This window comes from Ovis aries, chromosome 14 (assembly GCF_016772045.2).
Source record: "Ovis aries strain OAR_USU_Benz2616 breed Rambouillet chromosome 14, ARS-UI_Ramb_v3.0, whole genome shotgun sequence".
Classification (NCBI taxonomy): Eukaryota; Metazoa; Chordata; class Mammalia; order Artiodactyla; family Bovidae; genus Ovis; species Ovis aries.
In genome coordinates, this window is record NC_056067.1 from 42,392,743 (window position 1) to 42,536,921 (window position 144,179).

Here is a 144,179-nt window from a genome sequence, read left to right on the forward strand (position 1 = left end):
ACACAATAGAGAGTATGTTTTGATTTATATCTTAGAGTCCAAATGACTAAGGTGCTTAAAGCATTTCCAGAGTCCTAAAGGTGCAGCAGAATCCAGTGTGTGTGTGGTGCTGGGGGACTGTAGACCTCGTTCTTCTGGTGATATATTAATATACTGTATCTAGTTTTCTCATTTGAACCATAAAGTGCTATGACATTGATTTTTACCTTTTTCCAGTATGAGGAATTCCTGTTTAAATTGTTTGCCTTAAAAAACATTGATTATAGTAGATCATCCTTTGAATTAAAGTTTAATTTTAGGCATCTAATGTAAATTCTTAGATCTTCAGATGTTGGTACTGTTTTGCTTCCTAACTCAGCCACATTTACACCAGTTGTGTCACTTAATCCAGATAGTAAAGGAACCATTAGGAACAGTTTGCAAACGTGAATGTAAGACATATACCCTCATGGCAATTCAGAGGCGCATGGGGCCGTTGTTTGAAAAGGGTAAGACAGGTGGGTGGGGTTTTATTTACTCTTTAACCATGCAGTCAGATGCAACTATTTTCATCTTTCTGATTTTTCAGCTTTGTTGTCGTTTAGTCGCTCAGTCGTGTCCAACTGTTGTGACCCCATGGACTGTAGCCCACCAAGCTCCTCTGTCCATGAGGTTTCCCAGGCAAGAATACTGGAGTGGGTTACCACTTCTTCCTCCACAGGATCTTCCTGACCCAAGGGTCAAAACTGGGTTTCCTGCATTGCAGGCAGGCTCTTTACTGACTGGACCACAAGGTAAGCCCCAATTTCTCAGCTTTATCATCTTAAAAATTAAAAGAATAATTATCCATGTCATTGCCACTGGTATCAGTAATAGTAACATGTTTTAAAGATTATTTTTTAAAGATGTATTTCTTTCTTTAGGTTGTGCTGGGTCTTCGTTGCTGCATGTGGGCTTTCTCCAGTTGCAGCGAGCAGGGACTGCTCTCTAGGTGCGGTACACAGGCTTCTCATTGTGGGGGCTTCCCTTGTTGTAGACCACAGGCCATAGAGCACTTGGGGTTCAGTAGGTGTGGAACACTGGCTTAGCTGCCTGGTAGCACATGGAATCTTCCCAGACCAGGTGTCATACCCATATACCTCACACTGGCAGGTGGATTCTTAATCACTCGACCACCAGGGAAGCCTTGTTGAATTACCAATAAAGTATATCATCTTAAATATGTACACTACAGAAAATTGTGAACTGAAGAGAGACCTCAACAAAATAAAACAAGTTACTCGTGTTTCAGATGTTTTATTAGTACCTAATGTTACGTAAAGGCTTATTGTCACTACAGTGCGTATCTCCAGATTTGGGGGGTGGGTTTTTTCTACTTGTCATTTTATTAGTTTTAGTATCCATACTTCACCAATATGGTGGCTGCATTTTACAGAAATAGAGACATCAATCTACATGTTTGTATCTGCAATCCTATTTAAATTCAGTATTTCCAACCACAAAAGGTGTTAGAAAATTCTATTTCGGGCTTCTAAGAAAAAGTACAGCGGGATACGGTTCAAATCTTAAGCTGTATTTATTTCTGGTCTCTAGAGCTAACATTCTACAAAAAAATAGTTTTGCAGAGATAATTAAATAATTGTGGGAAACCAGTGGTTTCAAGGTTCGTTCTTTTCTAAACCCTTCTCCATATGAAGCATGAGAAGGCACACGGTATGGTCGTGACGCTGAGACGAGTCCATGCAGGGTGTCACCTTGTAGGTTAACAAACCCTTCAGCATCTGCCCCGTTGGAGCCACCCCTGTGCTCTGTGTGCCAGTGCTGATAAAAAGCTTCCAGTTTACTGTGTGACACTTTATTTACTTTAATTGAAGGATAGTTAACTTTATAATATTGTGATGGCTTTTGCCATACATCGATATGAATCAGCCATAGGCGTACATGTGTCCCCTCCATCCTGAGTCCCTATGTGTGACACTTTTTAAAACCTGCTTTGTAATCACAGGAAAGAAAAAAAGTGTGAATCTTCCTAATGGGGAAGCAGACATCGTGTCTGTCCCTGGACAGCCCACTAGGCTGCACGCAGAGTGAGTATTGCTACCTTAGCTGGTGCGAAATATAGTTTGCTTTTACCTGTTTTAACCTCTTGTAAGTTCAGTTATTGCTTTTATTTTCTGAAATGTCAAACCTATCTGAGATGTTATAATACCTACCTCAGAGTTATGTGGACTAAAGGAGAAGATAACAAGTTCTAGTCAAGTTCTGCCAGTTCTGGATGGTCCTTGGGTCTAAGCTATGTAACCTTGAGTAAGGCTTTCAACCTTTTTTTGAGCCTTGGTTCCTTCATCAGTAAAACAGTGATACTTAAACCTTGTAGAGTTGTTTGAAGATCAGGAACCATGGGTATAAGGGGTCTGGCCATCTGTGAGCTCAAACAGTGGTTCCTGTCATTGTTTGAGTATTCAGTGTGTGTGTTGGGGACAGGGAGGCATTAAATGCCCTTATGAATCATGGTATCAAAGCCTCCTGTTACAGCCTTGGAAAGAACCATACTGTTTTGTGTTTTGAGGAAGGATACATCATGAGAAATGTCTGACTGGATGAGTTACAAGCTGGAATCAAGATAGGCAGGAGAAACATCAACAACCCCAGATATATGGATGATACCACTCTAGCGGCAGAAAGCAAAGAGGAACTAGAGCGCCTCTTGATGAGGGTGAAGGAGGAGAGTGAAAGAGTCAGCTTAAAACTAAGATCATGGCATCCAACCCCATGGCAAATAGAAGGGGAAAAGGTGTAAGTAGTGACAGATTTCCTCTACTTGGGCTCTAAAGTCACTGTGGAGGGTGACTACAGCCATGAAATCAGAAAACGATTGCTTCTCAGCAGAAAGCTATGACAAACATAGTGTGTTGAAAAGCAGAGACATAACTGCAGGCAAATGTCCGTATAGTTGAGGCTGTGGTCTTCCCAGTGGTCACACACAGTTGTGAAAGCTGGACCGTAAAGAAGGCAGAGCACGGAAGAATTGATGCCTTCAAACTGTGGTGCTGGAGAAGACTCCTGATAGTGCCCTGGACAGCAAGATCAAACCAGTCAATCTTAAGGGAAATCAACCCTGAATACTCATTGGAAGGACTGATGCTGAAGCTGAAGTTCCCGTATTTTGGTCACCTGATGACAACAGCTGACTTGTTGGAAAAGTCCCTGATGCTGGGAGAGATTGAGGGCAGAAGGATGAGGATGGCATCACTGATGCAGTGGACATGAACTTAGACAAATTTCAGAAGATGGTGAGGGATAGAGAGGCCTGGAGTCCTGCAGTCCATGGAGTGGCAAAGAGTCGGACACGACGGGGTGACTGAACAACAATAACTCAAAATAATCCTCTCTCTTAAAATAGACCCCAAAACGACAAACTTGGTACTTGGACTATATACAACTCATGTCACATCTCAAAAGACAATGGCCTGGGATAAAGTATCAGAACATTACCCTGCTACTGTTATATCAGTCCCTCTCTTACATCCATAAACCGCCATTAAGGACTATGTAATAATGCCTCTTTCGTTAAAAAAGCTAGTAACCTGGCAGAATGGCCCAAGGAAAAAGAATGGTACTTTAAATTGTATGCATTCAGTACAACCAACTGCTGACTATATAGGAGTGCAGAGGACTATTAGGGAAGGGTGGAAGTTCTTGAAAATAGTGAGAAATGTCCTTAGACCATGCAAGGCTCTGACATGAAAGTCAGTCTTCTAACCATCACACAGGACAGTTTGACCTGCAGGACTCTGGTTGCAGAGCAATCCTAATTCTGAAGTACACCTGCAGGCCAGCCCCAAAGCCAGCCTCATTCTGTGGGTACTGTCCTGTGGGCATGGGGCATAGCTCTTGTAGTTCCACCAAGAAGAATTAGGATCAAGTAGGAGAAAGGGCTGCCCTGGTGGCTCAGACAGTAAAGAATCCACCAGCAATGCAGGAGACCTGGGTTCAGTCCCTGGATTGGGACAATCCCCTGGAGAACGAAATGCCTACCCACTCCAGTATTCTTGGCTGGAGAATTCCCTGGACAGAGGAGCCTGGCAGGCTACACACTCTATGGGATCACAGAGTCAGACATGACTCAGTGACTAATACTTTCTGTTTTTTTGTCCAAAGGAAAAAGGCAGAAGGGGCAAAGATAAAACCCAAAGCAGCATTTGTATTTAACCATTATCTGTTGATGTAACCTAACATTATTTCCCATCTTCCTCCCTGCCCCCTGCCACACACTCATTCATAGTGAAAATTCACTAAAGAAAAAAGTTTACTGCTAGGATTTAGTCAGGGTTCCAACCCCCAAAACTTAATCTATATCAGCATTTCAACCTTTTTCTCATTATCACCTCCTTAAGGAAACTTTTCTAGACTTTTATTTCCTGATCCCCTCTCCTCCATGAAATTTGAATACCTTAGATACACTATATCTGCATTTTATACTGGGTTGGCAAAAAAGTTCATTTGGATTTTTCTGTAACATATTATGCAAAAATTCAAAGGACCTTTTTGACCAACCCAATACATAACACAAATTCTTTTTTCAACTCCTAAGAAACAATTTTCTCCCTATTGGGAGTGGAGGGAATAGTGTCACCATGGAGAAGTCAGGCTCATATAAATGAGCTGGTTGGTGACAGTGGTCAGAAGAAACAAGCCTTGTTTCCCGGTATCTTGGCTGAAAACATTTTAATCCATCAAGAGATGGTGATTAAAAACCTCTCAGTCAGCTGTGTTCTTTCCTCCATCACTGTGGGGAGCACAACAGACAAAGCCCGCCCACTCCAGTCTCCACACAGCTATTGAGGTCATTTGAGTCCTAGCAGCTTTCAAGCCTGATGAGATGCAGTCAGCCGTCTGAATTCTTAAGCAAGTTTATCAACCCACCGGTGGACTCAGGAAGGTTTGGGGACCAGGATTGGATAAGTGTCCGTGAAAATTCAACCCAGTGCTAGATTAGCCATAACTTAAGAAATGATAGAAGAAAATGCAACCCACTCCACTATTCTTGCTTGGGAAATCCCATGGACAGAGGAGCCTGGCAGACCACAGTCCATGGGGTCAAAAGAGAATCACACAGGACTTGGCAACTCAACAGCAACAGCAACCACACCACCACCTCTGTTTTCTCTGGAATCTGAACTCCATTATTACAGTCACTGTATTGTAACTAACCCTGCTGCCCTGCTTCCTACCCTACCACTGCTCTCGTCAGTGGCATTTCTGATGCTGATTCTCTTAAGTGGCATGATTAAACAAGTATGTGGTCAAAGTTCCCTGGTATAATGCCTTTGGGTAAATATTTGGCCAGATCTTTGTTCTGGGCTTCAGGTGACTAAGGCATATATCCCTAAAGCAAGATCCCTTCCAACAACCAATCATCAATTCCATTGTGTGAGTTGGTTAAAAAATATTTAAGGGGGACTTGGTGGTCCAGTGGCTGACACTCCATATTCCCAATGCAGGGGGCCTGATCCCTAGTCAGGGAATTAACTCCCATGTGCTGCAACTATGGGGCAAGTAAGCCACAGCACAGTCAAATAAATAAATAAATATACTTGGACATATTCTGAACCCATCAGAAACCTGGAACTAAGAAAATGTATACAAAAAAGAAATGATAAAACATCTGAATTTGAGGGTTTTAGAAACATCTATTTATGGCTAAAAGTCCTACTTCTTCCTATTAAAAAAAAAATACCGAAGCCAGAAATATGTGCTTCTAGGGTCTCCAGACACTGTCGTGTATATGCTATTTTGCAGGGAATACTAGTGCAATCTAGGAGAACAAATTGGAAAGCCTAGCCAAGGCCACTGATTTGTGGATTTGAAAAGCCAGCATCTAGGAATCATCACATTTGGCCTAGAGCTTGAGTGATAAACCACTAGCACTTTGTTTCCCCATTCAAAAATACACAAGTACAATAATTAATCTAACCATAGAATCAGAAAAGAAAGGTGTAGGTGGAAACTAACACAGAGTGGAGGTAAGAAGAGTAGCAGGTGTTGAAGAAAATAACACTGGCAATGTGTAAATAATAGAGTCCTTGGATAACTATGCACCTATGCTAATCTGCCTATAAATGTCACTGTTTAAACCATTACAAACCCAGTTGATGAAAGGAAGAGAGAAAAAGTTATGAATGATATTACACACTGCCTACTCTTAGCAAGGTACCAGATATTTTAAATGGGGATGGAGGGTGAGGAGAGGGAGTATGGAGGGAGGAGGACTCTGTGGTAACGTTGATTCCTGTGCAACTCCGGAATGATCTCTGAGCACTGAGATCCTCCTTAGGACTCAGCATGGCGTGCTTAAGACCATGTGTGCCAAATCAGGCTGGAAAGAATGCTGTAGACACACCTGATCTCTGAGGTCTATGACATGGGTCATATACAAGGTATATGGGATGCAGGAAGACATACTAGCATTTCCATATACATAAGTGTGTGTGTGTGTGTGTGTGTGTGTGTGTGCAAGGTATATGGGATGCAGGAAGACATACTATCATTTCCATATACATAAGTAGTGTCTGTGTGTGTGTGTGTGTGCACGCACATACATACACAGGCTTCCCTGGTGGCTCAGTGGTAAAGTATCCACCTGCCAATGAAGGAGACACAGGTTTGATCCCTGGGTTGGAATGATCCTCTGGAGAAGGAAGTGGCAACCCACTCCAGTATTCTTGCCTGGAAAATCCCATGGACAGAGGAGCCTAGTGGGCTACAGTCCATGGGGTCACAAGAGTCAGACATGACTTAGTGACTAAACAATATATATATACACACACATATTTGTCTGTATTATATCTATACATTATATATAAACAATATGTGTGTATACACACAGAGACAGGACAAAATTTGTTATTTAAGTTGTGAGATCAAAGTTTGGAGACCACTGCTCTTTTATTATTTTGTGTGTTGGGGGGGTGTTTTAATTTTTTATTGAAGGATAATTACTTTACAGAATTTTGTTTTCTGTCAGTCCTCAACATGAATCAACCATAGGTATACATATATCCCCTCCCTTTTGAACCTCCCTCCCATCTCCCACCCCATCCAACCCCTCTAGGTTGATACAGAGCCCCTGTTTGAGTTTCCTGAGCCATATAGATAATTCCCATTGGCAATGGGGAATGTAACATTCCATGTTACTCTCTCCATGCATCTCACCCTCTGCTCCCCTCTCCCCATGTCCATAAGTCTATTCTCTATGTCTGTTTCTCCACTGCTGCCCTGTAAAGAAATTCTTACCATTATTCTAGATTCTGTATATATGTGTTAGAATATGATATTTATCTTTCTCTCTGACTTACTTCACCCTGTGTAATAGGTTCTAGGTTCATCTACCTCATCAGAACTGACTCAAATGCATTCCTTTTTATGGCTGAGTAATATTCCACTGTATATATGTACCACAACTTCTAAATCCATTCATGTGTCAATGGACATCTAGGTTGCTTCCACAGTCTAGCTTTTGTAAATAGTGCTGCAATGAACAATGGGATACATGTGTTTTTTTCAATTTTGGTTTCCACAGAGTATATGCCTAGGAGAGAGGTTGCTGGGTCATATGGTGGTTTTATTCCTAGCTTTTTAAGGAATCTCCATACTGTCTTCCATAGTGGCTGTATCAATTTACATTCATACCAACACTGCAAGAGCGTTACCTTTTCTCCACACCCTCTCCAGCATTTATTGTCTGCAGACTTTTTGATGATGGCCATTCTGACTGGTGTGAGGTGATAGCTCATTGTAGTTTTAACTTGCATTTCTCTAATAATAAGTGATGTTGAGCACCTTTTCATGTGTCTGTTAGCCATCTGTATGTCTTCTTTGGAGAATGTCTGTTTAAGTCTTTTTCCCACTTTTTGATTGGGTTGTTTATTTTTCTGGCATTGAGTCATGAGTATTGTATATTTTGGAAATTAATCCTATGTCAGCATAGACAGCATATTAAAAAGCAGAGACATTACTTTACCAACAAAGGTCTGTCTAGTCAAACATATGGTTTTTCCAGTAGTCATGTATGGATGTGAGAGTTGGCCTATAAAGAAAGCTGAGCACCGAAGAATTGATGCTTTTGAACTGTGGTGTTGGAGAAGACTCTTGAGAGTCCCTTGGACAGCAAGGAGATCCAACCAGTCCGTCCTAAAGGAAATCAGTCCTGAATATTCATTGGAAAGACTGATGCTGAAGCTGAAACTCCAATACTTTGGCCACCTGATGTATAGAACTGACTCATTGGAAAAGACCCTGATGCTGGAAAAGATTGAAAGCAGGAAGAGCAGGGGATGACAGGAGGAAATGGTTGGACGGCATCACCGATGTGATGGATTGAGTTTTGAGTAGGCTCTGGGAGTTGGTGATGGACAGGGAAGCCCAGTGTGCTGCAGTCCATGGTGTTGCAGAGTCAGACACGACTGAGTGACTGAACTGTTTGACTGAACCTGCCACTAGAGCTACCATATGATGCAGCGATCCCACTTCTGGGCATACATCTGGAGGAAAACATGATTCAAAAGGATACACGCACCCCAGTGTTCACTGCAGTACTATCTACAATAGCCAAGACACGGAGGCAACCCAGATGTCCACTGACAGATGAATGGATAAAGATATGGTACATACGTGCAATGGAATATTACTCAGCCAGTAAAAAGAATGAAACTGCCATTTTTCACAACATGGGTGGGCCTAGAGATTATCATATTAAATCAGACAGAGAAGTAAATCAGACAAACAGACAAATATCATATGATATCACTTATATACAGTATCTTTTTTAATGTTACAAATGATCTTCTTTATAAAACAGAAACAGACTCATAGACTTAGAAAATGAATTTATGGTTACCAGGGGTGACATGTGGAGGGGAGGACAGATAAGGAGTTTGGGATTGACATGTACACACTACTATATTTAAAACAGATGATCAGCAAGTTCAGTTCAGTCACTCAGTCACGTTTGACTCTTTGCAACCCTATGGACTGCAGCACTCCAGGCTTCCCTGTCCATCCCCAACTCCCCAAGCTTGCTCAAACACAGGTCCATCGAGGCAGTGATGCCATCTAACCATCTCATCCTCTGTCATCCCCTTCTCCTTCTGCCTTCAGTCTTTCCCAGCATCAGAGTCTTTTCCAATGAGTCAGTTCTTTGCATCAGGTGACCAAAGGATTGGAGTTTCAGCTTCAGCATCAGTCCTTCCAATGAATATTCAGGACTGACTTCCTTTAGGATTGACTGGTTTGATCTCCTTGCAAGGACCTATTGTAAAATAATAATAATACACTATGCAGAACTGTTGCACACTAGTTCTTTTTTTACAATCATTTAAACAAGAGTTTACAAACAGGCCATATACATACAAGAATTAGTATGTGATACAGATAATTCAAATCAGTAAGAATGAAGGTGAAACAAGTGATTCTCTGATTTAAAAAACTATCAGATCTCTATCATTCCTCATATTAAAAGGATGCAATAATTTTAAAACTAGTAAAAAGTATGTTAAAAATTTTACAATCTTGGGATGGTAAAAGTTTTCCTAAGCATAGCAAAAAACCCTGAAGCTATAAAGGGAAGAGGATAGATTTGACAACATAAAATGGAAAATCAGTGCATAGTAAACACACAATATGAAGTACCCAACACTGAGAGGATATCTGCATGTTAATGACAAAAAATTAATATCCATTATCTACAATAATCCTGGGATATAAGAACAGGAAAAGATAAATCACAGAAAAAAGCAATACAAAGTCAATAATCTCCGGCTATAACTATCTCCACCTCAGCAATACATCTAAAGTGATATATCATTTGTCACCTAAGATTGGCAAAGATGAAAAACAGCCATTGTTGGCAAGGACAGGGAGAAATAAGCACCGTGTCCGTAACGCACACTGGTCCAAGTGTAAAGTCACAGAAGTTTTAACCTTTTTAGAATGTAGCTTGCCAATGTTTATCGTAATTTAAAATATGAGTTCTAGCAATTTTAATTCTAGAAATATATCCTAAAATATATATATATAAGGATATTCTCTATAGCATTACTCATAATAGGATAGAGCTAGAAACCATGTAAATGTCAAATTACAGGGAAATATTAAATGATGATAAATATATCATATCCATATGATATAATGGACAGTATATCCATATGGAGGATGACTACTGTATTGATTAGCCATCATGGTGTAACAAAACTATATCCCCCAATCCCTTCAGCTATATCAAAAATAAACATTTACTATTCTCACCATCAGATATTTGGGAGTGGCACGGAGGGCCTGGACCTGGCAGGTCTTGCTCTGAGGTGGCTTGCTCACACGGCAGGCAGGTTGTTGGTCACAGGCCAGGTGCTGCCCATGGAGCCTTCACTACAGGCTGTGTGAATGTCCTCTCAACACAGGGGCTGGTGGCCCTATAGTTGAACAGTTCCGGAGAGGCTAAGCTAAAACTGGGATGTCTTTTATGACCTGGACTCAGAAGTCCCACAGTATCACTTCCACCACATCCTATGCAGCACATAGAACAGCTGTATTCAGTGAGAGGGGAGTATATAAATACCAAGAGGCAAGGATCATTTAAGCTGAAATTTAAAGGCTGAATAGTAGATAAGTCAGGCAAGGAGACCACTTATAAAAACTTGGAAATTTATGAACAGGAAGTAGAAATGAGGCCAGAGAGGTAAATGGAGCCTGATTCATGGCAGTACTTAGAAACTTGTTAAGGAGCTTGATTTTTATAGAAAGCTAGTAAGCCACCAAAAGATTTATGTCTTAGTAAGATCAGTTTGGTTATTATATGGAGGGTGGATTGAGTGGACAAAGCCAGGGACCGGGAACCAGAGGCAAGGTGATCTGTCAGCAGGCTATTGAAATGATCCAGACAGAAAGATGGGACCTTGGATTATAGGACTGGCGATAGGGAGAAAAGTTGGGCAAGTTCTGAGATATTTAGGAATAAACCCAATGGGACTCAGTATTTGACTAGGTATTTGGGTTATACAACAGGGAGGAATAAAGTCTGGTTCCTAGGTTAATGGCAGTTAGGTACATGGGGGTACATGGGAGGAAAAGTAGTTTTGGGGATTAGAAAAAGTTTAATTCTTAACAAGGTGAGTTTGAGGTGCTTTGTATACGTGGAAATTTCCAACAGGCACTGAACATATGGGACCTGAAGGTGAGGAGCTATGCCTCGACATAAAAACTTATGAGTCACCACAGTATCACTGGAAACTGGAGACATGAGCCAGAGAGGAAAAGGAGCTTACAAAAGACTGAAAAGGAAAGCCAGAAATCAAGGACTGCCAGAATCACCCCTGAGTATTCACTGGAAGGACTGATGCTGAAGCTCCAATACTTTGGCCACCTGATAGGAAGATCCAACTCACTGGAAAAGTCCCTGATGGTGGAGAAGATTGAGGGCAGGAGAAGGGGGCGACAGAGGATGAGGCGGTTGGACGGTATTACCAACTCTATCGATATGAGCTTGAGCGATCTCCGGGAGACCCTGAAAGACAGGGAACCCTGGCTTGCTGCAGTCCACGGGGTTGCAAAGAGTCGGGCATGGCTTAACAGACTGAACAAGACAAAGAAGGAATACCAGGAGAGTCTATTGCCACAGAAAACAGGAGTGATCCAGAGTGTTCACACTACTAAGCCAAACAACTTAAAACTGCACAAACATCGTGCATGAGAAGAAAGCCAGGGGAGTAGAGCTCTCTCTCTCCGCTGGTCCAAGGCAAGATGCTTTTATGGGAAAGATGTGAACAGCATTAATGACTTCTGGGGCAGTGCTTCTCAGTGTGACGTACATACAAGTAACTTGAGGATTATACTAAAACACAGGTTTCTGATTCAGTAGGTCTTGGGGAGAGCTGGAGATCCAGCACTTCTAAGGTCCTAGGTAATGCCAACTCTGCTGGTCCACAGATCACATTTTGAATAGCAAGGTCCTGCTATGGGTGTCAAACTTTGCTGAACACAGACTGACATGGAGAACTTTCTACAGATTCTCAGTCCCTGACCCCTACAGGTTATGATTCAATAGGCGTGGAGAGACTCATAATTTCCAACAAGCTGTCCATGATGACCCAGGTTTCCAGACCATACTTTTTGAGTTAACCTGTTTCAGCACAACTTAACTGTTGCTGACCCCAACAAAAGAAAAGCCAGAGTCCACTGTGTTTCAAAACATAATACAAACAAGAAGTGCTCACCTCTGTGGTCACATTCCATGACCAAAGCTCAGTGGGGGCTAAGGTCTACCACTCATTACCCATCACCCCCACAGCCACAACTGCTGTATCAGAATGAAGAATTCATTCTTAATTAACATTACCAAGACTTACTCTCTGCAGTGGGTGTCTATTTCTCTCAAAGCTTTGTTTAGTAAAAACCATTTCATATTAAAACAACAAGCAGCTGCTAACAAACAGTATTTCCTTTACTCAAAAGATACATGTTTCACAACAGACTCATGAAAATTTATTAATTAAAAAATCCTATATAAGAAAGAAGGGGGGAATCCTAGTTAATGAGGAATCAACTCACATATGTATTTATTAAGCACAGAAATGTATTTCACTACTGCATCTTAGGGTGAAATAGGCAAATTATAAATACGCAGTCCCTGTTCACAGGTCCACAACCATGAAGTAAAGACACCAACAATCATGCTGAAACATGACAAACACCATCTGAAAAAACAGCTGACATTTCGTTTTATTAAAACCACCCAGCAGTTACCTCAATCCATGCTCACAGAATGTGTGTTTGTTATTAGTAGCAACAGACACACAAAGGAGGAGAAAAATATCAAACAGGGGTAACTAGGAAAGGCACCTGGCTGAAGTTAATTCCTGGAATTAAACAGATGGGCAGCCTTTTCACAGGTGGAGGACCTAGAGGGCCATTCCTTAACAAAAATGAATTAACATGTGCTCTGAGATCTGCTGACAAAAGGCTTTACCTACTGTTCATCGCAGTGTGATTAAGAAAGATATTTACGTAGACAGAACAGTAAAAGCCCTCCAAAAAGCTGACACCAGTTTTGGGACGAGTAACAGGAGAGTAAAAACAGGAACAGACTGTTTTCTAGAAGACAAAACTGGGAGAAGACACTACTGCCCTGCTGCTTCTAAGTCACTTCAGTCGCGTCCGACTCTCTGTGACCCCACAGACGGCAGCCCACCAGCCTCCCCCGTCCCTGTGATTCTCCAGGCAAGAACACTGGAGTGGGTTGCCATTTCCTTCTCCAATGCATGAAAGTGAGAAGTGAAAGTGAAGTCGCTCAGTTGTGTCTGACTCTTCACGACCCCATAGACTGCAGCCCACAGGCTCCTCTGTCCATGGGGTTTTCCAGGTAAGAGTACTGGAGTGGGCCGCCGCCCCCCAAAAAGGGCATCTATGGAGATACGAAATTATCTCTGTAGGTACTTTCACTGGCAGTCAGTGAAAGACTTCCAAGCACAGATGAGCGACAGCTGGGGCCTGGGGAGTTTGCCAAGAGCGGGGAAGGGGCGCGCAGGCCCTGCCACCCAGGAAGCTGAGAAGTCCGAGCGGTCGGAATGCTTCCGTCCGTCGGGCCCTTACCGGCCCCTCCGGATCGACCAGCACAGGGGACAGGAGGGCGCCGGCGGAAAGAACAGTTTTCTGCTGCCCGCCCATCTTCCCCCTGGGGGACGAAGAGGTGCCAAGGCTCCGCGGTCTGATCCGAGCCACCCTTCCTCGCAGCTCGGCCCTCTTCCCCCAAGCCCCAGCAATCGCTCTGGGCCCGGGGTGGTGGGCGTCTGCGTGAGGGAAGGTGGCCTCCGGCCCTGCGGTCTGCAGCACGAGTCCAGCGCCCTTCCGGGATCCCGCGTGCCGCGGAGGTAGCTGCACCCCGCAGGCTGGGACGTTTCGAAGACCGGAAGTGCGCTGCTTCCTTCCGGCCGGCGCTGCACGAGACGGGGTGGGGCGTCCCGGGAGGGGGCGGGGGCCCGCGCTGACGGACGGCTCCCGGGACCTATGGGCGCGGCGGCAGCGGCCCAGCCTCCCCGGCGCGCCCCCTCCCCGGGGCGGCAGACGCCCCCCAGCCCCCCATTTCCAGGGTGCTGCACAAGGCTCCGCGGCTGCGGGGTCCAGGCCGTACCCCCGGCGCGTTGCAGGCCGTGGTGAGGCCCCCGCACCCGCGACCCTCTGCGCCCCCGGCCGGCCCGCCGCCTTCCTTCCCGGTCCCGAGCCGCGCGCGAGGACGGCTGAGGCTGCAGGTTTGTGGTTGCGTGTCGGGCCGCGGGCGGCGCGAAGGGACTGTCCGGCGGGCGGGCGGGTGGGTGGCGCTGCGCGTTTGCCTGGTGGTGTTCGGCCGGATCAGCCGCAAAGACCGAAAACCCACTGGCCGCCCCGCTCCGTCGCGCAGTCTGGGGGCGCGGCCCCGCCTCTCGTGGCGTCTTGGGGCACCCGATTTGGGACGGGTCGCCCCTTGTCCACCCGACGTGCGGGGCCGGGGGCAGTAACTCTGGAGAGAGCAAGTTTGCCGAGGGCGGGGCGCCTTCTCAGGCGACTTTTTGCTTTGGCCACGCGAGCGGAGGGAGGGCCCGGGTGGTCTCCGGCCTTGGCGGCCACGCCACTTCCTGGGTGAGTCCGGGCGAGTTATTGAACTTCTCCGGCCCCTCGGCCGCCGGCGGGGACCGCTGGTACTATAGGGTTGGGGTGCGGAGGTGAGCTGAACAACGTGCCCTGCAGCGCCCCGGATGTCCAGTACGCACTGGTCCTCCTAAGCAATGGAGGAAAAAAGCACCGTTGTCGTTTCCCTTTTTAATCATTAAGATAGCTTGTAATTTGATGGGGAAACTTTTGTTCCATGGGTTCATGCAATTATCACACATAGTTGACACAAACATTTCTTGCCGTCTATCCTAATATGTTACAGTGTATCAGTTGTGGGGTTTTTCACAACTCCGCTCGGAGCCTCTTTCTGAGCGTGACTCTAGGATGAGGTAAGTTGGGGATAAGCTCATCTCTGAAGATACGACTTTTCCGACACTCCTTTTCTGTCTCGTTGCTCCAGATTCTCCATTTTCCGTGTTTGCACCGAAGTCTGTTTTGCCTCTCAGGTTTTTTTGCTGGTTTGAATGAATGAATTGCATAATGTGGGATGATGTGTTCTTTTCAATAGAGCAACTTGTTTACTTTTAGGAATTAATAAATTGTCCCAACAATCATGTCCGGCGGCAGGTCATAGTTGATAAATAATTAGTTAAGGCTGTTCGTCGGAGGAGTGACGCAAGATGTTCTGGGGGAAGGTAGCCAGCTTACTCACTGCCAGCACTCCCCCGCCTCCCACTTGCTGCTTCCAAACCAGGCTCCTGCTCCCTGCTGGCACTCCCACTGTTGCTCCCTGGCGGAGCAGCTGCCCTGATTGGCACACCCCCGCTGCCATCACCGCCCAGGCATATTCCTAAAGCTTCCAGAGTGGATTGTTTGAAGGAACACAGGTATCAGAATCCAGATACCTGAGACAAAACAGTATTTCAGTTCTTCAAAATCAGGCTATCAACAATCAACAGATTCTACTTAATACCATTTCCATGGAAGCTGCCTAATTATGTGACAGATTGCATGATGACTGCTATAACTCAGAAAAGGGAAGGATCAGTAGGGGTCGGTGCATCCCAGGAAAAGAAGACTTCCTAGAAGAAGGGCAGGGGTTTGTCTGTGATGCTCACCTGTATTCCTAACTCTTGGCAGTGCCTGCCATAGAACAGGCACTTTATAAATGTGGTTGTGTTAAAGAAATATTTGTGTTGTGTCTTGAGAGTAGCTTTGAATGCTAGTTAAGGTTTGGATGGGAAAATGGGAGGGCATGGTAAGCATGGGAAAATGGCTCAGGTAAAGTCTCTAAAACACAGATGAGCACTAGGGTGTATTTGCTAGAGAGGGTACTCGCATGTGGCTGGTGGTTTACTTCTGTGTTGTTTGTAGGAGTGGTTGGAAGAACAATGCGTGTGAGTCTTTGACGCCATGATATCCATCAGGCAAAGAAAAGGAATACAAACCACAGAAGTTTCTGAGGATTACACGGCACAAGAAGAAAATGCGAAGTTGGAAGATAAATTGCCATCTAGTATGTGATTTAAATTAAAGCAGCATTTTGGATTGTTTTTTGTCTGCATATTGAAATAATCACTCTCTAACAGGAACAAAATGTGGAGAGACCTAATAGTTGAAGAAACTTGTTCTATTACCTGAGGGTTCTACAGATGATTTGATTGCAATCTGATAATATTCATTTTACAGTTATGCGTAGAATCCTTTGCTTCTCAGGTGTCTGTTCAGTATGATTATGCCAACCTGATCTCTTGATGTTCAGGGTAGTACTTTTTCCCACTGTTCAGATTTTAGTCTAGTTCTTATTTTTCTGGTTTGTGTATGCTGTTAACAGTAGACAGCCTTAACTTGGGTGAGTTTCTCAGTTCATTAAAGTATTGAAAGATGAATAAAAACATTTTTTAATTTTCAGTCAAATTTCTGAATATTTTTTCTTTACCTTTTTGGGGGGTGGAGAGGGAAGTGGTCAGAATTTGGTAAATTGTTTATACAATGTTGAAGACTTTTGCTAAGCCATGCATCAAATGGCATTAATTGCCAACCTTTTGCTTCCTGAGTTGCTTTCTTAGACTAAGCATATCAGGATTTTTAAAAGTAGGCATGAAAAAGTCCATGTCCATCAGCCATTTTGGATATGACTGAGTTTATGTCAACTGTAGCTAGAGCTAGTAAAGTAATTTGGGGGTAGCAGTTTTATAAAATAAACAGTCTGTGTTGAGCAGTCATGCCACTCAGCTGTTAGTAAACTGAGACAATGCAGAGTACTCTCTGAAAATCTTACCCAAATACAAGTTCAAGTTTGTCCTTTTAAATTTTTGCCAAAAGTTTTACTTTCATTTTAGGTTGGAAGGATTCGTTAACAAAAGAAAACACTTGTCACACACAATAAACAATTTCAGCATTTAATAGAGGATTATTTGACTTAATTTCAATATACAATCATTAAAAAAAGATAAATGGAAACAATAGAGAAAAGTAACAGCACACATGTCACCAAATTGGGCTGACCCACATCCAGTCTTAAACAGTGCTGGGCAGGCCCTCCTTAATAGCAAATCTGGACTCTCAGTTGGGGAAGGATCCTGGGTGGTGTGTGTCCCCGCAACAGGCAAGATTTGAGACTGCAGGTAGAAAGACTCCCACTTATAATCCCGGGGCTTCCCTCACAGCTCAGTTGGCAGAGAATCCGCCTGCAATGCAGGAGACCCCGGTTCAATTCCTCAGTTGGGACGATCCCCTGGAGAAGGAATAGGCTACCCACTCCAGTATTCTTGGGCTTCCCTGGTGGTTCAGCTGGTGAAGAATCTGCCTACAATGCTAGAGACCTGGGTTTGATCCCTGGGTTGGGAAGATCCCCTGGAGAAAGGAAAGGCTACCCACTCCAGGATTCTGGCCTGGAGAATTCCACAGATTATACAGTCCATGGAGTCCCAAAAGATTGGACACAACTGAGCAACTTTCACTTTCACTTTTCACTTTCATCTATAATCCCAGGTCACAAACTGATATCATCATTAGTTTGCACACAAAAATGAAGCTCTGGTTTTTCTTTAACTTTCATAATGCTGTTTGTTTCACCTTGTGAGTCACAAGATTTCTTAGACCCTGGGGGACTGGCCAGACCTCCAGGGCCCCCAAAATTTCAGGACACACGCCCATTCTTATCTAAAGTGCTACCTGACTTGCTGTACTTGCAGGCAGGCACAGAATATAGGGCAGTGTCCAGGAAGGTCAGAAGCAGGTCAGAGACCTGCTCTCCTGCTTCTGAAGCCTGAGCAAGATTTCCTCCATTTTAGTTTCCCTAACATTAAATTAAAACACAGCTTTGAGAATTGTTCATTCTACCAAAGCAGTATTTATGTCAGAAAAAAACAAAAGCAAAAAGGAAGGAACAGATATTCCCAGAAACCCACTCATCCTGAGATTACCACTTATGGCCCTTTGATTACCTCACAATCTGCGTGTTGTTCTCTGTACATATATACCTACAAGCATTCAGATGTGGTTTTGCAAAACTCAGATCCTACATGCTATTGTGTAACTTGCTGTCTTTTTCCTATTATGATATATATGAACATACATCAGTCAGTGTATTTTTTAAATTTGTCAGTGTTTAGTCACTGCGTAACTATGGCATAATTTCTTTAATTTCTTATTTAATATTTAGATGATTTTTAACCTTTTACCTATACGAACTGAACTGTGATAAATATCCTTGTGGCCAAATGTTTTGTTTAAAACTTTTTATTTAGGGCATATGCCTAGATTTAGAATTATTGTTCAAACAGTGGCTTTTACTTCCTATTGCCATGTTGCAGTGCAGAAAGGTATCAATTTATTCTAACACCAGCATTGTTTTTAAAATGTCTTTTTTTGTGTTGTGTGTACATACCAAAACAGAATACTAAACATTTTTAAGCTATCGGATTACCCAGTATTGTAAAGTTATAGCTCTTTGTTTTGATTTCCATTTCTTTAATACTAGCCTTTTTTTTCTATTAATTTTATGGGCCATTTTTTCTTTTGTGCATTGCCTATTCATATCCTTAATCAATTTCCTACTGGAATATTCATTGTTCTATTATCTTGAAAGTATACTATATTAAGAATAGTTAACCTTTCTTATATGTACTATAAATATGTTTCCTAGTTTATACACCCTTTAACTTTAGTGTGATGGATTTTTTCCTATGGATTTTAAAATTTTAATCAAATTTTGGGGTAGCTTTTAATGAAAAAACCATACATTTTAAGTAGATCATCTTAAAAGACTGTTTATATTTTAACTATAACACATTTATTCTTCCATTTAAGAAACCGTAGCTAGACTAAGTCAAACATCGGTCCTAGGTTTTAAGGTGAATAAGATTGTGTGCTCGTCTTGACAAAGTTCACATTCTAGTTGGCAAAATGACCAAATGAACAGTTAGATACAGTGGTGGGAAAAGCTATAATAAAAGTATAGAAAGATCTGTGGAATCACAGAAAGGAGCCCTTAACAGGGAAAAATTCTCCAATGACAGGCAGCTGGAACTTAGCATGCTTGACAGTCTGAAATAGAACTTTACCTGCTAAACCCCTTACTGATTTGGTTTTTCATCTGTTTTATTTTTTCTAAAAGGTTGTACCAGTAGAAGATTATGGAAGATTCTGTCATTTACAGTTGGCGGAACTGTTGCCCTGTGCATTGGGCTGCTAACGTCTGTCTACCTGGCCACTTTACATGAGAATGATTTGTGGTTTTCTAATATTAAGGTATGAACATTGTATGATTTACCCATCAATGTCTCCAGTAGCTAGTTAGCCGTTTAGATGTATGACCAAGACAGTTCCATTTTGCCATAAAGAATTCAGGCTCTTACACTTGGATGCAGAGTAAAATGACTTCTGTTAATTTAAAATAACATCAGAAGTTTTGTAGTCGAATGAGTTTCCCCATTTTCATTAACTTATTCCGATCATGTATCAGTTACTCTAAACCAGTATTTTTCAAACTGTAGATTGTGAAATTGGTGTAGTAGGTCATGAGTAACATTTTTCTTAATGAAATCAGATACAGGAGAATATAGTCACATAGTAAGGTTGATAATTATTTGTGAAACTTTTAACTATATGTATGTATATACAGAACGGGTCACATTATAATTTTTTTCTGTTAGGTATAGAAAAAAAGGGGGATGGGGAGAAAGAAAGAAAGCCAAAGCAACTATTCTAAACCAAGGAGTTTTAATCTGGCTCCATAGATGACCTTGATGTGGTATACCTTTCTAAAAGTATATGCAAAAGATTGGGGGAAGCTATAAATGTCATCAGATTTTCAGGAGGGTCTGTGATTCTTTAAACACCAGTTTTCTTGGTGTCTTTCTCTCTCTCTCAACATTTCTATACATCCTTCGATTTGGCTTTAGTTCAGAGCAAGGATATCACTTAAAAGGAAACTTAACATGTTGCCAGTGTTTTTCGTCCAAATGTAGCTTGCTTTTCATCCAAAAATGTCATGATCTTTGACCTTATTTCCCACCATGACTTCTAATGACTAGTTTGGTTATGAAGGTAAAATTGACTTTCACAAGCAAAGTTTATTGTCTGTGAGAATATTCAAAAGCATCTTTGCAGAATATAAAGACAGTGTCTAGTGTTTTCCAGAATATTTGGAGCTTCAGTTCCATTATTGGAACGAGTCTCCAAAGGAGACTACTTTGAATGACAAGTTTTATTTTTATGAATAATGTCTATTATGTTTATTTTTTTAAACCTGTCATATTACTTTATAGGTACAGCAAGTATCTATGTATCTATCTTTTTACAAATGATCATGGTACCAAAGAATAATAATTCTTATCTTTCAATGATGCTTGGTAGTTTTTCTTGTCAAGAAAAATTTTACTCACCTATGTCTTTTTAAAATGGAGTGCCTGTAAATAGATTCCCTGGAGACAAGAAATTTAAAACTTATTTAACACGAGTATTTTGAATAAAGCAGGAAATTTCCCCTAGGTGGGCGTAAAGCCAAAATTAAATGCTAGGAGCTGTGTAGCAGGTAACAGGTGAAAGAGATCACATAATTTTTAAATGTAAGTTTAGTTCTTTAATTTAAAGCTGATAAGTGGCCTTACTAATATACCCCCTCATCAAGAAGCCTGAGGAAAAGGCCAGGTCATGTAGGGCTTTGTGGACTGGGCAGGAATTGGAGAGAAATGGACCGAGACAGAGTCAGAAGGATGTAATGATTGATCGTTTGTGTGGAGGACGATTGAGGAGGAGGAATCATCAGTGAAGACCTTTCTCCTGTTAGCAGAAGACAGATGGGTGGATCTTCATTCACTGTGATCATGAACCCTAGGAGAAGAGAAGGTCTGGAGGGGGCAGTAACATCTGACCAACGACCTGGAGTTAAGCCACTCTTGACAGGTTGATGGCACGGTCCTCCCCAAAACAGCCCCTCACTTCAGACACCAGTCACAACCTTGGGGGTCCCCCAGCTACTCTCACTTATGCCCAACTGGCCATACATACTCAGATGACAGAACTCAGGGAAGCTCTATACGTGTTTGCAGTTTTATTATAGAACTAGGATACAAACCAGAACCAGCCAAACGGAGAGGCGCATCCAGCTGGCCGGGAGGACCTGAGACTCAACGTCTGCATTGTCCCATCTCCCAGAGTCAGGACATGACTGTCACGTTCTTGTGTGGCAATGTATAGAGTATTGCCAGCCAGCAAAATTTCCCTGAGCTCTGGTGTTGAGAGTTTTTACTGAGGTTTCATTGCGTATGCATTATTAATTAAATCATTGACCACGGGTCGCACTCAATCTCCAGCCCCTCTTCACTCCCCAGATGTTGGTCTGATATCTGCTGGCTCAATGCCCCAAGCCTCTGATGATATGGCTGGACTTTCTGCCTTGACCAGCTCCCATCCTGAATCATCTCCTTAGCGAAAACGGTCTAGGGGTCCACCCTGAGTCACTTGTTAACACAAGCTAGCAGATGTGGGCCGAGGAGCCCACCGTGAATAACAAAGATACTCTTGTCACAGGGAAGTTCCAGGGTTCATTGGCTGCCCGCAGGAACGGGGGACAAAGGGCAACCAAGTCCTTTATTATATAGGAGTCAGTAAGGCAAGAAATGAGGAGTCTGGGTTTGGATACATTGTGAGTCACTTTCAAAACAATCCAAGTAAAGACCTAGAGTAAAGGAAGCTGGATTTACGGACCTGAAGGCAGGGATTCCATCTGTGTTGGAAACAGACTCTTTGATGTTACCAGCTTGTGGCTGTGTGGGCAAGATTGTTTGGGGAGTTAGTAGGGTGAGAAAAGAAAGAGACCCTACGCTAGATTCTGGCTGCGCCTCACGTGGCATCTGGGAGAAGCCGTGAAAGAGGCCCATCCTCTGACAGGTTTCTCCCTCTCACCGTCAGCCACCACCCCCAGCCCCTCAAGCTTAAAACTGAGCCAGAGTCTTCATGCATTTTTTTTCTTGGTCTCTATTCAACCTCTCTCTCTTTTTCTCCCCCATGTCGCAAGAGGAGTCCTGAGATTTTGTAATCATTTCTCAAACCAGATTACAGGCATTGGTTTATTTTTCATCTTCGAACCATCTAAACCCAGTGATCTGCAGAGCTCTGCACTGAAGGAAATGATCTAAACCCGCACTGTCCTGTACAGTAGCTGCCAGCCAGGTGTAGCGATTGAATGTTGGAAATGTGGCTAATGCAACACAGGAATTGCACTTCAAATTTTACTTAAATTGAACTTTAAAGTATGTATACATTTTCTGTGAATAAACCAATGACAGTTCTAGCCATTATTGATCAGTGATTTACTTAGCCAAAGGAGAAGCTCGTTTTCAGAGTTTATACCTAGATTTATTCCATTTCATCACTTTCATCTTGGGGGATTATGGAAATATTTGAGATGTGTAAATCTGTTTTCCTCTTTTTTATTTGTGAGTTATAACTTACCAAAATTACTAGGCTACTTTTTTATGAAAATTCTTTGCTCTTTTGAATTAGTTGTAATTATTCAGAGAGTATGCTGCTGTTGCTGCTACTAAGTCACTTCAGTCGTGACCGACTCTGTGCGACCCCATAGACGGCAGCCCACCAGGCTCCCCCGTCCCTTGGATTCTCCAGGCAAGAACACTGGAGTGGGTTGCCATTTGCTTCTCCAATGCAGGAAAGTGAAAAGTGAAAGTGAAGTCGCTCAGTCGTGTCCAACTCTTAGCTACCCCATGGACTGCAGCCTACCAGGCTCCTCTGTCCATAGGATTTTCCAGGCAAGAGTACTGGAGTGGGGTGCCATTGCCTTCTCCTTCAGAGAGTATAGATATTGCTAATAAAATAGACTAACCACACATTCAGTTTATGCATTCAAAGTAATTTTTTTAATGATCATAGCAATGTTAGAATTTAAAATGTGGGAAACTCTGGAACAGAGGAACTGGAGAGCTGAAAAGGAGAAAATGTTGGTTTAAATGGTCCTAGAAAATGTGTATGTAGTATCCTTTCCTAGCATATTTCTTTAATTAAAAAGTCATTTTCAGAGTATAAGAGCTTTTTTCAGATAACCTTAATTGAATGTCTGCTATGTGCTAGACCCTGTTTTAGGTGCATTTTACACATATTTTATTTAATCTGGCTGTTTCCAAAGCCCAAGCATTTTAACTCTAACTTGTCCTTTAAATGCAACGGGTTTGTTTGTTTTTTTTTTTCTGCTCTATATTATTAAAAAAAAAAACAAACTAAGAGAATTTAAAGCCCATACTCTTACTTGCTGTGCTCCGCTCACAGTGACCTGCACATCATCAGTGCTGAGTAGCCAGTGCTCTTTTGGAGCAGGGTCAGCCTCTAGGGGTGAGGGAGTGGTGTAGCCTAGGGACAACTGGCTGCTGCAGAGAATCTGGTTGGAACTAGAGCCGAAGGGTGCAGCCTTCGGAGCTTGCCTTCAAGGTTAGTGCATGGCTAGCAATGGCAAATGGGGAGCCATTAATTGCATTTTTAATAATTTGTGTTTAGTAGGTGCTAAAGTAAATATCTGTATGGTCTTGTTTGTTTTTGTTTTTTGAACATGTATTTTTTTTAATTGCACAAACTATACTGTGATAACAACAAAAACTTTTTCAATGAAAAACATTGCTCGGTATTTATTACCTTTAACAGAAGATAGTTTTCATTTTCCCTTCCATTCTTCTTCATCTTGTATCTGTATATGTATTTTACTTATTTATGACTTCAATATAGGTAGTTTTTATAATGATCATATGCTTTTCAATATACAATTGTATATTTTCACAAACAATTATTATGTAAATAATGATAGCTATATAATTTAATCATTTTGGCATTTTTATACCCTGGTCATTTCACTGTTTCCTTGTTCCCCAATTTGTGGTAGATTGTTCTGACTGTGTGGTTAGACCCCTAAAATTGCTTACTTCTCATTTTAAAGTGGCAGGATAAAGATGTTAGTGCTCTTACTTTTTTTTTTAGAATTACTTCAGAGCAATTGAGGAAATGAAAAATAGTCAAATTCCTTCTCTGATGAAACTAGAGAGTCCTGTAATCTGGAATCGCAATATATGAGGAAGGGCTGCCAAATCCAGTGAAACTCCTGGAAGTGTAGAAAGATGCTGAGAGAGGAATCTCAAAGCTGCAGATTTTAGAAAAACCTGTCAAAGTTTAGTCCTCCAAACTCACTGGCATATCCTGAGCTGGGGGCCGTACTGGCTAATGGGACTGGATGTAAGGAGAAATGACAGAAGCTTTCCTGGAGACACTCTGATGTGAAAGAGAAACAAGATAGACAGGCTGAAAGGCGTCACAGAAACACACCATTTTTACCAAAGTTAAGAAGTTTAAGAAGACCAGGATAAAGAGAGAAAACTTGCATTTTCAACAGCCCCGAAGCCGCCAATCTCTGTTCACTAAAATGAGGAAAAGACTAAAACCTCACTCTGTAATCCACTCTGAAGCACCAGAAAAATTCTTGCAGGCATAAGTTATGGCCCAGGCCTCTCCCCTGCGTGAACTTCCGACATGTAGCTGATTGGGTAAGAACTTGCCACATTCAGAAATGACTTAATACTCAAAAAGGAGCTAGTACAGGATCTGTACAAGGATACTGCAAGAAAAAAGGGAAGAGAAAAACATGAACAAACGATACAGAAAACTTCTACAGCAGAGACAAGAAGGTTCTAGCCAGTCATGTCACACTGAAAAGCAAGCAGAGTGCAGTGTTTGCCACTGCAGAAGGTGAATGCAGGTTAGAGATATAGCAAGGTATATGCCGTCTTTAAGGAGAAGCAGGAAGATGACAAAAGGAAACGAAACTTGAGCTGATAGAAGCTAGTCAATAAATAGAATATTTAAAGGCATAATCATAATAGATAGAACTCTTGACTACAGGAGGCCAGAACCTGCAGAAAGCACAGAGAGAGAAATGTTGGACAGGACTGATTCAACAAAATCAAATTAGTAAAGTTAAAATATCGAAAAGAAGTGACAGCTGAGAAAAACAGCAGCAAGACTGCACAATTTGCGTCCCAAAGGAACCAAAACCATGAAACAGGAAAAGAAAAAGCAGTTTAAATGTGTAATTCAAGAAAACTTTCCAAAAATAAAAGAAGACTTGAATACAAATTGAACAGGCACAGTGGGTCCCAGGAAGATTTGGCCTAGAAAAGTGATTAGCAAGTTGTAGTTATGAAACTGGTGTACTTGAGTAGTAAACAACTTTTTGTCATCCAGACAGAAACATCAAGTTACGTACAATAGGAGACAAAGATCAACCTGGCTTCAAAGTTTTCCATAGTAACATCTAGTGCTCCAAGACCACGAACGATGTCTAAGAGAGTGATTTACATATTTTAACCTAAATAGGAAAAGGAGTATGTCAAGGCTCTATATTGTCACCCTGCTTATTTAACTTCTATGCAGAGTACATCATGAGAAACACTGGGCTGGAAGAAGCACAAGCTGGAATCAAGAGTGCCGGGAGAAATATCAATAACCTCAGATATGTAGATGACACCACACTTATGGCAGAAAGTGAAGAGGAACTATAAAACCTCTTGATGATAGTGAAAGAGGAGAGTGAAAAAGTTGGCTTAAAGCTCAACCTTCAGAAAACTAAGATCATGGCATCTGGTCCCATCACTTCATGGGAATTAGATGGGGAAACAGTGGCTGACTTTATTTTTGGGGATTCCAAAATCACTGCAGATGGTGATTGCAGTCATGAAATTGAAAGACGCTTACTCCTTGGAAGGAAAGTTATGACCAGCCTAGATAGCATATTCAAAAGCAGAGACATTACTGTGCCAACAAAGGTCCGTCTAGTCAAGGCTATGATTCTTCCAGTGGTCATGTATGGATGTGAGAGTTGAACTGTGAAGAAGGCTGAGCACCGAAGAATTGATGCTTTTGAACTGTGGTGTTGGAGATGACTCTTGAGAGTCCCTTGGACTACAAGGAGATCCACCCAGTCCATTCTAAAGAAGATTGTCCCTGGGTGTTCTTTGGAAGGACTGATGCTAAAGCTGAAACTCCAGTGCTTTGGCCACCTCGTGTGAAGAGTTGACCCATTGGAAAAGTCTGATGCTGGGAGGGATTTGGGGCAGGAGGAGAAGGGGACAACAGAGGATGAGATGGCTGGATGGCATCACTGACTCGGTGGATGTGAGTCTGAGTGAACTCCGGGTGTTGATGATGGACAGGGAGGCCTGGCATGCTGCAGTTCATGGGGTCACAAAGAGTAGGATGCGACTGAGCGAACTCCATCATATATAAGACACGATACAGATTTTTTTGACTCTGAGAAACATGTATTTTTAATAACACTTGGAGAAGTTGGTAGAGAAAAACTTTATCCTGTCAAGAGATAAAAGGCAAAACAGGGATAGAAAAATTGTCAGTGAAGTTCAAACTTATTTAACTCTAGGACTAAGACTAAATAGTTACAGAACAAAACATACGTGAACAGTGGGAATGAATTGAGTCACTCAGTCATGTCTGACTCTTTATGACCCTATGAACTATACAATCCATGGAATTCTCCAGACCAGAATGCTGGAGTGGGTAGCTCTTTCCTTCTCCAGGGGGTCTTCCCAACCAAGGGATTGAACCCAGGTCTCCCGCATTGCAGGTGGATTCTTTACCAGCTGAGCCACCAGGGAAGCCCATGAACAATGTAATAACATGTAATAATGTTATTCTATAATAGTAACACACCACAGTGTAATAATAACATAATAGCACAAATTAGAAGAGGAATTGGAAAGAGAAGGTAAAAGAAGGTGGAGGTATCCTGATGTATCTTTTATAGCTAGAATTCAAAGTTTTAACTAAAAATCATGTCCAGAAACAGACACACAGTATATATAAAAGAACATTCCAAGAAAAATATCAAGTAAAATTGGCAGAGAAATAATGAACTTCATAATAAGATTGTCATTACTCCTTATAGGAAGTAAGTGGATACTATCCATAGAGGTAAAGAAGTTATCCTCTGAGGTTATAAAGAAAGGTAACCCCTAGAACAAAAACATAAACCATCCAAGTTAAAGACACATGTACACACATGCAGCCCCACACACACATAGAAACAAGCAGACCAATCATGTAGCGAAAGATTTGTTCTGTTGCTGCTGCTGCTAAGTCGCTTCAGTCGCGTCCAACTCTGTGCAGTCCCGTAGATGGAAGCCAGCCAGCGAGGCTCCCCCATCCCTGGGGTTCTAAGCAGCAAAAAGCATGATACAAAATGTATTAACATAACTATATCCAAATGTTTTTGTTTAAATAATTGTCAATGGGTTTTACTCATCTGATAAAAACTCTGGATCATAAAGCAAAATCCAAATCACATCATATATGCATATTATCCTCCCAAAACAAAGTTACTTAGAGGGATTAGACCAAAGGTGAAGGTGAAGGTAAAGTCGCTCAGTCGTGTCCGACTCTTTGCGACCCCATGGACTGTAGCCTACCAGGCTCCTCCGTCCATGGGATTCTCCAGGAGAGAATACTGGAGTGGGTTGCCATTTCCTTCTCCAGGGGATCTTCCCGACCCAGGGATCGAACCCAGGTCTCCCGCATTGGAGGCAGACGCTTTAACCTCTGAGCCACCAGGGAAGCCCATAGACCAAAAGTGTAGATAAAGACTTAATAAATGCAAAAGGGGGAAAGAAAGTCTCTGACAAAAAATTTTATTCACTGAAGCAAAGAAGGTGAATGTGGTATAACCTAAATCAAATCCCTTACGATTATACAGTGGAAGTGACAAATAGATTCAAGCGGTTAGATCTGATAGAGAGCTTGAAGAACAATGGATATTGTATAGGAGGCAGTGATCAAGATTGTCCCCAAGAAAAAGAAATGCAAAAAGGCAAAATGGTTGTCTGAGGAGGGCTTACAAATAGCTGAGAAAAGAGAAGCTAAAGGCAAAGGAGAAGGAAAGCTATGCCCATCTGAATGCAGATTTCCAAAGAATAGCAAGGTATGATAAGAAAGCCTTCTTCAGTGATCAATGCAAAGAAATAGAGGAAAACAATAGAATGGGGAAGACTAGAGACCTCTTCAAGAAAATTAGAGGTACCAAGGGAACACTTCATGCAAAGATGGGCTCGATAAAGGACAGACATGGTATGGACCTAATAGAAGCAGAAGATACTAAGAAAAGGTGGCAAGAATACACAAAAGAACTATACAAAAAAGATCTTAATGACACTGGAAACAGTGTCAGACTTTATTTTTGGGGGCTCCATTATCATTGCAGATGGTGACTGCAGCCATGAAATTAAAAGACACTTACTCCTTGGAAGAAAAGTTATGACCAACCTAGATAGCATATTCAAAAGCAGAGATATTACTTTGCCGACTAAGGTCCGTCTCTTCAAGGCTATGGTTTCTCCAGTAGTCATGTATGGATGTGAGAGTCAGACTGTGAAGAAGGCTGAGCGCCGAAGAATGGATGCGTTTGAACTGTGGTGTTGGAGAAGACTCTTGAGAGTCCCTTGGACTGCAAGGAGATCCAACCAGTCCATTCTGAAGGAGATCAACCCTGGGATTTCTTTGGAGGGAATGATGCAAAAGCTGAAACGCCAGTACTTACGCCACCTCATGCGAAGAGTTGACTCATTGGAAAAGACTCTGATGCTGGGAGGTATTTGGGGCAAGAGGAGAAGGGGACAACAGAGGATGAGATGGCTGGATGGCATCACTGACTCGGTGGATGTGAGTCTGAGTGAACTCCGGGAGTTGGTGATGGACAGGGAGGCCTGGCGTGCTGCGATTCATGGGGTCGCAAAGAGTCGGACATGACTGAGCGACTGACCCAGATAATCCCGATGGTGTGATCACTCACCTTGAGCCAGACATCCTGGATTGTGAAGTCAAGTGGACCTTAGGAAGCATCACTATGAACAAAGCTAGTGGAGGTGATGGAATTCCATCTGAGCTATTTCAAGTCTTAAAACATGATGCTGTGAAAATGCTGCACTTAATATGCCAGCAAATTTGGAAAACTCAGCAGTGGCCAGAGGACTGAAAAAGGTCAGTTTTCATTCCAATCCCAAAGAAAGGCAATGCCAAAGAATGTTCAGACTACCACATAATTGCACTCATCTCCCACGCTAGCAAAGTAATGCTCAGAATTCTCCAACCAAGGCCTCAACAGTACGTGAACCAAGAACTTCCAGATATACAAACTGGATTTAGAAAATGCAGAGGAACCAGAGATCAAATTGCCAACATCTGTTGGATCATTGAAAAAGCAAGAGAGTTCCAGAAAAACGTATGCTTTATTGACTACACCAAAGCCTTTGACTGTGTAGATCACAACAAACTGGAAAATTCTTCAATAGATGGGAATACCAGACCACCTTACCTGCCTCCTGAGAAATCTGTATGCAGGTCAAGAAGCAACAGTTAGAACCGGACATGGAAAAACAGGCTGGTTCCAAATTGGGAAAGGACTACGTCAAGGCTGTATATTGTCACCCTGCTTATTTAACTTATCATGAGAAATGCTAGGCTGGATGGAGCATAAGCTAGAATCAGGATTGCCGGGAGAAATATAAGTAACCTCATATGCAGATGATACCAACCTTATGAGAAAGTGAAGAGGAACTGAAGAGCCTCTTGATGAAATTGAAAGTGAAAAAGCTGGCTTAAAACTCAACATTCAAAAAACAAAGATTAGGGCATCTGGTCCCATTACGGCAAATAGTTGGGGAAACAGTGTCAGACTTTATTTTTCTGGGCTCCAAAATCACTGCAGATGATGACTGCAGCCATGAAATTAAAAGACACTTGCTCCTTGGAAGAAAAGCCATGACCAACCTAGACAGCATATTAAAAAGCAGAGATATTAGTTTGCTGACAAAGGTCTGTCTAGTCAAAGCTATGGTTTTTCCAGTAGTGATGTATGGATGAGAGTTGGACCATAAGGAAAGCTGAGCACCAAAGGATTGATGCTTTTGATCTGTGGTGTTGGAGAAGACTCCTGAGAGTCCTTTGAACTGCAAGGAGATCCAACCAGTCCATCCTAATGGAAATCAGTCCTAAATATCCATTGGAAGGACTGATGCTAAAGCTGAAGCTCCAATACTTGATGGGAAGTTCAGTTCAGTTCAGTCGCTCAGTCATGTCCAACTCTTTGCGACCCCATGAATTGCAGCACGCCAGGCCTCTCTGTCCATCACCAACTCCCAGAGTTCACTCAGACTCACGTCCATCGAGTCAGTGATGCCATCCAGCCATCTCATCCTCTCTCATCCCCTTCTCCTCCTGCCCCCAATCCCTCCCAGCATCAGAGTCTTTTCCAATGAGTCAACTCTTCGCATGAGGTGGCCAAAGTACTGGAGTTTCAGCTTTAGCATCATTACTTCCAAAGAAATCCCAGGGTTGATCTCCTTCAGAATGGACTGGTTGGATCTCCTTGCAGTCCAAGGGACTCTCAAGAGTCTTCTCCAACACCACAGTTCAAACGCATCCATTCTTCGGCGCTCAGCCTTCTTCGCAGTTCAACTCTCACATCCATGCATGACCACAGGAAAAACCATAGCCTTGACTAGACGGACCTTAGTCGGCAAAGTAATATCTCTGCTTTTGAATATGCTATCTAGGTTGGTCATAACTTTTCTTCCAAGGAGTAAGTGTCTTTTAATTTCATGGCTGCAGTCACCATCTGCAGTGATTTTGGAGCCCAAAAAAATAAAGTCTGACACTGTTTCCACTGTTTCCCCATCTATTTGCCATGAAGTGATGGAACCGGATGCCATGATCTTCGTTTTCTGAATGTTGAGCTTTAAGCCAACTTTTTCACTCTCTTTCACTTTCATCAAGAGGCTCTTTAGCACCTCTTCACTTTCTGCCATAAGGGTGGTGTCATCTGTATATCTGAGGTTATTGATATTTCTCCCGGCACTCTTGATTCCAGCTTGTGCTTCTTCCAGCCCAGCGTTTCTCATGATGTACTCTGCATAGAAGTTAAATAAGCAGGGTGACAATATACAGCCTTGACGTACTCCTTTTCCTATTTGGAACCAGTCTCTTGTTCCAGGTCCAGTTCTAAGTGTTACTTCCTGACCTGCATACAGATTTCTCAAGAGGCAGGTCAGGTGGTCTGGTATTCCCATCTCTTTCAGAATTTTCCTCAGTTTATTGTGATCCACACAGTCAAAGGCTTTGGCATAGTCAATAAAGCAGAAATAGATGTTTTTCTGGAACTCTCTTGCTTTTTCCGTGATCCAGTGGATGTTGGCAATTTGATCTTGGTTCCTCTGCCTTTTCTAAAACCAGCTTGAACATCAGGGAGTTCATGGTTCATGTATTGCTGAAGCCTGGCTTGGAGAATTTTAAGCATTACTTTACTAGCATGTGAGATGAGTGCAATTGTGCAGTAGTTAGAGCATTCTTTGGCATTGCCTGTCTTTGGAATTGGAGTGAAAACTGACCTTTTCCAGTCCTGTGGCCACTGCTGAGTTTTCCAAATTCGCTGGCGTATTGAGTGCAGCACTTTCACAGCATCATCTTTCAGGATTTGAAATAGCTCAACTGGAATTCCATCTCCTCCACTAGCATTGTTCATAGTGATGCTTTCTAAGGCCCACTTGACTTCACATTCCATGATGTCTGGCTCTAGATTAGTGATCACATCATCATGGTTAACTGGGTCATGAAGATCTTTTTTGTACAGTTCTTCTGTGTATTCTTGCCACCTCTTCTTGATATCTTCTGCTTCTGTTAGGTCCAGACCATTTCTGTCCTTTATCGAGCCCATCTTTGCATGAAATGTTCCCTTGGTATCTCTAATTTTCTTGAAGAGATCTCTAGTCTTTCCCATTCTGTTGTTTTCCTCTATTTCTTTGCATTGATCGCTGAAGAAGGCTTTCTTATCTCTTCTTGCTATTCTCTGGAACTCTGCATTCAGATGCTTATATTTGTCCCATTTGAAAAGATCCTGATGCTGGGTAAGATTGAAGGCAGGAGAAGGGGATGACAGAGGATGAGACGGTTGGATGGCATCATTGACTGGATGGGTATGAGTTTGAATAAGCTCCAGGAGTTGGTGATGGACAGGGAAGCCTGGTGTGCTGCAGTCCACGGAGTTACAAAGAGTCAGACACGACTGAGCAACTGAACTGAACTGAGGTAAAGAAGGACAGTGTTTCAGTGATAAACATACAAACTACAAATAGTACTATCTGTGTATCAAATAATCAAAATATTTACAAAGCAAAAACCACAGGAGATGCAAGAAGAATATAGAAATACATTAGTATTGAGTTTTAATTCTTTCCCATTCATAGAAAAGCATGAGAACAAAAATAAGTAAGGAGGAACCTCCCTGGTGGTCCAGTAGCTAGGAGTCCATGCTAGAGGGCCTGGGTTTGATCCCTGGTCAGGGAACTAGATTCCATATGCTGCAATTAAGACCTGGCACAGCAAAATAAATAAATATTTTTAAAAACAAGGGTATAAAGACCTACTAATATTGAGTATGATAGACCCAATCTATAAAGAGAGACTATACACTCATCTCCAGTTTCCACAGAACATTCACTAAAACATTGATACACTAAGCCATAATAAAAATCTCAGTCCAAAAATACAGAAATTATATGATAATATTCTCTAATGACAGTGTGATAGCACATAATCTTGGCTTGTTCCTGACTTTGGCAGAAAGGTCACAGTATCCCCTTTATTTAAATAAAGATTGGAGATAACTAATTAAAAAGAAAAATCAGTACCTTGAATTTTAAAAATAATCTTTGACCATGGGTAATTAAAACTGAACTTGTAGAAATTGCAAATGAAATCTAGAAAATATTGAAAACTATGTTTCAGAATTAATGCTGCTACTGCTGCTAAGTTGCTTCAGTTGTGTCCAACTCTGTGCGATCCCATAGACGGCAGCCTACCAGGCTCCCCCCTCCCTGGGATTCTCCAGGCAAGAATACTGGAGTGGGTTGCCATTTCCTTCTCCAATGCGTGAAAGTGAAGTCACTCAGTCGTGTCTGACTCTTAGTGACCCCATGGACTGCAGCCTACCAGGCTCCTCAGTCCATGGGGTTTTCCAGGCAAGAGTACTGGAGTGGGGTGCCATTGCCTTCTCCTTCAGAATTAATGAAATGAAGTATTATTCAGAAGAAAATTTACAGCTGAAAATACTTTCATTATGAAATAAGTGAATTATTCCACTTATGAGGTCTCACAACAGAAGGAAGGATAAAAGTATTAATAAGAGAAATTATCACCTCAAAAGTAAGAATAAGTCCATAAATGAATGGTTATTTGGGGAGTGAAAACGAAAGAAAGATAAAGATGTGGTAGGAAGTGAAAATACCCCAAAATTACAAAGATCATGAAATATGGTCACAGAGAAATAACCAAAAAGACCATGAAATAAGAAAGAGCCACATGATACTGTTTTGTTTGATTTTATGCAAGTTAGATGAGTGGGTAACATGGATGATTTTCTAGAAGAATATAAATGACCAAAATGGCCCCAGTAAACACAAATTATTTTCTGTACATGTGGTAGAGAAAACTTGAAACACACCTACATAATCCCCACCCCCAAAATACCAAATGCTGTTGATTTTATGAAGGAATTCTGTCAAACTCAAAAAATTCCACTGCCATTTGAGCTTTTCTAGAACACTAAAGAGGAAGAAAATTTCCAAGATATTGTCATAAATCAAGAATTACACACTGAACCTGAGGATCAGAATATAGCTATAGTCAGTTCTTATTTCCATCAGTTGCAATCTGTAGTCACTGAGAACCGTGAGTTAGAGAATACTGAACCATTGCTCTTGGGGAAATATGTGCATGTGAATAGCACACTCATATCACACACAGGTTGCAGTCTTAAATCCTAAAATCTCCTCCTGGTAGATTCTATTTTCTTTTTTTCACACACACACACACAAATGAGGTTCAGGAGTGTTACATGAGTTGCCTGAGGCCGTCCACTAATATTTGAAAGAGCCGGGATTCAAACTTTGTCCACTGGCCCCGGAGCTGGGGCATCTTGCACTGTGCTGCTCTGCACCGTACTGGAAGAGGAGATAGAGTTATTGGCAGATGGCGCAACTATGTACCTGTTCACCCCAAGAGAATCTAAAACATGGTTACAAGCAATAAGAAAATTCAGAATGTACCAGGGTTTAGATATGCTGAAGCCAAAATTAAATATACAGAAGCCACGATAATTTTATTTTTACATCTGTCAAAAACTGAAATTAATAGGGAAGGAAGACTTCACACATGCCCTTTTAAAAAGTGTTGTCTGGCAGTCCTAGAACACTTCATTCGGTCCCCAGCTCTCCTGTGACTGTTTCAGCCTTTTCTTCCCTGCTCCTCTTCACTAGACCTCCAGTCTTCACTGTCAGCTAGTGACACTGCTTCCTGTTTCACCGTGTAGGGAAGGAAGAAATTATTTTTCCTACTAACCGCCTAGGTTCATCTGGCTGGAGTCTCATAAATTGAACTGGCAAAAGACAGGTTAACAAGAGAAAAGCGTACGAACTTCTTTAATACAAGTTTTACGAGAGACAAACACCTTCATAACGAAATGACCCAAAGGAATCCTTAAACCTTTGCATGTTTGTACTGGATTTGATAAATCGAAAGTAACGGGAGAATGTGATGGTGTGTGAGCCCAGGGTAGTACACTGGGGACACTGAGCCGGGCCTGTTCGTTCAGAGTCCTCTCAGCACCCTCCATCTTCAGAGATAAGAGGTTCTTTTCCTCTCAGAAGCCACCTCTCACAAGAGTCTTAATGACGGCTTCCAGGGAGAAACGAAAGGTCAAGAGTCCATTCTGCACCTGCCGTCCATCCAGTTTCTTCAGCTTTAAGTGTTCAGTATGCCAAGGTGCCATATTTTGAGGTAACGTGTTGCGAACTTTGTCAGCTGAGAAAGTAGAAGCAGAGTAGACGAGATCGCCCGCCTGCCTCCACTCCATAGCTGCCCACGTACTCGCCCACTTCCTGCACCACGTGTGCCAGACCTGTGGCCCTGTCCTCCACTGATGCACATCGCTCCAGCGGTTACTTCCGTCTCACACTTTCTCCCGTCCTGGAGGGGATAGTCCACTCTGCCCTCCCCCCTTCTCTGGCACTTTCCCATTTTTCTGCTCATCTTAACACCAGAATTCCCCCCCACCCCAGAGTTTGGTGACTGGTCATCTGTGTTCCTCTCTTCTCCTTCTCTCTCTCAAACCCATTGCAGTCAGGCTTCACCCATGATGTTGTGCTTAAAAATGTCTGGCTAACGTCACGGATATCCCCCAAGTTACTTAACTGTGGGCTTCCCTTGCAGCTCAGCTGGTAAATAATCTGACTGCAACGTGAGAGACCTGGGTTCGACCCCTGGGTTGGGAAGATCCCTTGGAGAAGGGAAAGGCTACCCACTCCAGTATTCTGGCCAGGAGAATTCCATGGACTGTATAGTCCATGGGGTCGCAAAGAGTCGGACATGGCTGAGTGACTTTCACTTTCACTTACTTTACTAACTGTAGTGGTCATTTCCCGGTCCTCATTTTACTTGACCTGTTAGCATTTCTTTTCTTGGCTCCAGTACACACAGACTCCTGGGTTTCTTCCTGCCTCTCCAGCTGCTCCTTTGACTCCTTTACAGGCTACTCCTCAGCCTCCTGAGTGACCTCTTATTGGCAGAGAATCCTAAGAATCAGCTCCTGTATGTTTCTGTCCACCCTCAACTGCTAAGAACAGCCTGTCTATAGCTTTAAATGTCATCTCTGTGGGCTCCCCAGGTGGCTCAATGGTCAAGAATCTGCCAGTGCAGGAGACGCAGGTTGGATCCCTGTGTTGGAAAGATCCCCTGGAGTAGGAAATGGTAACCCACTCCAGTATTCTTGTCTGGAAAATTCCATGGATTGAGGAGCCTGGCGGGCCGTAGCCCACAGTGTTGCCAAGAGTTGGGCACGACTGAAGCGACTGGGCACGCGTGCACCATCTCTGCACTTGCAGCTCCCAGGTGTCCCTGCTCAGACATCCCCTTGAACTTCAGACTTGTGTATCCAGCCACCTGCTTGATCACCTGCATTTGTCCAGTAGGCATTTCGGACTTAACTGACTTAAACACCTGACCTTCCCTGGCTGCAGGTGTTTCTCCTTAAAAACCAAATCAAATCTGTAAATAGCAACTTTGTCCTTCAGTGGCTCAGGATTTTTGTCCTTAGAGAATTCTAGTCCTTTCAAACACCATTAAATCTTTTAGGAAATCCTATCAGTTTTCTTTCTGGCTGCACTGCGCAGCATGCAGGATCTTAGTTCCCCCACCATGGATTGAACCCACCCCCCCCACCATCCCCCCTCCCCATCCCCCTGCCGCATCGGAAGCATGGAGTCCTTTTTTTTTTTTTTGATTGGAAGATAATTTTTTTACAATATTGTGGTTTTTGCCATACATCAACTTGAATCAGGCACAGGTGTGCATGTGTACCCCCATCTTGAAACCCCACCATCAACCTCGCCCCCCACCCCATCCCTCTGGGTCGTCCCAGAGCACTGGCTTTGAGTGCCCTGCTCCTGCATCGAACTTGCACTGGTCATCTATTTTACATACAGGATACGTGTTTCAGTGCTGTTCTCTCAAATCATCCTACCCTCGCCTTCTCCCACATAGTCTAAAAGTCTGTTCTTTACATCTGTCTGTTTGCTGCCTTGCATATAGGGTTGTTGTTACTGTCTTTCTAAATTCCATGTATTATGTGTTAATATACTATATTGATGTTTCTCTTTCTGACTTACTTCAGTCTGTCTAATAGGCTCCAGTTTCATCCATCTTACTAGAACTGACTTAAATGCATTCTTTTTTATAGCTGAGTAATACTCCATTGTGTATATGTACCACAGCTTCCTTATCCATTCGTCTGCCGATGGACATCTAGGTTGGGAAGCATGGAGTCTTAACCACTGGACCGCCAGGGAAGTCTCTCAGTTCTCTTTTAATAGTATCTAGAATTGGATCGCCACTCACAACCGCCTCCGCCTTTGTGTCTGCGAGGATTACTTCAGCGGCTCCCCTCCTGCTTTCCGTGCTCTGCCCGTGCCCTGTGGAGTCTATCCTGAGCGTAACAGCCAGTGAGATTCTTTTCGATGTTCGGCAATGTATGTCTGCTCAAAACCCTTCACACTCAAGCGCAGCATGCCTAACACCCAACTCCTACCTCACACCTCCCTACACACCCACCTTCTAGCTCAGGGCACAAGCCCAGAGTCCGTGTGCCTCCCAGACTCAGGGGCCAGCCCCCAACCCCCCCATACATCTCAGCTTCTCTCTCTGCGCCTTCGGCCGCTCTGACAAGGCTACCCCTCCTTTGCTGTTTCTGCTCAAAGCACCCTGTCTTCTCCATGCTCTCCAGGGAGTGTGTGGGCTGCTCTGACCTCCGCGGGGCCCACTGCCCCCCCTCTTCCAGGCTCTGGCCAGTGTCAGTCCATCAGTGAGACCTTCAGTGCCCACCTCCAGGACCGCAGTACCACCCCCTTCCCTTCCACCCCTCTTCTCTGCTTTCCCTTTTCTGTTTTACTGGTTTATTCTCTTCTCCTCCTGCTCTGGGTTATAAATTCCACGAAGGTAGAGATTTGTGCCTCTTTTGTTCCCTGCTAAATCTCCCGGCAAAAGATTGCTTACAAATTGTTGGTGGTTAGTAGGTATTTGTTGAATGAATGGATGGATGGATGAATGAGTGAGTGAATGAGGAGATTAGAAAGATACCAATCAGAAGCACCGAACCCAGTTGGCAGGCTAGGTTTGGGTTTTTTATGTTTATTTTTATTTACCTCTTTGACTGCACAGGGCCTCAGTTACGGCACGCAGGACCTTGTGTTTTTGTTTCAGTTGCAGCATGCACACTCTTGGTTGTGTCATCTGTGATCTAGTTCCCGACCCGGGTCCAACCCAGGCCCCGAAACCTGGGAACTCGGAGTCTCAGCCCCTAGACCACCTGCGATGTCTGGGAGCCTAGCTGAATAGGCAAAGAATAGTCATTCCTTTGTATCGATACCAGTCTTTCCTGGAATAGTTATTTCCCCTTTTAAAAAATGCATTGTTCTTTCTCACTGAAACTCAAATGGCTTGGGGTCAAGGACTGAATTCTTAACACCTTTTATTTCCTCAGCAAATGAATGTTCAGTGATGAGAATAGGTAATTCTCATTTGGCTAAAAGTACTAAAGTCACTCACTTTTTTAAAAAGTCTTTTTACTTTATGCTAACACTTTTGCGAATGTATTTGATACTATAGAATTTGTACATCTCCCCATTAAATACTCCTGCAAAGCAAGGAGTCTTTAGACCAAGTAGGGTTAATTTGCACAGTGGTAACTATGGTAGAACAAGGGATAATAATTGCTTCAACTGAGCCCAGTGGAAGTACTGTCACTTCAACTAGTCTAACCTACTCACAAACACTGCTTGGCAACTGTCACATGTCACTGCTTTAATCAACTCTAGGGCGAGAATCATCCCATTCTAACAGATGGACATGAATTTAACCAGACAATAAACCATGTATGTGCCATAAATATGTTTGCTGAGGGCATGATTCCCTGTACAGAACTTTAAGAACAGCTGTCTTATCATGAGCTACAGTTTCTTGGTGAGATGATTTGTTAACTGAATTCTGAAAGGTTACATTTATCTTTAATGTAATCTTTAACGTTAACATGATCTTTAATGTTGGTTTTTCAGTGGCTTCCCCACTAACAGTTGCCTAGTTATTTGGGGGGCAATTTTTATAAACACAAGTTATTTACATGAGATTTTTAAAAGCTAATGATATGGTTCCTTTGCACATTTGGTGTGATTTTGTCTGAAAGGGCTTGTTACCTTTTGTATGTTGCCAAGATATGCATATCATTAACTGTGAGCTGTCATTTTTTTTCCTGATGCTTATTTCTTTTTAATACTTCTGTTCAATTACCATATAAACTACTGCTTACATGGTTTTAGCTGTATAATTTCTTAAAAATGCAGTCTTTTGTCTTTCTCCTTTTTTATGTCATTATCTTCAGAGACCATGTTTCTTTTTATTCTTTCAACAGTGCTTCTTCCCCTGTGGAACTTGTGCAGATTAAAATGTGAAGTATTATATTTGTTCATTTTATAATCTTTAGAGGGTAACTTCTATTGGTGTACATTTTCATTGGCACTATCCACCAGGCAAAGTATAAATTGCTGTATAAAAACTGGAAAAGTGTTTGAATGAGTAAAGCAGATGTTCTCCTAGCGTGAAGCAGATGTAAAACTTGCAAGTGTCTGTCTAATAAAGTACAGCATTTGGTTCTATACAGCTGGTGCTAAGATTACCAATTAATCATGTCGAAATGCATTTTTACTAATCAGGATCCCCTCTGTTCTTCACACATTCTGGCTATGTTAGAGAGAGAGATGGGGCACAGAAGTGGCTTTCTACTTTTAGTACTTTGAGCAATGTTGTTTTTTTTTTCCCCCTCATCTTTATGAAGTCAGTATCCTTTTATTTCTAAAAGCGTGTCAAATTGGAAGCCCCCTACGTGTGAATGGCTGGTTTGGTTCTCCAGTTTGGTTGGGCATGTGAGTTTGATGTTAGAATATTCCACCGAAAGCAGGCATACTTTCAACACCTTAAGGCAGCAGGAGAGAAGGAAAGGAATGTAATACATTTAATGGTTTGGTGTTTGTTTGTTTTGGGTTTTTTTTTTTTTTTTTGGTATGGACAAAAGCTAATATTTGCTTAATGTCAATTCCTAGCTTCTATGGTTACTTGATCAAGGAGGAGGTTGAACATTCTAGGAACAAGTGATACAATTTAGTTTTATGTTATCAAAAGCAATGGAGCAGGTTTTGCTGAAAGATTGAAGGTGAATGGATTAATGTGACTGCTAAGAAGATAAAACTTTGTAGCTATAAAAGATACATCACAGATCAGTAGCAAATGTAAAAGCTAAAAGAGCTATATCATTTTCTGTCCTTTTTATAAAGCAAGTGTGCTCATGAAATTATGTTTCAGAACCTCATGGGCCTGGAATGTTTGCTTTCATGTTTGATTTCCCAAGGATAAATTTGTTTTCTATGAAAGGCAACTCAGTATATAAGAAGTTTTGCTACCCCATATCTCCTGGCTTTTTAAAAAAGAAGAGTTAATAATGATAAAACGTAACAGTTTGTTTCAGTATCACTAAGCGGATGTTTACACACTCTTTGAAAGTTGAGTATTTCTTCAGTGCTCTATTCATGAATTGATTTATAATACTTTTTTAAAGGGTAGGAGAACTATTTCTTTAAGTATCGTAAGGGCAAAAGGAAATACATTGCATAATTTCCAGATCTGAAGATAAATAGCATGAATGGTTCTTTTAATGAAATGCTTATTATTATTTGAAAAATAATTGGGGATGGGGAAAGCAAAGATGTGCTAAAAGAAGTTATCAACTAGAAAGTAAGATTTTCTGTGCTTTTCTTCCCCAGTAAAGCTGCATTTGTGGAAGATGGATCTGCTGTATAGGAAAAACACATAGATGGTATTATGTTTTAGACTGTGTGTTACAGACCTGGTCTTTTTAAATACTGGTGTTAAAAATCTATACTAGGTTAGAAAAATTTTTGTTCATTTATATTGTTTTATATATGTATGAAATATAAAGTCTAAGAATATTAATAGGATGATTCTAGAAAGTTCCCCATGCTTATTACCAATTGCCTCCATATTTTGTATTACTGATTTAAATCTTAAACTTCATAAAAGCATCTTGCAACCAAATTGACTAATAGCTACGACTTTAGATTTTCAGTTCTTCTAAAATTGAATGTTTATATAAAGGCACTTTAATATTTCTTATATCCATTTTCCTACAAGAAAATATTTCCACCAAGGCTACACTTATCAGAGTAAAATTCACAGGTAAGAGATCTGCCCCATTTTACTAAGAATACCTTATATTCTTAGAATAAAAAGATTATCAATCTTATATAATATTATTAGCTTTTAGGTGAGTATCTAATGCAATTGTAGTTCTTTTTATTTGAGAGACTTTTTTGATGTCCCTATTTTGTTTCTAAGTAATAGTACATAAGAATGGTGTTTTTTTAAGGTTTTAATTTGTATGAAATAAAAAAACATTAACTCCAGAACATTAACTTAAATGGAACTAGTTTTCTCCATTGTTAAAAATTATTTGTTAGAGAAAATTTTAAACATCCAGAAAAATAGAATAGTAAAATCAACCCCTATAATATATACCCAGCTTCAATAATTATTAACCTTCTGTTGCTTATTTTTATTTATTTATTGAAGCATATTAATAGTTGATATACAGTATTACATAAGTTACAGGTATGCAATATAGTGATTCACAATTTTTAAAGGTTGTATTCCATTTATAGTAATTACAAAATGTAGGCTATATTACCTGTCTTATACAGTATGTCTTTGTAGTTTATATTTTTTTAACTTCTTGTTTTATTTTAGGTTATAGCTGGTTAACAGACAGTGTTGTAAGTTTCAGGTGAACCGTAAAGGGACTCAGCCATACATATACATATTATGTATCAAGCCTTCCATTGTTTTCTATTGGGGTGTAGCTGATTACCAGTGTTGTGATAGTTTCAGGAGAACAGCAAAGGGACTCGGCTATACGTATACATGTATCAAGCCTTCCATTGTTTTATTTGCCAAGATTTCTTAAGACTATTTTGTCAGAAGTTTTTTTGTTTGTTTTTTTAGGTTGTAGTTCTGTGTCCTGTTTCTACAGTGACAGTAGATGTTTAAACAAAAACTAGGTCATGTAAACCCAATAAACCTCACTTTATTTCAGGAAGTGGAGCGAGAAATCTCTTTCAGAACAGAATGTGGACTGTATTACTCCTACTACAAGCAGATGCTGCAGGCTCCTACCCTCATGCAAGGTAATCACAACCAACAGTCTTATTCAGAGTCTCCTGCATTCTTTTCCATATTCCAGCCAAGATGTACTTCTGCACTAATACATTTTCAATGTTTTGTAGGGCTTGTGTAGTTTTTCTTTGTACTTGGATGTTTTTCCTTAACATTATCCGTGAAGATGTTTTGCTCGGGAAGAAGTTACATGTAATATTGTCTGTAGCTCTCCTCTCTTTGCGTCTCAGCTCTGCTCCATCCCAGATCATCTGTTTGCAGTTTCTTGGTTTTACTGTTGTTGTTGTTTTGTCATGATCGTTTTGGAAAAGCCTCTGTATTTAAAAGGAGTGCTGTCTGAAAGCAGGAGGCATTTTGGCAATACAGATGAGAATTCCAGTTGTCTTTTTCGTCTCCAGTGCCCCCATTCGTCCCTTTATTTGCAGTTACCTTTTTCCTCCATTTTCTGGGTTTCTAAGTGGTTTTGTGTGTACTCTTTACCTTTATTCCGTTAAATGGAACCCCCACAAAAGGCTCTCTCCTACTTAATATATGCTTTATATCCTTAACATGGGTGCAGTGGCAGAGAATTGCCTTTTTCTAGGCTTTGTTTGGAATCAGGTACATCTTTGGCAAGTATTCGTCACAGGTAATGTTTTGTACTTCTAATTTTATCACAATAGGAGACTTGAAATTTTGGCCGCCTTTCATTTTAGTGCCATAAAAGTTAATCCCTTGACTCCTGTGTAGATAATCACATTCAGACATAAGAAGGCAAATTACCCACCAGCCTTGCACTTAATGGCTTTAGCAGCCATTGATGACTGTTGCCTATGTACATTATTTCAGTAGTTACAGAAGTGACTGTCATTCCTCCTTCATTTACTAGCCAAAACTCTGTTATGTAGAAAACCTTTTTCTCATCAGCTGTTTGGTTACCCTGAAGTAGTTTATTAAAAAAAAAAAAAAAAAGTCAGGGCAAGTGTTGATTTCTCATCCCACATAGTTGATCCTCATTATTCATGGATTCAGTGTTTGCAAATGCGCGTACTCACTGCAACTTATCTGTAACCCCAGAGTCAGCAGTTCTGGTGCTTCCGTGGTCATTCACAAGCGTGTGCACAGCAGTGACAAATCTCAGTTGCCTGGTGTGCGTGTTCCCAGCCGAAGGTCAACAAGGTGGTACATTGCTTTCATGTTTCAGCTCTCAGACTACAGAGTCCTTTGCGCAGTCTGTTTAGTGCCATGTTTTTTGCGCTTCTGTGCCTTTTGTTGATGACTTGGATATTTAAAGTGATCCCCAAGCATAGCACTGAAGTGCTATGTAGTCTTCTTAAATGCGAGAAGGCTGTGGGGAAGGCATACAGAGAAAATGCATGTGTTAGATACGCTTTGTTCAAGTGTGAGTTAGCGTGCTGTTGAGTTAAATGTTAGTGAATCAACAAATGATGTCTTTAGACAAAAACTCACATAAATCAAGGTCATGAGTTGATCATTTGATGAAAACACATGACCAGAAGCTTGGAAGAACCTAACCCTGTTTTTCCTACTTGCTCAGTATCTCTCAGTTTTCTTTGCAGGTTTATAGAACATAACTACAGTGAGTATGAGAACAACTGTACTCACTAGTTCTCAAAATTATGAGTTGCTTCTCTAACATTCTCTAAAGCAGTGGTTCTTACTGAAGGGCAGTTGTGTCCCTGGGGGACCACCGGAATGTCCAGAGAGCTTTTGATTGTTGCAATTTAGAAGGGAGGGAGTGAGTGTGCTACTAGAATTTAGTGAGCAGAGGGCAGAGATGTTTCTAAACATCCTGCAATGCTCAGGACAGTCCCCCAAACAAAGAATTATCAGGACTAAAATATCAAAATACAGTAGTGCTGAAGGTGAGAAACTGCTCTAAAGGTGAATAATGAGTATTTCCTAAGTATCACTATGAATGCAACGGTTGATATTTCAGTTCGTTTAAGTCATTTGTTAAGATTATTCTTTTGCAAATGTCCAAACATATAAAAATGTAGAACTCACTAATGGGTTTGCAGTCAAGTATCACTCAGCTACAGTGGTTACCAATTTATGACCAATCTTTTCTCCTCACTACCCCCCACCCTCAATCTGGATTATTTTGGAGTAATTCCAAGACTTCATATTGCTTCATCTGTAAATGTATCAGTATATTTCTCTAAAGAATGGCAACTCCTTTTTGTAAATATAACCAAGTTGTCATTGTCACAAATGAGAAATGACTTAGTATCAAATATCCACTCAGTATTCTCATTTTCCTGATTGTCTTACAGATTTTTGATGTAGTTTTTTGAGATCCAAGTAAAGCTCATCCATTGCAATCTTTTGCTGTGTCTCTTTCTTTTAAGCTATAGATTTCGTACCATCGTTTTTTCTTGTAATTCCTTGTTGAAAACAAGCACGGATTGCTTTGTCTGAGAGTTTTCCACTTTCTGGGTTTTGCTGGAGCCCCAGTGGTTGCATTCGGTGTTTCTCTGTTGTCTGAATTTCTTCTTGATTGGCAGTTAGGTCTAGAGGCTTGCTCAGATTTAGGTTCTGCTTTTTGGCAAGAATACTTTATAGATGGTGTTGTACAATTCCACATCAGGGAATGCACAATTGTTTCTTTTGGAGTTAGGCCTAGGCCATCGATTATTGAATTCTCGGCCTTTCACCTTTTGGTTTGGCACCGCTAAGGACCACTACCTAAATCTGTTCATTGTGTCATGACTATAACGTGGTGATAATCCAAGTCTATAATTCCTGCCATCATTATCAGACGGAATTCCTCTCTAAAGGAAAACATTTTCTTTTCGGCTGTTTGGCAACCCAGAACGTCAGTTCCTCAAGGAAAGGTGGGAGAAGTATTGGTCCTTTCCCTTTGTTGTAGAATGAGGTACATCTCTCGCATCCCCTAAAGGTTTGCTTTTTAAAATATCACCATAGATGCATGGATCTCTAACATATTTGATGTGTTTCAATCTTCTGCATTCTTCTTACAACAAGCTGTCCAATCTTTGGCCAGTGGGATGCTCTTCGTGTCTTTCTGATATGACTCCTGTAGTCTCTGCAGACTCCCTTGTTTTTGGCATGACAAGTTGTTTCAAACCCATTTTGTGTGTTTTCTACCCCTGGCTTAGAATCAGCTATTTCTCCAGAGGAGCCCCAGTCCTCTTTTGTGGCTATTTTGAGACCACATTCTGGGTACTCAAGGCCCTTACTGCTGCTAGGTTGGTCTTTGTTTCCAGACTTCTTTAGTGAGCAGAGCTAGGAAATGTGATTTTTTTTTACCCTGAGAGAAAATATGAATATAGCTATTTTTAGTTCAAATTTAGAACAAGGTTTTACTTTTTCAACTTTATATTTGTATCGTTTTTACTTCAGTCAAAAATTTTGGCTTATGATATTAACATCACTTACCTATCTTTTGCTGCTATTTATAATGCTTACAGTGTAGAAATGATAATATTGCTACCAACAGTGTGACTGCCTGAAAAACAAAGCTGTCTTTGTAATTCTTTTTCATTTTTGTATTTGTGTTTGTTTGTTTTTTGCCTTTGGCCACACTGTGTGACTTATGGGACCTTAGTTCCTTGGCCAGGAATTGAACCTGGACCCACGGCAGTGAGAGTGTGGATTCCTAACCACTGGGCCACCAGGGATTTTTGTCCTTAGGATGTAGCCTCCTAGAAATTTATAGTCACGTTTCTCTATTCTCAAGAACACTGGAACAAGGGTTTTTTGGGGTTTTTTTTTAGTACCAACTCAGTAGGTATCTTTGTTTTATCTTGCTTTTGGTTTTCAGGGATTGCTTTGTAAAACATTTATATATATATATACTTATTTTTAAAATGTTTGCATGGTTCCAAAGTCAAAACTATAAAACGGGGAGCAGTCAGGAAGGTCCCTGTCTCATCTCCACCCTGTTTCTTTGCTTACTCTTAAGGTAACTATTTGTATTAGTTTTTGGTTTATTCTTCTACAGTTAATATTTTCAATGTAAACAAATATTTTATATATTCTTATTTTCCCTTTTACTGTGGAAAAATCCCTGCTTACTGTACACACTGTTCTTTATTTTGCTGTTTTTTTGCTTGACTGAAGTCTTCATCACTCTGTAGTAGAGTACCATGATATTCCTTATTTATTTACTTACTTACATTCGTGCAGTGGCACAGTAGTCCTTTGTGTGGGTAACCATATTTTATTCAGGTAGTCTTCTTTGTCTACTCGGAATGCCATAGCAAACTAACACAGACTGGGTGGCTTAAAAAACAGAAATTTATTTCCTCACAGTTCCGAAAGTTGGCAGTCCGAGATCAGAGTGCCAGCACAGTCGGGCTCTGGTGAGGACTCTCTGAGTCTGTTGATGGCCGCCTCTGCACCCTCACGTGGAGGAGAGACGGAGAGCAAGCTCTCCAGCGTCTCTTCTGATAAGGGCACTAATCCCATCATTAGGGTCCCCCTCTTCTAACCTTCATCTCTACCTAATTACGTCCCAAAGGCTCATCTTCAAATACCATCACACTGGGGGTTCTTAGGACTTTGACATAACACTGCTACGTGAGTCTAGTAGGACTGCTGTAACAAAATAACATAGACTGGGTGGCTTAAAGAGTATAAATTTTTTTTTTTTTTTTCAGTTGTGGAGGCCAGAGTTCTGCAATCAGGTACTGTCAGGGTTGGTTTCTAGAGAAGCCTCTTTCTGGCTTGTAGATGGCCCTGTTCTTGCTGTGGTCTTAGATGCCCTTTCCACCATGTGTATTCTTAGAGAGAGGGAGAGAGTCCCCTTTTGTTGGTTCCTCTTATAAGGACAGCAGTCCTGTCAGATTAAGGTCCCACCCTATGACCTCACATATTAACCTTTTTACCTCCTTATAGACCCTATCCAAATACAGACACATTGGGATTAAGGCTTCAACACAGAAATCTGGGGAGACGCAGTTCAGTCCAAAACACCTCCCATTGATGGACTTTGGAGTTGCATGCATAATTTGGTACCCATGTCATTTTGTCTTTTTGCCAGTCTGTCTTTGGAAATAATTCCTAGACATGGGCTTCCTGGATCAAAGAGTAAATGCATATGTAATTTTGCTAGGTGTTGCCAAATTCTCTTACACAAGAGTTATATCATTTTGCCTTCCCAGCTACAGTGTATGAAAGTACCTTCAGTTCAGTCCAGTCCATCAGTCATGTCCGACTCTGTGACCCCATGGACTGCTGCACACCAGGCTTGCCTGTCCATCACCAGCTCCTGGAGCTTGCTCAGACTTATGTCCATCAAGTCGGTGATGCCATCCAACCATCTTTCCTCTGTTGTCCCCTTCTCCTCCTGCCTTCAATCTTTCCCAGCATCAGGGTCTTTTCCAGTGAGGCAGTCCGGCAGTCCTTTGCATAAGATGACCAAAGTACTGGAGCTTCAGCTTCAGCATCAGTCCTTCCAATGAATATTCAGGGTTGATTTCTTTTAGGAACAACTGGTTTGATATCCTTGCAGTCCAAGGGACTCTCAAGCATCTTCTCCAACACCACAGTTCAAAAGCATCAATTCTTTGGCACTCAGCATTCTTTATGGTCCCACTGTCACATCCATACTTGACTACTGGAAAAACCATAGCTTTGACTAGACGGACCTTTGTCAGCAAAGTAATGTCTCTGCTTTTTAATATGCTGTCTAGGTTTGCTGTAGCTTTTCTTCCAAGGAGTAAGTGTCTTTTAATTTCATGGCTGCAATCACCATCTGCAGTGAGTTTGGAGCCCAAGAAAATAGTCTGACACTGTTTCCATGGTTTCCCCATCTATTCGCCATGAAGTGATGGGACCGGATGCCATGATCTTCATTCTTTGAATGTTGAGTTTTAAGCCAGCTTTTTCACTCTCCTCTTTCACTTTCATCAAGAGGCGTTTTAGTTCCTCTTCACTTTCTGCCATAAGGGTGGTGTCATCTGCATATCTGAGGTTATTGATATTTCTCCCAGCAATTTTGATTCCCGCTTGTGCTTTCTCCACCCAGCATTTTGCATGATGTACTCTGCATGTAAGTTAAATAAGCAGGGTGACAATATGCAGCCTTGACACACTCCTTTCCCTTGTAGGCTCACTAATAGAATATATTGTCAAGCTTCTTGATTGTTCCCAAGCTGGTAGTTAAGAAGTGGTATCTCAGTGAAATCTTAATTTGCATTTCTAGTAGGGGTAAGGTTGAGCATCTTTTCACATGTGTAAGAATTGTGTGCATGTTCTTCTTTGAACTATCTATTCATACCTTCTGTTGAATACTTGACTTGGTTACAGTAGCAGATGACCAAATTATAGCAGTGGAATTCTTTAACAACAGATTTATTTCTCACTCTTATTATCCAACCCCTATGTGGAGCATACTGTTATCACAGCAGAGGGAAAAGCAAGGCTGCTGGTGGAAACTTGCAGTGATTCTGCTGATGATTCTGTCACATCCACTCACATGCCATTGCCAGAGCAAGTCATGTGGCCAAACCCCTCCCAGGGGAGTAAGGGAGGCTTCATATATTCTCCCCAAGGAGGTCCTACAGGCCCCATGACAGGAAGGCAGGGCAGGAAAATATAAAATCCTCTTGTGCAAATTTCTGTAGAAGATTCTCTCATATCACGAAAGTTATAATTTACTTATGTTTGTGTAAACATTTAAACAAGTGTCCATCTGATGTATGGGGGGTAAGCTCTTTGTGAATGTTGTTGCTGTTTAGTTGCTAAATCGTGTCCGACTCTTGCAACCCCACTTGCCATAGCCTGCCAGGCTTCTCTGTCCATGGAATTCTCCAGGCAAGAATGCTGGAGTGGGTTGCTGTGCCCTCTTCCAGGGGATCTACCCAACCCAGGGATCAAACCCACATCTCCTGCTTTGCATTTCAGGTGGATTCTTTACCACTGAGCCACCTGGGAAGCCCAAGCTTTTTGTGGATAGGACTATATTATATCCCCAATACCTAGCACATTCTCTGACATATACTAAAGAATCTATGAATAGTTTTGAATGAGTAATTATAATTATCTTTTCCTGAATTTTCAAATATTAATCTTAGGTTTTCGTGGCTTAATATATGATAACAAAACGGAATCTATGAGGACAATTAACCTCCTTCAACGAATGAATATTTACCAAGAGGTTTTTCTCAGTATTTTGTATAGAGTTCTACCCATACAGGTATGTTGTGATCTGTGACATTGAATTTAATATCAGATGAAAGTAAAAGTGTTGAAATGTTTCACATAGGTTTTTCTGATCTTCAGCTGTCTTGATATAAAAACAACAGTATGCTAATTTTCTCCTTACATATTGTGAATTTTGCTTTTTATATTTTATAAGATATTTTTACATATAGATACTTCAAGGCTTATAAGTATGCAGTTTGAAAGATGGTAAATATTTTCAATTGGAAATATGTAATCACTCCTCATTTACCTTTGAATTAAAAAAAAAAAACAAAACCTGGAAGATTAGCAGATCACAGTGACCCTCCTCACCTAAATAAGGGAATGCTAGACAAAATTAGATGTAAAACTTTTCTGAAGCCAAAGTCCTCAGGAACTTCCCTCTTCTGCTCTTGATACTGAGAAAGAAGGCTGCTAGCACACTTTTACATGGGCAGGAGTGATGTATGCTTATTTCTTGGAATTAATACCAAACTTCTAAATACTAAATTTCCACTGGCATGTTTTTTAAGTGGCAATGAGTAGGAGTAGGAGTTCTGTAACAAACATTTTTTTTATCATTCCCTTTTACAGAAATATATAGAGCCAGTTTATTTTTATATCTACACCTTATTTGGACTCCAAGCAATTTACGTCACAGCTCTTTACGTAACCAGCTGGCTCCTGAGTGGCACGTGGCTGTCAGGACTGTTAGCAGCCTTCTGGTACGTCACAAACAGGTGAGTTGGAGTCAGTATTCCTTTCTCCCTTTCTAAAGTGTAAGTTTGGGAAGTGAAGTCACTTCATTTCCAGTTTAAAGAAGGTTGTTCTTCCACGTTTGGGTGACAGTGTTTTCTCTTTGGGGAAGCCCTGGTGGCTCAGCAGTAAAGAAGCCACCTGCAATGCCAGAGACATGGGTCTGATCCCTGGGTTGGGAAGATCCCTTGGAGAAGAAATGGGTAACCCCCTCCAGTATTCTTGCCTGGAAAATTCGATGAACAGAGGAGCCTGGCATGATACAGTCCATGGAGTGGAAAAAGAATCGGACACGACTTGGTGACTAAAGAACCACCATTTTCTCTTTGGGTTACCTCGTGAAGTTTTTATCTAGTAACATAGAAAGTCCTACTTCTGTATTAATATATCTATAACTGAGGAATAAAACATTGAATTGTAAGTCAAAAGAATCATCTATAATAGTCCCAATCCTGTTACTAACTTGCTATATGATTAATATTTCTCTAGTCATCAATCTCATCTCTTAAAGGTTTAATAATATCTTTATTATCAACCTCAAAAGATTGTGCGGACCTCCTAATTAGCAAAGCATAAAGCACTGTATAAACGTAAGGAAGTTCTTACATTATTTAATTAATATATGTTAATTTCCAAATACCAGAGCATTATGAAATAACATTTTAAAAAAACATATTCAATATATATCAAATTATTGCCTGACCTGTAAAAGCAGCATCAGTATTCAGTATCAGTCTTAAAATTTGAACATGAGTTCTAATACTGGTTCAGTTCAGTTCAGTTCAGTCACTCAGTTGTGTCTGACTCTGCGACCCCATGAATCGCAGCACGCCAGGCCTCCCTGTCCATCACCAACTCCCGGAGTTCACTTAAACTCAAGTCCATCGAGTCAGTGATGCCATCCAGCCATCTCATCCTCTGTCGTCCCCTTTTCCTCCTGCCCCCAATCCCTCCCAGCATCAGAGTCTTTTCCAATGAGTCAACTCTTCTCGTGAGGTGGCCAAAGTATTGGAGTTTCAGCTTTAGCATCATTCCTTCCAAAGAACACCCAGGGCTGATCTCCTTTAGAATGGACTGGTTGGATCTCCTTGCAGTCAAAGGGACTCTCAAGAGTCTTCTCCAACACCACAGTTCAAAAGCATCAATTCTTCAGCACTCAGCTTTCTTCACAGTCCAACTCTCACATCCATACATGACCACTGGAAAACCATAGTCTTGACTAGACAGACCTTTGTTGGCAAAATAATGTCTCTGCTTTTGAATATACTATCTAGGTTGATCATAACTTTTCTTCCAAGGAGCAAGCGTCTTTTAATTTCATGGCTGCAGTCACCATCTGCAGTGATTTTGGAGCCCCCAAAAATAAAGTCTGACGCTGTTTCCACTGTTTCCCCATCTATTTCCCATGAAGTGATGGGACCAGATGCCATGATCTTCATTTTCTGAATGTTGAGCTGTAAACCAACTTTTTCACTCTCCACTTTCACTTTCATCAAGAGGCTTTTTAGTTCCTCTTCACTTTCTGCCGTAAGGGTGGTTTTCTCTGCATATCTCAGGTTATTGATATTTCTCCCGGCACTCTTGATTCCAGCTTGTGCTTCTTCCAGCCCAGTGTTTCTCATGATGTACTCTGCATAGTAGTTAAATAAGCAGGGTGACAATATACAGCCTTGACATACTCCTTTTCCTATCTGGAACCAGTCTGTTGTTCCATGTCCAGTTCTAACTGTTGCTTCCTGACCTGCGTATAAGTTTCTCAAGAGGCAGGTCAGGTGGTCTGTATTCCCATCTCTTTCAGAATTTTCCACAGTTTATTGTGATCCACACAGTCAAAGGCTTTGGCATAGTCAATAAAGCAGAAATAAATGTTTTTCTGGAACTCTTGCTTTTTTGATGATCCTGGTTAATCCTCAACAAATTAACTTTTTATTATAACATTATGAGTGGTTACTATATGCCAGGCACTCTACATTAGTGCTTTATGTGTATTATTTTAGCAACCTTATAGTGTAGGTACTATTATTATTACTATTTCAGAGATGAGGTAATTGAAGCTTAAAAGGTTGAGTTTTATAGTATATATTATATATATAAATATATGTAAAAGGTTAAGTTACATGCATAGACATGTATATGAGACTATTTATTAGGTATATATACTTATATAGAAAGGTATACACACACACACACACGGAGCTAAGTTTTAATCAAAATTCAGAGGCAAAGTATGAGACCGCTGTGTTATGCTGCTTCTTAACATTTTAATCTAACATATAATTCCTGCTAAAAGTCAAATTTGCTTCTATTAAAAGTAAATAAAAGACATTTGTTGGATACCTAGTGTGTGTAGGAATGGTTCTTGGTACTGGGTATACAAACTTGAAAACTATTCTTGCCCTCTGGGGGTTCACATTCTAGCAGGGGTGGGTCAAGCAGTTTTTACCAGTATTTTTAAAATTTATTTATTTTTTATTGAAGGATAAGTGCTTTACAGAATTTTGTTATTTTCTGTCAAACCTCAACATGAATCAGCCATAGGTATACATATATCCCCTCCCTTTTGAAACTCCCTCCCATCTCCCTCTCCACCCCACCCCACCCCTCTAGGTTGATGCAGAGCCCCTGTTTGAGTTTCCTGAGCCATATACCAAATTCCCGTTGGCTATCTATTTTACATAGGTAATGTAAGTTTCCATGTTACTCTTTCCTCTTCTTCCCCCTCCACATGTCCATAATTCTATTCTCTATGTCTGTTTCTCCATTGTTGCCCTGTAAAAAAATTCTTCAGTACCATTTTTATGTATTATTAATCAATGACAAAATTAAGACTCGAGTATAAAACACTACCAGTTCCACCCCTGTCTGCCTGTGGACAGGTTATTTAAATTTTCTCAATGACAGTTTTATGTTACAGGGATGATGATAAGGACAAATTAGTGAGAACCAAGAACCAAAATCTAAATATATTTAATGTAATACATCTTTCACTTCAGGAAATCTTTGAGGTAGTGATAGTAAAAATTACCCTTTTGGCCTTTGTGTTTTCCATGTACAGAATAGATACCACAAGGGTGGAGTTTACCATCCCCCTGAGAGAGAATTGGGCGCTGCCATTCTTTGCAATCCAGATAGCAGCAATTACATACTTCCTGAGACCAAACTTACAGCCTCTTTCTCAAGTAAGTTTTTACAATCCTTTGTGTCTATTTTTAGTTCTCCAATGTTATCTTAGAAGCTTCAGAAAATGTGATGTTCATAGTGTCCCAGTGTCTGTTGATAATTCTTATTCCACGACTAGCTTTTTAACTTTTTTTCCAAGCCTTTCCCTACTTTACAAAGAAAATGTTTTCATTTTTGATGTTAAAAATGTTCTTTGTATCATCTGCCCTTAAATAGTTGCAGCAAACCCACACAAAATTTCTGCAGAGCTGTCAGAATTTTTAAGCGACTGCTCTTGAGATGTGACTTGGTGCATTATCGCCTCTATGATAATATGGAGTACACACACTGTATGTGAATATTTATATGCAAAGTGTCACTTTAGGATATTTAGAGCATAAGTAACAAATGCAAGAGTTTTCAGAGCAACATTATATAGTTTTTTTCTGTTTTGTTTATAGAGATATTGGCTGCTCTTGAGAACACTTGTCTGAGAGGCTTTTTATTAGTAGAGACGTGTAAATTATATAAGATTTTCTTTTTACAGAGGCTGACACTTCTTGCCATTTTCATATCAACTTTTCTCTTTAGTCTAACATGGCAATTTAATCAATTTATGATGCTGATGCAAGCATTAGTGCTGTTCATACTGGACTCCCTAGACATGTTGCCAGCAATGAAGGTAAGCTTTGCTTTCTTTTCTCAGTTGAGATGGTCATTGTTTAATGTTTTATATCATAGAATGAGCTCAAAATATGCACATGCTTAATGATAAAGTTGAAGCTGCTTCTTAACTGTAATGTAAATATGTTGTGGTCAGTTGAAGTTGAGTAATTTATACAGCCTAGTTTGATGATTTTAACTTTTGTCCTTATTTTACATTAAAAGACATATTTATTTGGAGCACTAGTGTCTGAGTCAGTGGTCCTTTATAGAGTTTACTTAAATGTTAAAATATAGGATAGCTGTCTTAAAATGCATTACTGTGTATTGCCCCATCCTTTTTCCTCCTAAGGAGATCAGTGGATGTATAACAACTTTTCTGTGGTACTTTATAAAATTTTCATAGTAGCATTTACCAGTGTGGGGTCTGAATCCCTATTGATTGGCCAGAGGCCACCTATGAAATAAGGAAATTATGAAGGAAAGCGCTGTCTGTCTCCCAGTGTGTGCTGCTGTCATTTAACTGCATGGTTTTTGTCACGTGCAGAAATATGTTATAATGTATTGTGTATAATTTTAACTTGCTCATAGTTACTATTCTAAAGTAAAGTATATAAAGTAAAGTAAAGTATATAAAGTAAATATTCTTAAGTATTTCCCAAGAACAATGAAATATTATCTCCAGACCTAGGGCAGCAATATAATCTAATAGAGAAGAGTTGAGCTCACATATTCCATGTCCGAAGAGGTGTAGCACTCTTTGAAAACTGACTGAATCTGAATTAGGAAATATTAAAATCAGTCAGCACAGAAAACACAGGTGGGAACCCATATAAGATGTTGTCCCATCCATTGGGAGTTTGCCATCTAACTTGGGAAATGAAGATGTCTATACAATTAGATGTCTAATATATACATCTATATATCTATATCTCTCCTCTATATGGATAGATGTCAATTGGTAGTAATAATAAGCAATAGAAGTCTAGAAGAGGAAAGTTATTTTTAGGCTAAAAAGGTTTCACAGAAATGAGATGCTCGAGCTGGACAAAAAATGAAGAGAGTAGAATTTGGATGGAGTGTGAGAAAGCAAAATAATGAAGGTAAAATACAGTAAAGAAAGCAGGTGGATAAATGGAAAAAGAATCAAAAAAGAATGGATACTGATATGGGTATAACTGAATCACTTTGCTGTACACCTAATAGCCAACACATCATTGTTAATCAAGTAAACTCCAACATAAAAAAAATTTTTAAATTTAGAAAAAATTAAAAAAGCAGGTGGATAAGCGAAAGCTAGAATGTCTACTCGTGTATGTGTATATGTGTGATACTGGATAATAATAATAGAACCCACGTGCCTGTAAAAGCTGTATGTACAAATGAAGCTGAGTCCATTCCTGTCGGTTTATTTTGGCTTTCCTGTTTTGTTAACTCTTTATACTTTGCTCATGGAGACTTGCAAGTTAAGGGGAAGGAGTGCCTAGATGCCTCTGTATTTCTCCTTGTCATATACTCCTAGGCCAGTTGCTGTCTTCATATCACTCCCCCACCCCCGCCAACAAGTACATTCAAAAGAACACTGTACACTTTAACATAAATAAATTGATTTATTAATTAATTAATGGAAGAAATTTAAAAATAAATAATGAGAAATTTTGAAAATATAACTATGAAGTTTTTCTGTAGTATATAATTTTCTCTAGTGTATTTTTACAGTAAGTATCAAAAGCCCAAGAAAATGTGTTTTGTCTTTTCACCAGACTTGCACTTCTTGAAATTTATCATAAGGAAATAATCAAAGATGTTCATTTTAGTTGCATTGTAATAAGAAAAGTCTGGAAATGACCTAAGTCAATAGCAATAGAGTACTATTAAATAAACATGTCTTAACTATTAACAGAGTGTTATATAACCATTAGTTTTCCTTCTTCCTTTTTTCCAAAAGTAAAACATGTTTATAGAAAGGAAAGTTTCCAGAAATATATACATTAAAGTATTAGCAGTCATCTGATCCATGGGTGGGGAACATCCCCTGAGGAAGGAAATGACAGTCCGCTCTAGTATCCTTGCCTGGGAAATCCCATGGACAGAGGAGTCTCGTGAGCTATAGTCCATGGGGTCGCAAAAGAGTCAGATATGACTTAGCAACTAAACAACAACAAAATGTGCTTAGTACTCTTATTTTCTTTTTGTTCTATAGATCTCTTGAATTTTCCATAATAAGCATTTCTTTCTTTTTTTTTTTTAAATAGAAAACAATAAAAGATACTATTTTGGCACACACACAAAACTAAAGAATAATACAGCTGATTTATTTTATATTCAGTTCTGAACTTCACCAGACTTTTCATATTTGAAACTCTGTTGGTGTTAGAAGTAGTATCAGAATTTAAGGAGGAACAGTATCATAATGAAAGGATCCTGGCTTATAATACCAAGTTGCTACTATCAGTTCTGAAAATAACTTGCTCTTTAAGAGCCTTAGTTTCTTCGTAAACTGGAATCATGATCTCTAATCATGTCACATGGGAAAGAGTCAGAATAATTGATACAGAAAGGGATAATACAAATTCAGAGCCTGATGTGGTGATAAAAAACTATATTTTTCAGTACACATCATCTTCTTTTCATGGATGATGGAAAGTCTCTTACTATCAAAAGTGAAGTTTTCAGTGAGAAATGTGTACAGAATTTAAAAATATAAAATAGAACAGTAAATGTTATTATTAAGCATGTAATTCTGTTCCATTACTAAGAATATAGAGATTACCTATTATGAAAACAAGACACATTAGTGATTAATACCTGGGAGGCAATTTAAAAATACTCAATAAATTTCCAGACGAAATGAAGTAAACACACTTCTCCTTATTCCTCCTACTGCTGCTGTTACTGCTAAGTTGCTTCAGTCGTGTCCGATTCTGTGCGACCCCATAGATGGCAGCCCACCAGGCTCCCCCGTCCCTGGAATTCTCCAGGCAGGAACACTGGAGTGGGCTGCCATTTCCTTCTCCAATGCAGGAAAGTGAAAAGTGAAAGTGAAGTCGCTCAGTCGTGTCCGACTCTTAGTGACCCCATGGACTGCAGCCCACCAGGCTCCTCCGTCCATGGGATTTTCCAGGCAAGAGTATTGGAATGGGGTACCATTTCCTTCTCCAATGCATGAAAGTGAAAAGTGAAAGTGAAGTCGCTCAGTCGTGTCCGACTCTTCGAGACCCCATGGACTGCAGCCCACCAGAGTACTGGAGTGGGGTGCCATTGCCTTCTCCTATTCCTCCTACTAAGTACAATTAAAAGCAGCCCTAGATGTTATATAAAAAACAAACATAAGATTTTGAGAGGTGGAGAAAAGAAAGTAGACTATGCCTCAAGACCTCAAGACCAAAGAAAAACATGACAGTGAGCTCCCTCAATTTTCTATTTGTTGTGTTTATCTCAGACTAAGTACTAGAGTAGTTAACAACCAGGAAATACTAATGGATTCAGAGGGGAAAAAAGCCTCAGGGAAAAGGTGAAGCATGAATGCCACATGGAGAACCTCCAACTTCTAACTATTGGTAATAAGACATCCCTTCCCCTCTTTGCCAGGATGGTGTTAGCAGATGCCTTTTGGGGAGCCTAAACTTTCATCTTTACCTTGCAGTAATGAGATACCCCCTTAAAAGTCAGCAGAGGTCAAATGGGCACCCTGGACAGCCAGATTCATCTGGAAATAATTAGGCAGCATCCTTCTTTCCTCAGTGGCCTGAGGCTGGGATGGTATCAGAGGAGGTCTGTTGACAATGAAGGTTTACAGAAGGTTCCAAGATCCATAATATCCTACAGTACAATTGAAGATCATTTATTAAACTAAAAACCAGGAAAATCTCTTGAATGAACAGGAATCAACAGGTGGCAACACCAAGACACACAAAAGTTGAATTATCTGACAAAGAATTTAAAGCAACCATCATAAAATTGTCATTGAGCAATTACAAATGCACTTGAAACAAAAGAAAAAATAGAAACTCTCAACTGAGATTTAAAAGATAAAAAGAAAAAGCAAATGAAAATTTTACAACTGAAAAATTCCAATAATGAAAGTAAAAACCTCAGAAGATCAATTCAACAGAGGACTGGAATGGTCAGAGGAAAGAATCAGTGAACTTAAAGGTAGGACAATTTAGAAATTAACTAATTTGAACATGAAAATAGACTGGAAAAAGTGAACAGAGCCTCAGAGACCAGTGGGACCATAGCAGGAACTTTAATTTATGTAATCAGAACCCCAAGAGGAGAGAAGGAGTGTTAAACTGGAAAAAAGTATGTCAAAAAATACATTTTTGAAGGAATGATCAAAAACTACGTATTTGGGAGAACCTACAGAATCAAGACGTTGAGCTAATGTCGAATAGTATAAACCAAATAAATCAATGCCAAAATGCATCATAATCAAACTTCTGGAGGCTAAAGATTTTTCTGTGAAATCAGTCAGAGAAAAATGATACTGATAGGGGTAAACCAATTTGAATGACAGTGAATTTCTCATCAGAAACCATGGTGCTGAAAGAAAACAATGGTCAACCCAGAGTCTTATACCCAGCCAAAATATCTTTCAGGAAAGACAGAGGAAGCAAAACATTCTCAGATGAAGGAAAACTAACAGAATTTCTTACCAACAGACCTACTGTTTTTAAAAAATGGTAAATGAAGTTATTGAAACAGAAGGAAGTGATAAAAGGAGAAATGTTGGGACATCAAGAACAAATAAAAGGCAATTAAAAATAAAAATATTAATTCAGTTGACTTCAGTCATTCAGCCATGTCTGACTCTGCAACCCCGTGGACTGCAGCACACCAGGCTTACCTGTCCATCACCAACTCCTGGAACTCGCTCAGATTCATGTCCATCAAGTTGGTGGTGCCATCCAACCATTAATCCTCTGACGTTCCCTTCTCCTTCTGCCTTCAGTCTTTCCCAGCATCAGGGTCTTTTCTAAGGAGTCAGTTCTTCTCATCAGGTGGCCAAAGTATTGGAGCTTCAGCTTCATCATCAGTCCTTCTAATGAATGTTCAGGACTGATTTTCTTTAGGATTGACTAGCTTGATCTCCTTGGAGTCCAAGGGACTCTCAAGAGTCTTCTCCAACACCACAGTTCAAAAGCATCAATTCTTCAGTGTTCAACTTTATGACTACTGGAAAAACCATAGCCTTGACTGCATCAACCTTTATCAGCAAAGTAATGTCTCTGCTTTTTAATATTCTGTCTAGGTTGGTCATAGCTTTTCTTCCAAGGAGCCAGTGTCTTTTAATTTCATGATGGCAGTCACCACCTGCAGTGAGTTTGGAGCCCAAGAAAATAAAGTCTGTCACTGTTTCCATGGTTTTCCCATCTATTTGCCATGAAGTAATGGGAACTGACGCCATGATCTTAGTTTTTTGAAAGTTGAGGTTTAAGCCAGCTTTTTCACTCTCCTCTTTCACTGTCATCAAGAGGCTCTTTAGTTCCTCTTTGCTTTCTGCCATAAGAGTGGTGTTATTTGCATATCTGAGGTTATTGATATTTGTCCCTGCAATCTTGATTCCAGCTTGTGCTTCATCCAGCGCAACATTTCGCATGATGTACTCTGCATATAAGTTAAATAAGGAGGGTGGCAAGATACAGCCTTGTGGTGCTCCTTCCCCAATTTGGAACCAGATGAAGCAAGCTTGTTTTGTGAAAGTTGCTCAGGCATGTCCGGCTCTTTGCAACCCCGTGGACTGTAGCCTACCAGGCTCCTCTGTCCATAGCATTCTCCAGGCCAGAATACTGAATACTGCAGTGGGTAGCTCCCTTAATTTTGAGTTATACTTAATTTTAAAATATGAATTAAGTATAATAAACGTGTCTCATCTTGAGTGTTCTAAATTATGTTTGATAGCTGAAGCAAAAGTTACTAATATTGCCTATGGTTCTCTATGTAGAGGAAATATTTAAGACAGTTGTAAATGAGAAAAGTGAAGGGACTTAAATTGAGGTAAAATTTCTAGACTTGCTTCAAACTGATAAAATGTCTACACCAGTAGACTAGAATAAGTTAGAATGCATAATGTAATAATCCAGGACAGCCACTAAAAACCTGTACAAAGAGATGCATTCAGAAATACTTTAAATAAGTAAAAAATAGAATTCAAAGAACGTTCAAGTGACCCACAGGAACGCAGAAAAGAGAAAACAAATAGAAAACAGAGTGAACAAAGAGCAAATGATAAAATGACAGATTTTAAGATCTAGCACAGCAATAATTACTTAGGGCTTCCCTGGTGGCTCAGAGGGTAAAGAGTCTGCCTGCAGTGCAGGGAGCCTGGGTTCAGTCCCCAGGTTGAGAAGATGCCCTGGAGAAGGGAATGGCATACCACTCCGGTATTCTGGGCAATGAAATACAGAAACTTGAAGACAGAGATGGGTTAAAGCAGATTAAAAACACACAACCAAAATGTTTTCCATAAGAAATTCACTTCACACAAAACAAACAATATAGGAAGATTGAAACTAAGAGAGCTGGAAAAGATAACACCATTGCAAATATTAACCAAAAAAGTAGGAGTGGCTATACTAATATCAGATAAAGTAGGCATGAGAACAAAGGAAATTACCAGAATACTGTATATTGAGAAAAGGATTCATCCACCAAGAAGACATGAGAACTCTAAATGCGTATGTACTAAACAGCAGTGCCACAATATATGTGAAACAGGAACTGACAGAACTAAAAGGAGAAATAGACAGACCTACAAACAGGGTTGAGGATATCAGCAACCCTCTCTCAACAATTGAGAACCAGACAGAAATCATTGAGGATATAGCCCTGAACAACACCGTCAACCGACAGGATCTAACTAACGTTTATAGAACACCCCACCCAACAACAGCAGAATACCCAGTGGATTGAATCAATGGATTCAAACTAGAAATCATACAAAAAGGTAGGAAACTTTCCAAACTTGGAAACTAAATAGTGCACTTCTAAATAATCTATGGGACAAAAAGGCAGCCTTGAGAAAACAATGAATTCAGTGACAACAAAAATGCAAGACATCAAGCCTTTTGGGGTGCAACTAGAGCAGCACGAACAGAGAAATGTGTAGCACTACATACTTACATACTTACTTACAAAGAGGAAAAAGTCTCAGTCATAACCAAGCTGTCAACTTTTTGTTGTTCAGTTACTAAGTTGTGTCTAACTCTTTGCAACACCATGGACTGCAGCATGTCAGGCTTCCGTGTCCTTCACTATCTCCCAGAGTTTGCTCACACTCATGCACATTGAGTTGGTGATGCCTTCCAACCATCTCCTCCTTTGTCCATCCCCTTTTCCTATGTAGGGAATATGCTATGCACAGGCTTGTACTATAATTAACATGGCTTCTTTGAAAAAGAGTGACTTTCTCCTCACCCCCAGATGAAGGGCTGGGAGCAGTAAAACGTATATCATGGAAAGACATCTTGAAAACAAGATGTTGAAGTTTTGATGTGACTGATGGAAAACTGTAACCAGAGCCTTGAGGGCATTGCTGAGAAAGGTTGTCACTAACCAAAGAGCTAAACAAAGTCATGAAAGGCCTGAAGGCTTGACATTGTGGACCGTGCATTGTAGATCTTTATCCCCAATCTGAGATTGTAAAGAACAGATGCCTTTAGAGCACAAACAAGGAAGTAAAAGTTAACAATAAAAGGCATGCAAGGATTAGGATCTGGGCTTTTGCCTGCGAATGGCATCAGACCCCTGAGTCGTCTTTTTATTTCTGAGTCTTCTTTTTCTTTATTCTTCTGTGGCACTCTTCCCTCGGGTCGGTTCGTTGTTGGGCTGGTCCCAACATTTGGCACCTGAACAGGGACCCTGGCCCTCAATCTTTCTCAACATCAGGGTCTTTTCCAGTGAGTTGACTCTTCACATCAGGTGGCCAAAGTATTGGAGCTTCAGCTTTAGTCCAAAGAATATTCAGGGTTTATTTCCTTTAGGATTGACTGCTTTGATCTTTTGCTGTCCAAGGGACTCTCAAGAATCTTCTCTAGCACCACAATTCAAACACATTAATTCTTTGGCCCTCAGCTTTCTTTATGGTCCAACTCTCACAATCCGTACATGGCTACTGGAAAACCATAGTTTTTACTATTCAGACCTTTGTCAGCAAAATGATGTCTCTGTCTTTAATCTGCTCTCTTGTTCAGTCACTCAGTCATGTATGACTTTCCAACCCCGTGGACTGCAGTATGCCAGGCTTCCCTGTCCTTCACCATCTCCCAGAGCTTGTGTCAGTGATGCCATCCAACCATCTCATTCTCTGTCATCCCCTTCTCTTACTGCCTTCAGTCTTTCCCAACATCAAGGTCTTTTCCAGTAAGTTAGCTCTTTGCCTCAGGTGGCCAAAGGATTGGAGCTTCAGCTTCAGCTTCAGTCCTTCCAATGAATATTCAGAGTTGATTTCTTTAGGATGGACTGACTTGATCTCCTTGCAGTACAAGAGGCTCTCAAAAGTCTTCCCTAACATTACAGTTCAAAAGCATCAATTCTTTGGTGCTCAGCCTTCTTTATGGTCCAATTCTCATGTCCATACATGACTACTAGAAAAACCATAGCCTTGACTAGATGGACCTTTGTCGGCAAATTAATGTCTCTGCTTTTTAATATGCTGTCTAGGTTTGTCATTGCTTTTCTTCCAAGGAGCAAATGTCTTTTAATTTCATGGCTGCAGTTACCATCTGCAGTGATTTTGGAGCCCAAGAAAATAAAGTCTGTTACTGTTTGCATTGTTTCCCCATCTATATGCCATGAAGTGATGGGACCAGATACCGTGATCTTAGTTTTTCGAAAGTTGAGTTTTAAGCCAGTTTTTTCACTCTCCTCTTTCACCTTCATCAACAGGCTCCTTAGTTCCTCTTCGCTTTCTGCCATGAGGGTGGTGTCATCTGCATATCTGAGGTTATTGATATTTCTCCCTGCAATCTTGATTCTAGTTTGTGCTTCATCCAGCCCGGCATTTCACACAATGTACTCTGCATATAAGTTAAATAAACAGGGCAACAATATACAGCCTTGATGTGCTCCTTTCCCAAGTTTGAACCAGTCTCTTGTTCCATCTTCAGTTCTAACTGTTGCTTCTTGACCTGCATACATATTTTTCAGGAAGCAGGTAAGGTGGTCAGGTATTCCCGCCTATTAAGAATTTCACACACTTTGTTGCAATCCACACAAAGACTTTAGTGTAGTCAATGAACCAGAAGTAGATGTTTTTTGGAATTTCCTTGCTTTTTCTATGATCTAGTGTATGCTGGCAATGTGATCTCTGGTTCCTTTGCCTTTTCTAAATCCACCTTGTACATCTGGAAGTTCTCAGTTTACGTACTGCTGAAACCGAGCGTGGAGGATTTTGAGCTTGACTTTGCTCACTTGTGAAATGAGTGCAGTTGTGCAATAATTTGACATTCTTTGGCATTGCCTTTCTTTGGGATTGGAATGATAACTGACCTTTTCCAGTCCCCTGGCCACTGCTGAGTTTTCCAAATTTGCTGGCATATTGAGTACAGCACTTTAACAGCATCATCTTTTAGGATTTGAAGTAGCTCAACTGGAATTCCATCACCTCCACTAGCTTTGTTCGTAGTGCTGGTTCCTTAAACCCACTTGACTTCACACTCCAGGATGTCTGGCTCTAAGAGAGTGATCATACCATCATGGTTATCTGGGTCATTAAAATCTTTTTTGTATAGTTCTGTATATTCTTGCTACCTCTTCTTAATATTTTCTGCTTCTGTTAAGTCCATACCATTTCTGTCCTTTATTGTGCCCATCTTTGCATGAAATATTCCCTTGGGATCTCTGATTTTCTTGAAGAGATCTCTAGTCTTTCCCATTCTATTGTTTTCCTCTATATCTTTGCTTTGTTCACTTAGGAAGGCTTTCTTATTTCTCCTTGCTGTTCTCTGGAACTTTGCATTTAGTTGGACATATCTTTTCTCCTTCGCCTTTCACTTCTTTTCTTTTCTCAGCTATGTGTAAGTGTTCCTTAAACAACCATTTTGCCTTTTTTGCATTTGTTTTTCTCGGAGATAGTTTTGATCACTGCCTCCTATGCAATGTAATGAACCTCCGTCCATAGTTCTTCAGGCATTCTTCCAGATCTAATCCCTTGAATCGATTATCTGTGTGTCACTTCCACTGTATAATTGTAAGGGATTTGATTTAGGCCATACCTGAATGGTCTAGTGGTTTTCCCTACTTTATTCAATTTAAGTCTGAATTTTGCAATAACAAGTTCATGATCTGAGCCACAGTCAGCTCCCAGTCTTGTTTTTCCTGACTGTATAGAGCTTGTCCGTTTTCAGTTACAAAGAATATAATCAATCTGATTTTGGTATTGACTATCTGGTGATGTTTATGTGTAGAGTTATCTCTTGTATTGTTGGAAGAGGATGTTTGCTATGACCAGTGTGTTCTTTTGGCAAAACTCTGTTAGGCTTTGCCCTGTTTTATTTTGTACTTTAAGGCCAAACTTGCTTGTTACTCTAGATATCTCTTGACTTCCTGCTTTTGCATTCCAGTCCCCTGTGATGAAAAGGACATCTTTTTTGGGTATTAGATGTAGAATGTCTTGTAGGTCTTCATAGAACTGTTCAACTTCAGCTTCTTCAGCATTACTGGTTGAGGCGTAGACTTGGATTACTGTGATATTGAATGGCTTGCCTTTGACTGTATACCAGACCACCTTATCTTTCTCCTGAGAAACCTGTATGCAGGTGAAGAAGCAGCAGTTAAAACTGGACATGGAACAATGAACTGGTTCATATTGGAAAAAGAATACGTCAAGCCTGTATATTATCACCCTATTTATTTAACTTATATGTAGAGGACATCATGTGAAATGCTAGGCTGGCTAACTCCCAAGCTGGAATCAAGCTTTCCAGGAGAAATATCAGCAACCTCAGATATCCAGATGATACTACTGTAATGGTAGAAAGTACAGAGGAAATAAAGAGCTTCCTGATGAGGATCATGAGTTTGGGTAAACTCCAGGAGTTGGTGATGGACAGGGAGGCCTGGCGTTCTGCAGTCCATGGGGTCGCAAAGAGTTGGACACCACTGAGCAACTGAACTGAACTGAACTGATGAGGATCAAAGAGGAAAATGAAAACACTGGCTTGAAATTCAACATTCAAAAAAACTAACATCATGGCATCAGGGCCCATCACTTCATGGCAAATAGAAGTTGGGGGAGGGAGCGGAAGCAGTGGCAGGTTTTATTTTCTTGGGTTCCAAGATCATTGTGAACAGTGACTGCAGCCGTGAGATTGAGAGACACTTTTTCCTTGTAAGAAAGGCTATGACAAACCTAGACAGCATATTAAAAAGCAGAAATATCCTTTTGCCAACAAAGGTCTGTATAGTCAAAGCTATGGTTTTTCCAGTAGTCACATGGATGTGAGAGTTGGTCTATAAAGAATGCTGAGCACTGAAAAATTTATGCTTTCAAATTGTAATGCTAGAGAAGACTCTTGAGAGTCCCTTGGACTGCAAGGAGATCAAACCAGTCAATCCTGCAGGAAATCAACCCTAAGTATTCATTGGAAGGACTGAAATTTAAGCTCCAATACTTTGACAATCTAATGCAAAGAGCCGACTCACCAAAATAGACCCTAGTGCTGGGAAAGATTGAAGGCAAAAAGAGAAAAGGCTGACAGAGGACGACATATTAGATAGCCTCACTGACTTAATGGATATGAATTTTAGGAAACTCCGTAAGATGGTGGAGGACAGAGGAGTCACATGCTGCAGCCGGGGGAGTCACAAAGAGTCGGACTCAACTTACCAACTAAACAACAGCAACAAAATCCCGAGTATGTAAAAGAAGAAAAAAATTGATGAATTGAACTTCATCAAAATTAAAACCTTTTGTACTTCAAAGAATATCACCAAGAAAGTAAAAAGACAGCTTAGAAAATGGGGGACAAAATTTGCAAATCACATGTTTGAAAAGAGATTTCCAGGATATATAAAGAATTCTTACAGTACTTTCAATAGTTAAATATAGGCAAAAGCTTAGATAAATATTTCTCCAGAGAAGATATATAAAGGTTCAATTAACACATGAAGATGTTCAACATCATTAGGGAAGACTGAGAAATAAAAGATTGGGAAATAATGTATACATTAACTTATTGATTGTTGGAATATGATAAAATATTATAAACTGTAACTGTAAAGGAATTTAGAAGAAAATTGAAAGCTATTAACAGCATTTGCCTATTTCTAGAATTTATTTATACCATTGTTTGCTTCCTCTACTTCATATATTTCCTTTCTTTTTAATGTTATAAAGTTTAAAATGTTCTATAACTAAAAGGTATAGTGTTGTATTTTCCTTTCTTAGATTGTATTACTTGAAGCTAGGTGTGTTTTCTGCATTATTTATAACTAGAGATGTATTCAGCTAGGGGCCAACCCATCAGCATGTGGGAGTCCCGTGATAAAATCTGTTTAACCATCTAACCTTTGGTTGTTGCAGGTGACATGGCTGTATGGTATACAGCTCACAGGTTTACTCCTGGTCTGCATGCTTCAGTTTTTTAATTCCATGATTCTTGGATCATTGCTTATTAGTTTTAACCTTTCGGTATTAATTGCAAGAAAACTTCAGGTAGGACTTATTTTTTTTTGTCCTTAAACTTTTTAAAAAATGTATATTTGTTTGGACCATGTCTTCTTATAGGATACAAAGGAAAATTTATGACCAAACTCCCACTAAATCACAGTAGGGACATATTTTTTTTTTTGAAGTGCATGGTATAGCATTTGTTTTCAAGCTCTCTGATATGTCATCATCCCTTTGTTGTGACATTATTATTTCCTAAAAAATTGGAATCTTAATTAAATTCAGGATTAGCCTGAAATACTTATTTGAATGCTATTGGTTTAAAGTTGAAATAAAAGAAAAAAATGTTAACTTTTCAAGTGTGAACTCAAGAATGAGAAGAACCTATTGCTTGTAGGAAGTTTGTCACAGTCTTTAAAGTCGGTGGACACCTTGTTATTTGAAGTAGTAACACCACTCTCCCTCATTCTTACATATTATATTATTATTATTATTGATTTTTAAGTCAGTTAAAATTAACAGTTTTGAGAATTTGAGGTTCCAAATAAATAAATACCTTGGGACACTTACTAGAATAACATGTTTGACATTCACCTAATCTTTGACTTTATTATACAATTAAAATTTGTTAAATTTACATAAAATTTGAATTAGTTGTCATTTCCTTAATAATGTTGCAAAGCCTATTCTCTGTCTCATAAGCATATGAGAAACATTTCTCATAATCACTTTTAAATCAAGAAGCTGTTTTGTTTTCCATTTGGGGAAGAATAAATCCTTTTTCTTACTAGTCTTTTGAGTGAGAATTGCTATGGCAAATCCTCACAAAGATTTTAATAAATGGCTTTTAGCTGACTGTTAGAAACTGTATGTCTCACTTATCCTTTTAACCTTAATTAGAAATGAATTATCACTCATCTTTGAACTATTTAGATATTATATTTGATAATCTATAAAGTTATTTGAGTGTTACAATAAAACTATTATATATCAAAGAGCACAATTTATTTTTTATGCTGGTGTTTTTATTTAATGGGTTATAGTCTGTGACATACAAAGCAGTGGATAAATCATCAAAAGATTTCTTCAGTCAGTATGAGCTGAGTACCTTCTAAGGAGCTGACTCCATTCTCTGGTTGAAGAGGTCTTTAAAACAGAAAGGACTTGGTTACATTTCTTTATCATATGGAGCTTATTATTAAGTGATTCATTTACTATTAGAAAATAACAAACTTTAAGCAATGTTACTGCATGAAAATTAGGTTATATTTTCTCTGTATGTTGCATGACTCACTTTTAAATTTTTTAAGTAATCTCATTTTAAATGTTTATGAAGTGAAATGAATATTAAAAAATTAAAACTTAACTCTCTTAATTTCTAGAAAAATCTGAAAACTGGAAACTTCCTTAATAGACTTGGGAAACTATTGTTACATTTATTTGTCGTTTTATGTTTGACACTTTTTCTCAACAACATTATTAAGGTATGTTAATAAAATGATATATTTAATTTAGCATTACTGAAGAGTTACTAGTTTTACTTTAAACAGATTCAGTTTTACCTTTGTTTCAGTAACAGGATTGTTTTCTTTATTTTAGTCCTTGATTTCTATTCACTCTTTAACATGTTCTACTTTGAACCCACCTTTGAGTTTATTAAACTTTTTTAAAAACTCAGCTTTAAACGCATTTAACAAGCATTTCTCTAAATTTAAAAAATCTGCTTTTTAGAGATTGTTTTCTGTACTATAGTACTAAAAAAAATGACATGATTTTTATTGGATTAAGTTCATAAATAAAACTAGCTTTATTATCAGAGCCACATTGATTGATGGAGATGATTTCACCCCTCTGGGAAGGCCAGACCAGGACAGACCTTTTCTCTAGGAGAATGGCAGTCCCTCCCCCTGTCTGTTGACTGTCAAAGAAGAAAAAAAGACCCTTCACTCAGCCAGCCACGTTACACACCTTTACTCCAGGTCCTTGTCACTATGTCCTTAAACTCCATTATCGGTCAGTAGTCACCAAAAACATATTTGAGCAGAACAATCAGCGTTTCTGAAAGACTGGCTGAAAGTTATGCAGTCTGTTCATTTCACCACTCTAGATGTTCAGTTATCTGTGTCTGGATTAAACCAGGAGAGAGCTGCATATCTGGACCACTGTTCTTTGACTCCCCCAAAAAATAACGTCTATTGAATTGCACTTGACATTCTGCCAGCCACCTAATGGGAAGAATTAGGAAGAGATACTCTTTGAGACTGCTCACTGTTTTTCATATACCCAGGGGCAAGATTTCTCTTGAGTCTCAATTTTAAGACCATAAGGATCTCTTCTAAGCAACTGGTTGGTTTTAATCTTATGACCCTGTGAGTAGCATAAAGGCTTTTATTTCCTTCTTTGCATTTTCTGCTAGAATGCTTGAGTCCAGATTTGTGGCTCATCTCTAGTGAATATATTTTATGTACCAACCTCAGTTCTGGATTAATCATATTTTTTTTCTATCTTCATTTTTCTTCTGATATAATTTCTTCACCCATTTATGTTATATGAATTTTTGTAAGCCATAAGTTAAAAATAAAATAATGTGAATTAAAATTATACTCACTAATGATAAACACTGGCATTTGTCTCTTCACCCCTTGAGGGTTACTGCTGTGTCTTGAATTATCTTTGAGTGAATGAGTCTTGTATCAGCAAAATAGGATTTGTGGACTATGTTCCTGTTTGAGGTTTCAGATCATGATATTATCAGTTTTCTGATTTAAAAAATTGTACTCACTGGGGCTTCAGCCATCTTGCTTTCCCTGAAACCAAAGAACCTCATCTTTTATCTATTTGCATATTGAACTTAAGCCTAGATTTTGTTTGCAAAAGTGATTCTGCTAAAAAAAAAAAAAAAAAGACAGGAAGAAAGGGAGTTTGAAAAGCTCAGCTTTTGAATAAAATAATGCCATCTGCAGCAACATGGATGGATCTAGAGATTATCATACTAAGTGAAGTAAATCGGACAGAGACAGACAAGTATCGCACATCACTTACATGTGGAATCTAAAATATGATGCAAATGAATTTATTTACAAAACAGAAACAGACTCACAGACATAGAGGACAAGCTTATGGTTACCAAAGGGGAAAGAAGTTCAGGAAAAGATAAATTAGGAGCTTGGGATTAGTAGATGCACACTGCTGCTGCTGCTGCTGCTGCTGCTACTAAGTCGCTTCAGTCGTGTCGAACTCTGAGATGCACACTACTATATATAAAACAGATAAAGAACAAGGTCCTACTGTATAGTACAGAGAACTATATTCAATATCCTGTAGCAAATCATAATGGAAACAAATATATGTATGTATAACAGAGTTACTTTGCTGTATACCAGAAACTAACACAACATTGTAATGAACATACTTCATTTAAAAAACTTTTTTAAAAAAAAAAAAAAAGAAAATCTCAGCTTTAGAATTTCTTGATTCTAAGAATTGTTTTGAACATTTACTAATTTTATACATACACACATACAGTCCTGTGAAATGGGACATTGAATAAGTGTATTCAATGGGAAATGGACAGAAAACCATGTATAAGGAGCTAATTAGCAATTTTTGTTTTCTCCCTCCCTGACAGAAAATTCTTAACCTTAAGTCAGACGAACACATATTTAAATTTCTCAAGGCAAAATTTGGATTTGGAGCAACAAGGTATGATTAAATTTAAAGTCTGTGTTTGTTTTTAGTATTAAATCAGCAGAGTCTTTAAAATGTAAGTTATCAGTTATTTTAATTTCAGGCTTGTTTTGAGGAAAAATGTGAGGTTTACTTATCTTGTATTGAATTTAATACTTTGCTTTCTTTTTATTTCCTAGAGATTTTGATGCAAACCTATACCTGTGTGAAGAAGCATTTGGCCTTCTACCTTTTAATACATTTGAAAGACTTTCAGATACTCTGCTTTTTTATGCTTATATATTTGTTCTGTCCATCACAGTGATTGCAGCATTAGCTGTGGCCTTCCGTAATCTCAGGTATGGCATATTTCAGAAATCTAATTTTGTGCTTTAATGACCTTGTTCTGTGTTGCAGAAAAATTGCTAAATTGAAAATCGAAGCATTAGATACAGAGCAGAGTACAGTTATCTTAAAGGGAGAACATGCCCAGGTTAGGATGGACTCTACTCTCAGTTGTTATGGGTGGAACAGTGAAGAGACTGTAAATAGTCGTGGTTGCCATGCACCCAGGTTTGGGTTGAAGTCCTGGCCCGCGCACTTGGGAATGATGTGATCTTTGAGCCAGTTACATAACCTTTCCGTATTTCCATTCCCCTTTCTATAGAATGAGAGCACTAAGAGTATTTACCCATCAAAGCTTTGTGAGAAATAAGTTAAAATTACACAAAGTACTTAGTGCCTTGTGCATAGAGTATTTTGTTGGTTTTAGCTATCATTATCAGGTATTATTCGGAGAAGGCAATGGCACCCCACTCCAGTACTCTTGCCTGGAAAATCCCATGAGCGGAGGAGCCTGGTAGGCTGCAGTCCAGGGGGTCGCGAAGAGTTGGACACGACTGAGCGACTTCACTTTCACTTTTCACTTTCATGCATTGGAGAAGGAAATGGCAACCCACTCCAGTGTTCTTGCCTGGAGAATCCCAGGGACGGGGAAGCCTAGTGGGCTGCTGTCTATGGGGTCGCACAGAGTCGGATACAACTGAAGCGACTTAGCCACAGCAGCAGCAGCAGCAGCAGGTATTATTATTGATTTACAAACCATTGTTTGTTTTGTTGCATCTTGTTTAGGGCTTATGAAGTTGGAATGGACCATAATTATTAGCGTCTACTAAAAGTCTTAAGGTATTAACTGACAGTTGTTTTTTTTTAAATGTAGCAATCTGCTAACCTACTTAAAAGAAAAAGTCAGGGAATATGAAGACTTTTTAAAACCTATGGAATACCTGCCTATCAAGCTGATGGAGGTTTTTGCATTTACTATCCATGTTAAATTGAAAGAAAATTAAGTGTAAGAAGTTGAAGCTACTGTCATTTGTGAAAATGTAATGAAGCCCAGAAGGAAGCCCTTTTTCTGTGTAGTTACCTTGCCAATTAAGGTGCTGGTGAGCTGATTCACAGCCACCAAGAGTTGGCTGGGAGAAAGTCATTACAGTGAGCCCAGCTCAGCTGAGGTGTTTTATGATTATTAAGAATGAAGCAACATTGAACCATGAAGATATTTCATTGACTATAAACTATTTTAGTATCTTTCAGAAGTGTTCTTTTTATACTGAGCCCAAGATAAAAATTTAGCCCTGTGAAAATAGATGGAAATTATTCTAGACAGTGTAATTTAATATTATTCCAGACACATCAAGTGTCGACAGGACTCTAGACTGCATGCAAAGCAGGAAGTTCAGTTGGCCTGCAGTGTTGTGTGAAAATGTCTGCCATGCTCAGTGTGAATCTATGAGCCGTCCCTGGAAGCTGATTTGGTATATGATTATAGATAAAGATTTTAGAGCGTCTTCATCTACCAGGTAGGGATTTAGGACTTGATTAGAGGAAAGCACTACATTAATTAAAGTCTCTAAAGAATTACAGTGTCTTAATGTGAATTAATGTCTAAGTAATTTGAAGGAAATACTGTCAACGCCAAGTATTTAAAGTATTCCTGCCTTCTGGTGCTAGGAAGGATGGTACTACTATGTTTATACAGCACATCTACATTAGTGTGCAGTATATAACTGAAAGGGGCGCCCTGCTCTATATTCACAGAGTTAATTGAGCATTCTAGCTCAGTTGCAGGGCCTGGGAGAGGTGTTGCAGAATTCTCCCAAGTATTAAGGGAGGATGAAAGTGTATATTCTTGTCTGGAGTCATCTTTTAGTGTCACTGGAAGCCAGAGTTTGGGTTGTGATACATAACGTTTAGGTAAAGAATATCACCAGTGGTGAAATTTATCATAGAGTATCGTTTTCATTTTCTTAAGTATCTAGGGTTGTGAAAAGAGAATTCCAGGAAATAATAGGTCGGTAGTTATACAGAAGCACTGTACATATCCAAGCCTACTGGATTTGTATGACGGATAAGTGGAGCCTTTATGGAAGTATTATTTTTATCCTAAGCTGGCAGCCATTACTTGTTGTTTCCTTTTCCCGTTGACAACAAATTGTGCAAATCTGAACACACTCATCCATCTCAGTGTCACTCAAGTAGGAATAACCAGACAGTACATACTTTCCTACTTGGTGCAGTATGGAATACGTTGTACCCTCATGAAGTGTACTTGCCAAAATAAATGAACTTGACTCTGATAATTAACCTCTAGATCTAGTTAAAAGTTTATCAAAAATATAAGAATAGAGAATTATGTTAAATGGCACCACAAGGAGACAATCAACCAAATCCAGAAGGTAGGAATAGTTATAGGACAAATGATAACATTTTCTTCAACAAGTAAATGCCCCTAAAAAGTCGGGAGTGGGGAGTAATTCTGTTGATTGAAAGATAATTTAAAACACACATTACTGAAATGCAGTATGAAAGCTTTGGATCCTGATTCAGAGAAACTACCTGAAAAAAGCTATTGTAACAAATATAGACACTAGAATATGAACTGGGTGTTAGGTGATGTTAAAGGATTATTGTTAATTTTATGGGTACAATCATTTTAATGTAGCCATATTTGATTTTAAAAATCATGTTAGACATATGTAATGAGATATGGTGATAGGTTAAGAATGTGATCATTGGTTCATAAAACTACTGAGTTCCAAGTTTATGGATATACTTTTATTTCTTATTTGTAAAAACTAGAAAAATATGAGTACTACAACACCTCTGAAGATCTCTTATAGTTTTAGTGATTGCAAAATTTTTTGCTGTCTCTTATAATTGAAGAGATTGAAGGACTTTAAGGTTTTGTTTAAATTAAAATGAAATTTATGCAATTTTAGGTACTCTAATAATATATTTATGACAGTTTTGGCCTCATAAATTCAAAATTGATCAGAGCTGTTCACTTTATTTTAGGGAAATAAAATATTTCTAAATATATGAAGGCATAGCTTTCTTGTATCTTCTTCTTTAACAAAGGTTTAGCTGAATTAAAATTAAGAACTAATTTTGTATATGTGCTGTTTTATCCAGTGATTCTACCAATCAACAGTCCATGTGTGAAATGGGAAAGTACACAATTGGCCTGAAACCAGAAACTGCCTACAATTTAATACATACGATTCTGTTTGGATTCTTGGCATTGAGCACAATGAGGTATTTTTGTCTTATCTATTTATTTTTTTTATGACCACTCTTTACCTGACATAGTTTAGCAATGTAATTTGGAAACTGACAGTCATCTTCCTAAATGATTATGGTTACCATAAAAATATCCTTATTTACTGTCTTCTCCCAGTACAAAATACCATTTATAAACCCGTTCTAATTACCAAGTGTTCCTCTATTTTTACTATATGATTGTTCTCAAAAAGCAATGGAATTAATAACTAACACCTTGGCAGTTGGTTTCTGCATAGTTTTAGTCAGTTCTGTGATCACAAATAATATAGCTGCCTTTACAGCTGTCTCGGGGCTTCTATACGGTTAGCACTGTTGACCTTTGCCTGCCTATGTCCTTACAGAATGAAGTACCTCTGGACATCCCATATGTGTGTATTTGCGTCATTTGGCTTATGCAGCCCTGAAATATGGGAGTTACTTCTGAAGTTGATCCATCTTTATAACCCAAAGAGGGTCAGTGCTATTTCTTTTTCCATTTCATTTTTATGACTTTCAGTATTTCTTTCATTATCAATTTGTTTTCCCAAGAGTTGTCTAAGTATCAGTTTGATAAAGTGGATACTAAACTTTAAAACTAAAATAATTGATATATTATGATTTTTTAAATTTATTTATTTTAATTGGAGGATAATCACTTTACAATATTGTGATGGCCACTGCTATACATCAACATGAATTGGACACAGGTATACATGTGTCCCCTCCTTCCTGAATCCCCCCTCCCATCTCCCCTCTCCATCCCATCCCTCCAGGTTGTCACAGAGGACCAGCTTTGGGTTCCCTGCATTATAAGGAATTATTTTAAAATAATTTTGTGCTTAATTTTAGTTTTATTTTCTAATTTTTTTTCATAGTTAGATATATTCATAATACAGAATTTGGAAATACTGAAAAGCACAAAAGGGAATATTAAAAATAACCAGTAATCCCATTATCTAGAGTTATCACTATTATTATTGTTAATTACTATAATATATAATATGTACATAATTACTAATAAGAATATGGTAATGATTAATAGCCCATAAGTGCAGTTCTGAGTTGTTCTGCCCTGTAAATTCACTAGGTGGCAATATGGTGGAAGCTACAAATACTTTACAAATGATTGACTCAGTTTTTTTCACCTATTGGAGATTCATGCCCTGTTAGATTATATATATATATTTTAAAATAAAATATTTACAAAGCAAAAATATAAAGTAAAACTATTCCAAATACTTGTAATCTAAATAATGTCTTTCTTATATAGATATGTATAATGCGATATTCAATACCGATATTAATACTGCTGTATCTGTGCTATAAGGTAAGACTGATTGTCCTCATTCTTGTCTTTATTTAGCAGAATAATTGCTTTGACTCAGTGTACTTCAGTGTCATTGGTGAGGAGAGTGGTTTGCAGAGCTTACACATATCTGCTTAGTTTTTATGGCAATTGACATTGGTAGGAAAAGTAATCTACTTCCCAAAAAGGGGTTTAACAGATAAAAACATTATAGCAAAAAAATACTACAGTTTAATTATTCTAATTAATTTTGGTTCTGACTTACTATTCAGCTGATACAAGCTCTGAAAATAAAGATGTTTTCAGACCCATTTTGAGAAAAATTAGTTTTCCCCATTACCTGCTTTTGATAGAGTAAGATCTTAAAATGCATCTTACTTTAGCCTACACATTTTATTAGATGCTTAAAATCATCTGTGTAAGAACACTGAGCACATATAAATACAGTCTAAGATTAGCTTTGTGATCTGTCCTTCAATTTTAGCAGGAAGTAAAGAAATTCTTCGTATTCTCAGTTGACTGATTTCTGAAACAGCATTAACTGTGTTTCAGTTCTGAGACTCCTCCATAAAAGACCATGAGTCTGTGTTTTCACACCTTTGAAATTTAGAGGCTTAAATTGTTACCTCGGTAAGGGAACTTGGATGGTTTTATCCAATTGAGCTCTTACCCTCTCTTAAAGGAAAAAAAAACATATATATTTTAACTTTAGGTTTTTGGTTTTTTTTTCAGACTTTAGAACAGTAGATTTCAAACTCTCCTGTGTATAGCTTCTGATTTAGGAGGGTAGCTAAAGAAGGTGGCAGGAGGTGGGGAGACTCTCCCACAGAAAAGATCAGCTTTGGCAGCTCAGCTTCTGGGTTTATTTGCTTGTATTTTCATTTAAGATTTTTTTGAAGCAAAGGTTTTAGGCTAAGAAAAGTGTCTGATAATCACTGTATTGGACAGTTCTGTTGTAACTATTTCAAAAAATTATGTTCTGTCATATTCCTGTCTACCAAAACATTTGCTATTATAGGCAGACCACTGTGCCTATTCCCAGATACTGGCAAACATAGAACTAATCATTTCTGCCACCATGCCTCTGGGAATTTTATTGCTCTACTGTAAGTAAATGAAACTTCTTAAAAACATCTGGAAAGCAACAACTAAGGATTAAGCAGCGTATAAGTGTGATGATGAAGGAGGTAACTTTATCTTTACACATTGATTCTCAGGCATAGAGCACAGGAAAGATTCAGGTCACCTTCATTCTTGACTCGCCACTAAAGACACACACCCCAACAGTCTTTTCTCCCACTGTTCTGTGTGGGGCTGAGTTCCTTGATGTCTCAGATATTTATTTGAAAATTTGTTGATTTTCTTAAAAAGCTACTTGAGGACTAAAGTCTCTTGTTCTGGACAAAATTGAGGAAGGACATAATAGAAGAAATAAACAGGCAGCATCAGCATCACGTGGGAACCTGTTAGAATTGCGGAAATTTGGGTCCTACTCTAGACCTACCGCATCAGGAGCCCTGGGAGTGGGGTCCAGGGATCCAGGTTTAACCAGCCCTCCAGGTGGCGCTACTGCACCCTCACGCTTGAGAAACCCCTGCGTAGGACGGCTTCTCAGCGGCAGCACTGTGGGCACTTTGTCCGGATAATTCTTTGACTTAAGGGCTGTCCTGAGCATTCTAGGACACTCGGCAGCATCCCTACCTTCTACCCACTGCATGCTAATAGCACCAACCTCCAGGTGTGACTGTCAAAATTAAAAACATTTGTAGACGCTGCAAAACGTGCCCTTAGCGATATGGCAGAATCCCCTGACACCACCCCTCTTGAGAACCATTGCCGGAAAAGAACCAATGATAGCGCTGAAAAGGCAATCATTTCCTCAGGAAATCTTTGTAGATATATCCTGAGTAAGACAGTTAGTGGGCTTCCCAGGTGACGCAGTGGTAAAGACTCCCGCTGCTAATGCAGGAGACGCAAGAGGCATGGGTACAATCCCTGGTTCAGGAAGATCCCCTGGAGAAGGAAGTGGCAACCCACTCCAGTATTCTTGCCTAGAAAATCCCATGGACAGAGGAGTCTGGTGGGCTGCAGTCCGGGGGGTTGCAAAGAGTCGGACAAGACTGAATGTGTTTGTGTGTGTGTGTGTGTGTATGTGTGAGCGCGCATGCACGCACACAGACACACACACACGACAGATAGTAGTAATTCTGAAGAATCCTTTCAAAGACAGGTGGCCAAGCCTCTCTCAGTATTGGACTTCAGGCCTGATGCATCCAGCTTTCACTGTATAAAATAGTTTAATTTACATAGTTCAGCTTCTCAGAACTTGTAAAATACAAAATCACAAAGACAATAAAGATTTTATGTATATTAGCAGTTACCCTGAAACTGAATGTTTTCCAACTATTGAACAGATTTATCTGTAAGAAATAGGAACTAATATTTCAAAGTCTGATTTAAGTTTATTTACATAGCACTTTTAATGAGGATTTCAAATTTTCTTATTAATAATACCTATTTTGCTCTATGTCTGCTTAGGATAATACTCTTTTAAAGGGAAAAATATGTGCTAGTCTCCACTCAAAAATCGAGTTTAATAAAATCATCGCCCACATGTTAATTCACTTATTTGGATATCTGAAGTCTCATATAAACTACTGCTGATCATTTACCCAACAGCATTTAGTTAATTAGGCATTTTTTCACACAGCATTTAAGACATTTACTGTAAGACTGTGTTATTAGATTATAACATTTTCAGAATTAACAACAGCAACTTTCAAACTAGAAAAATATCTGATCATTGAATTCACAGGTTTCAAAATGTTTTATACCAAAATAATTAAAATATCATTTAAAAGTTAGTATTCTATTATTATCAAAATTAATAGGGACAATGGGTAATTGAAATTTTACAAGCGTTATCATTTAATCTGTAATTTTTATTACATTTCTTCTGAAACCTAGGATTAGTTAGTGCAGACACCTGATTTTCCATCACCAACAATTTTCCTGATTTACCCACCCTAGAGACCAGGGATGAATGAGCAGTAAAAATGGCCAAAGATGAGATGATAAGAAGATAAGAAAGTGATGGGGATTAAAAAAACAGCCACAGACCAGTCAGGTGCCACTCTGTTTCTAGTTAATGGTTCTTAAATAGAAAATTTCTATTTACAACATTAACGAAGTATAGATACATTATTATTGGGTTTCTGTTTCAATATAGGTCATGAGTTCTGTGGTTCACCCTAACATGTATTTAGATGATCAATTCTTTTTAGGCACCTGCCATTTGATAAAACAACATTTAATTAATTGTTGAATTAAACAGAAAAGTTATAAAAGCAGTGGATTCAGCATGTAGTTTTGCATTATATTTTCATAGCTTAAATAACTCAAGTTGAGTAGGAGGACCAGTGGCATAAAGATAATACTCACATGTACTAAGTTTTCCTGGACCACCCTTCTTTCAAATATTCTTCCCTCCCTTTGTACCTGTAATTATATTAATGTTCATCAAACCATTTGTCCAGATTTCTAGTACAAACAATATACTCACCATAGCACAGAATGAAAAGTTTCCAGTTATGACTCTGCCAGTCTGATCTGAGCAAGTCAGGTTATCTATCTCTCTGAGCCAAGGTCTCTAAACTAGAAAAATGAAGAACAGATATTCATGGTAATGATGCCTTCTGCGTCATCTTTCTCCCTGAGGAGTTGTGAGGATACAATGAGATTCTGTATTCCAAAGGGTACATTCTGCATTTAAAGATAAATACAGGAAGTTAGTTAGTCACATTTTTCTCATATCCTGTGAACTTTCTCATGGTTGCCACTCCTATCATATCCAAATTAATGTTTTACTGGATATTGACACACATACAACAGCATTTTTGCTAGTGTAAAATAAAGTTCAGTTTCTAAAGTTGGCAACACCAGTACTTCTAATTAGCTGCAGCTCAAAATGATTTGGGGAACTTTTCTCAGACTTTATCTCACTTTACACTTAGAAGGGTTGACCTCAGAGGTGAAGGAGTTCTGCTCTTCCAGTTACTGGGTTTACTTAGTTCACAAGTTATATGCAGTTCCTCCTTTTTCACTTTAATTTTAGTGGTAGCTGTGGGCCTGGGGGTGGATTTTGTTTTTGTTTAGTTTTGTTTTTAATTTCAGTTCTGGCCAGGAATGATGGATGAACTCTCCGAGTTGAGAGAATTCTATGATCCAGATACAGTGGAGCTGATGAACTGGATTAAGTAAGAGGATTTTTTTTTTTTTAACCTTTGAAAATTAAAGTGCTTTTTTAAGAGTCACTGTAGGCCTCATTTGGTTTTTGGTCTTTTGGGTTTTGGTTTTTTTTTTCTGAATCTAATTATGAAGATACATTCATTCTCAAGTTTTTTCTTTAAAACTCTACACTTGAAATTAATTTCTTTCCATTCAAGAAATGTTCTCTCTAACCACAGTCCCGTGAAGAAGGGAAAGTAGCGGTATGGAGAGGGAATCAGAGGATGTATCAGATCAGTGACAGCAGTGGAAATCAAGTTTTATGTTCTCTGCCAGTTTTATCTTTAGCATTTCTTCCACTTTAATAGCATTCAAATGTTCTATTAATACTGACATATAAAGTATTCTTTCCTTGTTAATCATTTAAAAATTATACGGTAAAAAAAAATACAGTTAATTACTAGCTCAGTGCAGACTTTCTTTGAACTGATCATATAGACCAAGATTAGGCCTAGAGAAAATTTAAAATACAAAAGCTAGAGCTTTTCCTTCCTCTAACATCATAATGCTTTCGTGTTATATTGGTTTTTCTTTTTGCCTGCACAGTTACTTCACCTTAGCATTCAGCAGCAGAATGAGATTCATGTTTTTCAAAGTTTTGTTAATGAAACCCACCTCCCACCAGCAAAAATTAACTCTTTTACTCCAAGCAGCATTCCTGTGCCCTGTAATGTTGTATTTCCCTATTTTATAGCTAAACAGCAGCAGTGTAATTATTTACACATAAATAGATGCTGCAAATCTTATGTGACATATTCTGAAAGCATCGCTGTGTTGTCTCCATCACTTAGAATTTTAGTAGCCATATTGGCACTTGCTCGTGACTGATGTTTACTAACCAGTACAGTTTAGCACGGCTTGTGTATTAAGCGATGGTAAATGTTTGATAGCTTGGGCCTCTTGAGTACAATACTTGGATTTTATAGAGATTTGTATCTAAAATATATACGTGGCTTTGGTCCCAGTGTTGGACTGGATTTGACTAGATGCAATGAGTATAATTTTTCATATATTTCCAGTGCTGAGAGTGTGAAGCAGTGCTTTATTTATTTATTTAACTTTAAATCATGGCAGACAGTTGTAGAGTAAATAATTCCCTCCGTATGTATTGCGTAAGAGGAAAAAGGCTTATTCATATAAAGAAAAGCTAATCACTTTGGCATTAGCTATAGCCAACTGGAAATTAATGGCATGCGCGTCTGAAGGTGAGGCTGCTGTTTTCTGTTTTTCAAATTGCACCGTTGGTAGGAGTGGTGTAGGGCGCCCACGCTGGCACAGTCCCAGAGGTGGCACACCTTCTGGATCTACTTGGATTGGCATTATAAACATCCCACCGCCACTTCCCAGTCTTTTAGGAATTAATCGTAGTGTCATTAAGATTGTATTCTAGTGGAGTTATCTTTGGCTGTGTCAGACTGGATATACTTATTGCAGTGCCTTTATTTTCATGCTCTTGCTCACAGAGGTTATTTAAAATAACGTTTCTGGTTCTGAAAAATTATGGATGAGAGTCTGTTCCATGTGTAAAGAAGATAATCTTTTAGTCTGCATTTGGGAAAGTGGGCTTTGTTCTTACATTCTCCTTCTACTAACAGTTCTTCTCCCTGTGTGTAGACTTATTCTTTTCACTTTTTACAAATCTCAGCAACTGAAGGATTTGTATTGTTCCCCTAAAAATGGTTCCATTGTGATCTAATCTTGCCTGTTTTCTCTTCAAAGTCTTCAAATCTAAATTATTGTTTTTTCAAAAATAGCTGCTAGGCATGTTTGTGAAATAAGCTTAAGTGATGATGAATGTATGTCAAAATAGGGTCTGTTTAGACACAAAATGCGTTTGTTTAAATCAACATTTAAATCAGCTCTGGTCTAGGCTTCATTTCCAAACACAAGCAAATGTACTTTACTGTTCATTTAACCTGTCCTGATTTCTTCTACTTTAAAATATAAAATATGACCTTCTACTTTGACTCTACTACCTTGACTAATCACACAGTGTTCGTGACATGAGTAGGTCTGAGCTGTGCTGGAGGAAAGGCTGTGGGCTAAGGATTCGTGGAGTGTATCTGAAAGCCTGTTTGGAATTGTCTGAAGGCAGCAGCTGGGCCTCTGGTCCCACCCAGCACTGTTACTGAGAGATGCCTCCTCTCTGTCCTGTCTGCTTCTCTTCTCAGGTAGCCAGAGTGATAGGCTCACATCTGTCCTTTGTCAGGGTGGACATGACCGCATCTTTTGGGGTCAGCACAGGATGGCTGCCCGGCCTCTAAAATGAGTCAAACAAGAAACGGTGACCTGAAGAAACTCGGGAAGACAGATGACTCTCTATTTCAGCAGGGGCAACCCTTGTGCTAAGTGTTCAGAAGGAGCTACCACCATCTCCTAGTCCGCCTCATGTACTTGATGCTAGAGCGCGATGCTTGAAGATTAAATTCTTCTTTAACCAGTGAGGACCTTTTGTTGCAGTCTGGCCCCCAGCGTCTTCCCAGTGAGAACTAGGACGTCATCTCTCCACGCCTTCCGCAGCCCCATCTGTGTGTTCACGGGGCTGGTTGCCTACCTTGCATGTTATACTGAACTGCCACATGCCCTATTTTCCAGTAGATTTAAGTGTGTGTGTTCACATTAACCCCTTTTTGCTAATGATGTTTTTCCTGAATACGAAAACTAAAAACCTGCCTTTTCTGTTTTACTTTCTGGTACCTCTTTCAGCAGAACCCAGGTGGAGCTTTTATAGGTTTTATGTGTGACTAGAAAGCACATTCACTTCAAGGCCAAATCTCACAGCAATTGGTAATTCATACCTTGTTCGTTTGCAACCTTAGAATGTTTCATTTTTGGCTCCTGAAACATTTCTTGGACATTATGCAATTCAGATAGACTGACTGTTTTGAGGTGTGACATTTTACCTACTATAGGAGATTTTCACTAGAAATAGTTTCTTGCCAGTGATGAAGCCTGCATGTGCAATATTTTCTCAATGGGCCTGAAAAAATGGACCAGACTTCCTTCACATTTAATCAAAGCAGAAAGAATTACAGTATATTTTAAATATGATGTAGGTTAAGTTCAGACCTTAAATGCCAATAAGCCTCTTTTATATTTAATGAATCATTTTGTGGCATTTGCATAATTCTATAAATTTTTGAAGTGTAGATAAAGCAAATGTTCACACGTTATATTATAATGCTCAGTTTACCTATTAGTTCAACAGTAATTAACTTGTTGAAGCTTAGAGCTTCAAAAATAAATGAGATTATTTGTTCAAAAATGCCATCAGGTCTTCCTAGAATGACATTTACATTATATAATGTAAATCCATTTGACCTGTGAGTCCTTGTCATTATTTAGTGACATTTCTTACAGAATAAATTGTTTGCAGGTTGGGCAGCCTGCTATGGAGCTTGGCAGAGAGCTATAAAAACAAATTATTCTTTCATTTTATACATAATTTGTTCAAACATTGGTAAAAATTGCTTTGTTTTTCTATAATAGAGAAGTGTCATTCAATGGTTAAAAGCACATTAGCTATTTTAGACACAGACCACAGACTGTGTCAGCAGAAGTGTCCGTGAAGGAAGAAGACCCATCGTTCCATCTGTCATGCTGCATATTTTAAGTCGAGACAAAGAACCCCTGCTCCCTCTGCCCACTGAGCTCACCAAGGAAAACATAAAATACTGCAAACCTAGGTTTTTAAAGTTTAGAAAACGTGTGATTTTTTTTTCATTTTGTTTCGCTTTCCTTGTTTTACTTTTGCATTTGCTTTATGGGTAAAATTAAATATTTAAGGGAGCAGTTAAATGTCCCAGATTTACCACAGGGCTAGCACATAAAACCAAGTCAAACAACCCCATGAATAAACAGCATCTTTATATGCTTGGAAGTCAGTCGTTTTCAAATAAATTATTATATCTAAATCCATTTCATAGGCATTAGGGGTGCTTGTATTTTGCTGAAAATGAAACCAAGAACCTTTAGTGAAAGACTCTTAAGAATCCGGAGGATTGTAGCACCGGCAGTTGAGACGGATTACATTTCTTTTAAACTTTCTGACTCTTTTACTAATGAGGCCAAACATGAAAATCTTGTCGCAATCAAATGAGCCTCACCTCCTCTAAGCGGTCATGTGGCGTGACCTGCTCTCCTGGTGAGGCTGCTGTTGCCTTGGGGACCGTAGCCAGTGGGGTGGCAGGGGCAGCAGGTGCTGTCAGAGGGGAGAGGCATGTTTACCACGATCCTGCCGCGTCTGAGGTGTTCTGTTTCCAGCACAGCTGCAGGCCCACAAAAGGCAGGCATCAGTATGTGGTGGGCTAGTTGTGGGTTTGCTTTGAAGTGTTTGCCTATGGTGGGAGCTGAGTCTGTCAACCAGTAAGCTTCTTGAAGACAGGGTATCATACCAGCCCAGCACGTAGTAGGCTCTCAGTAATGTTTTGGCCGAAGCAAGTAGAACTTTATAACTCTGAAGCAAGTAGAATCTTGTAAGTCCCCAGCAAGCAGTTTAGGATTGTTGACATTTTAAACCTTTGTGAACTATATAACTCATTGAAGTATTCTGATGATAGCCCAGGAAGGGGAAAGAAGCCTTGTTTGTTAGCCATGAATAGATAACAGGCCAGTCGGCCGTCTTGGCCAACATTACCAACAGCTCTGTACATCTCCCTGATGTTGAATTCTGTTGCATATTCAAAAGGATGATCCTCAGACAGCCTAAAGATTTGAGTGGATACTGTCAGCACAGCTGCTGCTTTTCAGTAAGACCATATAGACCAGGATGGTTCTGTCTCTGTGGGTTCTCACCTTGACCTCATGCTTTGCTAAACACGGAGACCAGACGCATCTTCTCCCTGCATTCTAAACCTCTTTGGTTCAGAGGACCCGAAGAGGGCGTTTTTGTATAATTTACTGCAGTAGGACGGTTTGTGCCAGTTAAGAGTATACAGAAGGAAAGAAGACAGATTTGGAAAAATGATGACATTTTCTTTCATCTTATTTGTTCATATCTATTCTCTTTAGCAATTATGACCCACTGTAAATGAGAGCAGCACAGTATATATGGCACAGACTGAGCATTTAGTAAGTATTCATTGAACTAAGCTAAATTTTTAGAAAATCTTTCACTAAGGAACTCTGTGCACCTTTACCCTTTTTCGTTTAAACCCTCCTATTTCCTTGATCGTGTGGGACGCATGTCAAGAATTTCTTATAAATTGCTGGTTCAGGGCGGGGGGCAGAGCAGACATGTATTTATGCCTGTGTTCTGGATCTGGTTGTCAGAATGATGATATCCTGTGAAGCACAGCCAGGTTCGTGTAAAAGTTTTTCTCTTGTAATCCGTTCTGGCGTCCAACAGGAATAAGGGAGGGTACAGCCTATGTTATTCCCTGTGTGTGCTCACTGTAATTCCATCACTTTAAGAAAGGTTATTGGAATTCAAGTGAAGGAGATGTCATTGTTAGAAAATGTTGCACTTTTGTAAAGTATATTATTTGTCAATGTTTCGGCTTGAGCTGTAGAATGCCTTGCTTGTAGACATCCTTTGTAAGGCCTTTGTTGGGTGGCATTTGTGCTGCAGTCTTAGCATAAAAATGTAATAAGTAGAACATCCGCATGGAATATATGAATATGATGAGTCTTCTCTTAGAATGAACATTAGAGCAAGTTTCATGCCCTGATGTCCAAAACATTGAGAATGGTATGCTCTGGCTTTTTCTGCCACGTTCCCTGGTGGCTCAGAGGTTAAAGCGTCTGCCTGCAATGTGGGAGACCTGGGTTCGATCCCTGGGTCGGGAAGATCCCCTGGAGAAGGAAATGGCAACCCACTCCAGTATTCTTGCCTGGAGAATCCCATAGACGGAAGAGCCTGGTGGGCTACCGTCCACGGGGTCGCAAAGAGTCGGACATGACTGAGTGACTTCCCTTTCAGTTTCATGTTGAGTTTTAATGATTTCAGTTAGCCTCCTTCTCAGACAGACTATGTCCATTTTAACTCAGCCTAGCAGCCGTCAACTCCTTGTTTTTCACACAAGACGGGTGAATGTATCTCACACTATTCAAGTGGACCTTTACTGGAAATTCTGCATTAAGGAGAGTCCACAGAACAACTGTTATGTTCTTCATGATAAAATGACACCTCATTGATTTGATGGTAGCTCCCAGGTTTTAAAAAATAGAAGGGAATTGAATCAAGTGACTAAGATTATTTTTTCCAGGGGGAAAAGGAAAACATGCTTTCACAGTATCACAGTAATCAGGAAGTCTTCCCTTGGCTCTCCGTCAGCTGTCCCTCACACCCTATGGGGAGGCAGAGAATCACAGCTTGGTGATAACTGGAAAGTGAGACCATAAGTTAGTATCAGAATGTCCTGTACTTCTTAAGATGCATTCAGTCTTTCATAATCAGGACGAAAGGAGAGAAATACATAAAATACTTCTGCCCCGCATCAAAAATGTTGTATAGCTTCATACTGAGTAATAAGATACCTGCTAGTTCAGAATCTTCTTTCTGCGTTCTTTTGTTTTTAGCAATTATTTTTTTCTGAAAAGTAATTTATAGTAGTATCTGTGATCCTTTTTTCTGGTTTTAACCAAAAACCCTTGGAATCAACTCATGGCCGCTGCAGTTTCTAGCATAATTTGTTTTAGTCTAGGCAGCCCATTTAATTAAGTTTAATACAAAAGGCACTGGCAGTCTTTTAAGGCCTCTTGTTAGAAGCTGTCCCTTTGGAACAGGAGAAGGAGAGGGTTGTGGGATTGAGCCTAGAAGACTCAGGAGGTACCCACATCCAAAGACAACTCATTGTAAGAGTAAACCCATCAAAACAGTAAATCAGAAACTTCCCAGTCATTGTCAAAATCAGATAGGAAAAATTTCATAGAACAACTTGAGTGCAGATCAGAATCACAGCAGCCTCTTATTTTTCCCAACTCATACATAGCCTTTCTTAACACAGCCGGGTCATCCTGAGTGTGTGGCATTGTCTTCATGGAAGTCTTAGCAGTGAGGTTAATTCAGACTCTTAAAATCTTTTAGCGCTAACACTCCAGGGAAGGCTGTGTTTGCTGGAAGCATGCAGCTGCTGGCGGGCGTCAAGCTATGCACGGGACGGACCTTAACCAACCACCCGCACTACGAAGACAACAGCCTCAGAGAGCGGACGAAAGCGGTGAGGAACTCACCTGGCTCCTCGTGGGGCAGCCGTGGGCTGGCTCGTGTTTGGTAAAGCCAGGGCTCCAGCTGCTTGTCTTGCGGGTCCTGAGGGGAAGGCACAACTGAAGTGCCTGGCAGGACTCACATCTCCGGAACCTAGACCTTGACCTGCCCCGTCCATTAAAGGCGTGCCATTTAGGCCTTATGTTCCTCTCGGGTTAGAAGAGTACCCGAGGAGAAGTGCGCCTTGAGATGTTTAGGACAGAGTGTTTGAGGATGGAGCCCTCGGAGCCTGGAACTGGAGCGAGGAGAGAAAGGGGGAGAGCTGTGCTGAGAGCTGCGCTGGTCACCGTGTTTATGGGCCATTTCTAGTGAGTGAGTGTGTGAGTGAGTGAGTGTGTCTGTGTGAGTGTGTGTGTGTGTGTAGGGGGGCAACACACAGTTAAGAAGTTCAGAACATGCAAAAGAGAACATAGAGAAAAGTCCCCATCCCAACCCTGTCTTTCAACTAGCGGTTCCTCTCCCAGAAGGCAAATAACATTACCAGCAATTTTATGTATGTACAAATGTATGTGTATGTATATACACATGTAAATTCATATTCTTTTCCCTCTTTTTTTTTTAAACAAAAGAACCTACTACATCTTCCTTTTCTTGAGCACATAATATATTTTGGAGATTGTTCCATATTGGTTTATCAACAGCTTCCTTGCAATTGTTAAAGCTGCCTAATATTTTGTTATGTGGAAATAGCAAATTTTACTTAACCATTTAGGTTGTTTTCCTGTCTTCTGCAATTCCACGAACAGTGTTTCAAATAACACACTTGTATAGGGCTCACTCTGCACAGATACAAAATGTACATCAGATTCTTGGAAGTGAAGTTGCTGGGTCACAGGGTATGGGCATTTTTATTGAGATAGAATTACTAAGTCTGTATGAATTACACCAACTTTACATTCCGGTCAGTGCTACAGAAGGGTACCTGTCTTGGTCCTTACCAGCAGGGGTTCCAGACTTTTCAGTGTTTCTTGTCAGTCACTTTATAATCTTGGTGGCTAAAAGTCTGTTGGAAAGTCTTTTGAGGGGATGAGATTTCTTAATAACTAGGATAAAAGCCAGAGAAGGCAATGGCCACCCACTCCAGTACTCTTGCCTGGAAAATCCCATGGATGGAGGAGCCTGGTAGGCTGCAGTCCATGGGGTCTCTAGGAGTCGAACACGACTGAGCAACTTCACTTTCACTTTTCACTTTCATGCATTGGAGAAGGAAATGGCAACCCACTCCAGCATTCTTGCCTGGAGAATCCCAGGGACGGGGGAGCCTGGTGGGCTGCCGTCTATGGGGTCGCACAGAGTCGGACACGACTGACGCGACTTAGCAGCAGCAGCCTAAAAGCAAATGATTTTTACTAACTCCTCCATTTTAAAGAGAACTGTCTGATTCCAGCTAAAATGGGAATTTTCCAACTGGCCCAAATGTTCCAGATAGCCCCAGGTTAGCTTGAGGAAGAGGGGAAGCTGCCTGGCTCACCAGACTCCAAAATTCAGCCAGGGGGTGGCCACCGCTTTGACTCGAGAGATGGGAGTGCTGTGTTTCATCCTCTCCAAGATCCAGTCCCTACCTCAGTGCTGTTTTATGCCCTAAAAATTGATGTCCTGAAGGTCCCAGTGCCCCTCCTCAGTCATGACCTTCAAATCCTTCAAATGCCTTACTCTGAGGCTGGTGCTGGACTGTAGGTAGGATTAACCGAACAGTGTTAGCAGCATAAACAGATACCCTCTGCCATTTCAACATCCGTCCGGACATGCTGACCAAGGTTGTCAGAACCCAGTCTCTTAATTCCAAGACGTATGAGAATCAGTGGGCGGCACAGGAAGCAGCACTGCTTTTCATTACCACCCCCTCCCCATGCACACCCCATCCAGCCTCCCCCCGCCCGCACCCCGCCAAGTCCTGGGAGACAGGACTTCAGGTGTGTGAAGCTGGCGGTGACTGGGAAGACACCTCCTATTGATGCCCCTGAGCTCTGCACGTTGCTCTCCCTCCAGGAAAGACGAGAGAGAAAGTGTAGGGTCTGCTGGTCAAGCCGAGTGCAGCAGAGCAGCAGTAGAGGATGGCTGCTGCCCCTGCCCACGTCCAGGGGCCCCGTGAGGGTCCTGTTCCCCAACTGCCATCATCAGAGTCTGGGTCTCCTTGCACGCATCTGTGCCTCCAAAGTCCCCTCCACTCCTCTTAGTCTGAAGGTCCCCTTTTCAAAGGGAAAGGTCATGTCTTATTTACTAAATCGCATTATTTACCTTGGAGAAGGGAATGGCAACCCACTCCAGTATTCTTGCCTGGAGAATTCCATGGACAGAGGAGTCTGGTGGGCTGTAGTCCACAGGGTCGCAAAGAGTCAGACAGGACTGAGCAGCTTTCACTTTGCCTCATTCTTTACCTTGGTGAAGCATTCTTAGAATCAACATCTACTAATGAATATATTCATAACTCAAGGTAATACATTCTCAATCCAAATCTCTTTGGTGTCTAAATCCAAATATATTCAGCATAACTGACTCTCCCTCTTGCCAACAGTTTTCTTTCTTTGAAATATCCCACACACTCCAGGACTATAGGTGAATGAGATGACCTGCATGGGAAGAGATAGGGAGCTGGGTGGCTGCAATTAGACTCACCCCTGGGGGAAGTTACATCGATAGATAGTCTTGACTTTCTATGTTAAGTGGTATTTTGCCTTATTCATTTTTTATCTGCTTTTGAAGGTTTATCAGATATATGCAAAGAGGGCCCCAGAGGAAGTGCATGCGCTGCTGAGGTCCTTTGGCACTGACTACGTGATCCTGGAAGACAGCATCTGCTACGAGCGCAGGCACCACCGGGGCTGCCGGCTGCGGGACCTGCTGGACGTCGCCAATGGACACGTAAGCATGCCAGCCAGCACACATGGGGCATCTCCCGGGGAGGAGAGGGTCCAGGGTGAGTCCTGAGGAACATAACAGCCTTTAGACTGAGTGTCTGCAGAATTACATGATAGATCCAGCATTCATCTGCTGTGTTCTGCAGAATTCCTACCTTGGCATGTTAGATACTTACCACGGGAGCTGGGCAGCGGGAGAGATGGGAGTGGGGCTCTAGTCCCCAGCTTCACACCAAATAAAGCAGCTTTGTCTTCACCTGGTCTGTGTCATGCTCTGGGTAGAATTTTTTTTTTTTTTTTTTTACAATTTTGCTTCAGAAGTGAAAAAAGAAACCTCAACCTTCTAAAACTGCTGCTCCAAACCATCATTTTGGCTCGTTCAAAATGACTGCAGTGCCCCATCCCCACATCGCTGCCATCCCTGTGCCCTCCCCCCACTCTGCCCCCACCCATGATAGAATCTCATTTCTCTCCCTGCTCTCCCGTTGGGTGTCCCTTTTCATCCTCTAACACACTTCCACAGAGATGGCTTTCTATGGCCAAGCTTACACTCCAGAGCAGGAAAACAGATACTTCTCTTTTCTCCCTTCTAAGGGAAAATATTTTTGGCGCTATGCCAGATAGAGCAAACAGAAGATTTTCACCCTATAGAAGTGGTATTTGCTGTAATTATTGGGGCTGTGTTAAAAGCTGATAGATATTTCTAAAATTGGGGTGGGGGAGGATAAATCTAGCCTAACTCTGAAAAGAAAAAACTTAACTACAGAATTTGAGATTCTGAACACTTAACGATCTACTTTCTTAGCAAATTACAGTATTAACACTAGTCACCATGCTGTACATTTAGGTCACCAGAACTTACTCGTCTTACAAAGGCAAGCTTGTATCCTTTGACCACAGATGTCCTGATCCACTTGATTGTGGTCGTAATTTCACCGTGTTTATGTGTAACAAATCATCAATTATATGCCTTACTGCTAAGTCGCTTCAGTCGTGTCCGCCTCTGTGCGACCCCATAGACGGCAGCCCACCTGGCTCCGCCATCCCTGGGATTCTCCAGGCAAGAACACTGGAGTGTAAAAAAACTAAAAAAAAAAAACAAAACAAAACTAAAAGAACACTGGAGTGGGTTGCCATTTCCTTCTCCGATGCATGAAAGTGAAAAGTGAAAGGGAAGTCACTCAGTCGTGTCTGACTCTTAGCGGCCTCATGGACTGCAGCCCACCAGGCTCCTCCATCCATGGGATTTTCCAGGCAAGAGTACTGGAGTTGGGTGCCATTGCCTTCTCCGATATGCCTTAAATATATATAATTTTATTTGTCAGTTATGCTTCAATAAAGCCGAGGGAAGAAAAAAGAATATTTGATTTTTGCCCAAGGAAAATAACTGTCCGTAACTATCTTGAATTCAGAGAAGGTACAGACCAAATACCTGCATTTAAATTTTACTTCGTAGGTAACTTTTGTAAGTGTTTCTAACAAGGCCATCTAATGAGTTGAAAAGCTTTCTCTGGTCATAGGAGTTCTTCTTATATTTGATTTTTGTGAGAGGAACAGTGTAGTGTGTTCCGCAGGACAAGGAGATCCAAGTTCTAGTTCTAGCTTTACCATTAAAGGTGAACACTGTTTGACACAGAACTCTCTTCTTCAGCCCTGGGTCATACTTCCCAAGGGAAAAAGGATGAACCAGATATCTCCAAGCGGCAGGTGACGTTGATATCATTCAATTTAAGTTCACTAGCATATCATTCTTAAAGAAACTCAATCCCTATTCCTACTTATGTTTGGCTTGTAAATATGATTTTTTTCCCAAATTGTATTTGGTTTTGTTTTGGCTTTAGATGATGGACGGCCCAGGAGAAAATGATCCTGATTTGAAACTTGCAGGCCACCCTCGCTTCTGTGAAGAGATTAAAAAAAACCTGCCCACCTACACGGCATACTTCACTAGAGTGTTCCAAAACAAAACATTCCACGTTTACAAGCTATCCAGAAACAAGTAACAGAGCTTTCTATTCAATCTCTATTTTTGATACATGAAACTCCATCATAATGAAACTCAGATGATGTTTCATATGTAATTAGGTAGCCCGAACCTTAAAGCTGTGATATGATTAAGTCTACAAATGTTTACACAAGCATTACCATCTTTGAAAGTATCTTATACAAGCTTCAGTCTTTGTCCTGTTCCATGAATGTTCTTTAGCCTAAACGTTTCCACTTTCTAAAAGTGATCTAGAAGTTTGTTGTTGGGGAGAACAGTACGTGTTCTCTAGGAAGCCTGAACAGCTGCATGCGTGTGTGCATGCTAAGTCACTTCAGTCGTGTCTGACTCTTTGCGACCATATGGACTGTAGCCCACCAGGCTCCTCTGTCCATGGGATTCTCCAGGCAAGAATACTGAAGTGGGTTGCCATGCCCTCCAGGGGATCTTCCTGACCTGCATCTCTTACGTCTCCTACATTGGCAGGTGGGTTCTTTACCACTAGCGCCACCTAGGGAGCCCGGAACAGTTGCATATCCTGTTGTAAATCCAGAGCCTGTTCAGGATTTGAAATACTTCTAATTTTTAATTGACTCACAATAGCTATAGCTGAATCGAATTGAGGAAATGCATAATTAAGTTATTTAATAGTATTTTACCAGTGAAGACCAACTGGTGACTTTTTAAAAAAAGCTCTTTACTGTCCTGTTTCACCTAAAAATTTTATAATGTCTTCCATTTGTCATGCTTTTAGTATTTAAAGAAAGATCATGTTAGGTCTTCGTGTGTATCTGAATTTTTTGTCGTGCTCTGTCTGAAATGTAACGGGTAGCGCTTCAGCAGTGTGTGTCTGTGTGTGTATGTGTGTACACGAGCATGTGCATGCATCTCTTAAATGCTGGACACAGAAAAGGGTTACAAATTCCATACTGTCAGTCCTTAAAGCAGCAGCAATGTTACATAGCTGAGCCGAATTCGTTACTGTTTAGTGTTATCATTTTAAAACCTGTTGATACTATTTAACCTATCCTGCAAGTAAGAAAATTTTTCTTTATTTCTTACTCATTCAAATTTACTGGGTTTGCAAGATTTTGTAAACTCTTTGTTTTTAGCCTTTGTATTTTTTACAGCCTAGAACCTTGCAAAGTCTTACTATTTTTTAATTGTTGTATCTTAACTAACTTACAACTATGATATTTTTGGCAGAAAGCATTTTCATACTAGGTTTGATTTGTGGTCTCCAATCTTACTGCAAGGGCCCTTGATAGGTTGTTCTTTTTCTTACTCAAAGGTAACCAAGTGCCTCTAAGTCATGCTTACTTGTAAACAACAATGAAGAGGATTATGTGTACCTTGTACCTGCTCAAAAGTTTTTTGATAATTGCTTTTATAATTAATTTCTAATGATAGGGACATGTAAAAAAGTTGCTGATAAAAGCATATTGTGTTTTCAACTAAATCAAGACGGCTAATGAAATTAACTTTCCTCTCTCATGCCAGTTGGAGATGATTTAAATGTTCCTCCTCACAATGGTATTAAAGTAAATCACTGTAGGCATGAAGATGGATATATCATATGTCCAAATGATTTTATATTCACCTACTACTTATTAAGCAATATTCAGAAAGAAATTTTACACTGTCATGTTGGATTCAAGGACACTTGGCCTTTATCACAACTTACTTAAATAAAAAATTGACAGTAGCTGGGTTATTAAATTATGCAACTGAAACTCCTGAATTACATCTTGTATCCCTTAATAGGGTTGGAGACCACTGCAGTTTAGGATAATACAATAATAAAACATTTTAATCAGTGCTAAAACTTTAATTCCGTAATGATGCATGCCTGTTGTAGCTGACAGCATGGGTCAGTCCACTCTTCAGTGAGTGCCTTACTCTAATTGAAACCAAGCACATGTAAGGTACAGTATGTTAGACTATCTAGTTACATTTTTAAAACCCCCTATTACCTTCTCAGAAATATTTTGATTTATTTTAAATATTTCTATATGTATTATTATAATCTACGCATTTGGGTATTTGGAGTTTCAATCTACTAGAAACATGTACTTAAATTTTTATGCTTATCATCACTGCATTGATGGCACACAGTAATCTTTTTTTCATGGTTTAGGTGCCATCTGTTGCCAAAACACTTAGTGTTCAGTCTTCAGTGAAAAATATAAAGTGCCAAAAAATCTTGCAAGACAGAATCCATACATACACTCTTTCCAAAACACTGTGACCATGTATAGTTGACGTTTTATTTCCTGATGACCAAATCTCTCAATGAATCATGTTAAATATTTTTAGTGCTCCTCAGTTTTCTCTTTTATGACCTTCTCCTTGGAGTACACAGGAGGAAAGAGAGGAAAAGCGGCTGACTCCTGGCTCTGTGTCGAGCCAACGAGAGTGACCTGTAGCCCAAGGTCCCTTCCACAGGGATCTCAGTGGCTGTGCTAATATTTGATAATGACCTCAAATTATGGCTGTATTTTATGCATAGAAATGCCACTTGATGTTGCTTCAGAGTTAGCATTCAAAAGAAACCCTAAGTACAGTAAGTGCTCTTAATTATCCTTTACTTACACAACTCACCAGATCCCTTCATAGTTTCCATCGTCATGTACGCTGACTGCCACCCAGCACCACTGGGGGCTGCTCCACGCTGCTCTGTTCTCACAGGCCTCAGCTCCCTCCTTGGAGTTCTCTGCTTGTCTGTGCATGCTCTACTTCCTGTTGTAAATACACGGTTCAACATAAATCCAGGACATTTTGATCTAAAACAAAAGGATTATTTCTATGAAAGTTAGCTAGAATGCTTTGGTCATATTTGATAAACATTGCCACTAGTAAAAACTGCTTTTAAATTAATTGTGTTTGGGAAAATTATAAAATATTGGGAGAACCTAAAATTCAAGAAAATTTATGAGCTTAGATTGCTTCACAGATTTATTTATTTTAGTCCTCATTTCACCTTTAAAAAAATCTAGACTGATCAGAAGATGTTAAAATGTACCCAAAGCATGTTATTGGTATGATTTATTCAAGAATAAAACCGCAGTCATTGGACCCTTATGCAAAGGAAAGGTCTCAGCTTTACATCAAAAGATGAGCAAATGAATATACAAATTATATGCGTGAAGTTACGATTCCCCGCTTTGACCTACTTAACTTCATTAAATGACTAGGTGCTGATGCTGATCACAGTGACTGATCTGCTAGAGTTGAAAGGTTCCAGTCACTTTATTACAGACTTAAAAGTAGGAATTCATTTCAGATATAGCAGCCAGGACCGTAATTAGGTGTTATCTACGTCATTTGTTGTCCACTTAAAGGTGATTTTCTTGACCTCACTGAGATCAACTAGACAAATGTGTTATGTGAGTGTGTGTGTCTTCGTATGTGTCGGGTTGGTGCTGGTGATGACAAGGGCATATGGAGATACCGCAGACCAATGTTTCATCTGGCCTGCATCTTTAAAAGAACTAAAAATGGTTATTCTGATTCCACATGAACCTTGTAACAATTTTAGCTCATCTTTGGCCAAAACTTACCTAAAGTAACACAGAAATATTCAGTTTTTAAATTTTCATTTAAACCTTGAAATTAACAGGAAGACAAAATGTTCTCAGATTATATAACTTGGCCAGTATGCTCCCAAATGCTTTATATACAACAACCTTTTGGCATAAAAGAGAGTGCTTGTTTGTTCATGGGAAAAAGCTTTGAAAATGAGAGCGTGGCTTACTTTCTTGTGGCAATTCCTTTTCTGTGCTTAATATCCTATGGGTAAAATCTTACAAAGAGCTTTTATAATTTGTTGTACTGAACTGTATGAAGATTATGTACTGAATAAAGCTCTTTTAAGTTACACAAAATGAGTGTCTCTCAGTTCTTTGAAAGTCAAAAACCAAGGAACTGGCTTACTGAAGTGTATTAAATATGTGCTAAATAGAGTATCGTCACTAAGGATGGATGTGGCAAGGTCTTAATCGTGCTTGCTAATGTCGAAGGGGTTCATTTTTTCACAAAATTTGGTTTGCTAGCTGCTTATTTGCTTCACTTGAAACTCAAGGTTATAGTTAAGGTTTCTAAAGAGAAGGCTGCTATCAGCAGAATTTATCTTCAGAGAGATAAATGCTATTGTTTTGACCTTTGGAATTCTTTCTACTTCTTGATCAAATTCTCAGTCTTTAGTAGCTCAGGAAAATTGGCAATGGTTCACATTTTTGCTAAGTGTTTAGATAACAAATGTGCTTGACTATCATTCAAAGCAGATATTGAAATTCCAAGCAAACATGGTCAGGGAGACAGGTATACTTCCTAACAGAAGAAAATGGCACTGGGATCTCAGCTATTTCATACTGACTCTTTATACATATGCAGTTTCCGTATACTTACAGTTAAGTACATGTTGCTAGAACAGTCTAGCAAATTGAGAATTGCGAACAGTGCAGATAAGCGAGAGATGCAGGATGTGAATGAGCATGTGGTGCTCTGACGAGTGGCACCAGGCGCAGAGCAGATAAAATGCTAGTTCTCTGCCCCTCCTCTCAGAAGAGGTATCTGAAACGCATCTCAAACCTTTTCACTTAATTTTTACACTAGTTTATTATTTTTATTTGCCCATACCATGAAGCACGTGGGATGTTAGTTCCCTGATCAGGGATCAACCCCATGCCGCCTGCCATAGAATCACAGAGTTTTAACCACTGGGCTGGCCAAGGAGGTACCCCTTTTCAGTTAATACTTAGATGTTTGCCTTATAGGATTGTTCTTTGAAGTGCAGATAACAGAGCTATAGTGTAATGTGAAATCAGCTTAGCAGGTTGCAGCCAACATTTAGTAGTTGAGAGAGAGAGGAAGGAGGAAGGACAGGGAGAGAGAGGGAAAGGGAAGGGAGAGAGCAGGCAGCCAATATGGTAACTGTAAGTATTGTTTTGTGAAATGTTTGTTTCGGTTATACATGTCAATATCTGGAATGCAATGTCAAATGTGTTTCTTACTGTGAATTCATAGTCAATTTGAAAGCCATGCCCTTACAGCAGAGAGGACTCTGGGAGGATGGCAGCTTGAACTTGGCTCTGTGCTTGTCCCCCCAACTCTACTAGAGTAGACCCTTTTGAACAACGATGATGATATTAAAGAATTATACATTTTAGGTATGATATGGACATTGTTATTTTGTTAGATCCTTATCTTTTAGAATATATACTGAAATATTTACAGGAGAGATTATATATACAGGGTTTATACCCAAATTGCTACACAACAAGAGACACCACCACAAGGAGAACCCTGAGCACCGCAATGAAGAGTAGCCCCCACTTCCCACAGTTAGAGAAAGCCCATGCAAAAGCAACAAAGACCCAGTGCAGCCAAAAATAAAAATTAAACTAAAAAAACATTAACTTATCCAAGTAATGTTATTAAAAACTAACAAATTTAACCAGGAAGCTAGGAAGATAAAAAATTTAAAAGGTAAGAACTAAAGCCAATTATATAGGAAAACAATAGAATAAACAAATTGCCCACCCCAAAAATGCTGGATATTTTTTTTAAAGACTACTGAAAACAACATCTGGTAAGCCTGATTAAGAAAAAGAGCAAAAGAAGACAATCACAGAATCAGAAGTGACAAAAAATATATGTGAAATAATGTATACAATTTTGTAGCAAAAAATAAATTGGGAAACCCTACCAAAATTGGGTGATTTCCTAACAAAACAGAAATTGTCAAGATGAACCCCAAGAAGAAGATGAAATCTTGACTAGATAAGAACCATAGAAGAATCTGGAAAGAGGTCCAAAGGTTGTAAAGGACACCTGGGCAAGAAGGATACACAGCCAAATTCCAACTTTTAAAGAAAGGATAACTCCAAATTTAATTTGGGCCATGGAAAAATAAGGAAATCTCCCACATTTCTTCTGGCAAACCTGTTCAGTTAGTTCATAGTGTATTTGTTTTCTAATGCTACATAACAAATGACCACAAACTTTGCAGCTTAAAACAACATACATTTGTTATCTCAAAGTTTCCATGGGGCAGGAGTCCAAGCACAGCTTAGCTGGGTCTCACAAGACTTGAGTCAAGATGTCAGCCAGGCGGCTTGCTCGTCTGGAGTTCAGGATCCTCTTCAAAGCTCATAAAATTGGTGGCAGAATTCAGTGACTTGTGATTATAGGACTAAGCGCATTAGCTCCTGCAGCCCATGCCTCTCTGTAAGCATTTCATAACATGGCTTTTTGCCCCTTCAAGACCAGCAGGAATGCATCTCTCTTCAGGAAAGATTCTTTTAATGCCTTTTACTTGAGTAAGTCAGACTCCACCACCCACCCAACTCCACCCCCCTCGGATTAATCTCCATTTTTTTATTAACTCAAAATCAACTGACTTGGGGCCTGAATTACATCAACAAATTTCCTTCACCATTACCATAGACTGTGATGTAATCAGAGGAGTGACATTCACCATAATTACAGGGCCCACTGGTACTTGGGATAGGGATTATAGAGAGCGTCATCACCATGGGGTAGGAATCTTAGGGGCCGTCTTAGAATTCTGCCTACCACAGACAGGTTAAAAAGAAAACTAGAGTCTGGCCCATACTGAGTATCTGGCAGCAACTGACCAGAGCACCATCTTTGTATGTTTGTTTATTTATTTTGGCTGCTCTGGGCCTTCGTTGCTGCGCACAGGCTTTTCTCCCTAGTTGCCGTGAGTGGTCACTGCAGTGCGTGGACTCACTGCAGTGGCTTCTCTTGTTGTGGAGCACAGGTTCTAGGTGCTTGGGCTTCAGTAGTTGTCTCACACAGGCTTAGTTGTCCTGGGATGTGTGGGATTTTCCCAGACCTGAGACCAAACTCCTGACCGTGCATTGGTAGGTGAACTCCTAACCACTGAACCACCACAAAAGCCCAACATTGGAGTTTAAAGCCTATGCTATGCCAGGTCACGTCAGTCGTGTCTGACTCTGCAACCCCATGGACCGTAGCCCACCATGCTCCTCTGTCCATGGGGTTCTCCAGGCAAGAATACTGGAGTGGGTTGCCATGCTCTTCTCCAGGGGATCTTCCCAACCCAGGGGTTGAATCCACAGCTCATTATGTCTCCTGCATTGGCAAGTGGATTCTTTACCACTAGCACCACCTGGGAAACCCATTTAAACTTTCAAAAATAACTATGCTTATTATATCCAATAAATTAAATGACAAGATGGAGAATTTAGGTGAACTGAAAACTGAGAAATAAGAATAAAATGGAAATACTAGAATAGAAAAATAAGTCTTCAGTGAAGGGTTAAATAAAAAATTAGATGCAGCTGAAGAGAGACTTAATCAACTAGATGATAGGTTAGAAGAAAATATTCAGACTAAAAGGAGAAAAAAAGTGAAAAAGGAAAAAGCATGAGATGTGTATGTTAAAACATTTTACTTTTCCTATAACTAAAGCCCCACAGAGAGAGGGAAGAGAATGGGGCTATATGACTTTGCACAAGCTACATATACTCTTAGCTTCAGCTTCCTTTTTTGTATATGAAGAAGTGAAGTGAAGTCGCTCAGTCGTGTCTGACTTTGCAACCTCATGGACTGTAGCCTACCAGACTCCTCCGTCCATGGGATTTTCCAGGCAAGAATACTGGAGTGGGGTGCCATTTCCTTCTGCAGGAGAACTTCCCAACCCAGGGATTGAACCCAGGTCTCCGGCATTGTAGGCAGATGCTTTACCCATCTGAGCCACAATCTACCTATAGGGTCATTGGATGGATTAAATGAGATAACATTTAAAGCAATAGGCCTAATGCTTTGTACAAGGTGAGTACAGTAGGTGGAAGCTACAGGATATTATCACCATCATCATTGTCATCAAAATTAGAATGTCAAGAAGAGTATGAAGAACAAAGTTATGTGACTCAGACAGAAAAACTCTTGATAATTTTGTGAACTATTTTTGCTGTATTGCTGTAAAAAAAAAAATCTTTAAAAAACAAAACAAAAACCTTTATGGACTTACAGCTTGTAAGGAAACTAACTTCTTAGTATTTTCTGAGTTACGTATTTACATCACAAAGAGGAATGTTTGTGGCTAGCTGAGTGTATGTGTGTGTGTGTGTGTGTGTATATATATATATATATACATATATATATATATATATATATGAGAGAAAAAAGAGCCATAGACAAAGACTGAGAAGCTAATTATTTGCATGTTTTTGGAAGCAACATCATCATTATTGAAGATAAATGTCAAAGCCCTGCCAAAATGCACATATTCATGAAGAAAGTAAAAGTGTTTGATTGTGTATGAATCTACTTAAGAGAGGGAAAGGAGTAAAAGAACATGACTTCAGGAATTACCATAGTAATTAGAACAGCAGAATGATAATTAAAGCTCATAAATTTAATGTAACTATTAGCATTTTCTCTTGCAAGAAATGGTGGATTTCTCCCTCCCCCAGGAAATGACACCTGTGAACAATTATCTGTTTTATCATTGCTATTAAGATTATTTACATGTGCTTATTCAAAATTCACTCTTAATGCTTTTTCTTTTTCTTTCAAACAATGCCTGATCTCATGCTCAGTTCTCTCTTTGGCCAGGAAAGTATTTGGGGATTATTGATAATTAATGGTGTAATACAAATGGACAAAACCATTGTCGGAGGGCCTGCTGTACATCTATTTTGCTCTGGCTTTGTGGGCAGTAGTTTTTGCTTGTTTAATAGGAAATCTGATGATCTGTAAGAGCCTGTTGGGTTTTAAACATTATGGACACAACCTTCCCTGTACCATCATTCAGCTCAGTGATTCCTTCCATGAGAACTTACTGAGGACCTACTCTATGATAAGGTGAAACCTAAGGATAGGGAAGGTCCTATAATATAAACATGAATAGAAATACCCTTGTTATACTGAGTGAAATGGTTATAAGGATATGCTTTAGAGCTGAAGTTGTACATATATACAATGGAATATTACTCAGCCGTAAAAAGGAACAAATTTGAGTCAGTTGAACTGAGGTGGATGAACCTAGAGCATGTTATACATAGGGAAGTAAGTCAGAAAAAGAAAAACAGATATCGTATATTAACACATATACATGGAATCTAGGAAAATGGTACTGACGAACCTACTTGCAGGGCAGGAAGAGAGACACAGATGTAGAGAATGGACTTGCAGACATGGTGGGAGAAGGAGAGGGCAGGACGAATTGAGAAAGTAAATACTGAAATATATATATATATATATATATATATGAAACCATGTGTAAAATGGATAGCTAGTGGGAAGTTGCTGTATAAACACAGGGAACTCAGTCTGGTGCTCTGTGATGACCTAGAGGAGTGAAACAGGTGAGGGGGAGGGAGGCTCAATAGGGAAGGGACATATGTATACTTTTGGCTGATTCACGTTGTATAGCAGAAACCAACACAACATTTCAAAGCAATTATCCTCTAATCAAAACCACAAAACTCCTCTAAGGGAAGACAAAGGATGTGCCAGTTAGGAGGTTTCACGTTGAGAGTTACAGAAAACCTAACTCAAACTAGCTCAAACCATAAAAGGAATTTACTAGCACATTAGGCCTTTAGATAAGACTTAGTCTAATGTCCCAGTGACTAAATGGACTCAGTATTTATCGAGACCCATAGGCACTCAGAACACATTACTGTACAAGACGGACAAGGCCCATGGTTTCACTGAACTTATATTTTAGTGGAGGATACACACGATAAGAAAAATAAGAAAATGCTAAATGTTTAGAGAGACAATAAGGTGTTGTGACAGTGTAATTAGGGGGTTACAGTGCTCAGTTGCTCAGTCGTGTCCAACTCTTTGCGACCCCATGGACTGTAGCTCACCAGGCTCCTCTCTCCATGGGATTTTTCAGGCAAGAATACTGGAGTGGGTTGCTATTTCCTCCGCCAGGGGATCTTCCAGACCCAGGGATCGAACCCTCTTCTCCTGCACTGGCAGGCAGATACTTTACCCCTGTGCCACCTAAGAAGCCCAATTAGGGGGTTACTTGGTTTTAAGTGCTCAGAAAGACTTGTCTGAAGAGATGGCACTTATGCTAGGGTTTGACCGGCAGGAAGGAGGCAAGTAGGTGGGAGGAGTCTGGGTCGACTAAGGGTCAGAAAGGAGAGCATAGGGAAGGAAGTGAATGGTGGAAGCATGCAGCCATCAGACCGTGGATGCCATAGGAAAGAGGATGAATTTTACTCTAATATGATGGGAAAATAATGGAGGATTTTGAGCAAAGTAGTGACATTAATTTCTGTTTCAAAGACGGTATCCATGGATGCTATATTTACTTTCTGTTGCTGTTGTATCAAATTACTGGGCTTTCCTAGTGGCTCAGAGGTTAAAGCGTCTGCCTCCAATGCGGGAGACCCGGGTTCGATCCCTAGGTCGGGAAGATCCCCTGGAGAAGGAAATGGTAACCCACTCCAGTATTCTTGCCTGGAGAATCCCATGGACAGAGAAGCCTGGTAGGCTACAGTCCATGGGGTCTCAAAGGGTCGGACACGACTGAGCGACTTCACTTTCGCTTTCTATGCTTAAAACGTTACCGCTCAGTTTTGTAGTTGCAAGTCTGCATAACTCAGCTGTTTGCCCTGCTCAAACTCTCCCGAGAAATGGAGGCTCCCTTCTGAGGGTTCTGGGGATGAGTCCATTTCCAGCCTCATTCTGGTTGTTGGCAGAATCCAGTTCCAAGCACACGTGGAACTAAGGTGCCCATTTCTCTGCTGGCTCTCAGCTGGGGAGCACCCTTAGCTCCTGGGGATCTCTCTGTGACCCTGTCCCATAGCCCCCGACGTCTCAGGACCAGCAACAAGGTGTAGGAGCCCTCTCTGCTGCACCGCTTGTCACTTCTACCTTCTGTCTACCGCATCTTTCTGATTTCAGCTGGGAGAAGTTTTCCACTTTTTAACATTGTATTTATGTTTGTGCGCTGGGTCTTCATTGCTGCACACGGGCTTTCTCTAGTTGTGACGAAAAGGGACTGCTCTCTAGTTGGGGTGCACAGGCTTATTCTCGAGGTGGCTTCTCTTGTTGCAGAGCACAGACTCTAGAGCACGGGCTCAGTAGTTGTGGCGCTTGGGCTTAGTTGTCCCACAGCACATGGAATCTTCCTGGACCTTCGTCCCTTGCTTTGGCAAGCAAATTGTTAACCACTGGCCCACTGTGGGGCCCTAAATGGGAAACCTTGAAAAAGAAGGGCTAGCTTTGTGGTTTGGAGCTAAGATGGTGCCTGGCGGCAGAGATGAGGGCGAGGCCTAAGTTGTTTGTCAAAACTTTTGATTGGCTCTCTTGATTTCCGTGCACATGGTCAGTGCGTGATAGACTCCTATTACAATGAAGGTGCATGATGACTTGACCTTTAACGTGATTGGTGCAACTATGGCATATTACGATTTGACCTTTAACGTGATTGGTGCAACTATAGAAAGTCCCTCGCAAAACCCCCTTGCTTGCCTATATAAACCAAGAGTTTGTGGCAATAAAGCGGAACTGCTTAGATGGAACCCCTGTTGCATCTGATTGTCTCTCGCTCGCCAAGGGGCTGGGTTGGCGGACAGCAGGCTCACCCCTCCTCGGGACCCCTCAGGCTTTGCTGAGGGAAGTTCCACTGCCTCTCTGTTTCTGTGGAGCGACCCCCCCCCCCCCCCCCCCCAGCAGCCCACCAGGAAACTCCCAAGTGTTCTTTAAAGGACTTGTCGCCTTAGATTGGATCCACCAGAAGTTATAGGATAATCTCCCCATCTCAGGGTTTATAGCCTTCAAGGTTTATAGCTTGCAAAGACCTTTTTGCCAAGTAACATGACATAGTCACAGGTTCTGGAGGTTAAGGAGAAATTGGGGGAGGAGGGCATTACTCAGCTTACCACAGATGCTGTGTGGAAATCAGACTTGAGTGGGCAGAGGGTAAGACTGGAAGGGTATTTCAGTCCTCCAAGTAAAAGGGTGTGGCTTGGGGAACAGGATGGTAGTGACGGAGAAGAAAGAGAAGGAGGGTTAAATAGGAGTTGCTGATTGGTTATATATTGAGAATAGGGTAAAATCAAAGGAAACACCTATTTTTTTTTTTTTTACTTGGATAACTGGGTATATGATGGTAGTACCTTTTGAAATGGAGAAGACTAGCATTGTAGTCCTTCAGTTCAGGTCAGTCTCTCAGTCGTGTCCGACTCTGCCACTCCATGAATTGCATCACACCAGACCTCCCTGTCCATCACCAACTCCCGGAGTTCACTCAGACTCACGTCCATCGAGTCAGTGATGCCATCGAGCCATCTCATCCTCTGTCGTCCCCTTCTCCTCCTGCCCCCAATCCCTCCCAACATCAGAGTCATTTTCAATGAGTCAACACTTTGCCTGAGGTGGCCAAAGTACTGGAGTTTCAGCTTCAGCATCATTCCCTCCAAAAGAAATCCCAGGGCTGATCTCCTTCAGAATGGACTGGTTGGATCTCCTTGCAGTCCAAGGGATTCTCAAGAGTCTTCTCCCAACAGCACAGCTCAAAAGCATCCATTCTTCGGCGCTCAGCCTTCTTCACAGTCCAATTCTCACATCCACACATAACCACTGGAAAAACCATAGCCTTGACTAGATGGACCTTAGTCGGCCAAGTAATATCTCTGCTTTTCAATATGCTATCTAGGTTGGTCATACCTTTCCTTCCAAGGAGTAAGCGTCTTTTAATTTCATGGCTGCAGTCACCATCTGCAGTGATTTTGGAGCCCAAAAAAATAAAGGGCAGAATGCTATTTGCTGTGAAGTGATGGAACCAGATGCCATGATCTTCGTTTTCTGAATGTTGAGCTTTAAGCCAACTTTTTCGCTCTCCTCTTTCACTTTCATCAAGAGGCTTTTAGTTCCTCTTCACTTTCTGCCATAAGGGTGGTGTCATCTGCATATCTGAGGTTATTGATATTTCTCCCAGAAATCTTGATTCCAGCTTGTGTTTCTTCCAGTCCAGTGTTTCTCATGATGTACTCTGCATAGACGTTAAATAAGCAGGGTGACAATATACAGCCTTGATGTACTCCTTTTCCTATTTGGAACCAGTCTCTTGTTCCAGGTCCCATTCTAACTGTTGCTTCATGACCTGCATATAGGTTTCTCAAGAGGCAGGTCAGATGGTCTGGTATTCCCAAATCTTTCAGAATTTTCCACAGTTTATTGTGATCCACACAGTCAAAGGCTTTGGCATAGTCGGTAAAGCAGAAATTGATGTTTTTCTGGAATTCTCTGGCTATTTCCGTGATCCAGCAGATGTTGGCAATTTGATCTCTGGTTCCTCTGCTTTTTCTAAAACCGGCTTGAACATCAGGGAGTTCACGGTTCACGTATTGCTGAAGCCTGGCTTGGAGAATTTTGAGCATTACTTCACTAGCGTGTGAGATGAGTGCAATTGTGAGGTAGTTTGAGCATTCTTTGGCATTGCTTTTCTTTGGGACTGGAATGAAAACTGACCTTTTCCAGTCCTGTGGCCACTGCTGAGTTTTCCAAATTTGCTGGCATATTGAGTGTAGCACTTTCACAGCATCATCTTTCAGAATTTGAAATAGCTCAACTGCTGAAGTCTAGCTTGAAGGATTTTGAGCATAACCTTACTAGCATGTGAAATGAGTACAATTTAGTACTAAGGTATTACCTCCATTCTCAGAGAACTCTTCCTGTTTCTAGACTTGTTGTCAGCTGCTCTCAAGATCTATAGCTCAGAAAACTCCAAAAATGCAGTTTTTATGACCTGATCTTATTCATGTGTCTGTCTTAGAACCAACTACTGAGACCATGGGAATGGGTTATATTGACAACTTAGACCAATCAGTTTCTCCCTCTGGAGTTGAATGGGAAACCAATCGCATGTAATTTACCTGACTAGGAAAACCAGGGCATTCTTGAGAGGGAAGCTGCTGGGAATGCATGTTCAGTACAAGAGGAGAATACATTTTCAAGTTCCTATTGTAGGTCTGGCACAATGCTTGATACTTTGCTTGTACCATTGTTTCTGGTGTTTGTGGTTGCACCAAATGTGGCTTGTGGGATTTTAGTTCCCTGACTGGAGACTGAACCCAGACCCTCGGCAGTGAAAGCGCAAAGTCCTAACCGCTGGACCACCAGGGAATTCCCAGCATGTACCATTTTATCAGTAATCCCATCCTTCATGGAACCCATTATGAGCACTATTAATCTCAGCTAAAATTGTTGCAGATATCATGTATGTGACTTTTATCTACCCACAGATTTAACTTGACATTTTCCCCATAGATACTATGAAAACAATAATTAACATTTGTTTCCAGTGCCACAACTGTGATAATTAACCATGTAGAGAGAAGTCTGAGAAACTTACGGGTCTGCCCATCGATGGCAAGTGTTACCCGCACTGCCCACATCTGCTTCCCAGAGAGTTTGCCCCCCTCAGCCTCTGTTTAACACAAAAAAGACCTCATTCCTGAATCCTCCCCACAGCTGACTTACTACATGGGTTATCTCACCATAAGTGCAATTGGAGCTATGACTTCAGGACCCCATCCGTCTTCACTGGCATTTTGTGCTGTAAAACCACAAGATTGGAGCAGCTATGTGCACACCAAACTACACAGAGCCAGCCTGCAAAGCAGGAGTGAAGCAGACAGAAAAAGCGGCCCTAAGAAGCCATGCGGCTGCCTGGTGAGACGGGGAGAAATGGCAGGTTGTGGATGATCAGGGCCTAATCATAGTCCCCCTGAGGCTGGCCTCTCACATTGTTCTTGGGTTCCAGGAAGTACCCGTTAGTTCACTTTCCAGTAAATTACTTCTTTGACTTGAGCTACTGTGTGTTTGTTTCTTACAACCAAATGATCCCTGAAGAAGACGATAGTACAGGCGAAGAATTCTCAGGAGTCTGGCTTTCTTAAGATGTCTCTTTTTGATGTTCTTAATTTCATGAGACATTTATACACAGTTAACATGGTACTTGTCATCCTATTGTTTAGTCACTAAGTTCTCCTCCTGCCCTCAGTCTTTCCCAGCACCAGGGTCTGGTTAATTATGTAAGTTTCTACCTTGTGACTGTGCTGTGAACTTCCTGAGAGGGACTATTTATTTTTCATCTTCAAACTCTGAATGGACACCCAGAGTGAGTGTGTTGTAAGGGTTTATTGCATTGGATTCTGCAATTAAGATCAAAATGGCCAAATACTCACCGAGCTATAGTCAGTCAATTCCTCTTAGGGAGAGAAAGGGAATGAGAGCATGCTTCCTGGCAAGCTAACCTTCCCTTCCTACTACCTATTGAAGAAATGGATTCACCTACATTCCAGAAGGAAGGTATGAATATGAGAATTCCACTCAAAGCGTTCAACAGTAAAAAAAAAAAAAAAAAAAAAAATGGTGACTATACACACACACACACATATATATGTACACTTTAAAAGGATATCTATTATGTCATTATTGATTGAATACAGTGCTCTAATATTTATTGTTAGGCCAAATTTAATTTTGTTATTTACATATTCAATATATATAATGACTTATTTCTTTGTTTCTTCTTGTCAGTTGTTGAGAAACGTTGCAGAACCCATAACCCACTATGGTTATGGGCTCGCCTTTTTCTCAGTTTACTCCTGTTAATTTGCTTTACATGTCTTGCAGCTATGCTACTGGATGCATTAAGATTTAGAATTGCAGACTTCCCTGGTGGTCCCGTGGTTAAGAATCCACCTGTCAATTCAGGGAACATGGGTCTGATCCCTGGTCTGGGAAGATTCTACATGCTATGGGGGGACCTAAGCCCACAGGCCACAGCTACTGAGTCCACGTGCAGCAACTGCTGAAGCCCACGCAGCTAGAACCTGTGCTCCCCAACAAGAGAAGCCGCTCTGATGAGAGGCCCGAACACCACAACCAGGGGGTAGCCCCCGCTTGCCACTAGAGAAAGCACACACACAGCAACGAAGAGCCAGCACAACCCAAAATAAATTAATTAATTTCAAAAGATTTAAAATGGCTGTGCCTTCCTAGTAGATGAATCTCTTCAGTATTATGAGATTCCTCACTTAATTTCTAAATGGTGCTTATCGGCTTAGCTTACTCTGTCTGATGTTAGTAGAGTTACCCCATTTCTCTTTACATGGTATTCCACCCTTCTTCTTGGAAACTTTCTGTATTCCTACATTTATGATGTCTCTTATAAACATACAGTAGGGTTTTTTCTCAATTCTGAAAATGTTGTCTTTTCAAGAAATATTTAGTTTATTTAGATTTTAGCATAATCATGGATAAATATATTATGTAGATACAGTGATACTAAACCAGTGATTTTGTGTCCTTCTCAGGGCACCACACCTGAAGACACATGATACCATTTTTCTTTTCTCAATGATATTAATTTTGGTCACTTATTTAAGGTGTTGTCCAATTACCCACTGTATGCTGCTGCTGCTAAGTCGCTTCAGTCATGTCCGACTCTGTGCAACCCCATAGACGGCAGCCCACCGGGCTACCCCATCCCTGGGATTCTCCAGGCAAGAACACTGGAGTGGGTTGCCATTTCCTTCTCCAATGCATGAAAGTGAAAAGTGAAAGTGAAGTCGCTCAGTCGTGTCCGACTCTTAACGACCCCATGGACTGCAGCCCACCAGGCTCCTCCGTCCATGGGATTTTCCAGGCAAGGGTACTGGAGTGGGTTGCCATTGCCTTCTCCAACCCACTGTATAGTTATTATTAACAATTATGAAAACATAAATAGTAAGTGATGTGTGGGAAGATATTTTGAGAACAAAAACACTGTTTTTCATCAATTCCGGCTCCTCCACTAGATTTACAAACCATCCCTGATCTTCTAGCTTTGAACAGTGGAAGTCCTTCAAGCTGACTCTTCTGCCTTTTTCACATGCCCCGTTATTTATCTTAACCTTTCCTCTCTTTCTGGTACAATAAAACATTCCATACTTACTTTGTGTGATTCCTTCCTGAGCCCTATAACCAAGCATTTCTCTAAGGAGCTCTGGTCCTTTTAATAAGAAATGGTATTTAGAAACCAAACTCTGAATGCTAGATGTGCTCATTGCTATTGACCGTTGTGGCTTCTAGGCTTTTCCAGTGGACTATATGATGAAATACACAGAAACACATGCACACATATGCATGCACATATATTCAAGCATGAGAAAATTTATATACGTGTGTGCGTAAATATATACATGCATGTATGTATAAACATACACATGACTTTGTGCTGATACAGCCAATTCCAATACAACTCCACAATGTTCTTCCTTGCTTTCCCTATATTTAACAAAAAATTGATATTTATATCTTACTTTTGCAGTGAGAACCCTGGTTTCCAATGTTAGCAATCCAAAATCACATAAAATAGTTTCAGAATTGCTATGCCTATAAGTCACTATGAAAATAAAACCTACCTGGAAGTGTTTAGTATTTATTATTTTTTAGACTGAGGGTGGGTATATAGTCAAAGTATTATGTTCAGATATTGCTCAAATTAATCCCATCCCCCTTTATTGTGGCTGTTATTCTTATGAAACACAGTTGGATTCACTGGTTTATGTTTTCGTTTAGTTTGAGTTTTCCCCTCTCCCCATCCATGGTGTTCTGTTTTTTGTTTGTTAGTATTTAGAACATTAATATGATTGCAAAAGTCAAAAAATTTTTTAAAAAGTGTCATGTTCTCCATTATCCTTCCCACCTGACTTCATTCCTGTGCACAATCCATTTTACGAGTTTCTGGTGTTTATTTTTTCTTTGTATCTTTTTGCGAAACTAAGCAGGTGTGTGTATGTTTTCTTATCTTTCATTTTTCCTTATGCGAAATGAATATATCCTTTTGCACTTTGCTATTTTTTCTTAGTGATATAGCCTTGAAATCATCTCACATATTTTCATAGAAATTTTACTCATTTTTAATAGCGGTTAAGCCCATTAACATTTATTGATATGATGATATGTCTGGTCTTAATGCCTTCATATTGGTTTTCTTTTTCCTTATAAAATACAATGCTTTTATTTTATTTTAGTTTTTTATTTTTTTAATTTTAAAATCTTTAATTCTTACATGCGTTCCCAAACATGAACCCCCTCCCACCTCCCTTCCCATAACATCTCTGTGGGTCATCCCCATGAACCAGCCCCAAGCATGCTGTATCCTGCGTCAGACATAGACTGGAGATTCAATTCTTACATGATAGTATACATGTTAGAATGCCATTCTCCCAAATCATCCCACCCTCTCCCTCTCCCTCTGAGTCCAAAAGTCCGTTATACACATCTGTGTCTTTTTTCCTGTCTTGCATACAGGGTCGTCATTGCCATCTTTCTAAATTCCATATATATGTGTTAGTATACTGTATTGGTGTTTTTCTTTCTGGCTTACTTCCCTCTGTATAATCGGCTCCAGTTTCATCCATCTCATCAGAACTGATTCAGATGAATTCTTTTTAACGGCATATTGTTTTAATTATTGTGCATGTTGTATTTGCCATGTTTCTTCATGTGATATGTCAACTTCTTTCTAAAATTACTGTTTATATTTAGGAAAGCTTGTATCTTGTTTCACTGGTTACTTTTACATTTGTCCTTTTGATGTTCTTCATTAGGCATAAGTGAGAAAAACTCATTTAGCTTTTGCTCTCTGCTGTCTCGGGTGTCTGTTGAGTCTCGCCTGTTATCTGTTCAACAATCAATTACCACATTTGTCTTGGCTTTTCTCCCTTCTCCTCCAAATTTCAGTCACAACTTACACTTTGTCAGACTATATTCTGTTTACTGTTATTTCTCACCCTTGTCTCCACCTGTTATAACATTCTTATATTTTACCTGAAGTGATACAGTATTATTTGAAGGTATTCGGTAATGAAGGTACCTATTGTTAACCATAAAGTGATCTCCCTCACCCTCTCTCTTTACCACACTGTATTTGTAGCTATTTAGATAATACTTTAGGAATTAATGTCTTAATAAAATTGAATTTAGCCAAAACCTTTCCAAAGAGTGCCACTTCCACACTGGTAGCACGAGGAATTCTATGGACCTGCTCATCAGTGAAACAAGTATAAATTGAGAAAATAATTTTTTTAACCCAACCATTTAAAGTGTCTGGAAATTATCTTATTAAAAAAAACATTTATTCAAGAAAATCTGTTAAAACTTAATAAACACAGTGCAAGTCTGTGGTATCTGAACCACAGCCAGCCCCTCTCTCCCCTTCCCCTGCCTATTCAGCGTGACAGGAACTCCAGTCCAGGCCAGCGTAGATGAGGACACGCCTCCCTCCCCAACCTCCCAACTGATGGCTGCAGTGTCTTTTGAGGAGGCACAGCGTTTCTTACCCTTCAACCCCAGTTACGTGTTGCAGAGACTAGATTCCAGGCAGGTGTGGCCAAGGGTATGGGGCTCCCTCCGTTCTTCTACCCAGGCCCCCGCAGATGGGGGCTCTCCTCAAGGATGGCACACTGCAAGCACCAGGCCCTACTCAGTGCCAGGAAGGGTGGTTTGGGAAGCCGGAAAGCTCCTGCCCTCAGCCAGCGTCCTCCTCTGAAAGCAAGGGAGGGGTCCCTCTGCCACCAAGTCCACATGACCCAGACAGAAATCACGCTACTCAAATGTGTTGAAAATGTATATCTACTTGTATAGCAACTTTATTCATAACTGCCAGTACTTGGGAACAACCAAGATGTCCTTCACACCAGGCCTCCCTGTCCCTCAGTGCTGCAGTCCATGTGGTCAGATTTGGACACGACTGGGCGACTGAACAATGGCAACAATAACAAGATGTCCTTTGGTTGGTGAATGGATAAACCATAGTACGTCCAGACAGTGGAATCTGATTCAGCACACACACAAAAAATGAGCTATCAAGTCATGAGAAGCCTGCAGCATAGAGGAGTCGGCGTTCTACTAAGCAAAAGAAGCCAGTATGAAGAGGTCACATGCTGTATGATCCCAACTATATGGCATTCTGGAACAGTCAAAACTATGGAGACCATAAAACATCGGTGGTTTCCAGGGGTTGGTGGGAGGAAATGTTGAATAGGCAGAGCATAGAGGATTTTTAGGGACATGCATCTTCCCTAAATATATGTTGGATGTTTGTCATTATACCTTTGCCAAAATCCATAGAATATACACCACCAAGGGTGAACCCTAAACTGTGGACTTCAGGTGACTAGGATGTGTCGATGTAGGTTCATCGATTATAACAAATGCACTCCTCTTGTGGAAGATGATGGTGGGGGAAGCTCTGGGAGTCAGCGGGGAGCAGGGAGTGTATAGGAAACCGCTATACTTTCTGCTCAGTTTCTCTATGAACCTAAAACTGCTCTAAAAAATAAAGTCTATTTTTAAGTTAATTATATGAAAATCAGTCATTAACAGACAGAGCTCAAAACTATCAAAGGAAAAACAAATGCAGAGTATTTGAGCCTGCTGTGTAAACAGAAAGGCTATAAAACACAAAGAATGACTACTACCCCATGATCAGTTAGGGTTTTTCCAGATGGACAATATTTGAAAATTCGGCATATCAGCAGCTGAGAGTTCAACATAAATCATTAGCCCATTAATATTTTATGATAAGATACAAACTCAGTGAGTGACATTTTAAGAATTCTAACCCAAACAACTCGTAAGCCATCTGTAAAATCTAAGCTGCTTTCTATCCAACTACTGTAATCTAATGTTACATTAAGATATTTGAAATTAATTTCCCCTTCACATATATAATCCACTCCATTAAACTTAAATCATAATGCATATTATTTGCTAATATTTTCTAATATCCTTCCAAGAGATTTGGATGAAGGCAGCACAAGGGCGAAGGGTTCTGCCAGAGCATCATCGCTTGACAGCAGCGTGACCTTGGACAAGAAACACATAAACACAGGAAACTGTGTCTCAGTTTCCTGAACTGTAAATAGATTAAATCAATAGTCTCATCCCATAAGGTTTGAAAGGATTAAATTAGTTAATAATTTAAAGCTCTCTGGCAGTGTCAGGCATGGCGTAAGCACCTAATAAATATTTACTGCTGTTATTAACACAATTTTGACAGTTCTTAAAGGGGAGTTTGGCTTGTGTAATTCTTCTTCTTACCCAATGGAATAAAATGTTTACCCCTGGTGTGACGAGATCATCTGTTAATAGACACTTTCTGCTTTTTTTTTTTTAACTCCATGAAAATTTTGAAATACTCTGTGCCATCAGCAAAAAGCAATTCTCACTTCCCAGAGCACTGGCCAAAGCTCCCATCCGAGAGCATTTCTAGGTATCATCCCCTTGGCTTGGGATTCTGTTTCCACAGGACTCCCTCCCTCCATTCAACTCTGTTCAGATATTACCCTTTATGAGAGGAGTGCCCTGCTCACTCTAATTCTGCTTCCTACCATCTCTCAGTGCCTACAGCTATACTTTTAAAAAATTATTATTTGTAGCTGCGTTGCGTCTTCACGGCTGTGCACAGGCTTTCTCCAGCGGGGTGAGTGTGGGCTACTCTAAGTTGCGGTGCCTGGGCCTCTTGTTGTGGAGCTCCAGAGCACCGGCTCAGTTGTTGCGGCACACGGGTTTAGTTGCCCCACAGCATATGGGATCCTTTTGAACCAGGGATTGAATCTGTGTCCCCTGCATCGGCAAGTGGATTCTTAACCACTGGACCCCCCAGGGAAGTCCCACAATTGTGCTTGTTCTATTTTCTATTTCCTCCACAGGAATGTAACTATCAAGAAGGCAAAGACTTTATCTTGTTCACTGCACTGTCCTCTATTTCCAGAAGCCCCTGCAACTAAGCTGCCCTGGCCCCCTACATAAAAGCGTCCCCTTCATCCCATCCCTTCCTCTTTCCTTTTGAGTTTGCATCACTGTTTTTTTACTTATTAATTTTCCACATCGCCCATAAGAGCAGTGTCTAGAACAGCGGACACCAACTGAAGTGAAAGTCATAGCCTTTCTCTTCTCCAGGGGATCTTCCCTACCCAGGGATCGAACCCAGGTCTCCCGCATTGCAGGCAGATTCTTTACTGTCTGAGCCACCAGGGAAGCCCTGGCACCAATTAGTGAAAGTGAAAGTGTTACTGACTCAGTTGTATCCGACTCTTTGCGACCCCATGGGCTATAGCCCACCAGGCTCCTCTGTCCATGGAATTCTCCAGGCAAGAGTACTGCAGTGGGTTGCCATTCCCTTTTCCAGGGGATCTTCCTGACCCAGGGATCAAACCCAGGTCTCCTGCATTGCAGGCAGATTCTTTACTGTCTGAGCCATCAGGGAAGCCCAATTAGACACCCAGTAAATATTTGTTAATGCATAAAGGGTGTTTGGCACATAAGAAACCCTCAGCAAATGTGCTGAATGAGTCTATGTCCCTGAAGATGTCACAGAAAGACCATCCTTCATTCTCAGTAGATAAAACTGAGTATTAGCGATCTATTGCTCTGTAATAAATTACCTTAAAAAACTCAATGGCTTAAAACATGAAAAGCATTTGCTGTCCATCATTTCTGTTGTTCAGAAATTCAGGTGTGGATCAGCTAGATGCCTCTGGCTCCAGATCTCATTTGGTTTCAGCCAAGTTGTCGGTAAGGTCTGTGCCTCCCCTGAAGACTCAAGTGGGGCAGGATCCTCTTCTAAGATCACTCCCATGCTTGTTGGTAGTGTTCAGCTCCTTGCAGGCTATTGGTTAGAAGCCCCCCTCCCCAGTTCCTCACCTTTCAAGACTTTCCATAGGGCAGCTCAGCTTGCTTTCCTTAAGTGCACTTGCAGGCAACAGAGTTCAAGACAGAAGCCACTGCCTTTCAGGGCATCTCATAACTGAAGAGGCTTCCCGTGACTGTGCCACGTTGGGTCTGGTGGGAGCAAGTCACTGGGTCCAGCCCACACTCTAGGGAGGGGTCACACAAGGGCATGAGCACCAGGAGGCATCACTGGGGGCCATCTTCAAGGCTACCAACCACAGCCCACTTCCAGTTTTACACAGAAATAGAAGCCATGGCATGAGAACTTTCTCATCTGCTCATTCATCTGCATCATCGCCCTTACCACCTGTCGCAACGGAGAAGCACCCTCTCACCCGTGGTGTGGTTCCCGTCTTGACCCTTCTTCTCGGGATGCTTTCAGAATGGATTTTCCCTCCTTTGTTACACAGCCTACCTCTCAATTCAACTGGGTCTTTCTCATCAGCTTTTCAGTGTACTCATGACTCTTCTCACAGAAACAGACCAACAAAAGCACAAACCAAACCAACTAAACCCTCACATCCTCTCGTTCCAACGTATAAATTTCTCTCTGTTGAACAGGCCTAATGCCCTTTTCCTCTCCCCAAAAAAGCTGCCTGTAGTCACTTTTGACCCATTCCAATGTAGATTTAGCAGGACTACTTGGCTAGCTCTTGTTACCAATGACTTCACGAGATTTGGGGACACTTGTTAGTCCTTGTGCTCTCTTGATTTTAAACATTGGTGGTTTATAACAGCCAAGACATGGAAGCAACCTAAATGTCCTTTGACAGATGACTAGATAAGGATGTGATATAGTCCTCAGCCATAGAGAATAATGAAATAATGCCATTTCCAGCAACATGGATGGCCTAGAGATTATCATACTAAATAAAGTAAGTCAGATAAATGCAGATATCACACAGTATCAGTTATATGTAGAATTTTTAATTATGCAAATGAATTTATATACAAACAGAAATAGACTCACAGATATAGAAAATAAACCTATAGTTACCAAAAGGGAAAGGTGGTGGGGGAAGGACAAATCAGGAGCTTGGGATTAACATATAATCACTACTGTGTATAGATAACCAATAAGGACTTACTGTATACATAGGGAACTGTATTCAATACACAGGGAACTGTATTCAATATCTGGTAATAACCTATCAGGGAAAAATCTGAAAAAAGAATACATATATTTTCAGATTTATCCTAATTGATATATACACATAAGTATGTATGAACATATATATAAAACTGAATCACTTTTCTGTACACCTGAAACTGACCAGTATTGTACATCAAGTATATTTTAATTAAAAAAATAAACCACTCCATCCTTCCCGAAATAACCCTCTTCCCTTATTTTCTAAGACAGTGCTCTCCTGATTCATCCTATTCCCCTGCCCTCCCCTTCCCTAGCTCTTCTGCAGGTGTATCTTCTACTACTTATCTCTTTAGAGGCTGAGGTAGTTCAGGACTTAGTCTTCTTGTAAATACTTCTTCCTTGTATTTTCTCTCCTCTGATCTTACCATGTCCTGCCTTCCAAGACCACCTAAATGTACATGACTCACAAACTGATTTTTCCAGCCTAGACAAGTACATATGGGCCCATTCAACTTCTCTTCCTTGCTGTCTCAAAGGCAGTTCAAGTTCAACATGTCCAAACAGACTCACTATTTCTTCTCCCAAGCTTGTTCCTTTTCCAGTGTTCACTAGTGCATTCACTTCTGGAGCTGTTATAACAAACTACCACAAACTTGGTGACTTCAGACAACAAACGCATGCCCTCTCAGTTCTGGAGACCGTAAGTCTGAAATCAAGCCTCCCTCAAAAGGTGAGACCTAGAGGGCAATCCTCCCTTGGCTCTTCCAGCTTCCGGTGGCTCCCAGTGTTCTTGGCTTGTGGCCGCATCATTGTAGTCCCTTCCTCCAACTTCACATGATGTTCACTTCTTCTCCTTGTATGTCTCAAATCTCCCTCTACCTTTCTCTTAGAAGATCTGGAAAAATCCAAGATGATTTCATCTCAAGATCCGAACTCATAAATACCTCTGCAAAGACCCTTTATCCAAATAAGGTCACAACCACAGGTTCTAATATGTAGACATCTGAGGAGAGCACCATTCAACCCACTGCATCTACTTCAATGAATGGTACCTTCATCCATCCTGATGTTTACGCCTGACGTTTAAGAAACCTATCCTTGTACTATCTTTTCCCTTGTCTCCAACATCCAACACATCCAGAAGTCATTTTATTTCTTCTATATCTCTGCTGCTACTGCTAAGTCGCTTCAGTCGTGTCCGACTCTGTGCAACCCCATAGACAGCAGCCTGTGAGGCTCCCCCATCCCTGGGATTCTCCAGGCAAGAACACTGGAGTGGGTTGCCATTTCCTTCTCCAGTGCATGAAAGTGAAAAGTGAAAGTGAAGTCGCTCAGTCGTGTCTGACTCTTAGTGACCCCATGGACTACGGCCCACCAGGCTCCTCCATCCATGGGATTTTCCAGGCAAGAGTGCTGGAGTGGGGTGCCATTGCTAGTACCTATCAATTCCTCGTTTTTATATAACTTAATCCAAGCTAACATCATCTCTCACCTAGAGTCCTGGGCAGCTTTCTGTCTGTCTGCACCTACTCCTATGCCGAGATCTATTCTCCATATTGCAGAGGAGTTGTTTCAAAATGCAAATCTGATTATGCTGCCCAAGCCACTTGTCCCCTTTCACTGCTCTTATGAAATGAACTAATAGAAATAACAAGTCCATATTAAAAATGAGAATGAATTAAAAGGATAAACTTTATGAAGTCTTGAAAAAGGTGATATATAGCAGGCAAAGAAATGTTTTGTAAAACAATTAAGAGGAGCCACTACAAAAATAAATGATTTTGCATGCACCCCTATGCTCATAGCAGTACTGGTCACAATAGCCAAGACATGGAGACAACCTAAATGGCCATCGACTGACGAATACAGAAGATGTGAGACATGTACACAGTGGAATACTGCTCAGCCATAAAAAGAATGAAATAAGGCCATTTGTAGCAACATGGATGCAACTAAAGATAATCACTTCAGGTAAAGTAAGTCAGAAAGAGAAAGACAAATACTATATGCTATCACTTATATGAGGAATCTAAAATATGGCACAAATGAACTTATCTATGATACAAAGACAGTATATTAAAAAGCAGAGACATCACTTTATCAACAAGGTCCATATAGTCAAAGCCATGGTTTTTTCCAGTAGTCATGTATGGATGTGAGAGTTGAACCATAAAGAAGACTGAGCCCCAAAGAATTGATGCTTTCAGATTGAGGTGTTGAAGAAGACTCTTGAGAGTCCCTTGGACTGCAAGGAGATCCAACCAGTCCACCCTGAAGGAAATCAACCCTGAATATTCATTGGAAGGACTGATGCTGAAGCTGAAGCTCCAATACTTTGGCCACCTCTTGGGGAATTAAATGAACAGTCTTGTTTAGGCTTCAGAGACTAAGCAGAGCAGGCCTCTGACCTTGCTTTTACCCTGCCGGGACACTGCCCTGACTGGGAGTGACTCTAAGTGACTGCCTGCTGTGAGTGCAAGACGTGCAGCACCATAGGTGAGATGGGGAAGGAATCTTGAGATTGTTGAGCCCCTTGAGGGGGCCTGGCCAGCCAAGCCCCAAGCTTAGCAACATTCCAAGTTTTACAAGACAAAACAAACAGCATTAACAGGAAACCAGGTTTACAGTTTGGTCACAGATTGATGATGGCATCAGTTGGCATCCTTCCTGGGATTATAACCGGGAACCCTGAACTGCAGTCTTGAAGTCTCACCCACGGAGTGGACACAGTGCCTGAGACATTTTCCCAGTTGTGACTCCAGATGTGCTGTGACATGGGACGTCCCAGCGCGGTTTAAGTCTGGATGTTGGTCAAAACCCGATTTGGTCTTTCTAGTTCTCTTATTGAAAGTAAGCTAGGTAATTCTCTAATAAATATCTATATTATTTATCTGTATATAACGTGTGGCTTATTTTGTTAACAAATCCTTTGAACCTGAGACGAAAGTGAAAACTTTCGCCAAAACACCACCTGATGCGAAGAGCCAACTCATTGGGAAAGACCCTGATGCAGGGAAAGATTGAAGGCAGGAAGAGAAGGGAATGACATGGTTGGATGGCATCACCGACTCAATGGACATGAGTTTGCGCAAGCTATGGGAGATAGTGAAGGACAGGGAAGCCTGGCACGCTGCAGTCCATGGGGTCGCAAAGAGTTACACGCAACTTAGCAACTGAACAACAACAACAGTGAAACCGAGACAGACTCAAAGAACAAACTTGTGGTTATACCAAGGAGGAGAGTAGGGAAAGGATGAATTGGGAGTTCAGGGTTAGTGGACGCAAAATGTTACATATAGGATGGATAAACAATAAGGTGCTACTGTATAGCACAGGGAACTATATTCAATATTCTAGGATAAATCATAATGGAAACGAATATTAAAAAGTATGTATATGTGTTTTTATCTGAGCCACTTTGCTGTACAGCAGAAATTAACACATTGTCAATCAACTATACTTCAAAAACATTGAAATGCAAATCTTTCAAAAAAAGAATGACTTTGAACTTGGCCTCGGCCTGCTCAATACCCAACAACTTAACATCCAACAATTTAATACTTAAATTGTTTAAATACTTAAATTTAATACCCATGGGTTACTAGGCCCCTTTTCTGGTCTATGAGAAAACAAAGTCATTGGACATTGATATGCTATAAAGCATCTGCCTCCCTTCAACACTCATCACATAGTAAATACTGAGATGCTGGAATCCCCTCAGAGTATTTCTAGCAGCCGCATTTTAAACCTGTCTGCCTTCCCCATGCTCATCTTTCCTTATAACTCTCCTGCTGTAATACCTGAATGTGAGCTGTCCAAACGGTTTCAAAATGAAGTGCCTCTAAGTTACCAACTTTCATATTCCTGTCACTACAAAGCAGTCTGCTCCAATTTATGTTCTAATAATAGCTTAGTGGAGACCTTAGAGGTCCAATGGAAGTGAATTTCTAGCATGAAAAATATGACGTTCACCGATCAATCATAAACTACCTTCTAGGCAGCCACGACATATCAGCGCTATGCTGGTTCCTCTCTGGCCTGAACAAGGGTTTTGGCCCCCAAACAGGGAGATGGAGTGTAAGGCGATTTCACACAAGTGAAATGTTCCCTTCACATTTCTGTGTCTTCAGGATAGGCTTAATTCTGCTGCCAGCAGCCCTAAAATCTCAGCGGCTTAAAGCGATGAAATGTTATTTCCCACTCTCCCTACATATCCAGCAAGTTGACTGGAAATTTCCATCATGCTATCCTCCCCCATAGACTGATCGATGAAGCGGCCCTTGTGTGGTATGCGACCCCTTATGTGGTCACCGAGGCAGAGGAAGAGATGGCTTTGAGGGGGTCTTGCACCAGTAATTAACAGCTCTGGCCTGGACTTCCCTGGTGGTCCAGTGGTTAAGCATCTGCCTGCCAGTGCAAGGGACACAGGTTTGATCCCTGGTTCCGGAAGATCCCAGATGTCACAGGACAGCTAAGCCTGTGCCCCACAGCTACTTGAGCCTGCACGCCCTGGAGCCAATGCTCTGTAACAAGAGAAGGCATCACAATGAGAAGCCTGCACACTGCAACTAGAGTAGCCCCGCTCTCCACAACTAGAGAAAGCCTGCACACAGCAACAGACACCCAGCGCACCCAAAAATCAAGAAATAAATACTTTAAAAAAACACACCCCAAACTCTGACCTGGAAATGATACATCTCTTTTGCTCACAACTCATTCTACCACCAGGGGGCCCCAAAGTGGCACCCTGCAGGGTACCCAGAAATGGGAGAAGTGGAAATATTGGCCAACTTAAGATTATCACAGTCTATGCTTCTTGTCATTAAATATTTAGACCACCCTTCTTCCCTACAAGCAATATATACTTACACACCTGCCCTCCACGGATGATATCCAAAAGTTCCATCCAGTCATGGCATCAAGCTTAAAGTCCAGAATCTACGGGTGTTGGACAGGAATTTCTAAATTGAGTGGAAGGAGGTGCTCTCTCCACCCAGAGACTTAAGAGCCAGATGCCGAGTTCATCACTCCAACTCCAGTGTGTTGCCCCACTCACAACATACAAAGACAGAATACTCATGTGCTGGCCTAACCACGATCAACGCACCCTTCAGCAAGGACAACAGTAAAAGGCAGTCAGACATTCTATTTCCCTTTATCTATTGTATTTACTGCAGTCAACATTTCCATAGCATCATTTCTCTGCCAGGAAGCCCTCTGGGTGATATACATACAGCAATTTAGTCAATCCTCACTTCAGCACCATGAGAAAGGTACTATCACAAACCCCCCTTTCAGATGAGAAAATCCAACCAATGCATTTGTTCAAGATCCCCCAGCTGGATTTCCCTAGTGGTCCAGTGGTTACAACTCTGTGCTTCCAATGCAGGGGGTACAAGTTCAAGGTTTGAACCCTCGTTGGGGAACCAAGATCCCACATGCATGGGTGTGTGCTAAGTTGCTTCAGTCATGTCTGACTCTTTGCGACCCCATGGACTGTAGCCTACCAGGCTTTTCTGTCCATAGGATTCTCCAGGCAAGGATACTGGAGTGGGTTGCCATGCCCTCCTCAGGAGGATCTTTCTGACCCAAGGGTCCAACCCTTGTTTCCTGTGTCTCCTGTATCACAGGCAGATTCTTTACAGCTGAGCCACCAAGGAAGCCCAAGATGTCACACGCCACATGGCAAAAAAATTATCCCCCAACTAGTATGTGCTGGAGTTGACCAGCAGCCTAGGTCCAGGGTCTGCTCCGAACCACTACACTATGCTGTCTTTGCATGATATCTTCATCTTCAAAGATTCATTTACAAGTAAAACTCTAAATTAAGCTTGCAACATAAAAGTGGGGAAATGCTTATTAAGGGAAGTATATTTTCATCTTGGAGGAAACAGATTTGTTACTGGAATCACCCATGCCTACTCTGCCCTTCACTGCCCATCACTTCATGGCAAATAGATGGGGGAAAAGTGGAAACCATGGCAGATTTTATTTTCTTGGGCTCCAAAATCACTGCAGATGGTGACTGCAGCCATGAAACTAAAAAACACTTGCTCCTTGAAAGAAAAGCTAGGACAAACCTAGACAGCATATTAAAAAGCAGAGACATCACTTTGCGACAAAGGTCCGTCTAGTCAAAGCTATGGTTTTTCTAGTAGTCATGTACCGATGTGAGTTGGATCATAAAGAAGGCTGAGTGCAGAAGAATTGATGCTTTAGAACTGTGCTGCTAGAGAAGACGCTCAAGAGCCTTGGACTGCAAGTAGACCAAACCAATCAATCCTAAAGGAAATCAACCCTGAATATTCACTGGAAGGACTGATGCTGAAGCTGAAGCTCCAATACTTTGGCCACCTGATGTGAAGAACCAAGTCACTGGAAAAGACCCTGATGCTGGGAAAGATTGAAGGTAACAGGAGAAGAGGGCAGCAGAAGATGAGATGATTAGACAGCATCACTGACTCAATGGACATGAATTTCAGCAAACTCTGGAAGATAGTGAAGGATAGGGAAGCTTGGCATGTTGTAGTCCATGGGGTCACAAAGAGTTGGACATGACTTAGCAACTGAACAATAGCATAAAAATGTTAAAGTATATTTATAAGCTTTATTTAGTTATTTATTATGTTTTTTAATTAATTAATTAATTTTGGCTGTGCTGGGTCTTCTCCAGTGGTAGGGCCTGGGCTTAATTGTGGGCTGAGATGTGGGATCTTGGTTCCCTAACCAGGGATGGAACCTGCATCTTCTGCATTGGAAGGCAGATTCATAACCACTGGACCACCAGGGAAGTCCCCATTTATGAGCTTTAAAAATAAACTATTATTGGATTTCCCTGGCAGTCCAATGGTTAAGACTTTGAGCTTCCAATGCAGGGAGTGGGTGTGCCACCCTGGTCAGGGAACTAAGATCCCACATGTGAAGTGAGTCACGCTCAGTCACGTCTGACTCTTTGCAGCTCCATGGACTGTAACCCTGCCAGGCTCCTCTGTCCATGGAATTATCCCAGCAAGAATGCTGCAGTGGGTTACCATTTCCTCCTCCAGGGGATCTTCCTGACCCAGGGATCGAACCCTCATCTCCTGCATTGGCAGGAGGATTCTTTACCACTAGTGCCACCTGGGAAGCCCAAAGTGCCACTTGGCAAACAAATTAATAAAATATCATTTCTTGATTCCCTGCTATGATATGAAGGTGTCCTCCCCACTGCAAAGTTCATGTTTTAAAATCCTAATCCCCAAAGGTGATAGCATTAGTATATTGGAACTTCGGGAGATGATGAGGTCACGAGGGTGAAACCCTTACCATTGGGATTAAAGCTCTCATAAAAGAGACCCCATACATCTAAAAAGAAATGATGTAAATGAATTTACTTACAAAACAGAAGAGACTCACAGACTTATAAAATGAACTTCTGGTTGCTGGGAGGACAGAAGGGATAGTTAGGGAGTTTGGGTTGGTTATGTACACACTGCTGTATTGGAGAGCCAACAAGGACCTACTATATAGCGCATGGAAATCTGTTCAGTATTATGGGGTGGCCTAGATGGTGGGGGAATTTGGGGGAGCATGGATACATGTATATGTATGGCTGAGTCCCTTTGCTATTCACCTGAAAACATTGTTAATCGGCTATACTCCAATACAAAATGAAAAGTTCAAAGGGGAAAAAGGAAGGCGATATAATGCTTATACTAAATAAAATATTATATATGGAAAAAAAAAGAGAGAGAGAGAGAGACCCCACAGTTCCTCCCCCCCCAGGCAAGATCACAGCAAGAAAAGCCTTCACCTGACCATGCGTGCCCTCTGATCTCAGATTTTCAGTCTCCAGAACTGTGAGAGATACATATCTGTTGTTTATAAGCTGCCCAGTCTGTAGAATTATGTTATAGCAGCCCAAATGGACTAAGACATTCCCCTTGTAGAAAAAAATGAAGAAGCCAAGATCCTTTCCAATTTTTTTCTGCTTCCATTGCTTCTGCTGGCACTAGCTGAGATTTTTGTGATCTCTTACATTTCTTGAGTAAGCAACATAATGTAAAAATAATACCATTTTAATAAGTAAATTCTGGTGTATGGCCACAATTGTCAGTCACTTTAACCTAATAATTTTGTTATTTAGATTCAAGGCTCATATGTCCTTCATATTCATATGTCCTTTATTTTGATTCTTCTTTTAATATGTCTTCCCTTAAAGCATATAGTTTAAGAAGCATTTGTGAGTTCTCAGCTCAAAGGCTTTCCTACCATACTCTACAAATGACTATTCCATTTTCCTTTGGCATCTTGAATTTTGGAGGAAAGTCTAAAGCCAACCTTAAATTTCCCATGATAAGCTGGCCTTATTCTGCCCTGATGCTTATAGGGTTTTTATTGGTTCTGATGGTTTTACACTGTTTGTCGTCTTATAGTAAGAGAATCCTTTTAGTAGACAAATTACAGTCACCCGTCTACTTTATTTACAGATTTGGTTGTGTTACACTGCTCTGTTCTCGTTGGGAAAACCCACTGTGGGCTGCGTCGTTACTGCCAGCTTCCTATCCATCATCTCCTCACATTTCTCCGCTGCCTTTGCCCCATGCGCCTGACAGGCTTTCCCTTGGACCTCATCTCCAAGGCAGCAAGACACATTTGGCTTCGAGGTGCTTCTGAGGTGCTTTTCATTCTATAAAGTTTTCCCCTCTGCTCAGCTTCCAAGAGCCACTTCCCTTCTCTTTCTGCTGGTTTATGCTCTTGCCTTTGACCTTTTGTTTAACCTCTTGCTTTGTAGGCACGCCCTATGATTAAGATTAAAGATCATTTCGTTGAGACTTCAGAGATGTTTTATATAAATGTTTCTTCAGGGAATTCCCTGCCAATCCAGGGGTTAGGACTCAGCGCTTTCACTGCTGGCCTAGTTCAATCCCTGGCCAGGAAACTAAGATTCTGCAGGTCTTAGAGCACAGCCAGAAAAGAAGTATGTTTCTTCAGTTCAGTTCCTGGGTTGGGAAGATCCCCTGGAGAAGGGAATGGCTACCCATTCCAGTATTCTGGCCTGGAGAATTCCATGGACTGTATAGTCCATGGGGTTGCAAACAGCTGGACATGACTGAGCGACTTTCACTTTCACTTTCACTTCTTCAGTTGTGTGAGCTAATTCTTGTTCAAGTGTGTATCTGTACTCTCCACCACTGTTTTTGTAACATCTAGGCCTGAGTCCCTCGCTGGTTCCTTTCTGGTCACACTGAGTGGGGTAGCTCTCGGAGCCTTCCTGATAACTGCATGATGCCATCCCCATTTTCTTCCTGATAACCCGAGCATTGTTTTAATTCTTCCCCTAGAAAGAGAGCTGAAGAACTAGCTATTGACCATTTATAATGAAATCTGTTCATTCTGCTGGAGAATGGGTGAGAAGGGTGAGGAATGAGCTGGAGTAACTGTTTGCCTTGACTTGGGAATGTTGCCTAGAGATCTTTTCCATTTTTCTCCTCTGATAGTTCAGGCATTTCTCTCTTTGGGGTAAGCAAGGCAACATGGTAGGAGTCCCCAGATCAAGGTACAACGTTAAAGCTCTGGCTCTCCTCGGTGGTGTCTGGCTCTTTGCAACCCCATGGACTATAGCCTGACAGGCTCCTCTGTCCATGAGATTTTTCAGGCAAAAATACTGGAGTGGGTTGCCATTTCCTACTCCAGGGGACCAAATCGCGTCTCCTGTATCTCCTGCATTTCAGGCGGATTCTTTACCCGCTGAGACATCTGGACTGGTTATCTATTGTGGCCTTATAAACCACTCCAGTACTTAATAGCAAAGACCAACAATTTATTATTATCTCTTTACAAGTCTGTGGGTTGACTGGGCACAGCTGAGTGACTCTCGTGTCTCATGCTATCGCATGTATTTATTTTTAGCTGTGCTGGGTCTTTCTCCGTGCACACAGGCTTCCTCTAGTTGTGGTGAGCAGGGGCTACTCTCCGTTGCAGTCAGTGTCTGAGCTCTAGGCACACGAGCTGCAGCATGTGGGATCCTCCTGGACCAGGAATCGAACCTGTGTCCCTCGCATGGGCAGGCAGACTCCCAGCCACCGGACCACCAGGGAAGTCCATCATGCTGTTGCACTCAGATGAGGCCTAGGGCTGGAGTCATCCGAGGTCCTCTTCACTCATATGTCTGACACCAGTGGAGCTGGACTGAGCGTGTTGCTGTGAGCTCAGTCTCTCAGTCGTATCTGACTCTTTGTAGCCCACCAGGTTTCTCTCTTCATGGAATTCTCTAGGCAAGAATACTGGAATGTATTGTCATTTCCTTCTCCAGGGGATCTTTCCTACCCAGGGATCGAACCCGTGTCTCTTGCGTCTCCTGCATTGGCAGGAGGATTCTTTACCACTGTACCACCTGGAAATACATGGGTCATAGCAAACCTATGCTTCTCAAACTTTAAAGCACACAGAAAGCACTTGATGGTTTTGATCAATGCCCCATCTTGCATATCTGTCACCACCATTAATGTCATACAGAATATGACATACTGCTCTAAAAACCTCCTCTGTAATTCACCTGTTCAAAGCCCTGGCAATCACTGATCTATTTACTGTTTTTACAGTTTTGCCTTTTCCAGAATGTCATGTAATCACAGTCATACAGTATGTAGCCTTACAGACTGGCTTCTTTCATTTAGCAATGTTTTTCAGATTCACTTGTATTTTTGTGTGGCTTGATATTACATACATTTTACCTTGATGAGGAGAAAATATTTCATTTTGGGCTGCTTCAAGTTCTTTTTCAAAACATCTAATTATTTATCTGGCTGCATCAGGTCTTAGTTGTGTCACGTGGGATCTTTCCTTGTGGTCCTTGGGCTCTGAAGCACACAGGCTCAGTAAGCTGTGATGGGCAGGCTTAATTGTTCGGCAGCATATGGAATCTAGCCCCGGACCAGGGATTGAACCTGAATTGCAAGACAGATTGTTAACCACTGTATCACCAGGGAAGGTCCCTGCTTCCAGTTCTTAGTGATCATGATTACAACTGCTATAAATATTAGTGTGCAAGTGTTTGTATGGATGTAAGCTTTTTAATCAGTTGTGTAAATACCTAGGTACGCAGTTGCTGGATTATATGGTAAGACTAATTTTAGCCTCAAAATAAGCCACCAAACAAGTCTTCCAAAGTACTTGTTCCATTTTGCCTTCTCACCAGCAGTTAATAAGAGTGCTTCTTGCTCTGAATCCTTGCCAACAATTGGCATTTAGTTTTTTGGATTTCAGCCGTTCTAATAGATGTTAGTGGTGTTTTATTATTTTCATGTCTATTTCCTTAATGCAAAAGATGTTTGGTATCTTTTCATATGTTTATTTGTAACTGAACTGATAGCTTCTTTGATAAAGTTTCTGTTCAGATATCTTACCTATTTTTAAACTGGGGTTTGCTTTCTTATCCTTGAACTTTTAGCGTTCTTTGTATATCTTAGACGCAAGTCCTCTGTCATATATATGTTAATTACCATGGTTTGTCTCTTCATTCTCTTAACAGTGAGCGTCTTGCACAAAGAAGAAGGCTTTCCTTTGAATAAAGCCCAGCTTACCAATTTTTTTCATTCATGGATTGTGCTTCTAGTGTTGTACCGAAAAACTCATCACCAACTCTAAGTCAAGAAGCTTTTTTATGTTTTCTTGTAGAAGTTTTATTTTTAATTTTTTGAAATTACTGTTTCCATAGTAGCTACACCAATTTACATTCCCACCAACAGTGCACAAGTGTTCCCTTTTAACAAGTGTTCTCCAGCACTTGTGTTTTGTCTTTTTCATTCCTGCCATTCTGAATGTGTGAGGTAGTATCACATCACAGTTTTGCTTTTCATTTCCCTAATGATTTGTGGTCTAGTCACTAAGTCGTGTTCGACTCTTGTGACCCCATGGACTGTACAGCCTGCCAGGCTTTTCTGTCCGTGGGATTCTCCAGGCAAGAATACTGGATTGGGTTGCCAATTCCTTCTCCAGAGGGTCTTCCCGACCTAGGAATCGAACCTGGGTACCCTGCATTGCCCGCAGATTCTTTACTGACTGAGCTATGAGGGAAGCCCCCTAATGGTTAGTGATGTCGAGCATCTTTTAATGAACCTGTTGGCCACCTGGTCTTGAGACTTCTTCTTCAACACGTGTGCTGTTTAGAAATAGGTTGTTTCATATCCAAGTATTTGGGAATTTTCCAGCTATCTTTATTGCTTTCTGTTACTTTCCAGCTTTCTGTTACAGATTTCTAGCTTCATTACATTTTGTTCTGAGAACATACTTTGTATGCTTTATACTCTTTCAAATTTGTTAAGTTGTGTTTTATGGCCCAGGATGTTGGTCTCTCTTGGTGATCTTCTGTGGTTGGATGGAGTACTCCATAAGTGTCAATTAGATGAAGCTGATTGATAACACTCAGATCGTTTATATCCTTACTGATTTTCTGCCTACTTGATCTATCAATTACTGACAGAAGAGGTTAAAATCTCCAAATAGTGGATTTATCTATTTCTTCTAAGCTCTTTAGATGTTGGGGCTGAAAGCAGAAATCCCGAGACTTTGCTTTTATCATTCATGTCATTGATAAAAATGTGCTCTTGCACGTTGTCTACGGAGGCAAGAAGCAAGAGATTAAAGCACCCTGTCTAAGATGCTTCTGTCCCCTGGGATTCCTTAGGCTGTCTCCCTGCACACAAATGAAGATGAATCTGTAGGCAACACAGAGATAGACCCTTAGGGCTCTAGACCATTTACATACCAAAAGCACATTGACTCAAAAGCTCTAGGGTATCAAATGAGCGTCACATCCAATTCACTGAAACAGACATACATGTAAATAATTGTTGCCAAATGTCATTGAACAATTTAGAGTCATAACTTTTTTATCTTAAAGTCACAACAACTCAAGTTTAACTCTGTTCAATCAAAACTATCAATTAAAGAAAAATATGTATATATATATATAGGAACTTTCCTGGTGATCCTGTGGTGAAGAATCTGCCTGCCAGTGCAGGGGACACAGGTTCAATCTCTGGTCCCGGAAGGTTCCACAGGCCGTGGGACAACTAAGCCCATGTGCCACAACTACTGAGCTCACACGCCTCAAGTACGGAAGCCAGGGCCCCTAGAGTCTGTGCTCTGCAACAAGAGAGGCCACCCCAATGAGAAGCCTGTGCTCCACCGCTGGGAGCAGCCCCTGCTTGCCGCAACTAGAGGAAGCCCGCATGCAGCGACAAAGACCCAGCACAGCCAAAACTAATCAAGCAAATTTTAAAGTAAATAAACAAAGCCAACCTTATTTAAAATATCTGCCTAAACCAAGAGACTCGGTAGCTTCTTCCTATAGTCAGTGATTGGAAAGGGTTCCTGGACCCAGTTTTAACTCGTGTGTGGAGGCTGCCCCACACCCACAGCCGGTGATTCTCAGATGCCAGGAGGGTGTCCTACACCTCAATTCTGACCCTCTCTACCTAGAGATAGAATCAGACTCCACAGGTAGAGGACTCAATCCTACAAAACCACCCTCTACCTCAGGCACCAGGAGCTAACGTAGGTTGTTACCTGTGTTTCCAACCAACTGACCATAAGCTAGAAGTTTCCACAACATCTCCTTGGGTTTGATTAATTTGTTGGAAAAGCTCAGAGAACTCAAGGAAGCCCATTTACTTACTCGATTGCCGCTTTATTATAAAAGGCTGTTAAAGGATATGAATCAACAGCCGAGTGAAGAGATACATAAAGCAAGGTTCCAAACAGAGAAGCTCTGTCTTCATGAAGCCCTGGGCACACAAGGGGGCACTTAGAAGCAGTCTGTTTGCCTGGTGTGAAAAGGGGCCAAAAAGCTGTCCTTCTGGATCTTTACTGGGCTTCCCTGAGGGCTCAGCGGGTAAAGAACCCACCTGCAATGCAGGAGATGCAGGTTCAATCCCTGGATCAGGAAGATCCCCTCTTGCCTGGAAAATTCAGTGGACAGAGGAGCCTGGCAGACTACAACCTAAAGGACAGCAGAGTCGGACTCGACTGAGCAACGAAACCCGCACAGTACCCATGCCGAGTCTGCATGGTAGCTCCATGACACAGTCATGATTAACTAAATCACGAGCTGAAGATGATTTATTCAACCCCTAGTCCCTTTCTCCTCCCCCACCCTCTAATCACCTGCCTAGTTCTCCAGGCAACCAGCCCCCTTTCTTAGGTGCTTCTAAAAGTTACCTCATTCACATAGTAAAAGACACCTTTATCATTCTCAACATTTAGGAAGTTCCAAGGGTCTGGGGAGTTGTGAGCCAGGAACTGTGAATGCAGACCAAATATAATGAGAAAGGTATTTTGGGCATCTGAATGACCCAATATATATTTCCTATAAATCACAATATCTCCATGATTGATAGATTTAATTCTTTAGAAAGATCATAAAGCTTTATGTGTCTACAGCAAGATTATTTCTTTCAATAAAGCTTTGTGTCCCAATGAGAAGGTAGACAAGGAGTCAGGCAAGGAGTAAGCCTACATTCCACATAGACCAAGGCCCTATGTGGCTAACCAGTCCCCATCATTGTCATTTCCGCAGTGAGAGAGGCGGTACAGCTGGCAGCAAGCACCCCACCTCTGACCCCATACGGCCCTGGGGCGTATGCACCATCCCTGAAGGCGTTGCAGGGGGCAAAATGGGGGAGCCAGACAGCCTTGGCCAGAGCCGCTGCTCAGCCACTTGCTGGCTCTGTGAGCACAGCATCCTCACCGAGAATGGGGAAGGTAATGGTTCCTCATCTTATCAGGCCACCATGAGAGTTAAATGAAGCGCAGCATCTGGGCCTCATAAAGGGTTCTCAGCAATTGTTCATTCTTCCTCCACCCACCACTTCTCATCTCTTGTCTTGAAAATATTACTTAAAAGATAAGCCTAAATGCATAAGAGAAATGCACATTAAACCTGCACTTAGGTGTGCCTTCTCACGTGTCACATTAGCAGATGTTGAAACCCTATGTGACAGAGGTGGCACTACAGGCTAGAGCATTCAGTAATAGCCTCAAGATAATGTGTGATGTGAGAGTTGGACCATAAAGAAAGCTGAGTGCCAAAGAATTGATGCTTTTGAACTGTGGTGTTGGAGAAGACTCTTGAGAGTCCCTTGGACTGCAAGGCGATCCAACCAGTCCATCCTAAAGGAAACACTTCTGGATATTCACTGGAAGGACTGATGCTGAAGCTGAAATTCCAATACTTTGGCCACCTGATGTGAAAAACTGACTCACTGGAAAAGATCCTGGTGCTGGGAAAGATTGAAGGTGGGAGGAGACAGGGACCACAGAGGATGAGATGGTTGGAGGGCATCACCAACTTGATGGACATGAGTTTGTGAAAGCTCTGGGAGTTGGTGAGAGACAGGGAAGCCTGGCATGCTGCAGTCCATGGGGTCACAAAGAGTCGGCTGAACTGAACTGAATCTATATCAGTTCAGTTCAGTCACTCAGTCGTGTCCGACTCTTTGCGACCCCATGAATTGCAGCACAACAGGCCTCTCTGTCCATCACCATCTCCCGGAGTTCCCTCAGACTCACGTCCATCGAGTCAGTGATGCCATCGAGCCATCTCATCCTCTGTCGTCCCCTTCTCCTCCCGCCCCCAATCCCTACCAGCATCAGAGTCTGCCAATGAGTCAACTCTTCACATGAGGTGGCCAAAGTACTGGAGTTTCAGCTTTAGCATCATTCCTTCCAAAGAAATCCCAGGGCTGATCTCCTTTAGAATGGACTGGTTGAACCTCCTTGCAGTCCAAGGGATTCTCAAGAGTCTTCTCCAACACCACAGTTCAAAAAGCATCAATTCTTCAGTGCTCAGCCTTCTTCACAGTCCAACTCTCACATCCATACATGACCACTGGAAAAACCATAGTCTTGACTAGACGGACCTTAGTCGGCAAAGTAATATCTCTGCTTTTCAATATACTATCTAGGTTGGTCATAACTTTTCTTACAAGGAGTAAGCGTCTTTTAATTTCATGGCTGCAGTCATCATCTGCAGTGATTTTGGAGCCCAAAAAAATGAAGTCTGACACTGTTTGCACTGTTTCCCCATCTATTTCCCATGAAGTGATGGGACTAGATGCCATGATCTTCATTTTCTGAATGTTGAGCTTTAAGCCAACTTTTTCACTCTCCTCTTTCACTTTCATCAAGAGGCTTTTCAGTTCCTCCTCACTTTCTGCCATAAGGGTGGGGTCATCTGCATATCTGAGGTTATTGCTATTTCTCCCAGCAATCTTGATTCCAGCTTGTGCTTCTTTCAGCCCAGTGTTTCTCATGATGTACTCTGCATAGAAATTAAATAAGCAGGGTGACAATATACAGCCTTGACGTACTCCTTTTCCTATTTGGAACCAGCCTGTTGTTCCATGTCCAGTTCTAACTGTTGCTTCCTGACCTGCATACAGATTTCTCAAGAGGCAGGTCAGGTGGTCTGTATTCCCATCTCTTTCAGAATTTTCCACAGTTTATTGTGATCCACACAGTCAAAGGCTTTGGCATAGTCAATAAAGCAGAAAGAGATGTTTTTCTGGAACTCTCTTGCTTTTTCCATGATCCAGCAGATGTTGGCAATTTGATCTCTGGTTCCTCTGCCTTTTCTAAAACCAGCTTGAACATCTGGAAATTCACGGTTCACGTATTGCTGAAGCCTGGCTTGGAGAATTTTGAGCATTACTTTACTAGCATGTGAGATGAGTGCAATTGTGTGGTAGTTTGAGCATTCTTTGGCATTACCTTTCTTTGGGATTGGAATGAAAACTGACATTTTCTAGTCCTGTGGCCACTGCTGAGTTTTCCAAATTTGCTGGCATATTGAGTGCAGCACTTTCACAGCATCATCTTTCAGGATTTGAAATAGCTCAACTGGATGCCATCACTTCCACTAGCTTTGTTCGTAGTGATGCTTTCTACGGCCCACTTGACTTCACATTCCAGGATGTCTGGCTCTAGATGAGTGATCACACCATCATGATTATCTGGGTCATGAAGATCTTTTTTGTACAGTTCTGTGTATTCTTTCCACCTCTTCTTAATATCTTCTGCTTCTGTTAGGTCCATACCATTTCTGCCCTTTATCGAGCCCATTTTTGCATGAAATGTTCCCTTGGTATCTCTAATTTTCTTGAAGAGATCTCTAGTCTTTCCCATTCTGCTTTTTCCTCTATTTCTTTGCATTGATCGCTGAAGAAGGCTTTCCTATCTCTTCTAGCTATTCTTTGGGATTCTGCATTCCGATGCCTATATCTTTCCTTTTCTCCTTTGCTTTTCGCTTCTCTTCTTTTCACAGCTATTTGTAAGGCCTCCCCAGATAGCCATTTTGCTTTTTTGCATTTCTTTTCCATGGGGATGGTCTTGATCCCTGTCTCCTGTACAATGTCACGAACCTCATTCCATAGTTCATCAGGCACTCTATCTATCAGATCTAGGCCCTTAAATCTATTTCTCAATTCCACTGTATAATCATAAGGGATTTGATTTAGGTCATACCTGAATGGTCTAGTGGTTTTCCCTGCTTTCTTCAATTTAAGTCTGAATTTGGTAATAAGGAGTTCATGATCTGAGCCACAGTCAGGTCCTAGTCTTGTTTTTGTTGACTGTATAGAGCTTCTCCATCTTTGGCTGCAAAGAATATAATCAATCTGATTTTGGTATTGACCATCCAGTGATGCCCATGTGTAGAGTCTTCTGTTGTGTTGTTGGAAGAGGGTGTTTGCTATGACCAGTGCATTTTCTTGGCCAAACTCTATTAGTCTTTGCCCTGCTTCATTCTGCATTCCAAGGCCAAATTTGCCTGTTACTCCAGGTGTTTCTTGACTTCCTACTTTTGCATTCCAGTCCCCTATAATGAAAAGGACATCTATATAGATAAGATGAAATTGAAGCCCTATCTTTTAACAGATGAGTGAAATTCTTGATGGGTTATAAAGATTTAAATATGAAGGGCAAGACTTTAAAAATGCCTAGGAGAGACTTCACTAGTTTTGGATGTTTAAGACGCTGCTCTTCCAATGCAGGGGGCACCGGATGGATCCCTGGTAGGGGAACTAAGATCCCACATTGGCAAGACCAAAAAATAAATTTTTAAAAATGCCTCGTAGCTAGCAGAGGATAACACCTTGAGTAGAGAAGAATTCCTTAAATAAGATATAGAAAGCACCAAATGTAAAGGAATATCAACACATTGTACACTTATATACAATTATATTAATTTAGTTACTTGAATATATTTTTATATTATATTTAAATAATATGTTATATATTACATAGATTTGTATATAGATATATATTACATAAATTATATATTAATATGAATGCATACATTAAAATTAAGAACTTTTGTTCACCCAAAAATATTATGCAGGTCATATAAGATGTTAACAGAAAGGAAAGTAGGTAAAGGGTATATAAGAATTTCCTGTATTATGTTGCAACTATTCTATCAGTCTCAAATAATCTCAAAATTAAAAGTTTAAAACCAAGTACAGGGAAAGTGAAGAGATCAGCCACAGAATATTTGCAACACATATAGGCAGCCAAAGGATTAATGTCATGGTTTCCCTGGTGGTTCAGAGATTAAGAATCTGGCTAGCAATGCGAGGGACACCAGTTCGATCCCTGGTCCGGGACGATCCCGCACGCCAAGGGGCAGCTGAGCTGGTGTGCCACAACTAATGAGTCTGTGCTCTGGACCCCACAAGCCACAACTACTGACACCACACCCCACAACTCCTGAAGCCTGTGTGCCCTAGAGCCTGTGCTCTGCAACAAGAGAGGTCACTGCAACGAGAAGCCTACAACTGGGCAGTGGCCCCTGGTGACCCAAACTAGAGAAAGCCTGTGCGCAGCAACCAAGACCCAGTGTAGTCAAAAATAAAACAAATATATTTTTTAAAAGGATTAATGTCTTGACTATGTGAAGAACCACTAAAAGTTAATAAGAAAAAAAATACAAATAACCCAATAGATAGAAAAAGTACATACACAGACACACAAAATACTAAACACAAAAATAAAGCAAAAACAGATAAACTGTCATTTCACACAAGAATGACCCATAAACATAATCATGACTCAACCTCATTAGACATCCAGGAAACGCAACTGAAGACCGCAGTGAATACGATGTCTGTGACCTGCCTTAAACTGCTTCAGTAAATAAACACAGCTGGGTGATGGGGAAATGAGGCCAGCTATACTATTCTCTCCACTTAAAAACACTTGAAAATGTCCATATTAAATAGTTTTCCAAAACTGTACAGAGACTATATTAGTTTGCTCAGGCAGCCATAACAAGGTATCACAAACCAGGGGACTTAAACAACACAAATTTATTTTCTTACAGTTCTGAGAACTGGAAGTCTGAGATCCAGGTGTCAGCTGGGTAGGTTTCTCCTGCAGACCCTCTCCATGGTTTGCAGCTGGCTGTCTTCCTCCTGCATCTTCACACCCTCTCTTCTCTGCTCATATCTGTGTCAGAATTTGCTCTTCAGTTAAGGACACCAGGCATATTGGAATAGGGCCCACCGTAGTGACCTCATTTCAACTTAATTACCTCTTTAAAGATCTTGTCTCCAAACGCAGTCACATTCTGAGGTTCTGAAGCTTAGGACTTCAACATGTGAATTTGGGGGAACACGATTCAGCCCATAATTTTCCACCCAACTGACTAGCAGAAAAGGAAGCCTGACCCATGTCGATGAGCTCACAGACCAGCAAGAACTTGCCCTTCTGCTGATCAGAGTGTGAACTCCTAAAACCACTCTGGAAAAGAACACGCAATTTTGTGACGCTGGACACACACATATTCTTTGATCCAGTAATTCCCCAACTAAAGGAAATCCTTCACATGTACCGCCAGAGACATTTGGAAAATGAGTCACTAGAACTGTGATTCATAAAAAAGAATGTGTGTGTGTGTGTGTGTGTGTGTGTGTGTGTGAACCACTTTGCTGCCCAGCAGAAATCAACACAACATTGCAAACCAATTATATTTCAATTAAAAAGAAATGTGATTTATAATGCCAAAAGAAACAAAAAGGTCATAGTCTCAAAGACAAGAGATGGAATATATGAATAATAACACAAGGAAATACAAATGAAAAGGTAATAACTAGAAAGAAGTCCTCAGTTATAATGTATATGATATTTGCTATACATCTTTCTATGATAGCAAAAATCATAATCTAATAATATGAGGTTAGTTAAATAAACAACGATAGAGACAACAAAATGTCATGCAACCACTAAGAATCTTGTTCTCAAGACTACTTTAGGATACTGAAAAATATATCATCTAATGGGAAAAAAGGCTTCCCTGGTGGAGCCAGTGGTAAAGAATTCGCCTGACAATACAGGAGAAGTGGGTTTGATCTCTGGGTCAAGAAGATCTGCTGGAGTAGGAAATGGCAACCAGCTCCAATATTCTTGCCTAGAAAATTCCATGGACAGAGAAACCTGGCGGGCTACAGTCCATGGGGTCGCCAAGAATTGGACACGACTTTGCAACTAAGCATGCACACACAATGGGCAGAAAAACTCAGAACAACACAAAGAGACTAGACAAGATAGTGTATCCAGCTTCCTTTAATTGCAACTGCCTAAAAATGGCACGCATGCATACTCACGCACACACACGTATTTTTTAATCTATGACATAGTCCTCAAAAAAAGAAGAAATGTCTTCAATACACAGTAATTATGAAGAATTCCTGAAATTCAGAAGGTAGATGGGCCTGAATTGGAAGAACTCACCAGGCCAAAACACGCACAAGAGTGAACTTCTGTGGACTGTGACAGTAGCTAGAATGCTGGGACCGGAGGGGGCTACACGCTCCAGTAGGTGTTCAAACAGATGCTGGTCACACTGCAGCAGTGACCCCTAGGCAGGCCCACCCAGTCTGCCTCCCCCCACCAGGCCATGTCAAACAGTGGTCAAGAGCAAAGAGGAAGAGTTCCTGGGAATCCACAAAGCAAGAAAAATGAAAGTCGCTCAATCATGTCCGACTCTTTATGACCCCATGGACTATACAGTCCATGGAATTCTCCAGGCCAGAATACTGGAGTGGGTAGCCTTTCTTTTCTCTAAGGAATCTTCCCAACCCAGGGATCGAACCCAGGTCTCCCATATTGCAGGCAGATTCTTTACCAGCTGAGCCACAAGGGAAGCCCAAGAATACTGGGGTGGGTAGAAAGGGCTGTATGAAAAAGAATCTTGAAAATGAAGGGATGGGCCAAGCAACAGAATGGATAGTGTTGAGGAGCCAGGGAGAGAATCCAGTGTGGATCTGGACACACACAAGATCAGGATGGAAAGCCTGAAGGCTGAGAGCCAGAGAGAGATCTAGGAATTTTAACAGCAATTCAGCAGAAGATCCAGAAGGAAAATGGAGGAGAAAAAAAAATGGAGGAAGAATAATCAACACTGAAGACACCTGAGTCCCCAGATCCAAGTGCCCTCTGAACATCAGTAGGAAAGGCGACCTACCTCAGACATAGCATGTAAAATTCAGAACAGCACAGAGAGGGAGAGAGAAAGGCAGAGGATCAGAAAGAGAGAAAGAGAGAGGCGGGGCGGGGAAAGAGAGAGGCAGAGAAAGAAAACTTTTAGCAGGTTCCAATGAAATATTTCCTACAACAGAGAAGAATCAGTAAACTTCTCAAAGTGTGTTAGTGACTCAGTTGTGTACAACTCTTTGTGACACCATGGACTGTAGCCTGCAGGGCTCTTCTGTCCATGGAATTTTCCAGGCAATAACATTAAAATGGGTAGCCATTCCCTTCTCCAGGGGATCTTCCTGACCCAGGGAGCAAACCCAGGTCTCCTGCATTGCAGTTGGATCCTGTACCATCTGAGTCACCAGGAAAGTCCAAACTTCTCAAGAACAACCCTAATCGTAAGATAAGAAAGCAACATCTTCAAGGTTTTAAGGGAAATAATTCTGTACCTAGAATACCATTCCCAGTCTGATTATCTTTCCAAATTAAGAATCACATGACAAAAACAGACATTGAGGAGCCAGGAATCGTACCACATTAGTAAAGAAAGATACTAATGCAAGGATAGTTATCTCTCAGTTGTCAGATTGATGTTACCTATGACTGTAACAAGAGAGGAAAGAGGAACTGTCTTACAACATGGTTATTAATGAATGCCAAATCTTGATCAAATTTAATAGTTCTGTTGGATCATTGATCCCAAGAAAACTCAGATAATCATTTACTTGGGAACCCTCACCCCACCAAGTAAGAGGTTATTTGCACCGTCTGCAAGGGCAACATGTACAAGATGTAAACTAATTTGTTGGAAAAGACAGTTGTGTTTTTCACATCCTCGAAAACCTAAAGTATTATGGAGACATGAGTACCTGGCATAAAACCTTCTTAAAATGAAACCAAAAGTGTGCCTGTCCCTGGGCCTAGTCAGGAGAGTTCTGGTGCACTGGGAATTATTCCTGGCAAGCATTATTTGTCATGCCCTCTGTTTCTAGGTCAAGTTCATTCTTTAAATACCTAACTGAGTTTACAGCAGAGTCCAGCCCTGTCCTACCTGAGCCACCTCCAACACTGCATATAGAAATATACAAGCAACCTGGAAAAACCTTCCACAAGGCTTTTTAAAATTAATTAATTAGTTTATTTGTCTGTGCTGAGTCTTCCTTGCTGCTCAGGCTTGCTCTAATTGCACTGAGTGGGGGCTACTCTTCATTTCAGTGTGTGGGCTGCTGCTCTTGTGGCTTCTCTTGTTGCAGAGCTCAGGTGTGAGGGCTCAGTAGTTGGGATGCAAAGGGCTAGTTGCCTCTTGGCATGGAGGATCTTCTTGGACCAAGGATTGAACCAATGTCCCCTGCGTCGGCAGGTGGGTTTTTAACCACCAGACCACCAGGGAAGTCTGAGGCTATTCTTAATACTTAGCAACACAGGGTCATTTACTTCTCATCAAATCACAATTTTAAAACATACTACAAAAGATTTTAAATGACAGTAAGACCTGAGAACTTGCTAAACACAGAATTACTAGATCTGACATATCATAAAAATCTTTCTACAACCACAAAATAGTACAGAAAAAGGTAGTGTGATAAGTAATTTCATGTGTCAATTTTGAATTTCCAGTCTATAAAATGATTTATAGTTTCATAATCACCAAACAGGCGAAACAACATTTTTAGGATGAAAAACTGACCTGGTAAAATTTAAAAATCAAGTTCTTTTTCTTTCAGCCAACATTTCAACATGGTGCAATAAGATTTCAATTGTATGATTTTTTTCATAAAAGTCTCTTATGTTCTAAGTCTTTATATAAGATGGGCATAAATTGGCTCTACAGAAGTTTTAGCTGAATAATTAACTTAGAATTCAGGTTATTTGTAATAAGATTGAAAAAGATAAGTTAAAGCAGCCTTGTGACCATTTTACCCCAAAACACAATTTCTTCATTATAAGGAACCAAACAGAAAAGAAGTTAAAGAACTTCCTTAATAAAAGCACTGAACTGCCACAAGTCTAATAGACTATTAGAGCCTAGATGAAGATGGAAAATTGCCTAATAAAAATTGCAATTTGCATAGATTTGCCCCATAATTACATAACTTATTAAGTTCCATTTTCTAGATACCATAATGGGGTTCACCTTTCATTTAATGCGATTTGTGATCACTGACTACTGCAGGCAGCAAACGCTGGTAAAATCAAATCCATAATTACATTTTTGGTTCATACATGAAAGACTGAAATATTCATTAGCTGATACATATACTATTTGTTAGAATTAAGTAGAATGAAAAATTTTGAAGACAGTTTTACTCAATCCTTTATCTTTTTCAGGGTTTTTGGTCCATTGACTATACAAGGTAAGGTTATAAAGGTTATAAAACAAGGAGACAAAACATTTTGGGCCTAAATTAATTCAGTCTGGTTCAATACAGTAAGTGTTTATTAAAATTCTCCCACTTGCTGGGCCCTGCCTGAATCATAGGTGCCAATAGCCTGTCTCATGCACCTCCTTCAGTTTTGCGGTAGATGAGACAAGACTGCAAATCCGGCCCATCTCCCTAGGGCCACGCCCTTTACTCCCCGTGACTTTGTAGCTCCTCCCATCGGGGGGGTGTGGCCCAGTTTCCCCACCACTTGGATCTAAGCTTTGTTAAGTTTGGCTGATAGAACGCGGTAGACGTGAAACTAGGCAAGAAGAAACCTTGCAGCCTCCTGTTCTGGTTCTTGGAATGTTCCAGCTTGCTCTGTGAGTCTTCCCGAGACTCCCAAGTGATGAGGGGCCAAGTGGAGTGAGAAGTCCACCTGACAGACAGCATCAAGGCCCCAGACATGGGAGGAGACCATCTCGGACCCTCCAGCTGCCAAATAGCTATAGTCATTTAAGAAATGTAAGGGGAGACCAACAGAAGGATACCCCTGCTGAGCCCAGCCAATTCATGGACTCTAGAAAAATAATAAGTTATTGTTGTTTTTAAACATTAAAGTTGGGAGTGGTTTGTTAAGCATCCTAAGATAACTGACACTGTCTCCAAATCTCCAGTTTTCCAGGAATGTCCCTATGATACCAGAGACCACCACAGTGGCTGTGACTATCATGAATAATCCCTGAAAACATAAATGTGCCTTTTTCTCATTTTTCTTCACTAGTATAAGTATTGCTGCTGTGTTAATTCACATAATATTTCTGGTCTCTCCATAAGTCACAATAACATCTATGATCATGCTTATAAAAAGTTTCTAGGAAAAAATAACAAGTATATGATGATACATGCAAAACAAATTTCAATGTTCTAGTTACAACGATGAAGCCTTGCAGGGTGGTCTTAGAGTACTTCTGCATCTGTGCAGGGTATTGTTTCCCAGAGCTCAGCAGATACCAAACTCTGTGGACACTCAAGTTCCTTCTGTAAAAAGGTGTAGTGCAGTGGCCCCTCCTTATCCCCAGTCACATCAAGGATTCAACCAACCATGGATCTGATCAGCTGAATTCGTGGATGTGGAACCCATGGTTACCAAGGGCAGACTGTGCTTCCAATTGGATCATGCTTATGCAGCAGATTCTCAAAGACACACGTTGATTGATAGTTTGGTTAATTTATAATGAACTAAAATTCACTGGTATTTGTCAAATGTTGCTCTTTTACAGAGCTTGACTTAGAAATGTGGGGAGGGACACTTGTATGGGAGTATGTGTGCTCTGGGCTGGTCCTCCAACCAGTTGAGGACATACCTGGTTGCTCCCCACTGTTCGATTCCCTTTCTTCTCGTCAGAACTTCGGATCTGAGTACCAAAAACTCTCAGACTAGGTTAAGGAGAGATCTACTTTCAGTGTCATAAAAGCTATCCAAAACTTGAAAATAGATTAGTGAGATTTGCTGGTCGAATGTCCAGTGCATTGCTGGGTTTGCACCTGTGACTGCTTTTCTTTTGACAGGGCTATTTTACAACTCTGCATGAGCAGAACTGAGGTTAAAGGCTTTTTTCAGTTAGATATGCAAATAATCTCTGAGCGCTGAAAACAACAAACAAACAAACCCCAGATGCTATGGTTATAGTCCTGTAGGAGATGAATCAGTTTTCTATCTAGACCAGCAATCCTATTGATAGGGACAGAGTAAAGGGGCAAAAAGTGAAAGTCTCTCAGTCATTTCCGACTCTTTGCGACCCCATGGACTATACAGTCCGTGGAATTCTCCAGGCCAGAATACTGGAGTGGGTAGCCTTTCCCTTCTCCAGGGGATCTTCCCAACCTAGGGATTGAACCCAGGTCTCCCATATTGCAGGCAGATTCTTTACCAGCTGACCCATCAGTGAAGCCCAAAGGGACAAAGGAAGTGATAAAATAATTAATCCCACTAGGAGATTGTAAGTAAAAAAATATATAGGAGGCCCCTGTAAGTTAATGATTACTCAAGAGAGCAGGTTTGCTTAACCACAAAACCAAGCAGGCTTGCTTAACAACAAAACTAGGCAACAGAAGCACAAGACGTGCCCCCAAACAATAAAACAATGGTGGCATGAGACTCACATCCTGCCCAGTGAGCTCAGCAAGTTAACGATCCCTAGGACATGCTCTCTGCACACATAAAAATGGATATTTGTGGACCTACCTTGTACATGTCAGGACAAGAAAACTCCCCTGCTCAACCTGGAGGAAGAGATGATGACAGAAGCATGAACTCTTAAGACAGAAATCTACTTGAGAAAGGCAGAGAAGTTCTTCTCCCCTCCCTACTTTTCTTCTGATTATAAAACTGCAGCCCAGTAAGATATCAGGGCAAGGTATCTGTCACCCATCCGCTTATAAACCTCACAAGTGTCCTATTCTAATAAATCACTTCTTACCTATCACTTGGCCTCTCACTGAATTCTTTTATGTGCTGAGCCATGAGGAACTGTTGTACTGGAGCTCTTCAGAGCCCCTGAAATGACACCCAACGGTTTCACTACCCTAACTTTCCTTTATTAAAGTTCTCTAAAATACCCAGTTCCTCCAATGTGCTTTGAACCAGTTTCAAGATTTCCCTGGTTCTCACATAACCTGATTTAAAGGAAATCTTGGACACTTGTTCTCGTTATTGTTGAGTCATGTTATTTAATCTTTTGTAAATTACACTTTACATAAGACACCCCCCCCCCCAAAAAAAAGAAGGTATCAGAGAATCCAATGGCTTGAAGCTGCCACTGGCTTTGGGTCACTCTGGGCCACAGGGTCTTGGCGTCTGCCTCTGTCTCTCTTTTTCTCCATTGGTCCCCACACTGCTGCACTCTCCTCTTGGCGGAGTTGTTACCAACTTGGGTCCTTGGACTCTTTATTAGAAACTGGTAAAAGGCCCAAGGAAGAATTCAGGCAAGACTTCACGGGACTCAGGCTGCAGCAACAAGGGAGTGAAAGCAAGTAACAGCTGCCCTTACTCCCTCTCCAAGGAGGGCAGGCAGGTTCCTTAAATGGGATGAGCATAGGGGCAGGATCAGTGTGTCGGGCCAGAGGGGTGGCTTAAGTGGTCTGCTCACCCTCTGGGTGGTGCTGTGTGCAGGGAGCATACACAGTACCCAGCTTTTGCTCCTGACACCTCTCAGAGGTGGCAATTGGTTTTTGGCCTTTTTGTATCTTGCCCGTAAGATAAGGCATAATTTGCACACAGTTATTTTCAGTGCCTTATAGTTTCTTTTACCGAGGAGGAGATGGCTGGATGGCATCACGGACTCGATGGACATGAGTCTGAGTGAACTCCGGGAGATGGTGATGGACAGGGAGGCCTGGCGTGCTGCGATTCATGGGGTCGCAAAGAGTCGGACACGACTGAGCGACTGAACTGAACTGAACTGATAGTTTCTTTGTATTCTGTTGCAGAAGGAGATGTTTTTCCAGGTGCAAGCACTCCAGCAAAGGGCTCCCAGCCTATCTCAAAAGGGTGTGGAAAGAGAGCCATGCTGAGCAACAAAACACAAAGAAACGATAAGGGACTAAAAATAACTCTGTGCCTGCGCAGTTAGGGCAGATTATGAATGACAAGATACAAAAAAAAAAAAAAGCCCACACAGCACCAACACAGGGGTGAAGAGACCACCTAAGTCACCCCTCTGGCCTGACCCCTGGACCCACCACTACCCTCACCCCATATAAGGAACCAGCTTGCCCTACCTCAAGAAGCAAGCAAGAGAATCAGTTATCATTTCTGCCTCCCTCCCTGTTGTCGCACGGGCCCCAGTAAAGACTTGCTTGAATCCCTTGTCTGGCCTCTTATCAATTTCTATTGCAGAAAGTGGCCAAGGACCAGATCCCGGTTGCTAACGCCAGAGAAAATGGCTCTCAGGTCTGCATATTGTAGATTTAGAGGAACGGCCCAGATGGACCAGAGTCCGAGAATATCTTCAATTCATTTCCAGGAGAGAGACTGACTCCAGCATCTGTCCCTTAACTCCTGGAAGGTAAGGACAAGGCTGTGACATTTCTGCTTTTGGATTACCATATACTACGCAAGGGGCTTCCCTTGTAGCTTAGTTGGTGAAGAATCTGCCTACAATGCAGGAGACATGGGTTCTATTCCTGGGTTGGGAAGATTCCCTGGAGAAGGAAATGGCAACCCACTCCAGTATTCTGGCCTGAAGAATCCCATAGACTGTAGCCTGCCAGGCTTCTCTGTCCATGGGGTCGCAGGAGACGGACATGACTTAGCGACTAAACCATCACCACTACATACTACTTAAGGGGGCTCCCTGGTAGCTCAGCATTAAAAAATCAGCCTGCAATGCATGAATCGCAGAAGGTGCAGGTTTGACCCCCAGGTCAGGAAGATCCCCTGTAGCAGAGCATGGCAACTCACTTCAGTATTCTTGCCTAGAGAATGCCATGGAAAGAGGAGCCTAGCAGGCCACAGTCCATAGGATCACAAAGAGTCAGACAGGACTGAAGCGACTTAGCAGGCACACGCGCATTTGCTACTTCCGGGACCAGCGGTGGCTGCCCTGAGGGCCCTCACCACCTCCCAGTGCCTGAGAGAGCTGGGCCTGTGGAGAAAATGGAGGTGGGGCAGGGGACATGATGAAATGCATCCATCTCCCCTGCCCATCTCGGGGCTTCCATGCCCTTTACCATTTACCAATGTTGTCTCTTTTTTTCTTGATTAGCATTGCTAAAACCAAAGTCATTTTTAACTTTTTCCCGAGAACCATTCCTCATATTAAAAATTCTATTTTCGCTCTTCTCTCTAATTTGTTGTTCTCTAGTTCTGTCTCCAGTAGTTCCATTTTTATTTTCCTTGGCTTTGTTTTATTGGTTTTCCAGCTTTTTATTGAATCTTTAGTTCATTTATTTTCATCCTCTCTTGCCTAATAATGAAAACATTTCTTCTCTTGCTCTGAGCATAGTCTGCCTGCATCTCTCATAAGCTTAGGTCCCCTATGCTCTCCATGGTCCTGTCTTCTAAAGAGCCCATAATTGCAACTTGGAAGAAGTTAACCCTTATTGAAAAGACTTATCTGCTTGACTTCCAGGCCCTGAATTTTTAAAATAAACTTCTTGTAATGGATTTTTAGTTTTATGAC

General features: G+C 40.8%; 1 protein-coding gene across 7 annotated transcripts; it reads left to right on the forward strand.

The window, feature by feature from the left end:
- The first annotated feature begins 14,062 nt into the window (after positions 1-14,062).
- On the forward strand, positions 14,063-95,165 carry DPY19L3 (dpy-19 like C-mannosyltransferase 3). Of its 7 annotated transcripts, XM_060398023.1 has the most exons (20): positions 14,566-14,729; positions 14,942-15,008; positions 15,994-16,135; positions 19,241-19,374; positions 41,948-42,038; positions 49,071-49,192; positions 49,774-49,919; positions 52,991-53,114; positions 53,642-53,776; positions 66,284-66,415; positions 67,753-67,854; positions 69,999-70,072; positions 70,237-70,395; positions 73,511-73,633; positions 74,002-74,113; positions 74,910-74,966; positions 79,119-79,201; positions 86,260-86,392; positions 89,143-89,301; positions 91,139-95,165. In XM_060398023.1, the coding sequence occupies exons 3-20, from the start codon at positions 16,033-16,035 to the stop codon at positions 91,298-91,300; spliced, it is 2,151 nt and encodes a 716-aa protein (XP_060254006.1). In that variant the 5' UTR covers positions 14,566-14,729; positions 14,942-15,008; positions 15,994-16,032; the 3' UTR covers positions 91,301-95,165. The 7 variants fall into 7 exon arrangements, with proteins under 7 accessions (XP_014956031.1, XP_042087863.1, XP_012045493.1 ...); XM_015100545.3 differs by lacking the exons at positions 14,566-14,729; positions 14,942-15,008 and adding an exon at positions 14,063-14,279; XM_012190103.5 differs by lacking the exon at positions 14,942-15,008 and having other exon boundaries at positions 14,453-14,646.
- The last annotated feature ends 49,014 nt before the right edge of the window (positions 95,166-144,179 follow it).

What these genes read in the sequence shown, in the direction of transcription:
- DPY19L3 (XM_015100545.3), top strand. Translation starts at nt 16,033, where the DNA reads ATGATATCCATCAGGCAAAGAAAAGGAATACAAACCACAGAAGTTTCT. An exon ending in ATAGAGTTCTACCCATACAG is followed by an intron (nt 49,193 to 49,773) that starts GTATGTTGTGAT and finishes TCCCTTTTACAG; the next exon opens with AAATATATAGAGCCAGTTTA. An exon ending in ATCTTTATAACCCAAAGAGG is followed by an intron (nt 74,114 to 74,909) that starts GTCAGTGCTATT and finishes TTTCTTATATAG; the next exon opens with ATATGTATAATGCGATATTC.